The following is a 144,179-nucleotide window of genomic DNA, read 5'->3' as shown; positions in this document are numbered from 1 at the left end:
CAACTGATCTGATTGAGAGGCAAGTATTGATCACAACACCAGGGAGAATTGCTCTTCACTTGTTTGAAATTGCAGCATGGGATCTTGTACATTCACCCAAACATGCAGACCAGGTCTTGGTTTAACATCACACCTGAAAGGCAGCAACTTCAACACCCTCAGTGCTGCACTGGAGTGTCAGCTGTGAAATCTGAACCCAGAAGCTTGTGATTTCGAGGTGAGTGTGACCAACTGAGCCACAGCTTTTACCTGAGTCTCAATCCTTCTACCAACAGTTTCTCTCTATCGGGTCTGTCACGACCCCTCATGATTGTGAACACCTCTATCAAATCTCCTCTCGAAGGAGAACAACCCCAGCTTCTCCAATCTATCCACATAACTGAAATCCTAACCACACGTTGCAGAAAGGAAATTTTCCTCAAGTTCTTTCCAGTTTTGTGAGTCACATTAAATCTGTAACCTTAGGTTAGTGACCGTTCAGCAGTTAGAAACAGTTCCTCAGTATTTACTCTGCCTCAAACCTTCAAGGAAGCTCTGCAATGTAACTGAAAATCAAGTTGTCAGAAGTGGGATTTAAACACATGCCTCCAGTGAAAGCTGCAACCTGAACAGAGAAGCTGAAACCGCTCAGTCACCTCAACTGTTCAGACCTTTTTAACCTCGTCATCACTTCTGTACTTTGAAAGGTTCACTCAAAGAACAGAGAACAAAGAAAATTACAGCACAGGAACAGGCCCTTCGGCCCTCCAAGCCTGCGCCAATCCAGATCCTCTATCTAAACATGTCGCCTATTATCTAAGGGTCTGTATCTCTTTGCTTCCTGCCCATTCATGGATCTGTCTAGATAAATCTTAAAAGACGCTATCATGCCCGCGTCTACCACCTCCGCTGGCAACGCGTTCCAGGCACCCACCACCCTCTGCGTAAAGAACTTTCCATGCATATCCCCCCTAAACTTTTCCCCTCTCACTTTGAACTCGTGACAACTAGTAATTGAATCCCCCACTCTGGGAAAAAGCTTCTTGCTATCCACCCTGTCTATACCTCTCATGATTTTGTCCACCTCAATCAGGTCCCCCCTCAACCTCCGTCTTTCTAATGAAAATAATCCTAATCTACTCAACCTCTCTTCATAGCTCGCGCCCTCCATACCAGGCAACAGCCTGGTGAACCTCCTCTGCACCCTCTCCAAAGCATCCACATCCTTTTGGTAATGTGGCGACCTGAACTGCACGCAGTATTCCAAATGTGGGCGAAACAAAGTCTTATACAACTGTAACATGACCTGCCAACCCTTGTACTCAATACCCCGTCCGATGAAGGAAAGCATGCCGTATGCCTTCTTGACCACTCTATTGACCTGCGTTGCCACCTTCAGGGAACAATGGACCTGAACACCCAAATCTCTCTGTACATCAATTTTCCCCATGACTTTTCCATTTACTGTATAGTTCACTCTTGAATTGGATCTTCCAAAATGCATCACCTCGCATTTGCCCTGATTGAACTCCATCTGCCATTTCTCTGCCCAACTCTCCAATCTATCTATATTCTGCTGTATTCTCTGACAGTCCCCTTCACTATCTGCTGCTCCACCAATCTTAGTGTCGTCTGCAAACTTGCTGATCAGACCACCTATACTTTCCTCCAAATCATTTATGTATATCACAAACAACAGTGGTCCCAGCACGGATCCCTGTGGAACACCACTGGTCACACGTCTCCATTTTGAGAAACTCCCTTCGACTGCTATTCTCTGTCTCCTGTTGCCCAGCCAGTTCTTTATCCATCTAACTAGTACACCCTGGACCCCATGCGACTTCACGTTCTCCATCAGCCTACCATGGGGAACCTTATCAAACGCCTTACTGAAGTCCATGTATATGACATCTACAGCCCTTCCCACATCAATCAACTTTGTCACTTCCTCAAAGAATTCTATTAAGTTGGTAAGATATGACCTTCCCTGCACAAAACCATGTTGCCTATCACTGATAAGCCCATTTTCTTCCAAATGGGAATAGATCCTATCCCTCAGTATCTTCTCCAGCAGCTTCCCTACCACTGACGTCAGGCTCACCGGTCTATAATTACCTGGATTATCCCTGCTACCCTTCTTAAACAAGGGGACAACATTAGCAATTCTCCAGTCCTCCGGGACCTCACCCGTGTTTAAGGATGCTGCAAAGATATCTGTTAAGGCCCCAGCTATTTCCTCTCTCGCTTCCCTCAGAAACCTGGGATAGATCCCATCCGGACCTGGCGACTTGTCCACCTTAATGCCTTTTAGAATATCCAACACTTCCTCCCTCCTTATGCCGACTTGACCTAGAGTAATCAAACATCTGTCCCTAACCTCAACATCCGTCATGTCCCTCTCCTCGGTGAATACCGATGCAAAGTACTCGTTTAGAATCTCACCCATTTTCTCTGACTCCACGCATAACTTTCCTCCTTTGTCCTTGAGTGGGCCAATCCTTTCTCTTGCTCTTTATATATGAATAAAAGGCTTTGGGATTTTCCTTAACTCTGTTTGCTAAAGATATTTCATGACCCCTTTTAACCCTCTTAATTCCTCGTTTCAGATTGGTCCTACATTCCCGATATTCTTTCAAAGCTTCGTCTTTCTTCAGCCTCCTCGACCTTATGTATGCTTCCTTTTTCCTCTTAGCTAGTTTCACAATTTCACCTGTCATCCATGGTTCTCTAATCTTGCCATTTCTATCCCTCATTTTCACAGGAACATGTCTCTCCTGCACGCTAATCAACCTCTCTTTAAAAGCCTCCCACATATCAAATGTGGATTTACCTTCAAACAGCTGCTCCCAATCTACATTCCCCAGCTCCTGCCGAATTTTGGTATAGTTGGCCTTCCCCCAATTTAGCACTCTTCCTTTAGGACCACTCTCGTCTTTGTCCATGAGCATTCTAAATCTTACGGAATTGTGATCACTATTCCCAAAGTAGTCCCCAACTGAAACTTCAACCACCTGGCCGGACTCATTCCCCAACACCAGGTCCAGTATGGCCCTTTCCCGAGTTGGACTATTTACATACTGCTCTAGAAAACCCTCCTGGATGTTCCTTACAAATTCTGTTCCATTTAGACCTCTAACACTATGTGAATCCCAGTCAATGTTGGGAAAATTAAAATCTCCTATCACCACCACCCTGTTGCTCCTACATCTTTCCATAATCTGGTTACATATTTGTACCTCTATCTCACGCTTGCTGTTGGGAGGCCTGTAGTACAGCCCCAACATTGTTACCGCACCCTTCCTATTTCTGAGTTCTGCCGATATTGCCTCACTGCTCGAGTCCTCCATAGTGCCCTCCTTCAGCACTGCTGTGATATCCTCTTTGACCAGTAATGCAACTCCTCCACCCCTTTTACCTCCCTCTCTATCCCGCCAGAAGCATCGATATCCTGGGATATTTAGTTCCCAATCATGCCCTTCCCTCAACCAAGTCTCAGTAATAGCAATAACATCATACTCCCAGCTACTAATCAAAGCCCTAAGTTCATCTGCCTTACCTACTACACATCTTGCATTAAAACAAATGCACCAGTCCCTTTGCGTTCATCATCTGCTCCCTGTCTACTCTTTCCCTTAGTCACGCTGACTTCATTATCTAGTTCCTTACAGGCTTTAGTTACTACCTCCTTACTGTCCACTGACCTCCTCATTTGGTTCCCATCCCCCTGCCACATTAGTTTAAACCCTCCCCAACAGTGTTAGCAAAAGCACCCCCAAGAACATTCGTTCCAGTCCAGCCCAGGTGTAGACCATCCAATTTGTAATAGTCACACCTCCACCAGAACCGGTCCCAATGTCCCAAAAATCTGAACCCCTCCCTCCTGCACCATCTCTCAAGCCACGCATTCATCCTGACTATTCTTTCATTTCTACTCTTACTAGCATGTGGCACTGGTAGCAATCCTGAGATTACTACCCCTGAGGTCCTACTTTTTAACTTGGCTCCTAACTCCCTAAATTCTGCTTGTAGGACCTCATCCTGTTTTTTACCTCTATCATTGGTGCCTATGTGCACAATGACAACTGGCTGTTCACCCTCCCCCTTCAGAATGTTCTGCAGCCGATCTGAGATATCCCTGACCCGTGCACCTGGGAGGCAACATACCATTCGGGAGTCTCGTTTTCGACCACAGAACCGCCTATCTACTCCCCTTACAATTGAATCCCCTATGACTATAGCCCTTCCACTCTTTATCCCGCCCTTCTGAACAGCAGAGCCAGCCACGGTGCCATGAACCTGGCTACTGCTGCCTTCCCCTGGTGAGCCATCTCCCTCAACAGTATCCAAAACAGTATACCTGTTTTGGAGGGAGATGACCGCAGGGGACACCTGCACTGCCTTCCTGCTCTTTCTCTGCCTTTTGGTCACCCATTTCCTTTTTCCCTCAGCAATCCTAATCTGCGGTGTGACCAATTCGCTAAACGTGCTATCCACGACCTCCTCACCATCGCGGATGCTCCAAAGTGAGTCCATCCGCAGCTCCAGAGCCGTCATGCGGTCTAACAAGAGCTGCAGCTGGACACAATTCCAACACGTGAAGGAGTCAGGGACATCAGCCGTGTCCCTGAGCTCCCACATTGAGCAAGAGGAGCATAACACGGGTCTGAGACCTCCTGCCATTTTTAATCTTAAGCTTAACTTAGCCTTAACTTAGATAAATGAAAAAGGAACGAAAAGTGTTTACCAATCACACGAAAAAAAATAAATAGAAAAAGCCTTACCTTCTCTGCACACCACCGAGTCGTTTTTTTTTGGTCAGAGGAGGAGGGCGGGTGGGAGACACTACAGGTGTAGTGTCTCGGGTTCAGCCGCTGCCCAAATATATAGTATTTACTTTCCCAGCTGCCACCTCGCTCTCCCTGTCGCCGCTGCAAAAAGAAACTGCCGAAACAAAAAGATAAGTTTATATAAGTTGTAAACTCACTTACCCAGCTGCCACCTCGCTCTCCCTGTCGCTGCTGCAAAAAGAAACTGCCGAAACAAAAAGATAAGTTTATATAAGTTGTAAACTCACTTTCCCAGCTGCCACCTCACTCTCCCTGTCGCCGCTGCAAAAAGAAACTGCCGAAACAAAAAGATAAGTTTATATAAGTTGTAAACTCACTTACCCAGCTGCCACCTCGCTCTCCCTGTCGCCGCTAAAGGCAATCTTACCTAATGAACCAGTGTTGGCTGCTCCAAATTTTGCGAAACCCTTTAAAATAGCGATCGATTCTAGCGACCTGGGGGTTGGTGCAGTCCAATTGCAAGATGACAAATCGGGCATAGAGAAGCCAATAGGGTACTTTTCAAGAAAACTAAATTGGCATCAAAAAAGTATTCCACTGTGGAAAAAGAAACATTCGGACTTTTGCTGGCTCTCAAACATTTCAAAGTATATGTCCGCCAGGACTATAAAGAAACACTAATATAAACTGACAATAACCCATTAACGTTTGTGGATAAGTTTAAAAACCAAAATACTAGAATATTTAGATGGAGTTTGTTGCTGCAGCCTGATCATTTGAAAATTGTACATATTTTGGGGAAGAACAATGTTATCGCCAGCGCTTTGTCACGAATTTAATTTAACTATGTTAAGTTATGTAGATGGCGATGGTACAAAGAAAATGTTGTGAATTATCACTGGGGTAAATGGGTGCGTGAATGTGAGAAAATGTTAAGAATGTTTTTTTCCCAGTTTCTTTGAAGTGCAGGGGCAAGAATGAACACCTATCATTTGGAGAAACTGCAAGAGAAGAAGATCCTTGTCCACTCAACACAGTATGAGACTGGCAGTCAAGTAAGCTTGTATGCAGCTTGCTCTGAAATGGCATGAGACTGACATCTCGTGGTGTGAAATAGAACTGCAAGAGCGAAATTGATTGATAATAAATAGCCAGGTGGGAATGTCAGCTGTGAGGGGGATACAAAGGGCCGGATTTTATTTGGTTCACTCACCCCGACATTCCTGCACTGCTCCAATTCTGGTCTTTTGAGCATCGCTGATTTTAATCGCTCCACCGCTGGCGGCTGTGCCATCAGCTGTCCAGGCCCGAAGCCTGAGATTTCCCTCCCTGAACTCTCCGCCTCTCCACCTCTCTTCCCTCCTTTAAAACACTCATGGAAGCTACTTCTGTGACCAAGCTTTTGGCCATCTGCTCTAATATGGTCTTATGTGGTTCGGGGTCAAATTTTGCTTTCCGACACTCCCGTACGTTAAAGGTGCTCTCGAAAGTTACACACAAGTTGTTGTTGATTTTGGTCTGGAATGTATTGCCTGAGAGGATGGTGGAAGGAGACTCAATCGTAAGGTTGAAAAGGGAATTTCGATAAATCTTTGAAAGGAAATGAAAGAGCTGCCACAGGCCGCCCTGGTTGTAGATGTCGTCGTCATCCTTCCTTCTACATGAGATGATGGACGTGCAGCAAATCCATTGGCGATGGGATAGTTTCCCATGGTGCACTTTGTCCGATAGCTGAAGAGGTCAATCTGTGAGAGGCAGGTTCTTCCACAAGTGACACATATGAGGTGGGATTATCAGGTGTCGCTGTTTTCCATGTTGGCACCTGCTGTCAAGCTGCTGTAGTCACTGATCGTCATGGTGACGCACACACCAGTCCAGGGGTAATATCACCATTTCCCTCTGTTGTTGGCCAGTGTCTCCCATGTGTGAAAATCGATGTTTCGGGCCTTCATGTCCTGCTTGCAGGCATCCTTGAAGTGGGGCTTTGGGCATCCAACTAGTCTTCTGTCTCCGGCGACCTCCCCATACAGAATACCCTTGGGAATGTGTCATCTTCCATCCTGCGAACGTGCCTGAGCCAGCAAAGTCACCTCTGCTTGACGAGTGTGAGCATACTCGAGAGATTTGCTTTTGAAAGCATTGTTCCATTTGTGATTTTGTCCAGTGTTTATTTGCGCAGTGTCTCACTATCTTTTGCACAACTGTCTTGGCTAATTTCAAGTCATATAATGTTCTGGCTGCTTGTTTCATGTTGTGCATCAGGTCGGTTCTGCTTTTTGCTTCAATCACAGATGTCATCTCTGCTGAGTAGGTGGGGAAGAAACTATTGCCCACCTCCTTCTGGAATGTGTCTTTGCAAAGCAGGTGTGGAAAGAGATGCAGTGGTTTTTGTCGAGATTCATCCCAAGCAGCTCTGTAACACAGGAGTCTGTGCTCTACGGGCTGTTCCCAGGGATGCACACCGAGATAAACATCAACTGCTGCTGGAGGACCATCAATTTGGTGAAAGAAGCTCTTTGGCCTGCCCTAAACCTGCTGGTCTTCCAGCGCAAAGAGTTGTTCACGACCGAGTGTTGCAGACTGGCACATTCCAAGGTCCAGGACTACGTGCTGAGGGACACACTAAAGCTTGGGGTAGCCACTGCAAAGGCTCAATGTGGAAAGACCACTGTGTAAGGTCCTCCCGCCATAGTGAACTAAGGAACTGGACCCATGGGAAACCCCTCGGGCTGTATACACCAGATATGATTTTGCTGTAAAATGTACATGGCAGGTAAAATGGAATGGAAGGGTTGTGAGGCAACTCACCCCTCTATTGAAGAAAACTTAATGAACCAGATAGAAGAAAGGAGTGAGATAGAGAGTAAAATAGCCCTGGTCTGTTCCTACTAACCCCCCGACACCCGACTTAAAATGGCATCATTTTCTCCTGCTTCTGCACATTCTAATCCATTGATGTTTGCAAACCTTTCATCTGTCCCTTTAATTCCTGTTTCCTAACCCATTGATGTTTCACAATATCCCAATCCATTGATATAACTCAGTCTATAGAATTTCCCAATCCAGATATTTTCCAGTCCATTGACTTTCCTAATCCATTAATGGTTCCTGTCCATTGACATTCCCAATCCATTTATATTGCCTGTGATTTCAAAGCAACTGTGGAACACAAATAGTATCAGTATTATCAGATACATCAAGATGAGGTGCAATAGCCAAGTGCACAGATGTTGGGTTTATAAAGAAAAAAGCACTGGCTCGATATTTGTCCAGTATAACACTGGATCTGAACTCTCAACCTACTGTATTTCTGTGGGTCTGCTGACTTGCAGATGTGAAGAACCATTGGATGTTTCTCAATCCTCTGACTTTTTTTGCTGTGCTGCAAGAAACTAGACTCGTCCAAAGTGGATCCCTCAAAGAGAAACACTACACCTTCTTCTGGCAGGGGAAAGCCCAAGAGGCAACTCGTCAGCATGGAGTGGTTTTCACAGTAAAAAACACGCCACTTGAGATGAGTGAACCAGCCACAGTAGGCTCAGAGAGACTTCTTACTCTTCACTTGTCAACAAGCGTGGGCCCAGTTAATCTCATGTGCATCTATGTCCCGACACTCACCTCCACCCCAGATGTCAAGGATCAATTCTATGTGACACTTGATACTGCCATCAGTAGAATTCCCAGCACTGAGGGACTGTACCTTCTAGGAGACTTCAACACAAGCTTGGGTACTGACTACACAGCTTTGCCAATGTGCATAGAGCACCAGGGGATTGGCAAGATGAATGAAAATGGACAGAGGTTGCTGGAGTTATGCTGTCACCATGGATTCTGTGTGATGAACAGCTACTTCCAGGTCAAGCTGTGACACAAGGTGTCCTGGAGACATCTGAGATCACGCCACTGGCACCAGCTAGACCTTATCATCACCAGTGCAAACACCCTCAGCAGTGTCCTCATCACTCACAGCTATCACAGCGCTGACTGTGACACTGAGCACTCCCTGGTGTGTAGCAAGGTCAGGCTTCAGCCAAGGAAGCTTCATCCATCCAAGAAGAACGTCGTCCTCAGATCAACTCTTGACGAACCACTGATCCAGAACGGACCCAGGAGTTCCTCAACATCCTCGATCAGGCTCTTTCAGACAACAATGCTCAAGGTCTCAGTGCGGTGTCAAAGTGGAGTCATCTGTTAACAAGCAGATGGAAAGGTGAGTGGAGCATTACCTTAAACTCTACATAACGGAGAATATTGTCATTGAAGTGGCTCTCAGTGCCATTCCAGACTTCCCTGTCATGGAGGAGCTGGACAGTGATCCCACCATAGTGGAGCTCAACAAAGCCATTGACCATCTTGCCAGTGGTAAAGCCCCGGGAAATGATGGTATTCCACCTGGAATCATCAAGAGTGGAAAAGCGGTTCTACTGCAGCATCTCCATGAACTTCTGTGTCTCTGTTGGAAGGAAAGATCTGCACCTCAAAACATGCGTGATGCAAACATTGTCACCTTGTACAACAATAAGGGGGACTCGCAGTGACTGCAGCAATTAGCGAGGCATCTCCTTGCTAAGTATTGTGGGGAAGGTCTTTGCTCGCATTGCTCTGACCAGATTGCAGACCCTGGCATCACACATCTCAGGGCAGCTTCAGAGCTGGTAGATCGACAGTCGACATGATTGTCTCACTTCGGCAGTTACAGGACAAGTACTGTGAACAGTACAGACCACTCTACATTGTCTTTACATATGAACATACGAATTAGGAGCAGGAGTGGGCCACTCGTCCCTTCGAGCCTGCTTCACCATTCAATAAGCTCATGGCTGAACTGATTACTCCACATTTCCATCCACATCCGATAACCTTTCACCCCCTTGCAGATAAAGAATCTATCCATCTCTCCCTGAAAAATATTCAAAGACTCTGCTTCCACCGCCTTTTGAGGAAGAAAATTCCAAAGACTCACGACCCTCAGAGGGGGAAAATTGCTCCTCATCTCTGTCTTAAATGGGTGACCCCTTATTTTTAAACAGTGACCCCTAGCTCTAGATTCTCCCACAAGGGGAAACATCCTTTCCACATCCACCCTGTCAAAACCCCTCAGGATCTTGTATGTTTCAATCATGTCGCCTCTTTCTCTTCTAAACTCTAGTGGATACGAACCTAGCCTGTCCAATCTTTCCTCGTAAGACAGCCCACCCATTCCATGTATTAGTCTAGTAAACCTTCTCTGTACTACCTCCAATGCATTTACATCCTTCCATAAATAAGGAGACCAGTACTGTACTCAGTGTTGCAGAAGAGGTCTCACCAATGCCCTGTATAGCTGAAGCATAACCTCCCCTGGCGATAAATGATAACATTCTATTAGCTTTCCTAATTACATGCTGTACCTGCAGACTAACCTTTTGCGATTCGTGCACTAGGACACCCAGATCCCTCTGCATCTCAGATCTCTGCAATCTCTCACCATTTAGATAATATGCTTTTTTATTCTTCCTGCCAAAGTGGACAATTTCCCACTTTCCCACATTACACTCCATTTGCCAGGTCTTTGCCCAGTCACTTAACCTATCTATATCCCTTTGTAGCCCCCTTATGTCCTCTTCACAACCTACTTTCCTACCTATCTTTGTCATCAGCAAATTTAGCAACCATACTTTTGGTCCCTTCATCAAAGTCATTTCGAAAATTGTAGAAGGTTGAGGCCCCAGCACAGATCCCTGTGGACCACTCGTTACTTCTTGCCAACCAGAAAATGACCCATTTATGCTGACTCTCTGTTTCCTGTCAGCTAGCCAATCCTCTATCCATGCCAATATGTTACCCCTGACACCATGAGCTTTTATTTTCTGCAATAACCTTTGATATGTCACCTTATCCTTCTGGAAATCGAAGTACAATACATCCACCGGTTCCCCTTTATCCACAGCACATGTAACTACCTCAAAGAACTCCAATAAATTGGTTAAACATGATTTCCCTTTCACAAAACCATGTTGACTCTGCCTGATTACCTTTATTTTTTCTAAACGCCCTGCTATAACATCTTCAGTAATCGCTCCTAACATTTTCCCTAAGACAGATGTTAAGCTAACTGGCCTGTCGTTTCCTGCTTTCTGTCTCCCTCCCTTTTTGAATAAATGAATTACATTCGCTACTTTCCAATCTAACAGAACCTTCCCGAAGCGAGGGAATTTTCGAAAATTAAAACCAGCGCATCAACTATCTCACTGGCCAATTCAGGACCTGGCGACTTGTAAGCCCGCAGCTCCAACAATTTGTTTAGTACCACTTCCCTGGTGATTGTAATTTTCTTGAGTTCCTCCCTCCCTTCCATTTCCTGACTTACAGCGAATACTGGGATGTTATTTGTATCCTCAATCGTGAAGACCGATGCAAAGTATCTGTTCAATTCATCTGCCATCTCTTAATTATCCATTATTAATTCCCAGACACACTTTCCATAGGACCAACACTCACTTTGTTAACTCTTTTCTTTTTAAAATATCTATCGAAACTCTTACTAGTTGTCTTTATATTTCTTGCTAGCTTTCTCTCGTTCTCTAATTTTACCTTCCTTATCAATCTTTTAGTCATTCTTTGCTGTTTTTTTATATTCTGTCCAATCTTCTGACCTGCCTCCCATCTTTGCACAATTATAGGCTTTTTCTTTAAGTTTGATAGTATCTTTAACTGTTTTCATTAAACATGGATGGTGAGTCCCACCTTTGGAATTTTTCTTTCTGGTTGAAATGTATCTATTCTGTGTATTCTGAAATTTTCCTTAAATGTCTGCCACTGCATCTCTATTGACCTATCCCTTAACCTAATTTGCCAGTTCACTTTAGCTAGCTCTGCTTTCATGCACATATAATTGCCCTTATTTAAGTTTAAAATACTCGTTTGGGACACACTCTCCTCTCCCTCAAACTGAATGTAAAATTCAATCATATTATAATCGCTACTACTTTGGGGCACCTTAACAATGAGGTCATTAATTAATCCTATCTCGTTGCACAATGCCAGGTCTAGTATAGCCTGCTCTCAGGTTGGCTCCAGAACTTATTTTTCCAAGAAATTATCCCAAAAACATTCTGTGTACTCCTCGTCTAGGCTACCTCTGCCCATCAGAATTTCCAGTCTATATGGAGATCAAAATCCCCCATAATTATTGCTGTACCTTTCTGACAAGCTGCCATTATTTCTTTTTTTATACCCCATCCTACAGTGTGGTTAATGTTAGGTGGCCTATACACTGCTCCCACAAGTGACTTCTTGCCTGTATTATTTCTCATCTCAACTCAAACTGCTTCTACATCGTGATCTCCTGAACTTAGGTCATCCCTCTCTATTGCGCTAATACCATCATTAATTAACAGAGTTACCCCACCACCTTTTCCAAGCTTCCTGTCCTTCCTAAATGCCATGTCACCTCCAATATTCACATCCCAATCTATGTCGCCCTGCAGCCATGTCTCTGTAATGACTATCAGATCGTACTTATTTATTCTATTTGTGCTCTCTGTTCATCTGTTTTGTTTCGAAAGCTCCATGCATTCAGATACAGAGCACTTAGTTTTGTCCTTTTATTATTTTTGTAACCTCTAGCCTTATCTGTTGATTTACTCTTAGATTTGTCTGCTCTGTCCCTTCCTGTCACAGTCTCTTTATCATTTCCCATATTTATACCTTTCTCTCTTGCCTTGCCTCTCCTCCTTGATTCACCATATCTTCCCAAATTTGATCCCTTGCCCCCACTATTCAGTTTAAAACCGTCTCTACGTCCCTCGTTATGTGGCTCGCTGGAGCACGGTTCAGGTGTAGACCGTCCCAACGGTACAGCCACCTCTTTCCCCAGTATTGGTGCCAATGCCCCACGAACCAGAACCCACTACAACCACACCAGTCTTTCAGCCGCACATTACTTTCTCTAATCTTATTTGTCCTATGCCAATTTGCACATGGCTCAGGTAATAATCCAGAGATGATTAACTTTGAGGTTCTCCTACTTAATTTGGTGCCTAGTTCCTCATACTGACTATGCAGAACCTCTATCCTTGTCCTGCCTATGCCGTTGGTACCGACATGGACCACGACAACTGGATCCTCCCCCTCCCATTGTATGTTTCACTCCAGCCCTGAGCAGACGTCCTGAATCCTGGCACCGGCAGGCAACACAGTCATCTGGACTCTTGCTCTTTGCTGCCCAGAACAGAGTCAATCCACCTTACTATACTGTCCCCTACTACCACTACGTTCCTTTTTTCTCCCTCTTTGAGCCGCAAACACTTACTGCAGACGTGTTTGCCCTGGATCACACTGGTATCCAGGAGCTCCCACATGCTGCAGCTGTGACACATCACCTGTCCTGTCATCCTCAACGTGTTTCAATTAACTACTTAATTATTTTATTCAATTGTTTATTTTGTTGTATATTTTATTAAGCTTACCACTAGTTTGTTTACTATTTTAAACATTAGGACTAAAATGGACCTTAATCACTTACCAGATCCTCATCAAACATGCAGCTTTTTCCAAACCAATCAACTACCTGCTTGCCTGTGATGTCACAGCTCAACAGATCCTCACCAAACAGCTCCTTCCACTGCACCGAAGCAAGAACCAAATCCTGTTAACTCACCCCAGCGGCTCACTGTTTCCCTGCTCTCACTCTCCATTGTGATGTCACTTGTTGATTTTTTTTGCCCCAGCTCTGCTCCTGCTGTGCTCCTCTCTCTCTCGCTCTGTCTCTGAATCAGTGCTTTTGACACACTTGTTAACTCTCTGTTCCGTCGTGCTCTTCTGTCTCTGGTCCAAAATCTGACTCTGGTGGGATTTGAACCCACAACCTTTGAATGCCTTTTTTATCATTATTTAGAAGTCCAACACACTATCCATTGCGCCACAGAGCCGCACATACTTTAATGAACATCACCAAGGCCTTTGATCTTGTCAGCAGAGACGGACTCTTCAAACTGCGATGGAAACTCGGCTGCCCTCCTGAACTCTTGGGCATCATCTCTTCTTTCCACGAGAACATGCACAGTTCCAACAGTTACAATGGAGCAACATCAGACACTTTCAAGATCAGCAGTGGGGTAAAGCAAGGCTGCGTGCTGACGCCAACTCTCTTAGGAACAGAGGAACATAGGAGTAGGCCATTCAGCCCGTCGAGCCTTTTCTGCCATTCAATTCGATCATGGCTGATCATCTACCTCAACGCCCCTTTTCCGTGCTCTCCCCATATCCCTTGATGTCATGAGTATCAAGATTTCTAACAATTTCTGTCTTGAACATGCTCAATGATTGAACTGCCACAGCTCTCTGGGGTAGAGAATTCCAATGATTCACCACCGTCTGAGTGCAGAAATTCAACTCGATCTCAGTTTTAAATGGCCTACTCCTTATTCTGAGACTTGGTCCCCTGATTTTAGACTCACCAACCAGGGCAAACATCCTATCTACATCCACACTGTCACGCCCTATAAGAATTTTATCAGTTTCAATGAGATCACCTCTCATTCTTCGAAACTTTAAGGAATACAGGCCCAGTTTCCTCATAAGACAATCCCACCATCCCAGGGATTAGTCTGGTGACCCTCTGTTTCACTCCCTCTATGGCAAGTATATCCTTCCTTAGATGAGGAGACCAAACTATACACAATACTCCAGCGCGGTTTCACCAAGGCTCTATACAATTGCAACAAGACATCTTTACTCCTGTACTCATGACCCCTCGTGTGAAGGCCAACATACCATTTGCCTTCCTAATTGATTGCTGCACCTGCACAAGAGCTTTTAGTGTCTCATGAACAAGGACACCCAGGTCCCTTTGGACATCAACACTTCCCAACCTCTCACCATTTAAGAAATACTCTGTCTTTCTGTTTATTCCACCAAAGTGGAGAACGTCACACTTACTCACATTATATTCCATCTGCCATGTTCTTTCCCATTCACTTAGCCTCTCCAGGTTCCCTGGAAGCCTCTCTGCATCCTTCTCACAGCTCACACTTCACCTAGCTTTGTGTCATCTGCAAACTTGGAAATATTACATTTAATCCCGACATCCAAATCATTTATTTCGGTTGTTAACAGCTGTGGCTCCAACACTGATCCTTGCAGTACCCCAATAGTAACAGCCTGCCATCCTGAGGAGGACCTGTTATTCCTGCTCTCAGTTTTCGGTCTGTTAACCAACTCTCAATCCATATCAGTATATTATCCCCAATTCTATGTGCTCTAATTTTGTTTACTCACCTCCTGTGTGGGACATTACCAAAGCATCCACTGGTTCTCCTTTATCTGTTCTACAGGTAACATCCTCAAAAAACTCAACGGGTTTTTTCAAACCTGTTTTCCTTTTCATAAATCTATGTTGACTCTGCCCAATCATATCATTATTTTCTAACTGTCCAGTTATCACATCCTTTATAATTGGTGTATTCGTCTCCATGCTGCTATTGTACACTTTCAGTGACTCAGATGGGGGTGTTCACCTGTATATCAGAGCTAACGACAAGCTGTTCATCTTGGCAAGACGTAGAGACTTGGACGTCGAGACTCCACTTTCCATCAACATTGACAACCTCACTTTGGAGGTTGTCAACAGCTTCACATACCTTGGATCAGCAAATCACCAGCAATCTGTCCCTTGATGCTGAAATCAGCACCAGGATTGCCAATGCTGCAGCTGTCATGTCAAAGTTGAGAAGACGGGTGTGAACCGACAGCAAACTGACCGAAAATACAAAGCTCCACGTGTGCCAGGCTTGTGTTCTCAGCACCCTCCTTTATAGTAGAGAAGCATCAACAACTTATACAAGCCAAGAAAAGCAGCTGGTATAGGAGGGTCAGTGTCCAATTGGATAGAAAATTGGTTTAAGGACAGAAATCAGCGAGTCTTATGAAATGATTCTTTGTCAGACCGGAGGATAGTCGACAGTGGTGTTCCCCAAGGGTCAGTGCTAGAACCATTGCTTTTTTTTGCTACAGATTAATGACTTGGATCTTGGAATATCGAGTAGAATCTCAAAATATGCCGATGACACCAAACTTGGAGGAGTGGCAAACAGTGAGGATGATATGAACTGCCTGAAACAGGACAGTTATCGGCTAGTAGGATGGGCAGACAGGTGGCAGATGGAATTTAATAGTGACAAGTGTGAGGTGATGCATTTTAGCAGAAGGAATAGGGAGAGGCAATATATACTCAATGCTACAGTTCTGAAGAGTGTGCTGGAATAGAGGGACCTGGAGTACATGTCCATCATTCTTTGAAGTTGGCAAGACATATTGCGAGAGTGGTTATCAAAGCATGTGGGATCTTGGGCTTTATAAATAGAGACATTGAGTACATAAGCAGGGTTGTTATGCTGAACTCTGGTTAGGCCCCAATTGGAGAGTTGCATTCAGATCTGCTCACCAATCTTTAGAAAGGATGTGCGGATTCTTGAGAGGATGCAGAGGATATTTACCAGTATAGTTCCAGGGATGGAGGGTTTTAGTTTCAAGGTTAGGTTGGAAAAACAGGGTTTTTTCTGCCTGTATCAAAGAAGATTGAGGGGAGAATTGATAGAGGTGTCGAAGGCTATGACAGCTTTAGATAAGTTGGCAAAGAAAAATTGTTCCCATTAATATTGGTACAAGGACTAGGGGATTCAGATTGAAGGTTTTGGACAAGAGATGCAGGGGGAATGTGCAGAAGAACTTTTTTACACAGTGATTGGTAATGATCTGTAACTCGCTGCCCCCGAGGGCGGAGGAAGTGGAGACAATTGTTGGTTACAAAAGGAATTTCGATGGGCATTTGAAGGAAATACATTTACAGGGCTAGGGGGATCGAGCAGACGAGTGGGACTGACTGGATCGCTCCATGGAGAGCTGGCCTGTACTCGATGGGGCAAATGGCCTCCTTCTGTACCACAAATGACCCAATGACTCGATGAGTCTATGTTACTCTCAGAATCAAGACAACAGAGTGACAGATTTAACACAACATTATAACATATGTTTGGTTTGACAAATTCTATAATAACTCGTCTCCACTCCTAGTATTTCTAAATCCCACACATTCACTATAATGTGAACAATTATTTCCTGTTGTGTCTCTCTCAGATTTGTAAACTTCACTATATTGGAGTGAGGTGACATCTACTGGCGGGAAGCAAGAACTGCAATCAAGCAGCAGAAACTCCACAGTCTGTCAGGGTTGAAGAAACATTGCAATATGAGGAAATAGTGAAGGGGTTTGATCGGGTTGATGGAAACATGATTCCACTTGTGGTATCGTATGAAGCAAGGGCCGGAAATATAAAATTGTCGTTAATAAAAGAAATGAGGAAATCATGAAAAATGCATTTGCTTAGAGAATGGTTATAGAGATATACAGCACTGATATAGGCCCTTTGGCCCACTGAGTCTGCACTGACCATCAACCACCCATTTATACTAATCCTATGTTCACCCAGAATTCCCTACCACATCCCCACATTTCTCCTATCGCCTTCCCTGGGGCCAATTTCCAACAGTCAATTTATCTATCAACCCACAAGTCTTTCGTTGTGGGAGGAAACCAGAGTACCTTGTGGAAGCCCACATAAACAACTTGCAAACTCCACACAGGCAGTATACAGAACTGAATCGGGGTCATTGAAGTTGTGAAGCTGCAGTGCTCAACACTGCACCACCCGTAGAATGTGGATAGAGTAAAAAGTGAGATTGGATGGACAGAAGCAGTCTGAAAAGATGTCTCAAACTAAAGGCGAAAACCCTGAAATGTTAACTCTGTTTCTCTCTCCACAGATGCTGTCAGAGGTGCTGAGTATTTCCAGCACTTTCTGTTTTTATTTCAGCTTTGTAGGATATTGTTTTGATCTGAAAAAAATGCATGATCGGCTGTGGGTGCCAGTGAAATTCCACAGGAGCGAATAAAAGCCATGCTAACGGTGGCTTGTTGGTCTAGGGGTATGATTCTTGCTTTGGGTATATAAGTGATTATTATGTGAGAGGTCCTGGGTTCAAATCCCAGACGAGCCCTTCTCTGTTGCCATTTTTAGTTTAAGGTCATCGATTGCTTTCAGCCTTCCAGAAAGCGGAATCGATTTCCAAACTGAGCCTGCTTGAGGACCGGGGAACTGGATTCAAAGAGCTTGTCGACAAAATTGAAATGAACAAAATATACAGATTGTCAAGTGGGAATATAAGGTTGCAACAGTAACTAAAGGCCTGCTCGGGTCAGCAAATGAAACCCGACCCAAGCCTGACAGCACCAGTGATGTCCTTTCATTTTTTTCCCGTGCCCGAACTGACCACCAGAATGTTCAGTTAAACTTGCTTCCGTTTTTCACTTTTTAAGCTTGTGCAGGTAAGGCAACAAAAACTGTAACTGGACTTGAAAGGTTGTTTAAATGTACATTAAGGTTAGAGCTACGTACCGGAGGTGATGAGCTGAAGATTGTTACCATAGAAGTTAGTGATTGTGAGGTCACTAGTTAAAGAGAAAGTCATGGAGTTGTGCCCAGACAGGTTGTCCCACACTGTATTGATTAAAATATTGCCCGAAGGCTAGAAAATATCATTATACATTCCCTAGACTCCTGCTTTGCAGGTTGAAATATTTTCTGCAAGTTTATCCAGAGAGCAGCTGAGATGCAGAGACCAGGAAGGTCTTGAGTGATTAATTATTATAAAATATACATTCTTATATTAAAGAGATTGTGCTCTACCTTCGATGGAATCGCTCACTGCAGACTAGTGCGGAGTGTTTCCCGCCTTGACGTCCTGGCTGTCACTGGATCTAGAGTCCAGGCCTGTGGATTACTGGTCCAGTAATCTTTGAAATTTCTCCCTTGATCTAATATTTTAATCTGGTAAGTCAGATTTTACAAAAAAAAATTAAATGATTTAAGACTGCTTCATGTTCAGCAGTGCCAAATGAATAAAGAAATTCAAATATATTCAAAATTATATATCAACTATTAAATACTAATGCCCAGCTTTGAATACAAAAAAATGCCTTTAATTGTGTTCTGGTCTGGAATGGAATTCTTCAGTGTTTCTATTTAGCTTGGATTGACTCATCAATTTTCTTGTTTTTCACTTTGTCGATGCCTTTGAATAATTGTGGATCCTTCTTCAGGGTGTCTTCTTTCACCAGGTAGTTCTGACCTCTGATGATGTTGATCGTAATCAGCTTCAATTTGCTGATAGTTTTGGAAGTGAGCAGATTTCCTTTGCTTGAGTTTACAACATGGAACTTAGTCTGACGTGTGGACCCATGGGAGGATTTGAAAGCTGCCCTTGCATTGGAGCATCCAGTTGCATCCATCCAAACAGAGGTACAGTAGAAGTGACATATTCAGTTCAGTCTGTCGATCATGGGACTTTTAATCTTAGGGTTGTGAGTTTGAGCGCCATTTAGTTTTTCCATTTTTTAGGCTTCATTAGCAGAGAGTACAAGGAGTGTTTGAAATGAAATTCAACAACAGTATGAGAAACGCTCTCTTTCATTCGGGACTCTCGCGAGCGAGGAGTGAACAGCTGGGAAGTCAATTTCATCGGGAGTTTCGGTGGAGCAGGGACTGCTGGGTAAGTAGAAACCTATATATTTGGGCTGTGTAAATTCTCTTACCTTTTCGTTGTGCAGCTTTTCCAGGAGCACAGGCATTGCGAGCGAGGAGTGAACAGCTGGGAAGTCAATTTCATCGGGAGTTTCGGTGGAGCAGGGACTGCTGGGTAAGTAGAAACCTACATATTTGGGCTGTGTAAATTCTCTTACCTTTTCGTTGTGCAGCTTTTCCAGGAGCACAGGCATTGCGAGCGAAGAGTGAACAGCTGGGAAGTCAATTTCATCGGGAGTTTCGGTGGAGCAGGGACTGCTGGGTAAGTAGAAACCTATATATTTGAGCTGTTTCTGAACCCGAGACACTACTCTTGTAGTGTCTCCCACCCGCCCTCCTCCTCTTACCAAAAAAAAGGACTCGGTTGTGTGTAGGTAAGGTAAGGCTTTTTCTATTTCTCTTCTTGTTTTATCGTGTGATTGGTTAAAAACTTGGGTATTTAGAATAGTGGGAATGGAGTTTAAGGCAGTTGAATGTTCCTCCTGCAGAATGTGGGAGGTAAGGGTCGCCAAGGGTGTCCCTGCTGACTGCATCTGCAGGAAGTGCACCCAGCTCCAGCTCCTCGAGGACCGCGTTAGGGAACTGGAGCTGGAGCTGGAGGAACTTCGGATCATTCGGGAGACGGAGGGGATTATTGAGAGGAGTTATCGGGAGGCAGTCACACCTCAGGTAAAAGAAGAAGGTAGATGGGTTACTGTCAGGGGAAGGAGAGGGAACCAGCAGGCAGTGCAGGGATCCCCTGTGGCCGTTTCCCTCAACAACAGGTATACCGTTTTGGATACTGTTGGGGGAGACGACTTACCAGGGGTAGGCAATGGGATACAGGTCTCTGGCACAGAGTCTGTCCCTGTTGCTCAGAAGGGAAGGGGTAAGAGGAGCAGAGCATTAGTCATTGGGGACTCCATAGTTAGGGGAACAGATAGGAGGTTTTGTGGGAACGAGAGAGACTCACGGTTGGTGTGTTGCCTCCCAGGTGCCAGGGTATGTGATGTCTCGGATCGTGTTTTTGGGATCCTCAAGGGGGAGGGGGAGCAGCCCCAAGTCGTGGTACACATAGGCACCAACGACATAGGTAGGAAGACAGATGGGGATTTAAGGCAGAAATTCAGGGAGCTAGGGTGGAAGCTTAGAGCGAGAACAAACAGAGTTGTTATCTCTGGGTTGTTGCCCGTGCCACGTGCTAGCGAAGTGAGGAATAGGGAGAGAGAGGAGTTGAACACGTGGCTGCAGGGATGGTGTAGGAGGGAGGGTTTTGGTTTCCTGGATAATTGGGGCTCTTTCTGGGGTAGGTGGGACCTCTACAAACAGGATGGTCTTCACCTGAACCAGAGGGGTACCAATATCCTGGGGGGGAGATTTGCTAGTGCTCTTCAGGGGAGTTTAAACTAATTCAGCAGGGGGATGGGAACCTAAATTGTAGTTCCAGTGTGCAGGATGTTGAGAGTAGTGAGGGCAGAGATAAGGTTATAAGGACACAAGAGGGCACTGGCAAGCAAGAGCTTGGTTTAAAAGGTGTCTTCTTCAACGCCAGGAGCATCCGGAACAAGGTGGGTGAGTTTGCAGCATGGGTTGGTACCTGGGATCTCGATGTCGTGGCCATTTCAGAGACATGGGTAGAGCAGGGACTGGAATGGATGTTGCGGGTTCCGGGATTTAGATGTTTCACTAAGAACAGAGAAGAGGGTAAAAGGGGGGGGGGGGTGGTGTGGCATTGTTAATCAAGGAAGGTATTACAGCGGCAGAAAGGACGTTTGAGGACTCGTCTACAGAGGTAGTCTGGGCCGAGGTTAGAAACAGGAGAGGTGAGGTCACCCTGTTGGGAGTTTTCTATAGACCTCCAAATAGTTCCAGAGATGTAGAGGAAAGGATAGCAAAGATGATTCTTGACAGGAGCGAGAGTAACAGGGTAGTGGTTATGGGGGACTTTAACTTTCCAAATATTGACTGGAAATACTATAGTTCGAGTACTTTAGATGGGTCTGTTTTTGTCCAGTGTGTGCAGGAGGGCTTTCTGACACAGTATGTAGACAGGCCAACCAGGGGCGATGCCACATTGGATTTGGTACTGGGTAATGAACCCGGCCAGGTGTTAGATTTAGAAGTAGGTGAGCACTTTGGTGATAGTGATCACAATTCGGTTAGGTTTACCTTAGCGATGGGCAGGGACAGGCATATACAGCAGGGCAAGAATTATAGCTGGGGGAAAGGAAATTATGATGTGATTAGGCAAGATTTAGGAAGCGTAGGATGGGGAAGGAAACTGCAGGGGATGGGCACAATCGAAATGTGGAGCTTATTCAAGGAGCAGCTCCTGCGTGTCCTTGATAAGGATGTACCTGTCAGGCAGGGAGGGAGTTGTCGAGCGAGGGAGCCGTGATTTACTAAAGAAGTTGAAGAGCTTGTCAAGAGGAAGAAGAAGGCTTATGTTTGGATGAGACGTGAAGGCTCAGTTAGGGCGCTTGAGAGTTACAAGCTAGCCAGGAAGGATCTAAAGGGAGATAGAAGAAGAGCAAGGAGAGGACACGAGAAGTCATTGGCGGATAGGATCAAAGAAAACCCTAAGGCTTTCTATAGGTATATCAGGAATAAAAGAATGACTAGAGATAGGTTAGGGCCAAACAAGGATAGTAGTGGGAAGTTGTGTGTGGAATCGGAGGAGATAGGGGAAGTGTTAAATGAATATTTTTCGTCAGTATTTACAGTGGAGAAAGAAAATGTTGTCGAGGAGAATACTGAGATACAGACTACTAGGCTAGATGGGATTGAGGTTCACAAGGAGGAGGTGTTAGCAATTTTGGAAAGTGTGAAAATAGATAAGTCCCCTGGGCCAGATGGGATTTATCCTAGGATTCTCTGGGAAGCCAGGGAGGAGATTGCAGAGCCTTTGTCCTTGATTTTTATGTCGTCATTGTCGACAGGAATAGTGCCGGAAGACTGGAGGATAGCAAATGTTGTCCCCTTGTTCAAGAAGGGGAGTAGAGACAGCCCTGGTAATTATAGACCTGTGAGCCTTACTTCGGTTGTGGGTAAAATGTTGGAAAAGGTTATAAGAGATAGGATTTATAATCATCTTGAAAAGAATAAGTTCATTAGAGATAGTCAGCACGGTTTTGTGAAGGGTAGGTCGTGCCTCACAAACCTTATTGAGTTTTTTGACAAGGTGACCAAACAGGTGGATGAGGGTAAAGCCGTGCATGTGGTCTATATGGATTTCAGTAAGGCGTTTGGTAAAGTTCCCCACGGTGGGCTATTGCAGAAAATACGGAAGTATGGGATTGAAGGTGAATTAGTGCTTTGGATCAGAAATTGGCTAGCTGAAAGAAGACAGAGGGTGGTGGTTGATGGGAAATGTTCATCCTGGAGTATAGGTTCTATTGGTGTACCGCAAGGATCTGTTTTGGGGCCACTGCTGTTTGTCATTTTTATAAATGACCTGGATGTGGGTGCAGAAGGGTGTGTTAGTAAAGTTGCGTATGGCACGAAGGTCGGTGGAGTTGTGGATAGTGCCAAAGGATGTTGTAGGTTACAGAGGGACATAGATAGGCTGCAGAGCTGGGCTGAGAGATGGCAAATGGAGTTTAATGCGGAAAAGTGTGAGGTGATTCACTTCGGAAGGAGTAACAGGATTGCAGAATACTGGGCTAATGGGAAGATTCTTGGTAGTGTAGATGAGCAGAGAGATCTTGGTCTCCGGGTACATAAATCCCTGAAAGTTGCCACCCAGGTTAATAGAGCTGTTAAGAAGGCATATGGTGTGTTAGCTTTTATTAGTAGGGGGATCGAGTTTAGGAGCCACGAGGTCATGCTGCAGCTGTACAGAACTCTGGTGCGGCCGCACCTGGAGTATTGCGTGCAGTTCTGGTCACCGCATTATAGGAAGGATGTGGAAGCTTTGGAAAAGGTGCAGAGGAGATTTACTAGGATGTTGCCTGGTATGGAGGGAAGGTCTTACGAGGAAAGGCTGAGGGACTTGAGGTTGTTTTCGTTAGAGAGAAGGAGGAGAAGAGGTGACTTAATAGAGACATATATGGTAATCAGAGGGCTGGACAGGGTGGATAGTGAGAGCCGTTTTCCTCGGATGGTGATGGCAAACACGAGGGGACATAGCTTTAAGTTGAGGGGTGATAGATATAGGACAGATGTCAGAGGTAGTTTCTTTGCACAGAGAGTGGTAGGGGCGTGGAACGCCCTGCCTGCAACAGTAGTAGACTCGCCAACTTTAAGGGCATTTAAGTGGTCATTGGATAGACATATGGATGAAAATGGAATAGTGTAGGTCAGATGGTTTCACAGGTCGGCGCAACATCGAGGGCTGAAGGGCCTGTACTGCGTTGTAATGTTTTATGTTCTATAACTCTCTGCAGCATCTCGCTGTGAAAGATTGAACTTTATCTCATTTCTTTTTCAGCTGGGAGTCAGTGCAGCTCAGTGGGACTTCTGGCTGTCTCCCACCTCACAATCCATCAGTGCTGAGAAAGCAATGGGAAATATTACTCATGGCTGAGCAAGCAGAGGACACCGATTTAAGGTGAATGGGAAAAGAACCAAAGGCAACATGAGGAAAAACCTTTTTTATGCAGCAAATGGTTAAGATCTGATATGTACTGCCTGAGAGTGTGACGGAGGAAGATTCAACCATAGCTTTCAAAAGGATATATGATAATTATCTGAAGGGAAAAAAAAATCAGGTTTTCATGGAATACATGAGGATGTGGCATGAGCTGAGTTGCTTGTGCAGAGAGGCAGCACAAGCACGATGAGCTGAATCCCTCCTTTTGTGCTGTAAGTATTCTGTGATCTATGATTCTATACAAAGTGAAACCAACACTCACAGATGAGAAACTGACAGGTACAGTGTAAACCCCACACTAACAAACCAGCAAATGCCAGGGACAGAGTAAAACCAACAGTCCCAGACAAGAAACTGACAGATACTGTGTGAAATCCAAAAATCACTTATCAGGATTTGGTAGTTAATGTGTAAAAACCTCTCTTCAATATCCATCCTGCAAGGTACAAAGAAAATTAGGTACAAACCCAGGCTCATACTTCGAAGACTGAGAGATAAAGAGCAAAACACAGACTCACCGACAAGAGGCTGACAAGTACAGAGAATAAAATAGAGGGGGTGCAGATTAAAAACACATGCATGTAACGGATACTGATAGGGATAGAATCAAACCCTTTCTCACACATGACACGAAAATTGGTGGTCTCGTAAATAGTGAGGAGGAAAGCCTTAGATTGCAGGCCAATATACATCGTCCGAGGCAGAGAATATAAGAGCAGGGAGGTTATGACAGAGCTGTATAAAATGCTAGTAAGGCCTGTGTACTGTTATGGGCACCACACGATAGGAAGGATGTGATTGCACTGGAGAGGGTGCAGAAGAGAGTCACCAGGATGTTGCCTGGGCTGGGGCATTTCAGCTATGAAGAGAGACTGAAAAGGCGAGCATTGTTTTCCTTAGAGCAGCGAAGGTTGAGGGGAGATAAGATTGAGGTTTACAGAATTATGAGGGGCATTGATGGGTTAGATAGGAATAAACATTTTACCTTAGCGGAGGGGTCAATAACCAGGTGGCATAGATTTAAGGTAAGGGGCAGGAGGTTTCGATGGGATTTGAGGAAAAAAATTTTACCCAGAGGGTGGTTGGAATCTGGAATGCACTCCCTGAAGAGGTGGTAGAGGCCGGAACCCTCACAACATTTAAGAAGTATTTAGATGAGCACTTGAAATGCTATAGCATACAAGGCTACGGGCCAAATACTGGAAAATGGGATTAGAATAGTGAGGTGCTTGATGGCCAGCACAGACACAATGGGCTGAAGGGCCTGTTTCTGTGCTGTATAACTCTATGATTCTATATCAGAAACTGATAGATCTGGACAAAAGCTGATGTTCACATACAAGTTGTTGAAAGATATGTGGTGAAACTCACATTTTTTTTATTTCCAAAATATACTTTATTCACACAAATCTGTAAAAATTACATTCCCAAACAGTTTAAAACAGCATCAAGTCAAAAAATACAAACAGTGCAAAGGTGATCAGTTACCTTCTGTACAATCATGAGTTGCCTCACAACCCTTCCATTTCATTGTCATGCCATATACATTTTTACATTTACAGCACACAAAATTTCTCCGATACAGTTCGAGGGATTTCCCATGGATCCAGCCCCTCAGTTCAGCTTGGTGGGGGGACCTTACACTGTGGTCTTTCCCCATTGAGCCTTTGCTGCGGCTGCCCCAAGCTTTAGTGCGTCCCTCAGCACGTAGTCCTGGACCTTGGAGTGTGCCAGTCTGCAACATTTGGTGGTGGACAACTCTTTTCGCTGGAAGACCAGCAAGTTTCGGGCAGACCAAAGGGCGTCTTTCACCGAATTGATAGTCCTCCAGCAGCAGTTGATGTTTGTCACGGTGTGCGTCCCTGGGAATAGCCCGTAGAGCACAGACTCCTGTGTTACAGAGCTGCTTGGGATGAACATCGACAAAAACCACTGCATCTCTTTCCACAAAGTTAACTCACATAGCAATAGCAGAAACAGTCACAAACCAAAAACTGAAGCATACAGAGTAAAAACCCACATTCTCACACCAGAAATTCACGGCTACAAAGTGAAGCTGACTGTCTCCTCCCAGGCACTGACAGGTACAAAAGAAAACACACACGAACATCCCAGGAAATGAAATGTAGGAAATAAAACCTGATTATCATGTCAGAGATTGGCATTAATGACAGTTGTGGTACCCAGAATGCTCTGCGCTCTAGAATTTGCCTTGTCTCTGATCAGGAGCAGGTGCGGTCGTGGCTGAGCTCCATCTGCAGCTGGAGCGGAATATGCACAAAGTGCAGGGAGACCGTGCCCGTAGCGGGTGCACACAGCTGGAGCAGGGCGTCAAGGCCACAATAGGATGGAACAATCCCGTTTGTGTCCCTGCGGGTGGCGGTGAAGCTTTTCTCTGTGAGGCTTCCCGAAACTGCCCGCCAGCAAGGTCAACTGATCAGAGAGCGTCTGTAAATGGATAGGAATTGGGGATTGAGCAGGGAGCGTCTCTAAATGAATAAGATTTGGGGACTGGGCAAGGAGCGTCTGTAAATGGATAAGAATTGGGGATTTGGCAGGGAGCGTTTTTTTATCCGTTCGTGGGATGTGGGCGTCGCTGGCTCGATCTCAGCTACAGTAATGTGTCCACTTCTGGGCACCAGGTTTCAGAAAGGACATCAAAGCTTTTGAGACAGTTCGGAGGAGATTTACGAGAATGATACCAGAGATGAGGGGTTTCAGTTCTCTGGACAGGGTGGTGAAGCTGGGATTGTTGGCCAAAAATGTCAAGGGGAGGTGAGGAGAGATCTTTTCACCCGGTAACTGATTCGGATTTGGAATGAATTGCTTGACAGGGTGGTGAAAACAGATTCAAATTATAACTTTCATAAAGGAATTGGACAAATATTTCAAAGTGAATTTCTCCAGGACTATGGGGAAATAGGCAGGGGGTTGGACTAATTGCATCATTTTTTTCACAGATTCAGCACAGGCACAAAAGACCGATTGGCCTCCTTCTGTGCTGTATGATTCTCTGAAATAGTGACAGTCAGGGCAAGTCTGTATAAGAAGGAGAAATGGAGACAGGTCAGGGAGAGCACATCACCAAAACTGGGAGATACTACATTGGACAGGGAGGGTCGGAGGGGGAGAGAGCACGTACATACAGTCAGAATCAGCACCTTCAGGGGAAGAGAGAGAGAGGAACCAGTGAGTGTAGAACTGAACCCAGCCAGAGTCAACCTGCTGAAACACCAGTGAGTTCACACTGGGGAGAGATCATTCACCTGCTCCGTGTGTCGGAAGGGGTTCATTCAGTCATCCAACCTCACTGAACATCAACTTGTTCACACTGATCAGAGACCTTTTTAATGTCCTGACTGTGAGAAGAGCTTTAAAAGCAGTAATGATCTGCTGAAACACCAACACACTCACTCTGGGGAGAGGCCGTTCCCCTGCCATGTGTGTGGGAAGGGATTCACTCAGTCATTCAATCTGCTGCAACATCAGCAAGTTCACATGTCACTGCAGGGGTTGGATTCTGCTGTTGTTGCTGCTATTCATCACTTTCAGAGACAAAGTTGGGTCTTACTTTATAACCAGTGTAGTCCAGAGCAAAAGCGTCTTCTTAATGTTGAGATAAACGGGAGAAGAAACCGGGAAGTGGCGGCGAGGATGGGGGAGGTGTTGCACCATCACTTTAATGGTGCACCCTCCCTCCCCCGGGTCCTTGCTGCACGCCCGCCAGGCCTGGCGGCTCTGATTGGGGTCGTGAGAGCCCCTGAGACTCGGTGCAGCTGAGGCTGCGCTCACCCCCGCTCAGCTCTGTTGTGATATTTAAAATACGAAAGGCCTGTTGGACTGAGAGCTGATCTGGAATTTAGAAAGCAGCATTACTGGAGGCTCATTGCTGCTCAGCACAATCTCACCCCCAATCCTGGGAATTGTTGATTCTGACACCCTGTAGTTCAGTTCTGCAATTAACTAGAGGGGGAGATGTGTGAGCAGAAAAACAGAGCAAAATGAAAACACAGCTGGACAGATGTGCAACAGGTCAATCCACTGTTACAATAACTCCATCTCTGATTCCCTCCTGACAGTAATCAGCCCTTTCACAGAGACTGTGGGTGGCTCTGAAAAGAGCCTTTGGTTTATTAGATGTCATTTCGGCCGCTTTACTTTTTCTGGGAGCTCTGAGCGCTCGTTTTCTTGGGCAGCAGCAAGGCCTGGATATTAGGCAGCACCCCACCCTGAGCGATGGTCACCCCTCCCAGCAGCTTGATGAGCTCCTCGTTGTTGCGGACGGCCAGTTGCAGGTGTCTGGGGATGATGCGGGTCTTCTTGTTGTCCCGGGCCACGTTACCGGCCAGCTCGAGGATTTCAGCGGTCAGATACTCGAGCATTTTGCAGCGCCAACATCATCAGATTTCCGCAACAAATCCATCTTCGTGCATGCGTGATAAAGTGTCATTGGGTATCTAGCCACCCCATCCCCCCACCACTTGGCTGGAGGAAGTGGCTGAATGGGAGATTTTGAAGCTGTCGCTCTCCCCCCTCGGCAACTCACTCCAGACCTCGCTGCTCTCCCCCCCACTCCCCTGGCCAGTTGTTCCTCGCTTCGCACCACCCCACTCTCTGGCCACTCGCTCCAGGCCGTGCCGCTTCCGTCCTCTCAGCCACTCACTCCTACGTCGCCCCGTCACCCCTTGCGGCCCTCCTGCTTCTGCAGGTGGCGCCTGGTGAAGAAATGTGGGAGCGAGTGTCACGGCCAGAGCTAGCAGCTGTGGGCTGGGCTGGGACAGGGTGGGGGGGTGGGGGTGCAGAGAGCGAACAGCCAGAGTGCGGAATTTCGCCAGTAGGGAGGAGGGGGAGAAAGCGAGATGCAGAGGGGGGAGAGCGGTCAGTGGGGTGGGAGCTAGTAGCTGCGTTCGGGTGAAGTCAATCCTGGTCAGTTATATAAACAAATCACAATAACGAATTGGCAGCACATTTTATCCTCTGCCCAATTTTCCTTTCCATCGATCGGGGTGCTAATTCACTATCTTCCAATGGAAATTCAATCATAAAATTCCTTTTGTATTTAATAGGATTACTGAAATGTTAAATGGATCTGAGGATTACAGTTAGTATTAGCAAACGCACCCGAGTGAATTAGCACCCCAATCGATGGAAAGGAAAATCGGGGAAAGTATAAAATGTGCTGCCAATTCGTTATTGAGATTCGTTGAGTAATTCGATTCTGCCCAACACTGAAATTGGCGGCTTTTTTGAATTCAAACTTTCTGCCAGGACGACAATTTAAGCCAATGATTTGCTGTATTTTCTAATTCGAGGCTCGGCAATTGGTTAAGACATGCGAATGGGAAGAGGGTGACCAATCAGAAGTGGTCTCTGGATAGCGCGGGCTCAAACTGCGGGAATTCCAGGTCCCTGAATGAATGAGCTGAAACTGATCAGTTTCACAAACCCTGTCAGTTTCAGTGCAGGAAGCACCGTCTCGGGGGAAATAACATCACAAGTGGGTCTGGTTCCAGTGACGGCTGCTGCAAAACTCCCGGATTCTCTCATTGCAGCGAAATCATTTTGAAATTCTGTGAAAACAATGAGTGATTCTGGAGGAGTGATGTGGCTTTTCACTGAGGGCATGTGTGGACTGGGGAAATAACTAACTGGAGAGTCTCGGGCACTGTTTACACAGCCCGTTCAGAAAATCAAATCCACTGCACATCCTTGCTGCAAATGAAATGTCAAATTTGGGGATTCTAGTTTTGTATCTCGAACACAGCACAGATTTATTCCAGACAGTTCTAAACAGCCTATCCCAGCTCCCGTTTCCAGGTCACTGCTCTCTCTGTGAGGCGGTTGGTGGCTCTCAGAAGAGCCTTTGTTGTGTTTGCTGGAAAGGGTCGAGTTGTTCAGCCGCTGAATTCGTAGAGAGTGCGGCCCTGCCGTTTCAGAGCGTACACCACATCCATGGCAGTGACCGTCTTGCGCTTGGCGTGTTCAGTGTAGGTGACCGCATCCCTGATCACAATCTCCAGGAAAACCTTCAACACCCCGCGAGTCTCCTCATAGATCAAACCTGAGATCCGCTTGACCCCGCCACGGCGAGCCAGGCGGCGGATTGCTGATTTGGTGATGCCCTGGATATTATCACGAAGCACTTTGCGGTGCCGCTTTGCTCTGTCTTTGCCCAGTCCTTTCCCTCCTTTACCTCTGCCAGACTTTCTTGTATTAATTTCCAAAATATACTTTATTCATAAAAATCTGTAAAAAAAAAATACATTACAAAACAGTTCCAAAAAGCACCAAGTCAAACAATACAAAGAATGCAAAGGAGAACAGTTTCCTTCAATACAGGAGTGAGTTACCTCACAACCCTTCCATTTCATTGTCATGCCATGTACATTTTACAGCAAACAAATATTTTCTGGCTACAGTTCGAGTGGTTTCCCATGGTTCCAGCTCCTCAGTTCAGCTTAGTGAGGGGACCTTACACTGTGGTCTTTCCACATTGAGCCTTTGCTGCGGCTGCCCCAAGTTTTAGTGCGTCCCTCAGCACGTAGTCCTGGACCTTGGAATGTGTCAGTCTGCAACATTCGGTCATGGACAACTCTTTGCATGGAAGACCAGCAATTTTCGGGCAGACCAAAGAGCGTCTTTCAACGAATTGATAGTCTTCCAGCAACAGTTGATGTTTACCTCGGTGTGCGTCCCTGGGAACAGCCCATAGAGCACAGACTCCTGTGCTGCAGAGCTGCTTGGGATGAACCTCGACAAAATCCACTGCATCTCTTCCACACCTGCTTTGCAAAGACACATTCCAGAAAGAGGTGGGCAACGTCTCTTTTCCACCACAGCCACCTCGAGGGCCGCGTGTGGATGGGGTGAGACTTCGGGTGTGCAGGAAGGATCTGACAGGGAGGGCTCTTCTCACCATCAGCCAGGCTACATCTTGGTGCTTGTTTGAAAGTTCTGGTGATGAGGCATTCTGCCAAATGACTTTGGACTTCTGCTCAGGGGACCATCCGACAGGATCCACCATCTCCTTTTCCCGTAGGGCCTTGAGGATATTCCGTGCAGACCACTGCCTGATGGATTGGTGGTCAAAGGTGTTTTTCCACAGAAACTTTTCCATGAAGGATAGGCAGTACGGCACAGTCCAACTGGATGGAGCATTCCGCGGCAATATGACCAGGCCCATCCTTTGCAACACTGGGGAAAGATAGAACCACAGCACGTAGTGACACTTGAAGTTTGCAAACTGGGGATCGACACACAGCTTGATGCAGCCGCACACAAAGGTAGCCATAAGGATGAAGGCGACGTTGGGTACATTTTTCCCGCCCTTATCCAGAGGTTTGAACATCGTGTCCCTCCGGACTCGGATCATTTTGGATCCCCAGATGAAGCGGAAAATGGCTCAGGTGATCGCCACAGCGCAGGAATGCGGTATGGGCCAGACCTGCACCACGCACAGCAATGTGAGCGCCTCGCACCTGATGACCAGGTTCTTATCCATAATGGAGAGAGATCGCTGCTCCCACATGCTCAGCTTATGTAGTACCCTGGCTACTCGCTCCTTCCAGGTTTTGGTGCACGTCTCAGCCCTTCCAAATCATATCCCCAGCACCTTCAGGTAATCTCACCTAACGGTGAAGGGGACAAAGGATCGGTCAGCCGAGTTCCCAAAGAACATGGCCTCGCTCTTGCCATGTTTAACATTGGCTCCCAAGGCCAGTTCGAGCTGGTCGCAGATGCTCATCACTCTGCGCACAGACAGTGGATCCGAGCATAAAACGGCGACGTCATCCATGTACAGGGAGGTTTTAACCTGAGTGCCTCCGCTGCCTGGGATTGTCACCCCTCTGATGCTCGCATTCTTCCTAATAGACTCAGCAAAGGGTTCAATACTGCAAACAAACAAGACACGGGAGAGAGGACAGCCCTGTCTGACTCCAGATTGGATCGGGAAACTTTCTGATTCCCACCCATTGATTGAGACTGCACTACTGATGTTTGTGTAGAGTAGTTTGATCCAATTGCAGATTCCCTCCCCAAACCCCATTTTGGAATGCACATCCATCATGTAAGTGTGCGATATCCTGTCAAAAGCCTTCTCCTGGTCCAGGCTGATGAGGCAGGTGTCCACCCTTCTGTCCCGTACATAGGTGATCATATCCCTGAGTAGCGCAAAGCTATCAGAGATTGTCCTGCCTGGTATAGTATAGGTCTGATCAGGGTGAATCACCAACTCCAGAGCAGACTTGAATCGACTGGCTATGTCTTTTGACAGAATCTTGTAGTCAGCATTAAGCAGAAATTGGGCCACCAATTTCTGATTTCTGTCCTCTCCCCCTTCTGCTTGTCGATGAGGGTGATGATGCCTTTCCTCATGGATTCTAACATGCTGCCAGCCTGGAGCATACTCTTGTTTACTGGCAGACATGTTGATTCTTTCCTCAAATCAGTGCACAATAAAAAAGACTGATTCTGTCAGGCTCCTTTTTATACAGGCCGCCTGGACCTGGCTGAGAAAGGCAGAGTGAGAGCAAGGAGGGGAGGAGACACGAGTGAAGGTTAAACAGAGAGCTAGATGGAGGAGACACCCAGAGTGACAGACAGAGAGAGAACGGCCCCTCCTCTTTCAGCTCCACCTCCAGTTTCCTCCGGGCTGCCAATTTCAAACCCTTTATTAACAGTAGAACCAAAACCCAGCTCTCCACACAAACCCTTCCAGACTCGGCCTTCATAGTCAAGGCTTTCCAGAAAGCCGGAGCTTTTAAATATGGTCCCGATGCAATTAACACTCAGTAATATTCCCACCTAAACATAGTCCATTCTATACTAAGAAACCTCCTCAGTAACATCACCATTTCCACACACATCCGCTTCCTGCAGTTTACAAACACCTTCCTGCAGCTGTTTGGGGAATCTCCTGTGTTAAGATTGGAGTTGGAAAGCGGCCTTTACCCGGCAGTGTTATCGTCTCACACTGAATCTGCTAGACATCCTGTTCTCTGTATTGCGAGAGAGAAAGCACGGATTTAGGAAATGTTCATTTGAAATGATCTCTATTGAGAACGAGCCCGGCCGTGGGACAGGTATTCCAGTGCAAAGAGCTGTCCATGACCGAGTGTTGCAGACTGGCACATTGCAACGTCCAAGACTATGTGCTGTGGGACGGCATTAAAGCTTGGGGAAGCCACCATGGAGACTCAATGGGGAAAGGCTGCAGTCTGAGGCCCTAGTAGTCCATAGTACAGTGAGGGGCTGGAACCTGTGTAAAACCCCTCGGGCTGTTTGCACCAGAGAATGTTTGATGTATAATGTAAATACTGTAAATATAACCTGTGCAGGCAGGGATTGTGAGATACATCATGTACATTATTGAAGGAAACTGATCTGTATTGTACCCTATGTAATATTAAATTTGAACTGCTTTGCAATGTAATTGCACAAATTATATGAATAAAATACATATTGTGCAAAAGAAAGCAGCTTTCCTGTCAACACACACCTTGTCTCAGGGCACAACTTTCCTGTGATCTTGTCATACCCAACTTCGCTCTATATCTTCTGACACACACACTTTACAGTCTGTCATTTCCAAAAACAAGCATTCTAAAATCAAAAGACCTTTTGTTTATTTCTCCTTTCTTTTCATTTCTCCTCTATTCTTCTCAATCACTCCCTTCAACAGTCCTATTCAGATCAAGGTGGAATGTGAATAGTGTCACAACTCACCTCTGACACTATTATTACCCTTTTCTCTTGTCTCATTCAATGGGAAAGTTTTATTCACCAGTCTGTTGCTGTTTTACACTCTTGCCATACCATCTGGTATTGCATCCTTCTGAATTCTGTGCTTTCATGGCCTTACATATCTTTTCCTCTTCTGGATGATTTGTTTGCTTCAGTTCCATTCAACCAGGCTGGACCACAGGGAAGCTTAGAACCTTTGCCTTGGACGGGTCCACGTTGATCCATTACATTCAGAATCACCTCCTTGAAATAACTCCATAGTACAACTACAGTAACCACACAGAATCTGCTTCAAACACTCCACATTTTATCTGTTCTGACTGTCAACACCTCCAGCTCTTTTGTTTAAGTGGAACCCATCAGGTGTGTATAGGCTCCTTCTATTCTGAAAGCTGTAGCACTGGTTCAGGGAATTCAGCCCTGTTTCTCTACTCGAAATGATCAGCCATGCTTGATCTGCCTCGTATTTTGCTTTTATTGCAACGTAACAAGACCTCCAATCCTCTGGCACCACACCTGTATCCTTTGAGGGATTGGAAAATGATGGTCAGACCTTCCACTAGTTCTTCCCTGGCTTCTTTCAACAGCCTGGGGTACATTTCATCTGGTCCTGATGATTTATCCACATTCAAGGATGCTCATCCCATTAAGACTTCCTCTCAACTTAAGTTATCACCTCCAATACTTCACACTCCTCCTCCTTAATAACAATATCTGCATCACCCTCTCATTCGGGAAAACAGTAAAGTATTCATTGAGGATATTGGCAACATCTTCCACCCCGATACAAAGGTTACATTTTTGATATTTTATGTGCCCTGCTGTTTGCTTTGTTGCCTCTTACTCTAATGTTTTGATGCAACATCTTTGGGTCCATTGTTACTTTGTTTGTTCATGTTCTTTCCTGCTTTCTCTTTGCTCTTCACCACTGCTCCCAAACGCCTCCAGTGCAGTCAAAACACAACTTGTCAGAATAGGGATTCGAACACACGCCTCCCATGGAGACTGCGACCTGAACGCAGCGCCTTAGACCGCTCGGCCACCCTGACTGCCTACAACGTGGCATCAATGCTAAGGAAATTATTCATTCTTTGTGAAAGTATTTGTGAGATTGTGGAAATGTCTGGAAGAGGAAAGACCAGCGGGAAAGCTCGGGCCAAGGCCAAGTCTCACTCCTCCCGGGCTGGACTGCAGTTCCCAGTGGGCCGTGTTCACAGGCTCCTGAGAAAGGGCAACTATGCTGAGCGTGTGGGTGCCGGAGCCCCGGTCTATCTGGCTGCTGTGCTCGAGTATCTGACCGCTGAAATCCTCGAGCTGGCCGGTAACGCGGCCCGGGACAACAAGAAGAGCCGCACCATCCCCAGACAACTGCAGCTGGCCGTCCGCAACAACGAGGAACTCAACAAGCTGCTGGGAGGGTTGACCATCGCTCAGGGCGGGGTGCTGCCGAATATCCAGGCCGTGCTGCTGCCCAAGAAAACCAGCACTCAGAGCTCCCAGAAAAAAGTAAAGCGGCCAAAATGTCATCAAATAAACCAAAGGCTCTTTTCAGAGCCACCCACGGTCTCTGTGAAAGGACTGGTTACTGTCAGGAGGGAGTCAGAGATGGAGTTATTGTAACAGTTGATTGACCTGTTTCACATCTGTCCAGGTGTGTTTTCAGTTCCCTCTCTGGATTTCGCTCTGTTTCTCTGCTCACACATCTCCCCCTCTTGTTAAGTGAAGAAGTGAACTACAGGGTGTCAGAATCAACAATTTAATAAATCCCGCTGCCTTCGATTTTATAAATCCCGAGATTATCCCGGTACATTAACGGGAACTGGTTCGGAGCTGCTGAATTAATTTAATAATGGAAGTGTCCGGGTTAATTCTCTGTTTTTCATTTGGACAGTTTGAATTGTGTTTTTTTTTTCTCTCTGGTGATCTGAGCGCCGCTTCTCAATGAGAATCTGCTCCCGGAACAGAGTAAATGCAGGAAGGAAGAGGCCATTCTCGGGCTGTGTGTTTCTCTCCCAACCTGATCTGTTTAGACCGCACTGTTCCCAGAGGACGGAATCAGTGAGAGTTGTGCACACACAGGAGCTGAGTCCAATGCAGCTCTTTAATATGTGCCTTCCCCCCGGCCCTCCCTATTCTCCGGACACAGAGCTGTCTGTTTCATCCGGCAGCGGGATAGAGTCGGGGATTCTCTGCCCGCAGTGTCAGGGTCTGCAGCCCCGGGGAACTGGCGGTTTCAGTCAGAGTGACCGAGCTGCCTTACATATCCTGTGCACTGATCTCCAATGGATTCAAATATTAGTGAACTCATTGGGTAATGTTTGTAAATAACCCTCATGTGAACGGACCCGGCTCCATTAATGCCTTCCAAATAAAACTGGGATCCATTTCTTTTCCCCAAATGCCAGCTAACGGATCCCAGGAGCGGGGTTGAGATTGTGCTGAGCAGCAATGAGTCTCCGGTAATGCTGCTTTCTAAATTCCAGATCAGTTCTCAGTCCTGCAGGCCTTTCGGGAAAGTGATGTGACAAAACAGAAACCATGTGACCGCCCCTTCAATCTGATGGATTTGATGATGAACAGAGATGGCAGCTCTTTCCTTTGCTGATTTGGTGGCTCTGAAAAGAGCACTTGTTAGTGAAGCTGGGTTTTAGGTGCGTTCCCCGCGGATGCGGCGGGCCAGCTGGATGTCTTTGGCCATGATGGACCGGGACCATTCTGGTGAATCTGCTCATTTTCCGGCAGAAGCATCAGTCGCTGTTTGAACTGTTTAAAGTCAGGGGTGTATTAGCAGCCAGAAAGTGAAGGGCAGTTCATTGCTCCCTGCAGCATTATCCGCCTCTTTCAGGAGAAAAGATCAGAAACCACTCGTTTCTGTCAGTCCCCGAGAAGCCTGTGAGAAGCGGTTAGTCGCTAATGTGTTCCTTTTACAGAGAGGAAGCTGATATTTGTCCCGTTTTAAATTGCTGAACCGGACCTTCCTCCCGCCGCTTACAGTTAACAGATTGACAAATGAAAACGATTCCTAAAATCGCGTCAGGATTTTGTGACGGTAAATACAGTAAAACAGAACATAAAATGAGAGGTTTTAAAATTGTTGCCTGAAAATTGAAATTTTCCATCACTTCAATTCCTTCCTGCTCTGGAATTGCCGGGCTTTTTCCAATTGGAAAATCTAAGCCAATGAGAACTTCTATTTACTTATATGTGATTCTCCTATTGGTTAAAAATTGGATTGAGAAGCGGGTGACCAATCAGAGACAGAGTCAAACTGCGGGGATTCCAGGCCCCCAGTAACTGAGCTGAAACTGTTCAGATTGACAAACCCTGGCAGTAGCTTCACACATTGGACACTTCACACTGAGTCCTTCAAGGGCTGGTGTGAGAGAAGCTTCAGATCCTGTCATTACTCTCTGACTCATCATTCATCTCGAACCAAACAATTAGTAAATGTGAAGCAGTGACGAGACTTTTCACTCTCACTGCAGAATGTGTCATCTGGTGAAATAAGGAACTATAATTTTCGGAGATTCCAGGTACATTCCTCCCTGAACAAATCCATTCTTCACATTCCCGATTACAGCCTATCCCAGCTCCTGTTGTCACCCGACTCCAGCTGAATTGGAGAAACTCATGTGTTGGGGTTTGAGTTGTGAGGTGGGGTTTCTCCGCCAGTGTTCCTGTCTTACAGACTCTCCCCCTGAATTTGTGAACTGAGACTGCACCGAACACATCTCCAGTTAGAGTGAGGGCCGGATATCCCTCTGTTTTATTACAGAGAGTGGGGAAAGGGCTGGGTGGAGGGGAGTCACCAGGGATCCTGGATTTACTCCAAATCATTTCCATGTGGAATCTGCAGGCGGGGCCGGGACAGGGATCATTTGATCAGGGGATCAGCTCTTTCCTGAGAGATGTGGGTGGCTCTGAGAAGAGCCTTTGTGTTCAGATGTTTACAAGTTTCCTGCGCTCTTTCACTTCTTTCCAGACCCTGCTTTCTGAGCCTTCGCTGCTTTCGGCTTGACCTTGCTCTTCCATGTCTGCACTTTCTTCAGCGCCTTTCCGCCCGCCGCACTCTTGCCTTTTTTGACCTTCTTCGCAGGAGACTTTTTCTGAAGCGCTGCTTTCTTCACCACCTTATTTGGCGTTGCCGCCGCCTTGCTGCTCGTTTTCTTGGCTGTTACTTTCTTTGTTGTCACTTTCACGTCTGCTGGTTTCTTCACTAAAGATTTCTTGTGTGCTGGTTTCTTCACCTTCTTTCCCACTTTTCCCTCGGTTTTCCTTCTTGCTGATTTTGAAGGAGCCGGAGGCTCCCTGTCCCTTGCTCTGCACCAGGGAGCCTTTGTTCACATTCCTCTTGATACTTTGCTTGATCTGGGTTTTGAGCTTCTCCTGAGCGGTGGCAGACCTGCAAGGAATCAACTACCAGCTAGCGTATAAAGCGAGACCAAGGCTCAGGGCCTTCAGTTACCTGGAGGGGAGTCGGAGAGGCAGCGGATCCTGTGAGGAACCACAATCCAGGAAGGATGAGAAGGTCATTGTCAGGGTACAGAGGAGATTAAGTTAAAGATTTACCAGTTTATAAGCAAGCACAGAGCCAAGGAACGGTGCTGGGGCAGATCAAATAATAGGAAGCTGTGATCAGTTGGAAGGTAAGAGTGATGAAATGACAGAAGAGATGATGGTGCAAGGCAAAAGTCAGGGAAAGAATAAGTAACATTTTGTAAGCACAGATAGCAGGAGTGGGGTTTGAACCCACGCAGACACATGTCTATTGGATATTAAGTCCGACACCTTAACCACTCGGCCATCCTGGTACGTTAACCCACCACTGAAAATGAAATTTAATGTGATGCGGGTGCCATCTGGCCTTTTCCAAAATAAAGTTATGACTCCTCTCCCATGCTAAATTGGACCCTTCATTATTTATGAACCTCAATCGGATCACCCCTCAGTCTAGGTTTCTCTGAGGTGTAGGGTCCCAACTCTTTTAGTCTAACTTGATAACCAAGATGTCTTATACTGGGAATTCGTTGAATGTCTCTCCTCTGTACCCTTTCCAAAGCCTCAATATCACCCATCATGTGAGGAGACCAAGACTGGAGACAATATTCCAAGTGAGTCCTGACCAAGGTTTCATAAAAGGACAAATTCGGGACATCTCAGATACTGAAGGAGACCATGTCCAGAAGCAGCAAGACCTGGACAACATTCAGACTTGGGCAGCTAAGTGGCAAGTAACATTCACACCACATAAGTACCAGGCAATGACCATCTCCAACAAGAGAGAATGTAACCATCTCCCTTTGACGTTCAACAGCATTACCATCGCTGAATCCCCCCACCATCAACATCCTGGGGGTTACCATTGACAAAAGCTTAACTAGACCATTCATATACATACTCTGGCTACAAGAGTAAATCAGATCGTGGGAATTCTGTGATGAGTAACTCAGCTCAAGGCACATGGTGAAATGCTCATTAGGAGAGCTGGAGAAATGGACTGGTCAGGTGGGCAGAAAAGTGGCAAATGGAATTCAACTTGGAGAAGTGTGAGGTGATGCCTTTGGTGAGGTCAAACACAGCAAAGGAATACACAATTAAACCTTGAAGGACAAGGGCTGCAGATGCATGGAAACACCACCATGTGCAAGCTCCCCTCCAAGTCACTCACCATCTGATCTGCAAATATATCGCTGTTCATTCACTGATGCTGGGTCAAAATCCTGGATCTCCCTTCCTAACAGCACTGTGGGTGTACCTACACCACATGGAGTGCAGCAATTCGAGAAGGGAGCTCACCGCCACCTTGTCAAGGACAATTAGGGATGGGTAACAAATTCTGGACTTGCCAGTGTCGCTCACATCCCATGAAAGAATATGCCTCATTTTATACTCAATTGTCCTCTGAATGCAGCCCAACCCTCTATTTGCTCCAACTATCACTTCACAGCATTGCTGCTGTACCTTTAGAGATCTGTGCACGAGAACATCCAGATGTCTGCTCAAAATTATTTTCATTTTTCCACCTACTTTAATGTTTTTCCCTGAAGGGTGTATGAATGTTGAGCATTCGCCCTGTCCACATGAATAACACTGCACTTACCCAAATTAAACATAATTTACCAGTCATGAACCCAATCTCCCAACACATTAAGATCAGCCTGAAACAGTCGAGTATCGTTTACAGTCTGAACACTCGCACAGATCTTCAAATCATCTGTAAATTTACAGATGGTGCCCCCTACACCTACATCCAGATCATTAATAAAAATAGTAAAGAGCAACAGTCCCAACACCGATCCCTGTGAGATACCATTGGTAACTGGTCTCCAAACAGATCCAGATCCATCTGTAACTACTTTCTGCCTACGTCCTGCCAGTCAGTTCCCAATCCAGATCAATATATTACCACTGATACCAGGGACTTTAATCTTATAGAGAAGCCTCTTGTGTGGAACCTTATCAAAATCTTTTGGATGAGATCAGCTAATTGAACACAGGCCGGGGATGAGGCCTAGGCCTGTCCTGCTTTGTGTGTGGGTCTCAGAACCACACAAGGTGAGATCAGCTCACTGAGCACAGGCCCATCCTGCTCTATATAGTGCTCAGTACCGCACCAAATGAGAATAACTAACACACCACAGGCCATGGAGCCTCGGCCCATCCTTCCCTGATTGCGGTTCAGTGCCAACCAGGTCAGATCAGCTAATTCAGCACAGGCCGGAGATGGAAGCTGGATCTTTCCTGCTCTGGGGACTCCGTACCATACCAGGTGCGATGAAGTAAAATACCACAGGCCGGGGATGGAGCCTGAGATTTCCCTGTTCTGTGTGGGGCTCTGGACAACAATGTGTGAGAAGAACTATCATCCCTCAGGCTGAGGAAGGAGCCTGGGCCCATTCTGTTCTGTGTGGCTCCTACCACACTGAGTGGGATCAGTTAACTCAACACAGGCCATGAATACAATCAGGCCCTTTCCTGCTCCGTGTGACTCAGTTTCACACCAGGTGGCATCAGCTAACACAGCACAGGCTGGGGCTGGGGCTGGAGCCTGGGCCCGCCCTGCTCTGTGGGCTCAGTAACAACCCGTAAGATGAACTTTTTTCAAAAGACTTCAGCGTATTTATCTCTGTCCAACACTCTGAGGCAGCTTTCTGTGTTTATAAAGAGTGTAATTTATTGACTGGTCTCTTGGATCAAACAGGGTAACAGACAGAGGTCTGTGTGCAGAGGGTTTGGGAGTGAGCTCTGATTCCTAACTGTTTCTGGACTGTGAGGAATAAAGAATGAATGAGAGAGAGAGAATGTGGGAGAAGGGATGATGGAAGAATTTGTCCGTGAACCTGATTAAAAGTGGCTCAAACGCAAGATAATATGAAGATATCAAGAGCAGAACATTAACATAATCTGAGTTCCGCGATCTGGTTGGGTCCCATTCCTCTGAAGTGAGGAATGAACGGGTGGGGAAATTCCGCCTGGAGTTATATTTGTCTCCAATGAAGATGAGTTCACAGTGAGGATGGAATAGCTCAGTTGGGAGAACACTAGATTGAAGAACCAGGATACAATCCCTGGTTTCATCAGTTTTAATTTGGTGTCTCCATCAGTTTAAGTAGAGAGAATCAGAGGGGAGATTTTCCACTCTTGACCCCATGGGCTGAATTTTAACCTAACGGTGCGGCTCTCGGCAGAGACACCGTGAGTGGGTGCCGTCACCACACGAGTGAAATGTGGCCGGCCGACCCCGATCACGGAGCAGCTGACCAATTAATGAAGGGGAGGCGTGGGGCCCATGTAAACAAGGACCAGAGGCAGGGAACGAGGCACCGATGGCACCGACATCTGACACAACGGCAGGTGCTGGCACCATATTGAAAGGACTGCCAGACCTGTATTCACTGCTGCCTGGTTTAAAGGAGTGTCTTCCTGAGAGCCCTCTGCTGTCCCAGAACCCGTTCTGCTGCCTCTGCTGTCCCAGGACCCGTTCTGCAGCCTCTGCTGTCCCAGAACCCGTTCTGCTGCCTCTGCTGCCCCAGGTCCCGTTCTGCTGTCCCAGAACCCGTTCTGCTGCCCCAAGACCCATTCTGCTGCCTCTGCTGCCCCAGGGCCCGTTCTGCTGCCCCAGGACCCGTTCTGCTGCCTCTGCTGCTCCAGGACCCGTTCTGCTGCATCTGCTGCCCCAGGACCTGTTCTGCTGCCTCCGCTACCCCAGGACCTGTTCTGCTGCATCTGCTGCCCCAGGTCCTGTTCTGCTGCCTCCGCTACCCCAGGACTTGTTCTGCTGCATCTGCTGCCCCTGAACCTGTTCTGCTGCCTCCGCTGCCCCAGGACCTGTTCTGCTGCATCTGCTGCCCCAGGACCTGTTCTGCTGCCTCTGCTGCCCCAGGACCTGTTCTGCTGCATCTGCTGCCCCAGGACCTGTTCTGCTGCCTCTGCTGCCCTGGACCCATTCTGCTGTCCCAGGACCCGTTCTACTGTCACTGATGCCCCAGGACCCGTTCTGCTGTCTCTGCTGCCTGATAGATAACGAGCTGAATGCGAGCCTGCAGTGACCATGGTCCAATAGTTTAGCGATGCCTTCCTGCAGGTTCGCCTCCAGGTGACAACAGATAGGTGGAAGATCCTCTTCCCCAGGGATGGGAGGTGGAGACCTGTCCACCTGACCAAGCAAAGCTGCTTTGAGATAGTAGGTGAAGTCAGCAGCCGTGGGGTCAACCCCAAGACATGGATCCAGTGCACGAAGTGGGTCAATGACCGGATCCAGGCTGCTCAGGCACAAACTCAAAACACTTTGGACCCTTTGGACATTGCGCATGGCAGAGTGAGAGGGAGTGTTTGGTGGAAAGGGAGTGACCACCCAGTCATGTGTATTGGGGAAGGGCAGCAGGACACGCTGCCTGAGGCTTGGCTGCATCTCGGTGGGAGGTGCACGTCAGTCATTGTCTAAACTCACACAGTCCCTCGAGAGGGGCCACATGCAGGAGGAATATGTGTGTCCACATCATGGACTGCTGGATTATCACCATCAGAGATGTTGGGCTTGTCCCCGCTGGGAGACGAACTTTGTTGATCATAGTGGCTGCAATAGAAGACAGCCCACAATCGGAAAGAGCGTGTCAAGACTGGCAGTGGATGCCTTATCTCCATGTCCTCATCCCGATGGAGGAGGAGGCCATGGAACAGGCCGGGCAGCAAAGCAGCTGCTCCATAGCTGATGGAGAGACAGGGACACCTACCTAAGAGAGTGAGTGAACATCTCCTGGGGCACAAGGGTGCATCTGCTGCAAAGGAGCCACACTGCTCATCTGTTCACCACTGCATCAATGGAGCTGCACAGTAGGGGTGGTTGGAATGTCACGATGGGCAGACTCTAACCCTTCAATGTCCCTGTTTTCACATGCAGGCTAGGATGAACGACAAGAGCGAAGAGCTGGAGAGACTGGGGGACAGCCAGACACCTCTGAGGAGGAGGAGGGAGCCTCAGAGGGTGCACCGTCACATCATTCCCCTGCACCCTCCACCAGCACAGAAACCCTCACTCGGTGGGTATCCACTCGCTGTTAGATTTGGGCACACAAGCTGGTGAGCACGTCACAGACAGGCCCGGGCAGCTGACTGAGGCTGTGACAGCCGAGGCCACTGGCAGTTGGAAGTCTGTGGGAGGCCAGGCCCATGCTGAGTCCCAGGCTGATGACGTGCCTCTGGTGTCACCAGCAACACGGGAAATGCTGCAGCTGCAGCAAGAGGTCAGGCAACATCTGGCAGAGTTGCCGGAGGTTATGTGTACCCAAGTTCGGATGATGGAGGAGTCCATCCAGGCCTTGCATGCTGCACTGTCTCTGATGGGGGTGTGTCTGGCTTCCTTCCTTGAGAGATTGGTGACTCTGATGGAGAGCCAGATCCAGCCGACCAATCAGTGGCTGCCGGAGATGTGTGCAGACCTGCACTCCATCGCTTTGTCCATGAGCTCCATCCAGCGGTGACAAGGCGAGAGGGGGGACGAGGCACCTGAACTCTTCACCAGGTCCACATCCCTCTCAGGTCAGCAGCGAGGTACAAGTGTGTCTTATAAGGGGGAGGAGCAGCTGGCTGCTACATCTGGGGTCTCCTCTCAGGGTGCTCCTGGTGTGGACAGTAGCTCCAAAGCCCCTCTGCGAGTGACACAAGTGATGCCAGTGCCTGCCTCCATCACCCTCGATGACAGAGGGGGGGTCCCTGTACCTGTGGAGGAGGCCCTCAGTGTGCCGGGGCCCTCCAGGCCTCAGGCAGCAAGAGGACGGCCACCAATGTCATCCCAAGCCATGGGGCAGCAAGGTCAGCAGCCTGTCTCCACCTCAGCTGACAGAGCAGGGGGAGCACCACGTAGGAGCATGCGGAAAAGATTTCAGAAGAGCACCTAGATTCACTTAGGGTTCATGGTGAATGTGCATCCCAGATGGATAGGGTTGCATTTGATGTCACACGGAAGAAAGAAATGATGTTCTCTCACTATGTCTCCTTCCTATTGTTGATGCCCTTTGGGACTTCATTTAAACCCTTCCTCCCAAGGGGCTGGAAGTGAGGGACCAAGCCCTGAGTTCACAAAGCTTCGGTCTTGTCACTGTGCGATGTGTACCTGGACGCTGCAGTGCAGAAGGAAGCAGGCGACAACAGGGCTGCTTAAAGCTAAGACTTTATTGCTGTGGTTCCAGAAGGTGGTAAGGCTCAAAGGAAACTTGAATGTATAAGGGTGTCTCATGTCTCCCTTGTGTGTATCTCATGGCCCCTTTCCTGCTGTGCCTGAGGTTCTTCATCTGGCACTGCTTGGGCAGCATCCTCCTCCACATCCTCATCATCAGAGGAGACATCACACTCCACGATATCCTCACTAGTCAACACCTCACCCCTCTGTAATGCCAGATTGTGCTGTGCACAGCAAACCACCACGATATGCGAGACCCTCGCCGGGACATACTGAAGGGCTCCACTGGATCGATCTAGGCACCTGAATCTCATCTTCAGGAGACCAATGGCCTCCTTGATGGTCGCTCGGGTTGAACCGCAGCAGGTGTTGCACCTCTCCTCTGCATCCGTGCGTGGGTTCCTCACAGACGTCAGTAGTCATGTCCTCAGTGGGTAGCCCTCGTCTCCAAGGATCCATCTCTGAAAGCGGATGGGGCCGCGGAAAGGTTCTGGCACCTGGGAGTGCCTTGGTATGCAGGCGTTGTGGCTGCTTCCCGGGATTTGTGCACACACCTATGGGATCCATTTGCAGTGGTCACAGACCAATTGCACACTGAGCAAGTGGAAGCCCTTCCTGTTGAAGGCTGCTGGCTGGTCTGCAGGAGCCATGATGGTCACATGGGTGCAGTCAATGACAGCCTACACCTGGTGGAATCCAGCGATGGCCCGAATCCTATAGCTCTCTCAGCTTGACTGTTTGGATCAATGTGCACATAGTCACCGGCCCTCCTGAACAGGACATTGGTGACCTCCTTGATGCACTGATTCACTACAGACTGTGAGATTCCACACATATCTCCAGTGGATCCCCGCAATGATCTGGTGGTGAAGAAGTTCAGTGGCACGGTGACCTTCAATGACACTGGCATCAGGTGCCCACCAAGTCGCATGGGGCACAGCTGCATCATGGCAGAGAGATCAGTGACGACCCCCGTGGAGAGGTGCAGTCTGCGGAGACACTGTCACTCGGACATCTGCAGGTAGTTGAACCTCGGCTGACGTGTTCCTCTGCCGCCTTCTCCAGCCTCCTGTTCGAGGCTGGCCTTCCTGTGGGCCCCCAAGCTGCTGTGGTGCCCCTGCTGGTGCCTGTGCCTCCCTCCCTTCCTCTCTACTCCTCCTCCTCCTCCTCAATGGGAGCCTCGAATCCAATGAGAGCCTCGAATGAGGCCCATGTCAGGTTGCCCCTCCCTGAGTGCAAGGCCTTCACAGTAAACAACACCCAGCCACATTTACCTCACTTGTCACCCTCAATGATGTGGCACTCCCCCAATGGCACCCTGGTGTTGTTCCCTCTGCAGAGCTGGCACATTGGCCCCCACTCCTGACAGTGTTTCCCGCTGCCCTTTCTGCCAATTTTTGCTGCCTCACCCGATAGCTTCCCAGTGAAGACAACACTCAGCTCCCACCTCCCAGTCACCTCCTTTAACCAGGCGAGGCTCTGAAGCCCCGTAGTTCCCGTGTGCTATTAGTACAATTGGATCCAGTGAATAAAATTGCTGACAATTGGACTCATAAATACTTGAAATGCCTTCTTGCCGTGTGGATGTGCGAAGTCTGCCCTGCATGTCAGCCGCCGACAGAAAAATCCGGTCCAACGTCTTCCATCCCTATTTTATACACCCCCCCTACCCCTCCCCGGCCTCCATTCCCGTCTCCAACGGTCCCTTAAAATTCTGGCGCATGTCTCTAAGACTAATGGGAGTGAACCCACATCTGCTCCTTAGACTGAACAGGGAGAGCTGCTCTCTCTGTGTTTAAAGTGAATGAATCTGCTCTTTACCTTGTCTTACTGGAACGTTCACTGTCTGGAGATGTCTGTTTGAAAATGTTTTCCTGTTATATTAATGGAGCAGAGGAGCAGATGTGAGGTACTGTTGAACAGAGAGGTTTGGAAGTGGGTGAAGGGGTGGAGTGACGGTGTGAGTGAGAGGCGCAGTGAGTTGGCCACTCTCAATAGAGTGTCAGGAATGAAGGTCAGAGGAACAGACCAGGCTGGAAACATAGAAAGAGCGAGGAGAAGCTGGTGTGAAAAACAGAGATTAAACAACGGGCTTGTTCATTTGGTTTGGGTCTGGTGTTTAGAATACCCAGAATCTGGGTTCACTTCCCTTCCAACTCAGGAAATTGTACCAACATTATGTTCATAAAACCATAGAATGATACCCAAAGAAGGAGACCATTTGGTCCATTGTGTCAGTGCTGTCTCTTTGGTTGTGCTATCCAATTAGTCCTGGTGTTCAGCTTTTTCCTGTAATCTGTAAATTTTCCTTCCAGTATTTATCCCAATTGCTTTTCAAAGTTACTACTGAATCTGCTTTCAAGTCCTGATCAGACAGTGCATTCCAGATGACAACACATCACTGTATAAAAAATCATTCCTCATTTCGCCTCTGGTCTTTTCTCAATCACCTGATAAATACATCCTCTGGTTACTGACCCTTTTGCCACTGGAAACAATTTCTCCTTATTTAACTTATTGAAACCTTCTTGATGATGTCACATACTAGACTGCCAGTAAAACTGAAGCCCATGGAATAAAAGGGACAATGACAGCATGCACATGAAGTTTGCAGACTGATAGGAACATAGAAGCAGGAGTAGGCCATTCAGCCCGTCGAGCCCACCTTGCCATTCAATATGATGATGACTGATCGTCCACTTCAATGCCTTTTTCCCACACTATCTCCATATCCCCTATGTCATTTGTATTTCGAAATCTGTCAATCTCTGCTTTAAACATACTCAATGACTGAGCTTCCACAGCGCTCTGAGATAGAGAATTCCAAAGATTCACAACCCACTGAGTAAAGAAATTTCTCCTCATCGCTGTCCTAAGTGGCTTTCCCCTTACGTTGAAATTGTGTCCCCTGGTTCTAGACTCCTCAACCGGGGGAAACATCTTAGCTTCATCGACCCTGTCTATCCCTTTAAATATTTTGTAAGTTTCAATGAGATCACCTCTCATTCTTCAGAACTCTAGAGAATACAGGCCCAGTTTACCCAATCTTTCTTCATTTGACAGTCCCGCTATCCCGGGAACAAGTCTGGTGAACCTTCGTTGCACTCCCTCTATGGCAATGATATCCTTCCTAAGGTAAGGGGAACAAAACTTCACACAGTATTCCAAAGTTCAGTCCAACCAAGGTTATATACAATTGAAGCAAGACTTTACTGCTCCTGTACTCAAATCCTCTTGTGATAGAGGCTAACATATCATTAGCCTTCCTAATTGCTTGCTGCACCTGCATGTTCGCTTTCAGTCACTTATTGACAAGGACACCCAGGCCCCTTTGTCCATTCACACTCTTACCATTTGACAAATAATCTGCACATCTGTTTCTCCTACCAAAGTGGATAACCTCACATTTTTACACATTATATTTCATGTGCCACTTTCTTGTCCACTCACTAAGTCTGTCCAAATTCCCTTGAAGCCGCTTTGCATCTTCCTCACAACACACATTCCCACCTAATTTTGTGTCATCTGCAAACTTGGAAATACTACATTTGGTCCCCGCATCCAAATCATGTGAACAGCTGGGTCTCAGTGTGGTGGTGAACAGTTGTATTTCTGTCTGGAGGAAGGTTCACAGTGGGTTCCCCATGGTTCCTCATAACTTCAGTTATATGCAGACACTGGACAAGCTGGGGTTGTTCTCCTTGGAGCAGAGCAAGTTGAGAACAACTTTGACAGAGTTAGAATCAAGGAATGAAATGGTTACAGTACAGAAGGAGACCATTCAGTCCATCATGTCCTTGACAGCTCTTTGCAAGAGCAGATCAGCTAATTCCACTCCTCTGCCCTTTCATTGTAGCCCTGCAAATTTTCTCTCTTCAGGTGTTTATCCAATTCCCTTTTGAAAGCCACGATTGAATCTGCCTCCAGCACACTCTCAGGCAGTGTATTCCAGATCCGAACCACTCACTCTGTCCCACACCCCTGGTACCATTGCAGAAAATCTTTTCTGTTCATTTCATCCCTCATAAATAATTGAAATGAAATGTTTATTAGGAAATGCACAACATAAAAAGGAGAGAGAAATAAATGCTGAGCAAAATAGAAGTCAATGTTTGGAAGGTAAAAAGAGCAAAAGATATAACTTTTATTCTGGTTGAGTGAGGAATATATCACACTTTGGGGCTTTTGTAAGAGGATTTACTGATAAACCTGGGATTTGAGAGGAAGCTGCTTCATGGTTTACAGAACAAATTTAGCCCCTGGGGTGGAGCCAACAGCTGCACCGTCCAATAACAGACAGGATGGGGACACTGTCTCAGGCCTGGTGAGCTCAGTCGCTGAAAGCATGAAACTCTGAATCTCAAGTTTTTGAGTTTGAGCCCACGGTGGGTGTTTTCAATTTCCTTTTTAGGCTGATTTTACAGGCGTTATCCAGCTCTGAATTCCTCGGCAGAGAGTTCAAGGAGTGTTTGAAATGAGATTCAACAGCAGTATGAGAAAGTCTCTCCTTGATTCAGGACTCTTACCTCTCTGCATCATCTCGCTGCTGAAGATTGAACTTTTTCTCATTTCATTCTCAGCTCAGGGTCAGTGTGGATCACTGGGAATTCTGGCTGTCTCCCACTTCACAATCCATCAGTGCTGAGAAATCAATGGGGAATATTACTCACATGTTGTAATGTTTTATAAATACTTGAATGTATTTCACACTGTGTCCAACAGTGTGAATCTCCCCTGGTATATCAGCTCACCAACACTTCAACAGAACATTCACATAATGTGAGCTCTGACATCTGTTCAGATCCCATTCCCAAGACCTGGAAAGTGGGATTGGGCTGGATCGCTCTTTTTCAGCTGGCACAGACACGATTGCTAAATGGTCTCATTCTGTGCCATAAATTTTCTCGATTTTCTATGTTCTATGAAGTGAGGTGTGATTGGGAGGGGCAATTCCACCAGGGTTATATTTTCGACCAAAAGAATGACACAAGGGATACTTCACATTTTTATTCATTCATTCATGCGATGTGGGCATCGCTGGCTAGGCCAGCACTTATTGCCCATCCCTAATTGCCCATGAGAAGGTGGTGGTGAACTGCCTTCTTGAACCGCTGCAGTCCATGTGGGGTAGGTACACCCACAGTGCTGTGAGAAAGGGAGTTCCAGGATTTTGACCCAGCGACAGTGAAGGAACGGCGATATGGTTCCAAGTCAGGATGGTGTGTGGCTTGGAGGGGAACTTGCAGGTGGTGGTATCCCCTGCATTTGCTGCCCTTGCCCTTCTCGGTGGTAAAGGTCGCTGGGTTTGGAAGGTGCTGTCTAAGGAGTCTTGGTGCATTGCTGCAGTGCATCTTGTAGACGGTACACACTGCTGCCACTGTGTGCCGATGGTGGAGGGAGTGAATGTTTGTAGATGGGGTGCCAATCAAGTGGGCTGCTTTGTCCTGGACGGTGTTGAGATTCTTGAGTTGAAATTGCACCCATCCAGGCAAGTGGAGAGTATTCCATCACACTCTTGACTTGTGAATTGCAGATGGTGGACAGGCTTTGGGGAGTCAGGAGTCATGGATGAGTGAGAGGAATATATCACACTTTGGGGCTTTTGGAAGAGGATTTATTGATAAACCTGGGATTTGAGAGGAAGCTGCTTCATGGTTTACAGAACAAATTCAGCCCCTGGGGTGGAGCCAACAGCTGCACTGTAATTACTCACCTCAGGATTCCAAGCCTCTGACCTGCTCTTCTAGTCACGTTATTTGTATGGCTACCCATGGTAACCTCCATGATGTTGATGGTGGGGGATTCAGTGATTGTAATGCTATTGAATGTCAAGGGGAGATAGTTAGATTCTCTCTTGTTGGAGATGGTCATTGCCTGGCACTTGTGTGATGCGAATGTTACTTGCCACTTATCATCCCAAGCCTGTGAGACTGAAATAGCTCAGTTGGGAGTGTGTTGGACTGAAGATCCCTGGTTCAATCTGGGGTTTTGGCAGTTCTCCTTTATTCTGCATCGCCCTTTGGTTTTGACTCTTGAGCTGCACAATTTACACTGAAATTATTTACCCAACTCTGAAGGTTGGATTGGAATAGAGAGATATCAATGATGGGAAATATTTACATTGTCAGCTTTAGCTTATTTTCTATCTCCTTGTGTCCGTTTCCCCAGTTTTTGAATCTTTCGGGGCCGGGTGAACATTTGATTTGCTGCATATGTCCCAAACTGAAGCCTTTTCCACATCTCTGGGCGGTCAGACTTGCTCTGTCTGTTTTTGCTGCTCGTGACCATTAACGAGAACAGGCCACGAGTTGAACGTTTACCAGCAAATGGAAGATAATTGGAAAGAATTCTGTGTTACTCCAGACCAGTGACAAAGATGCAATGGATGTTATTCAAAATAAATTCCCTTTGACATTTGATGTAAACTTGTTTGCATCTAAAAGTTGGATTTTAAGTGTTCCAAAAATGTGTCAAATTAATGACTGACCATGTGACAGTGCACATGGGTATCAAATCCACAGCCTTGTTGTTATCAACACTGCGTCCCAACCAACTGAACTAAGCGGCCGATAGACAGAGCCAGGTATGGGTTTGAGCCGCACGCTGGGCGGTTTGTGTTTTATTTCTCACACTGGGTGACAGAGCGATTGTCCACATCACATCCCTGAAACATTGTTCTGATATAAAACAGTGTGAAATAAGAACTGAGCATGGAAATGGAACGGAACCAGAAATCAGGACTTTAATCGATTAAAGTTGATCTTGAAATTCTACCATGCACGAACATTCCAAGAGAACGAACTCTCTTCTGATATAAAATCCAGAAACTTGAGCTGCTGTGAAACATAACTGAGCCTAACATGATTTGAACACGCAACCTTCTGATTTGGATTCAGACGCACTACCGTTGCGCCACAAGCTCACAGATAAAGCAAAGTCTTCCATTCCTGGCAGATTTACTTCTTGTTTAGATTCAGTGATTGAAATTAATTCAATCCTCATCTGACCTCCGCTCTGTGAAGGCCTATCTCTGGACTACCTCCAATGCATTTACATCCTTCCGCAAATAAGGAGACCAGTACAGTACTCAGTACTGCAGAAGAGGTCTCACCAATGTCCTGTGTAGCTGAAGCATAACCTCCCTACTATTGTATTCAATTCCCATGGTGATAAATGATAACATTCTATTAGCTTTCCTAATTACGTGCTGGACCTGCATACTCACCTTTTGCAATTCATGCCCTCGGACACCCAGATCCCTCTGCATCTCAGAGCTCTGCAATCTCTCACCATTTAGATAATATGCTTTTTTATTCTTCCTGCCATAGTGGACAATTTCCGACTTTCCCACATTATACTCCATTTGCCAGGTCTTTGCCCAATCACTTAACTTATCTGTAGCCCCCTTATGTCCTCTTCACAACCTACTTTCCTACCTATCTTTGTGATCAGCAAATTTAGCAACAATACCTTCGGTCCCTTCATCTAAGTCATTTATATAAATTGTAAAAAGTTGAGGCCTCAGCACAGATCCCTGTGGCACACCACTCGTTACTTCTTGCCAACCAGAAAATGACCCATTTATGCTGACTCTCTGTTTCCTGTCAGCTAGCCAATCTTCTATCCATGCCAATATGTTACCCACGACACCATGAGCTTTTATTTTCTGCAATAACCTTTGATATGTCACCTTATCCTTCTGGAAATCGAAATACAATACATCCACTGGTTCCCCTTTATCCACAGCACATGTAACTCCCTCAAAGAACTCCAATAAATTGGTTAAACATGATTTCCCTTTCAAAAGACCATGTTGACTGTGCCTGATTACCTTAATTTTTTCTAAATGCCCTGCTATAACATCCTCTGTAATAGCTCCAAACACTTTCCCGAAGACAAATGTTAAGCTAACTGGCCTGTCGTTTCCTGCTTTCTGTCTCCCTCCCTTTTTGAATAAATGAGTTACATTCACTCTTTTCCAATCTAACGGAACCTTCCAGAATCTAGGGAATTTTGGAATATTAAAACCAGCGCATCAACTATCTCACTAGCCAATTCAGGACCTTGCGACTTGTCAACCCGCAGCTCCAACAATTTGTTTAGTACCACTTCCCCGGTGATTGTAATTTTCTTGAGTTCCTCCATCCCTTCAATTTCCTGATATACGGCTAATACTGGGATGTTATTTGTATCCTCAATAGTGAAGACCGATGCAAAGTATCTGTTCAATTCATCTGCCATCTCTTAATTATCCATTATTAATTCCCCAGACACACTTTCTATAGGACCAACAGTCGCTTTGTTAACTCTTTTCTTTTTAAAATATCTATCGAAACTCTTACTAGTTGTCTTGAAATTTCTTTCGAGCTTTCTCTCATACTCTAATTTTACCTTACTTATCAATCTTTTAGTCATTCTTTGCTGTTTTTTTTATATTCTGTCCAATCGTCTGACCTGCCTCCCACCTTTGCACAATTATAGGCTTTTTCTTTAAGTTTGATAGTATCTTTAACTGTTTTCGTGAACCATGGATGGTGAGTCCCACCTTTGGAACTTTTCTTTCTCGTTGAAATGTATCTATTCTGTGTAGTCTGAAATATCCCCTTAAATGTCTGCCACTGCATCTCTATTGACTTATCCCTTAACCTAATTTGCCAGTTCACTTTAGCTAGCTCTGCTTTCATGACCTTATAATTGCCCTTATTTAAATTTAAAATACTAGTCTGGGACCCACTCTCCTCACCCTCAAACTAAATGTAAAATTCAATCATATTATAATCGCTACTACCTAGGGGCACCTTAACTATGAGGTCATTAATTAACCCTATCTCGTTGCACAATGCCAGGTCTAGTATAGCCTGCTCTCTGGTTGGCTCCAGAATGTATTGTTCCAAGAAATTATCCCCAAAACATTCTATGTACTCCTCATCTATGCTACCTCTGCCCATCTGAATTTTCCAGTCTATATGTAGATTAAAATCCCCCATAATTATCACAGTACCTTTCTGACAAGCTGCCATTATTTCTTCCTTTATATCCCATCCGACAGTGTGGTTAATGTTAGGTGGCCTGGACACCACTCCCACAAGTGACTTCTTGCCTTTATGATTTCTCATTTGTACCCAAACTGCTTCTGCATCCTGATCTCCAGAACTCAGGTCATCCCTCTCGATTACGCTAATACCATCATTAATTAACAGAGCTACCCCGCCACCTTTTCCTAGCTTCCTGTCCTTCCAAAATGCCATGTCACCTCCAATATTCTCATCCCAATCTAGGTCGCCCTGCAGCCATGTCTCTGCAAAGACTATCAGATCGTACGTATTTATTCTATTTGTGCTCTCAGTTTATCTGTTTTGTTTCGAATGCTCCATGCAGAGCATTTAGTTTTGTCCTTTTATTATTTTTGTCACCTCTAGCCTTACCTGTTGATTTACTCTTAGATTTGTACATTCTGTGCCTTCCTGTCACAGTCTGTTTATCATTTCCCATATTTATACCTTTCTCTCTTGCCTTGTCTCTCCTCCTTTATTCACCATATCTTCCCAAATTTGATCCCTTGCCCCCACTATTCAGTTTAAAACCGTCTCTACTTCCCTCATTATGTGGCTCGCTGGAACACCGGCACCAGCACGGTTCAGGTGTAGACCGTCCCAACGGTACAGCCACCTCTTTCCCCAGTACTGGTGCCAATGCCCCACGAACCAGAACCCACTACTACCACACCAGTCTTTCAGCCGCACATTACTTTCTCTAATCTTATTTGTCCTATGCCAATTTGCACATGGCTCAGGTAATAATCCAGAGATGATTAACTTTGAGGTTCTGCTTCTTAATTTGCTGCCTAGTTCCTCATACTGACTGTGCAGAACCTCTATCCTTGTCCTGCCTATGCCGTTGGTACTGACATGGACCACGACGACTGGATCCTCCCCCTCCCATTGTATGTTTCGCTCCAGCACTGAGCAGATGTCCTGAATCCTGGCACCAGCAGGCAACACAGCCGTCTGGACTCTTGCTCTTTGCTGCAGAGAACAGAGTCAATCCACCTTACTATACTGTCCCCTACTACCACTACATTCCTTTTTTCTCCCTCTTTGAGCCGCAAACACTTACTGCAGACGTGTTTGCCCTGGATCACACTGGCATCCAGGAGCTCCCACATGCTGCAGCTGTGACACATCACCTGTCCTGTCATCCTCAACGTGTTTCAATTAACTACTTAAATATTTTATTCAATTATTCATTTTATTGTTTATTTTATTAAACTTACCACTAGTTTGTTTACTATTTTAAACGTTAGGACTAAAATGGACCTTAATCACTTACCAGATGCGTATCAAGCAGGTCGGTTCTTCCAAACCAATCAACTACCTGCTTGCCTGTGATGTCACAGCTTACCAGATCCTCACCAAACAGCTCCTTCCACTGCACCGAAGAATGAACCATTTCCTGTGCACTAACCCCAGCGGCTCTCTGTTTCCCTGCTCTCACTCTCCATTGTGACGTCACTCCTCGATTTTATTCCCCTGCTCTGCTCCTGCCGTGCTCCTCTCTCTCTCGCTCTGTCTCCGAGTCTGTGCTTTTTCCGCATTTCTTCATTTGTTGTTCCGTTGTGCTCCTCTGTTTCTGGTCCAAAATCTGACGCTGGTGGGACTTGAACCCACAACCTTTGAATATCTTCTTAGTCATTATTTAGAAGTCCAACACGCTATCCATTGCACCACAGAGCCTCACACAACTTTATCAACATCACTAAGGCCTTTGATCTTGTCAGCAGAGACGCCCTCTTCAAACCGCGATGGAACATCGGCTGCCCTCCTGACCTCTTGGGCATCATCTCTTCTTTCCACGAGAACATGCATAGTTCCATCAGTTACAATGGAGCAACATCAGACGCTTTCAAGATCAGCAGTGGGGTAAAGCAGGGCTGCACGCTGGCGCCAACTCTCTTAGGAACAGAGGAACATCGGAGTAGGCCATTCAGCCCATCGAGCCTGCTCTGCCATTCAATTCGATCATGGCTGATCATCTACCTCAAAGCCCCTTCCCCGTGCTATCCTCATATCCCGTGATGTCATGAGTATCAAGATTTCTATCAATTTCTGTCTTGAACATGCTCAATGATTGAGCTGCCACAGCCCTCTGGGGTACAGTATTCCAATGATTCACCACCGTCTGAGTGAAGAAATTCCGCCCATCTCAGTTTTAAATGGCCTACTCCTTATTCTGAGACGATGTCCTTTGGTTTTAGACTCACCAACCAGGGCAAACATCCTGTCTACATCCACACTGTCACGCCCTGTAAGAATGTTGTCAGTTTCAATCAGATCACCTCTCATTCTTCGAAACTTTAAGGAATACAGGCCCAGTTTCCTCATAAGACAATCCCACCATCCGAGGGATTAGTCTGGTGACACAAAAACAAGAAATGCTGGAACCACTCAGCAGGTCTGGCAGCATCTGTGAAAAGAGAAGCAGAGTTAACGTTTCAGGTCAGTGACCCTTCTTCGGAACTGACATATATTAGAAAAGTCACAGGTTATAAGCAAGTGAGGTGGGGGTGGGGCAAGAGATAACAAAGGAGAAGGTGTAGATTGGACAAGGCCACATAGCTGACCAAAAGGTCATGCAGCAAAGGCAAACAATATGTTAATGGTGTGTTGAAAGACAAAGCATTAGTACAGATTAGGTGTTAACGGACTGAATATTGAACAGCAGCAAGTACAAACCTGAAAAAAAACAGTAGGTAAGCAAACTGAACAAACTGAGATGAAATGAAATAAATGCAAAAAAAAGATTAGTCTGTTGACCCTCTGTTTCACCCCCTCTATGGCAAGTGTATCCTTCATAAGATGAGGAGACTAAACTGTACACAATACTCCAGTGCGGATTCACCAAGGCTCTATACAATTGCAGCAAGACATCTTTACTCCTGTACTCATGACCCCTCATGTGGGTACAACATACCATTTGCCTTCCTAATTGATTGCTGCACCTGCACAAGAGCTTTCAGTGTCTCAGGAACAAGGACACCCAGGTCCCTTTGGACATCAACACTTCCCAACCTCTCACCATTTAAGAAATACTCTGTCTTTCTGTTTATTCCACCAAAGTGGATAACTTCACACTTATTCACATTATATTCCATGTTCTTGCCCATTCACTGAGCAGCTCCAGGTCCCCTGGAAGCCTCTCTGCATCCTCCTCACAACTCACACTTCACCGAGCTTTGTGTCATCTGCAAACTTGGAAATATTACATTTAATCCCCACATCCAAATCATTTATATAGGTTGTTAACAGCTGTGGCTCCAACACTGATCCTTGCAGTACCCCAATAGTAACAGCCTGCCATCCTGAGAAGGACCCGTTATTCCTGCTCTCTGTTTTCGGTCTGTTAACCAATTCTCAATCCATATCAGTATATTATCCCCAAGCCTATGTGCTCTAATTTTGTTTACTCACCTCCTGTGTGGGACCTTACCAAAGGAAAATACAAATACCACACATCCACTGGTTCTCCTTTATCTGTTCTATAGGTAACATCCTCAAAAAACTCAACAGGTTTTTCAAACCTGTTTTCCTTTTCATAAATCTATGTTGACTCTGCCCAATCATATCATTATTTCCTCACTGTCTAGTTGTCACATCCTTTATAATTGGCATATTCTTCTCCATGCTGCCATTGTACGCTTTCAGTGACTCAGATGGGGGTGTTCACCTGCACATCAGAGCTGACGACAAGCTGTTCAACTTGGCAAGACTGTGCGCCAAGACCAAAGTGGGGAAATTCCTAGTCTGTGAGTTGCTGTTTGCTGATGATGCTGTGCTGACATCCCATAATGAAGTTCACTGACAGCAGCTTGTAGATAGCTTCTCCCTGGCCTGCAAAGAGTTTGGACTGACGATCAGCATCAGGAAGATGAAAGTTATGGGCCAGGACGTAGAGACTCCACTTTCCATCAACATCGACAACCTCACTTTGGAGGTTGTCAACAGCTTCACATACCTTCAATCAACAATCACCAGCAATCTGTCCCTTGATGCTGAAATCAGGACCTGGATTGCCAATGCTGCAGCTGTCATGTCAAAGTTGAGAAGACAAGTGTGAACCAACAGCACAAGGCGGCACAGTGGCGCAGTGGTTAGCACCGCAGCCTCACAGCTCCAGCGACCTGGGTTCGATTCTGCGTATTGCCTGTGTGGAGTTTGCAAGTTCTCCCTGTGTCTGCGTGGGTTTCCTCTGGGTGCTCTGGTTTCATCCCACAAGCCAAAAGACTTGCAGGTTGGTAGGTAAATTGGCCATTATAAATTGTCACTAGTAGAGGTAGGTGGTAGGGAAATATAGGGACAGGTGGGGATGTTTGGTAGGAATATGGGATTCGTGTAAATGGGTGGTTGATGGTCGGCATAGACTCGGTGGGCTGAAGGGCCTTTTTCAGTGCTGTATCTCGAATCAAAGTGACCGAAAATACAATGCTCCACGTGTACCAGGCTTGTGTTCTCAGCACCCTCCTTTAGAATAGAGAAACATCAACAACTTATACAAACCAAAAAAAGCGGCTGAACAGCTTCCACCTCCACTGTCTCAGATGGATACTGGGCATCTCCTGGCAGGACAGAGTGCCGAATGCGGAAGTACACCAGCGTGCAGGGATCCGCAGCATGTTTGCCCTCTTGAGTCAGCGGTGACTCTGTTGACTGGGTCATGTGTGCTGAATGGATGACGGTCACGTTGCCAAATACATGCTCTTTGGTGAGCTTGCTATCAGCACGAGACCAACAGGTCAGGGAAAAAAATCAAGTCCATTGGTGAGTGGGCATGGATTTATAAATGGGAGTTCATGCTTGACAAATCTAACAGCATTTGTTGATAAACTATCTGAGAATGCTGATGAAGGGAATGCAGTGGATGTTGTTTATATGGATGTTACGAAAGCATTTTATAAAGTACCACATAAAAGGGTGGTTAACAAAATTGAGGTTCATGGATTAGGAGGGTCAGTGTCCATTTGGATAGGAAATTGTTTTAAAGACTGAAAACAGCGAGTCTTATTAAATGGTTCTTTGTCAGACTGGAGGATAGTCGACAGTGGTGTTCCCCAAGGGTCAGTGCTCGAACCACTGCTTTTTTTGCTAAAGGTAAGTGACTTGGATCTTGGAATACAGAGTAGAATCTCAAAATATGCCGATGACACCAAACTTGGAGGAGTGGCAAACAGTGAGGATGATATGAACTGCCTGCAACAGGACAGTGATAGGCTAGCAGAATGGGCAGACAGGTGGCAGATGGAATTTAATAGTGACAAGTGTGAGGTGATGTAAAGGAATAGGGAGAGGCAATATATACTTAATGGCACAGTTCTAAAGAGTGTGCTGGAATAGAGGGACTTGGGGTTCATGTGCATCAATCTTGGAAGGTGGCAAGACATATTGCGAGAGTGGTTAGCAAAGTATATGGGATCTTGGGCTTTATAAATAGAGGCATTGAGTACAAAGCAGGGAAGTTATGCTGAACCATTATAAAACTCTGATGAGGCCCCAATTGGAGTGTTGCTTCCAGTTCTGCTCAGCAGACTTTAGAAAGAATGTGAGGGTCCTTGAGAGGACGCAGAGGTGATTTACCAGAATGGATCCAGGGATGGGAGATTTTAGTTACAAGGTTAGGTTGGAAAAGCTAGGATTATTCTGCCTATATCAAAGGAGATTGAGTGGAGAATTGATAGAGGTGTATAACACCTCTGGAGAACAGGCCATCCAAGACTGGGCATTGTGTAATGAGAAAGGATTAGTTAACAATCTTGTTGTGTGGAGTCCCTTGGGGAAGTGCGCCCTTAACATGATAAAATTCTTCATTAAGATGGAGAGTGAGAGAGTTGATTCCGTTGAGAGTTGTTGCAGTAATTGAGACCTGACTCCAAAAACAACAGGACTGGATTGGAATGGATTTCTTCAGTGTTTCTGTTGTTTGTCTTGCATTGACTCATCGATTTTCTTGTTATTCAATTTGTCGATGCCTTTGAATAATTGTGGATCCTTCTTCAGAGTGTCTTCTTTCACCAGGTAGTTCTGACCTCTGATGATGTTGATTGTAATCAGCTTCAACTCGCTGATAGTTTTGGAACTGAGCAGATTTCCTTTGCTTGAGTCTACAACATGGAACTCAGTCTGACATGTGGACCCATGGGAGGATTTGAATGCCACCCCTGCGTTGGAGTTGCATCCATCCAATAAAAGACCGAGTAGAAGTGACAGTTCTGTCAGTCGAACATGAGACTTTTAATGGCAGGGTTGTGAGTTTGAGTGCCATTCTGTTTTTCCCTTTTTTAAGGCTTCATGAGCAGAGAGTACAGAGAGTGTTTGAAATGAGCAAGTCTCGCTTTGATTCAGGACTCTTACCTCTCTGCAGCATCTCACGATGAAAGATTGAATTTAATCTCATTTCATTCTCAGCTCGGGGTCTGTGCGTCTCAGTGCCACTTCTGGCTGTCTCCCGCTTCACAATCCATCAGTACTGAGAAAGCAATGGGGAATATTACTCACATGTTGTGTTCTTGAATTTTTTGGAAAACTTGAATGTATGTATTTTCCTCCAAAACAAGGACACCAAGAATCTGTTAATGTAGGGCTCAAATAGCTCAGTTGGGAGAGCGTTAAACTGAAAATCTAAAAGTCCCTGGTTCAATCCCGGGTTTCAGCACTTCCGCTTCCTTATGCGTCCCTTGCCTTGGTTCTGATTTTCCAGTTGCATAATTTCCTTTGAAATTATTTGCCAAGAACCAGTGGATTGAATTTGAGAAACAACACAGAGCCATTTCAGCATAGAAGGTGGTCGTTTGGCCTATCATGTCCATGCTGGCTCTCCCCGGAGCAATCTAGTCAGTTCCACTCACCAGCTCGATCCCTTTCCTCCTGCAAGTTTCTTTCCTTCAAGTATCCATCCAATTTCCTTTTTAATCATTGATTGTCTCTGCTTCCACCACACTCGTGGGCCAAGTCATTACCACCCACAACATAAAAAAGTTCCACCTCATCAAGAATGGGAAATACTTATATCTTCTATATTTGCTTATTCTCTATTTCTATGAGAATAGACTGGCAGTCAACATGAAAGGGAACCCAAACATCTTCGAGCAGCATGTAAATGATAAGTGGGTAGTAAGAGGTTGAGTAGGGCCTATTCGGGACAAAAAGGATAATATAAGCTTAGAGGTGCAGGGCAATGTTAATCTACTTAATGAGTACTTTGCATCAGTGATCACTAAGGAAGTGGAATTTGACAAAATATCAGTAGAAGTGAAGAGAGTGGAGGCAATGGAGAGAGTACAAATTGAGAGAGGGAGGTACTAAAAAGGCTGGCTGTGCTTAGGGAAGATAAATCACCTGGTCTGGATGGCTCACATCCCAGGTTGCGAAAGGAAATGCGGATGCAGATAACGGAAGGGCTTGCTATAATCTTCTAATCTTCCCTGGATACGGGGGAGGTGCCAGAGGATTGAACAGATGCAAATGTGACACTCTTATTCAAGAAAGGCTGTAAGGACAGTCTGGGTAACTACAGGCCTGTTAGATTAACAGCAGTGGTGGGTAAGGTTTTAGAAAGAATAATCAGGGTAAAATATCAACAGTCACTTGGAGAGGTTTGAGTTAATTAAGGAGAGTGAGCATGGATTTATAAATGGGAGTTCATGCTTGACTAATCTAACTGCATTTTTTGATGAACTAACAGAGCAGGTTGATGAAGGGAATGCAGTGGATGTTGTTTTGTATGGATTTTAAGGAAGCATTTGACCAGGTACCACATAAAAGGGCGGTTAACAAAATTGAGGTTCGTGGTATAGGAGGGTCAGTGTCCAATTGGATGGAAAATTGGGTTAAGGACAGAAAACAGCGAGTGTTATGAAATGGTTCTTTGTCAGACTGGAGGATAGTCGACAGTGGTGTTCCCCAAGGGTCAGTGCCAGAACCACTGCTTTTTTTGCAAAAGATAAATGACTTTGATCTTGGAATATTGAGTAGAATCTCAAAATATGCCGATGACAACAAACTTGGAGGAGTGGCAAACAGTGAGGATGATATGAACTGCCTGCAACAGGACAGTGATAGGCTAGCAGAATGGGCAGACAGGTGGCAGATGGAATTTAATAGTGACAAGTGTGAGGTGATGTATTTTGGCAGAAGGAATAGGGAGAGGCAATATTTACTTAATAGCACAGTTCTAAAGAGTGTGCTGGAATAGAGGGATTTGGGGAGCATGTGCATCAATCTTTGAAGGTGGCAAGACATATTGCGAGAGTGGTTAGCAAAGTATATGGGATCTTGGGATTTATAAATAGAGGCATTGGGTACAAAGCAGGGAAGTTATGCTGAACTATTATAAAGCTCTGATTAGGCCCCAATTGGAGTGTTGCTTCCAGTTCTGCTTCCCACACTAAAGAAAGAATATGAGGGTCCTTGAGAGGATGCAGAGGAAATTCACCAGAATGGATCCAGGGATGGTGCATTTTAGTTACAAGGTTAGGTTGGAAAAGCTAGGGTTGTTCTGCCTGTATCAAAGGAGAGTGAGGGGAGAATTGATAGATGTGTTTTAGGCTATAACAGTTTTAAATAAGTTGGCAAGGAAACATTGTTCCCGTTAACTATTGGTACAAGGACTAGGGAACACAGACTGAAGGTTTTGGACAGGAGGTACAGGGGGAATGTGCGGAAGAACTTTTTTCCACAGTGATTGGTGATGATCTGTAACTCGCTGCCCACGAGGGCGGTGGAAATGGAGACAATCGATGATTACAAAAGGAATTTGAATGGGCACTTGAAGGAAATCATTTTACAGGGCAATGGGGATTGAGCAGACAAGTAATAACTCATCTCCACTCCTAGTATTTCTAAATCCCACACATTCACTATAATGTGAACAATTCTTTCCTGTTGTGTCTCTCTCAGATTTGTAAACTTCACTGTATTGGAGTGAAGTGACATCTACGGGCAAGAAACAAGAACTGCCGTGATTAGATCAGCCATGATTGTATTGAATGGCAGAGCAGGCTCGAGGGGCTGAATTGCCGACTCCTGCTCCTAGTTCTTATGTTCATAGAATCATTCAGCACAGAAGGAGGCCATTCGGCCCCATTGTGCCTCTGCTGACTCTCTGACAAAAAGATGCAATTAGTCCAACCCCCTGCCTATTTCCCCATAATCCTGGAGAATTTCACTTTGAAATATTTGTCCAATTCCTTTATGAAAGTTATAATTAAATCTGTTTCCACCACCCTGTCAGACAATTCATTCCAAATCCGAATCAGTTATTGGGTAAAAAGATCTCTCCTCACCTCCCCTTGACATTTTTGGCCAATTATTTTAAATCTGTATCCTCTGGTTACTGACGCCCAGGTGGGGTCAGTTTCTCCCTCTCTACCCTATGAAAATCCTTCATGATTCTGAACACCTCTATTAAATCTTCCCTTAAGCTTCTCTACTCTGAAGAGAACAATCCCAGCTTCACCAGCCTGTCCAGAGAACTGACACCCCGCATCTCTGGGATCATTCTAGTAAATCTCCTCTGAACTGTCTCAGAAGCTTTGATGTCCTTTCTAAAGCCTGGTGCCCAGAACTGGACACATTACTCGAGCTGAGATCGAGCCAGCGACGCCCACATTTCACGAACGAATAAAAAAAACGCTTCCTAACCAGTCCCCAATTCTTAAGCATTTATAGATGCTCCCTGCCCAGTCCCCAAATTTTATTCATTTAGAAATGCTCCCTGCCCAGTCTCCAATTCTTATTCAATTATAGACACTCCCTGCCCCGTCCCCAATTCTTATCCATTTACAGACGCTCCCTGACCAGTACCCAAATTTTATTCATTTAGAGACGCTCCCTACCCAGTCCCCAATTCTTTTCCATCGACAGACGCTCCCTGACCAGTACCCAAATCTTCTTCATTTACAGACGCTCCCTGACCAGTACCCAAATTTTATTCATTTAGAGACGCTCCCTGCCCAGTCACCAATTCTTATCCATTTACAGACGCTCCCTGACCAGTACCCAAATTTTATTCATTTAGAGACGCTCCCTGCCCAGTCCCCAATTCTTATCCATTTACAGACGCTCCCTGACCAGTACCCAAATTGTACTCATTTAGAGAGGCTCCCTGCCCAGTCCCCAATTCTTATCCATTTGTCGACGTGGTTTCGGGAAGCCTCACCGGGAAAAGCTTCACCGCCGCCATCCGCAGGGATACAGATGGGATTGTTCCATCTTATTGTGGCCCTGAGGCCCTGCTCCAGCTGTGTGAGCCCGGAAAGGGCGCGGTCTTCTCGCACTTTGTGAATATCCCGCTCCAACTCCGAACCCGCAGCTCCAGCAGCTGACAGAGCTGTCTCTACTGCGCCTGCGCGCCCCGCTCCTGTCACAGATCGGGCGGATTCTAGGCCGCCCAGCATTCTGGGTACCAGACCTGTCATTAATGTTATTCTTTCAGCTGATCGGTTTTATTACGTACATTTCATGACCTGGTATCGTCGTGAGTGTTTTCGTTTGTCCCTGTCAATGCCTGGGAGGATAGAGTCAGCTTCACTTTGTAGCCATGAGTTTCTGGTGCGAGAAAGTGGTGTGAAACTCAGTATATTTCAGTTTTTGGTCTGTGACTGTGGGTATTATTCAGTACATGTTTGTTTTATCTATTGCTATGTGAGTTTCACCACATATCTTTCAACAACTTGTATGTGAGCATCAGCTTTTGTCTATATCTATCAGTTTCTGAGAAGTGAGAAAGGGTTTGATTCTATCCCTATCAGTTTCTGTTACATGCATGTGTCTTTAATCTGCACCTAATCTGAGTGTGTCTTCTTCTCTGTACTTGTAGGTGAGTATGTGTTTTGCTTTGTATCTCTCACTCTTTGAAGTGTGAGCCTGGGTTTGTACCTAATTTCCTTTGTACCTTGCAGTTGGGATATGAAAGAAAGATTTTTACACGTTACCTGCCAACTGCTGCTAAGTGACTGTGGGTTTCACACTGTATCTGTCAATTTCTTGTCTGGTAATGTGAAGTTTACAGTGCACCTGTCAGTTTCTAGTCTAGGACTGAGTTGGTTTTCCTCGGTCCCTAGCATTTGCTGGTATGTTGGTGTGGGGTTTCCATTGTACCTGTCAGTTTCTTGTATGTGAGTGTTGATTTCACTCTGAAAAGAATCATAGATCATAGAATAGTTACAGAACAAAAGGAAGCCATTCAGCTCATTGTGCTTGTGCTGCTTCTCTGCACGAGAAACTCAGCTCATGCCACAGACTCATGTATTCCATGAAAACATGCAATTTTTTTCACTTCAGATAATTATCTTATACCATTTTGAAAGCCATGGTTGAATCAGCCTCCATCACACTCTCAAGCAGTGCATATCAGATCTTAACCACTCGCTGTGCAAAATAAGTTTTTCCTCGTGTTGCCTTTGGTTCTTTTGCCATTCACCTTAAATCGGTGTCCTCTGGTTACAGAACCATGAATAATATTCCCCATTGCTTTCTCAGCACTGATGGATTGTGAAGTGGGAGACAGCCACATGTCCCACTGAGCCGCACTGACACCGAGCTGGGAATGAAATGAAATGAAGATCAATCGTTCACAGTGAGATGCTGCAGAGAGATAAGAGTCCCGAATCAAAGTGAGACTTTCTCATACTTTTGCTGAATTTCATTTCAAACACTCCTTGTACTCTCTGCGAATGAAGCCTTAAAAAAGGGAAAAACAAAATGGCACTCAAACTCACCATCCTGAAATTAAAAGTTTAATGTTCGACTGACTGAACTGTCACTTCTACTCGGTCTCTTATTGGATGGATGCAACTGTATTCTTCAACGCAGGGGTGGCATTCAAATCCTCCCATGGGTCCACATGTCAGACTGAGTTCCATGTTGTAGACTCAAGCAAAGGAAATCTGCTCAGTTCCAAAACTATCAGTGAGTTGAAGCTCATTACAATCATCATCATCAGAGGTCAGAACTACGTGGTGAAAGAAAACACCCTGAAGAAGGATCCACAATTATTCAAAGGCATCGACACAGTGAAAAACAAGAAAATCAATGAGCCAATGCAAGCCAAACAACAGAAATGGGAAAGGTTTCCTTTCCATACCAGAACCCAGTTCTGTTGTTTTTTGGAGCCAGGCTTCAGTTAAAGTTACAACTTTATATTCCCACTTGGCTCTCTGTACATTTCATTCATTCCAATTTTGTCGACAAGCTCTTTGAATCCAGCTCTCTGGTCCTCAAGCAGGCTCCATATGGAAATCAATTCCGCCTTCTGTAAGGCTGAAACCAATCAATGACCTTAAACTAAAAACGCCAGCAAAGAAGGGCTTGTCCAGGATTTGAACCCAGGATCTCTCACACATTAATTAATCACTCACCCTAAGCAAGAATCATACCCCGAGATCAACATGCCACTGATATCAGAACTTCCTTTTAGCTTCTGTGGAATTTCACTGGCAGCCAAAGCCGATCATCCATTTTTTTCAGAGCAAAGCAACATCCTGCAAATTCTGAAATAAAAACAGAAAGTGCTGGAAATGTTCAGAAACTCTGGCAGCATCTGTGGAGAGAGAAACAGAGTTAACCTTTCAGGGCGTTTCCCTTTTGTTTGAGCCATCCTTTCACACTGCTTCTGTCCACCCAATCTCACTTTCTATTCGATCCAGATTCCACCCACTCACTACCTAAATACATTTATCATGAATTCCTCATATCTTTTATCAATGACAATTTTATATTTCTGGCCTTTGCTTTGGACTCCACCACAAGTGGAATCATGTCTCCGTCAACCCAATCAAACCACTTCACTATTTCCTCACATTGCAATGTTTCTTTCACCCTGACAGACGATGGAGTCTCTGCTGCTTGGTTGCAGTTCTTGCTTCCTGCCAGTAGATGTCACCTCACTCCAGTACAGTGAAGTTTGCACATCTGAGAGCCACACAAAATGACAAATTGTTCACATTCTAGTGAACAAGTCCCTCTAATCCTGCACACTCTTTAGAACTGTGCCATTAAGTATATATTGCCTCTCCCTATTTCTTCTGCCAAAATGCATCACCTCACACTAGTCACCATTAAATTCCATCTGCCACCTGTCTGCCCATTCTGCTAGCCTATCATTGTCTTGTTGCAGGCGGTTCATTTCATCCTCAATGTTTGCCACTCCTCCAAGTTTGGTTTTATCGGCATATTTTGAGATTCTGCTCTATCTTCCAAGATCCAAGTCATGTATCTGTAGCAAAAAAAAAGCAGTGGTTCCAACAGTGACCCTTGGGGGAGAGCACTGTATTCTGTACAATTTTGGTTTCCTTATTTTATATTTATTTAGAGATACAGCACTGAAACAGGCCCTTCAGCCTACCGAGTCTGTGCTGACCAAAAACCACCCATTTATACTCGCCCTACAGTCATCCCATATTCCCTACCACCTACCTGCACTAGGAGCAATTTACAACAGCCATTTTACCTATCACCTGCAAGTCTCTGGCTGCGGGAGGAAACCAAAGCACCCAGCAAAAACCCACATGGTCACAGGGAGAACTTGCAAACTCTGCACAGGCAGTAGCCAGAATCAAACCTAGGTTTTTGGAGCTGTGAGGTTGCGGTGCTAACCACTGTGCCGCCCATGACAATGCCACTACGCCATCACCTCCCCTTATCTAAGGAAGGATAGACTTGTCACAGAGGGAATGCAATGGCGATTCACCAGACTAATCCCCTAATGATGAGAGACTGCAGAAACTGGGCCCAAATTCTCTGGAGTTTTAAAGAATGAGAGGTGATCTCATTGAAACTTGCAAAATTCTTACAGGGTGTGATGGGTAGATATGGATAGGATGTTTCCTCTGTCTAGTGAGTCTGGAAGAAGGGGACACAGTCTCAGAATAAGGACAGGCCATTTGAGACTGAGATGAGCAGGAATTTCTTTACTCAGAGGGTGGGAAATCTGTGGAATTCTTTATCCCAGAGGGCTGTGGAGGCTCAATCACTGAACATATTCAAGACAGAAATCAATAGATTTCTAAATACTACCGGGATCAAGGGATATGGAGATAGCAGGGAAAATGGCAAAGAGGGATATGATCAGCCACGATCTGTTTGAATGGCAGAGCAGGCTCAATGGGCTGAATGGCCTAATGCCCCTATTTCCTATGATCCTATGAATCCCAATAATGTACATCAGACGTTAGACCGAGCTATGCATTACATACCAGTTCAAAAATCCCACAGAGATTAAGACTGAAAGATACAGTATCAATTCCATTACTACAAAGTGAAGGACTTGGAGCTTGCAGACCAGCCCATGTATAAGATTGAAAGTTATGTTTTCATTCACAATCATTTTCACAGAGCTAAATATTGAATAGCAATCCACAACTTGTACAGGACTACCAAATAAAACCTACAACTGTGAAATACAGTTAATCCATATTTTAAATTAAACACAACGCAAACAAATATTGATACATCAAGAGAGCAGAAAACAGTGAGAGCAGAGTGGAGCATAAAGAGCCCGGGGTGGGGAGAGAGAGAGAGAGCAAGCAAGAGTTCACTCAGAGAGCAGGAAACGGTGAAAGCGGAGTGGACAGGAGTCCAAGCATGCTGGAGTTTTGAAACACAGTGAATAGTGACATCACAGGAAAGCTGCAAGGTGACTGGTTGTGATTAACGGCTGTTAGGGAGTAACAGTAAATAGTTAGTACACCACTGTTAGGGTGGGTGTGTAAATGGCTGGGTTATAGCATTTCAACAACAGGCAGAATAAAAAGAGTATAAATTAAGTATTAATGATAAGGGACAAGTGAATCATTGGTGAGTTTTTTGGAGTAAGGTTTATCTTAACTAGTGAACTGTATTGATTTTTAGTGGGATTTATCAGTACTAGGAAAGTTTTATTTATAATTCTAAGGTGTTGTAGTACTGTTAAGGATTTTTTTAAGCAGTAGCAAATGGTCAACGAATGGCAGGGGTGTTTCAACCTTGAGAGTGCACCTCCTGTGATATGTGGGAGCTCCAGGATGCTTCCACTATCTTAGAGAACCATTTGTGCCAGGAAGTGCTCTCAATTGTGGCAGCTTGAGCTCTGTGTTTTGGAACTTGAGTGGCAGCTGGTGACACTGCAGTGCATTCGTGAGAAGAGAGCTACATGGATAGCACGTTTATAGATGTGGTCACCCCACAGCTTAAGAGTATGCAGGGAGAGAGGGAATGGGTGATCACCAGGCCGTCAAAAAGAATCGAGTAGGTAGTGCAGGACACCCTGACTGCATGACGCTCTCCAACGGGTTTTCAGTTCTGAATATGGAGGACAGTGATGCTTCCATGGGGAGTGCAGCCAGAGCAAAGTCCATGGCACCATGGGTGACTCAGCTGCAAAGGGAGGTACAAGGAAGACTGGAAAAGCCATAGTGATAGGTGATTCAATAGTCAAGGGAACAATCAGGCATTTATTGGGACCGGTCGGACGGGTTGCACCTGAACAGAGCTGGGACGGAGTTCCTTGCGGGGCATTTTGCTCGTGCTGTTGGGGAGGGTTTAAACTAGTTTGGCAGGGGGATGGGGACTGGAAGGTAGAGTCAGATGGGACAAAATCAGAAATGAAAATGGAAGGCAGAAAATTAATGGATGAGTCTGGAAGACTGAGGAAACAAAGTTTAGAAAATTAAAAAAGAAGTGTTTGGCAGTGCTCAAGTGTATCTATTTCAATGCAAGGAGTATAGCAAATAAAGCAGATGAGCTGAGGACAGATAGACAGGTGGCAGTATGATATCATAGCTCTGAGAGAAACATGGCTTAAGGAGGGACAGGAATGGCAGCTCAACCGTCTTGGTTACAGGGTTTTCAGACACGATAGGGAGGGAGATAAGAAAGGAGGGAGAGTGGCAATTTTTGTCAAAGCGACAGTACGGCAGCAATAGAAAGGGATTTTAACCACCCAAACATTAACTGAGATAGTTTTAGTGTGAAAGGAATTGAGGGAGCAGAATTCTTGTGATGCATTCAGGAGAAATTTTTTAGTGAATATGTAGCAAGTCCAACAAGAGAGGACGCAGTTTTAGGAAATGAAGATGGGCAGGTGGAAGGAGTGGCAGTGGGAGAGCATTTTGGTGGTAGTGATCATAATTCAGTCAGTTTTAACATAATTATGGAAAGGACAAGGAAAGAACAAGAGTTAGAGTTCTCAATTGGGACAAGGCCAACTTTACTAAGCTGAAGAGTGATTTACCGAAAGTGGACTGGAAACAGATACTTGAAGGTAAATCAGTGTCAGAGCAATGGGAAGAATTCAAGGGGAGATTCCAGGGGTTCAGAGTCAACATGTTCCCGCAAAGAAAAAGGGTGGGAAGACCAAATCTAGAGCCCCATGGATGTCAAGGAGCTTATGGGTATGATATGGCAGTAAAGGAAAAATTATGCCCGACACAGAGAGCTCAATACTACAGAAAGCCGAGAGGTCTATAGAATGTGGAGGGGGGAAATTAACGTTGAAATTAGGAAAACTAAGAGAGGCATGAAAGAATATTGGCAATCAAAATCAAGGTAAACACAAAGATGTATTATCAATACATTAAAAGTAAAAGGATAACTAAGGAAAGAGTAGGGCACAGAAAAGACCATAAAGGTAACCTATATGTAGGGCAGAAGATGTTGGCATTGTTCTTAATAAATACTTTGCATCTGTCTGCACAAAAGAGGGGGACGATGCAGATATTGTAGATAAGGAAGAGGGGTGTGAAGTATTGGATATGATCAAACGAGGGAGAGAGGACATACTAATGGAATTAGCTTATTTGAAAGTTGATAAATCACCAGGGATGGATGAAATGTACCTCCGGCTGTTAAAAGAAGCAAGAGAGGAAATAGCGGAAGGTCTGACCATCGTTTTCCAGACCTCACTGGATACAGGTGTTGTGCTGGAGGATTGGAGGACTGCTAACATTGTACCTCTGTTTCAAAAGGGAGTGAGGGCTAGACCGAATAATTACAGGCCAGTCGGTCTAACCACAATAGTGGGAAAATTATTGGAATCTATTCAGAGAGACAGGATAAAATGTCACTTAGAAAGGCACAGATTAATCAAGGATAGTCAGCATGGATTTGTTAAGCGAAGATCTTGTCTGAACAACTTGATCGAAATTTTGAAGAATTAACAAGGAAAATAGATGAGGGTAGTGCAGTTTATGATGTAGTCTGCATGGATGTAAATGTAGGGGGCATGATCAAGAAGTTTGCAAATGACACAAAGATTGGCTATGTGGTAAATAGCAAGGAGGATAACTGTAGGCTGCAGGAAGATCTTGATGGTCTGGTCAGATGGGCAGAAAAATGGCAAATTGAATTCAATCCAGAGAAGTGTGAGGTGATGCATTTGGGGAGGTCAAACAAGGCAAAGGAATACACGATTAATAGGAAAGTGCTGAGAGGTGTAGAGGAAGTGAGGGACCTTGGAGTAAATGTCCACAGATCCTTGAAGGTAACAGGACAAGTTGATAAGGTGGTAAAAAGGCATATGGAATCCTTTCTTTTATTAGCCGAGGTAGAGAATATAAGAGCAGGGAGGTTGTACTGTAACTGTATAAATCATTAGTCAGGCCACAACTTGAGTACTGTGTGCAGTTCTGATCACCTCATTACAGAAAGGATGTAATTGCCCTAGAGAGGGTACAGAGGAGATTTACGAGGATGTTGCCGGGACTGGAAAACTGCAGCTATGGGGAAAGATTGGATAGGATGGAGCTGTTCTCCTTGGCACAGAGGAGGCTGAGGGGAGATCTGACTGAAATGTACAAAATTTTACGGAGCCTGTATAGAGTTGAAGTGAAGGGCCTGTTCACCTTAGCAGAAAGGCCAGTGACTAGGGGAATAGATTTAAAGTGATTGGTCTAAAGATTACAGAGGAGATGAGGAAATTTTTTTTTCAGCCAGAGGGTGGAGGGGGTCTGGAACTCACTGCCTGATAGGGGAGTTGAGACAGAAACCCTCAACTCATTCAAAATGAGTCTGGATATACACCTCAAATGACGTAATCTGCAGGGTTATGCACCAAATGCTGGAAGGTGGGATTAGAATGGGTGGACAGTTTTCATCTGGCACAGACACAATGGGCCAATTGGCCTCTTCCTGTGCCATAAACTTACTTTGATTCTATAAATTACCCAGCTGCTGCAGTGGAATTTGAACTCATGTCTCTGGTCCATTAGTGGAGACTTTTGGATTACTCGTCCTGTAAAGTAACCACAAAATCACCATACCCCTGGATGAGAGTTTTTACAGGTTTGTAATTTTATTTTCAGATACGGCACTGAAACAGGCCCTTCAACCCACCGAGTCTGTGCCAACCAACAACCACCCATATACACTAATCCTACATCAATCCCATATTCCCTCCCACATCTTCACACGAGGGGCAATTTACCTAACAACCTGCAATTCTTGGGCTGTAAGAGGAAACTGGAGCACATGGAAGAAACCCACGCGGTCACAGGGAGAACTTGCAAACTCCGCAGAACTGAACCCAGGTCAGTGGAGCTTTGAATCTGCAATGCTAACCACTGCGCCACTGTGCCGCCATAATGTGGAGTTCAGTCTACACAAATGGAATTGATAATCTATTTCACTCTGATCATGTATGAGATGTTTTTGGCTGGAAAATAATGCGTATCATAGACAACTGTATTTTTTATTTCCGCAGTCTGGGTGAGTTCTGTCCAGGCATCTAATTTACATCACAGTTTACACTTCATATCAGCATTGCTCAATCTGATACTGGATGTGATTTTTGGACTGGCAATGATTAGATCAATCTACACTAATGGAATTGATACTGTATGAGTTTTTGGAATAGTATGTAATGTTTAGGTCAATGTGCACTAATAGAATTAATACTGTATTTCAGTTTGATATTGGATGAGTTTTTAGAATGGTATATAATGTTTAGATCAATCTACACTAATGGAATTAATACTGTATTTCAGTTTGATATTGTATGAGTTTTTAGAATGGTATATAATGATTAGATCAATCTACACTAATCGAATTGATTCTGTATCTTTCAATTTCACAGCGTGCGTGAGTTCTGAACTGGTATCTAATTTGTGTCTCAGCTTACAATATCTTTCAGCATCTTTGAAACTTTCACTGTAATGAATGTTGGACTTGTATGTAACTTGTATCTCAGGGTACACTATGGGGATGTTTAAACATCCTTTATAATGAATGGGTGTGAGCTTTGGGTATGATATTTAATTTAAATCTCAGGGTACATCATTAGCTTAGATTCTGTGCCATTCAATCAGTACCGTGTGCCAATTCTATCTGATATTTAATTGCTCGCTGAGTCTGCATTATATTTAGATTGACACATTGTATTTCAATCTGCTAGTGGGTGTGATTTTGACCTGTGATTGATGTATCTGACTGTCAGTGGGACTGAATTGGGGCGAAATGGAAACAACTTTTTTTTCTCCTGCTTTGTTTGATTGAAAATGTGTCTCTGGAACTTGGAATCAATGTGGGCCTGAATACTTCTGCAGTCTGAGACTAGGGAACTGATGAACTGTCAATCCCTCTGTACTCTGAGTGATAATGTACCTACTGTGTGTGAGAGGAGTTGGCTGCACTGTTCCTTGTGCCTCAAGTGCAGCAACCATCACATTCATCACGATACCTTCAAGTATTTGCCTATAAGAAGAAAAAATATATCTTATAACTCAAGAACAGGTGAGGGGCAAAATATCAAAGAGGTGAATTTAATTTCTCAATTAATAATCATTAAGAACACCCACAAATGAAAACCAGTGTCAGTATCAGCCTCCACTGAAGTACTGAAGCTCCCAGCTCCTGCATCACAAGTGTTCTGGGCAGATCCATCCAGACAAAACACTGCATTGGGATCATCCCAACTGCTCTCTGCTCTACACATATTTCCCGCCATCCTGCTTCATATGCACAAATTTTTAAAAATGAAGCCCGATATGTATATCCCTCAATTCATTTCTCCCCATACACTTGTTCATTTGTTCCACCTCCCCTTAAGTGCATCAATACTATTCACCCCAACCTCTCCCTGTGATAACAAATTCCAGATTCTATCCATTCACTGCATAAATACATTTTTCATGAATTCCTCATTGGTTTTATGAATGTTGATTTTATATTTTTGGCTCTTATTTCAGAAACCACCACAAGTGGAAACATGTCTCTGTGTATTCTATAAAAGCCCTTCACTATTTCCTCACTTTTTTTCATTTGTTCCTGGGACATAGGCATCGCTGGCTATGCCAGCATTTATTGCCCATTACAAATTGCCCTTGACAAAGTGGTGGTGAGCTGCCTTCTTGAGCCGCTGCAGTCCTTGAGATGCAGGAATACCAACAGTGCTGTTTGGAAGGGAGTTGCAGGATTTTTACCCAACGACAATGAAGGAATGGCGATACAGTTCCAAGTCAGGATGGTGTGTGGCTTGGAGAGGGACTTGCTGGTGGTAGTGCTCCCTTGCATCTGCTGCCCTTGTCCTTCTCGGTAGTAGAGGTTCAGAGTTTGGAAGGTACTGTTGAAAGAGCCTCAGTGTGTTGCTGTAGTGCATCATGTAGATTGTACACACTGCTGCCACTGTGCATTAGTGGTGAATGGAGTGAATGTTGAAGCTGCTGGATGGGGGCAATCAAGCAGTCTACTTGAGTGTTGTTGGAGCTACACTCATCCAAGCAAGTGGAGAGTATTCCATCAAACTCCTGACTGGTGCCTCGTAAATGGTGGAAACATGTAAAGATGTGGGGAGACAGGAGGTAAGTTGCTCACTGCAGAATTCCTAGCCTCTGACCTGCTTTTGTAGCAAATGCATTTATGTGGCTGGTCCAGTTCAGTTTATGGTCAATGGTAACTCCCCCAATGTTGATGGTGGGGGTTTCAGTGATGGTAATGCCATTGAACATCAAGGGGAAATGATTAGATTCTCTCTTGTTTGAGATGGTCATTGCCTGGCATTTATGTGACGCAAATGTTATTAACCACTTATCAGCCCAAGCCTGAATGTTGTCCAGGTCTTGCAACATCTGGACACGGGCTGCTTCAGTATCTGAGGAGTCATGAATGGTGCTGAACATTGTGCAATCATCAGTGAACATCCCCACTTTCGGCCTTGTGATCCCACTTCTGATAAATTGTCTTTTGACTTAACTAGAGGCATTTGGGAGCAGCGACGAAGAGCAAACAGAGAGCATGAAAGAATATTGACAAGCAAAATAAAAATGGATCCAAAGATGTTTCATCAATACATTGGAGTAAGAGGCAACTGAGGAAAGAGTAGGGCCCATCAGGGTGGAAGATGTGGGTATGTTTGTTAATGAATACTTTACCTTCTTCACAAATGAGGGGGTGATGCATATATTGTAATTAAGGAGAAGGAGTGTGAAGTATTGGACATGATAAACTGAGGGAGAGAAGTTGTATAAATGGGATTAGCATCCTTGAAAGTGGATAAATCATCAGGGCCGGATGAAATGTACCCCAGGAGGTTAAAAGAAGCCAGGAAGGAAATAGTGGAAGGTCTGACCAGTTTCCAATCCCTCACTGGATACAGGTGTGATGCCAGAGGATGGGAGGTCTCGTAACGTTGCAATAAAAGCAAAATTCTGCTGATGCTGGAAATCTGAAATAAAAACTATTAGTGCTGGAAATACACAGCAGGTCTGGCAGCATCTGTGGAGAGAGAAGCAAAGTTAATGTTTCTGTTCTGATGAAAGGTCACTGACCTGAAATGTTAACTTTGCTTCTCTCTCCACAGATGCTGCCAGACCTGCTGTGTCTGTCCAGCACTTTTTGTTTTTATTGCTAACATTGCACCATTCTTGAAAAAGGAAGCGAATGAACAATTAAAGGCCAGTCAGCCTAACCTCAATAGTGGGCGAATTATTGGAATTAATTCTGAGAGACAGGATAAACCGGCACTTAGAAAGGCTCAGATTAATCAAGTATCATCAGCATGGATTTTTTCAGGGAAGCTCCTGTCTGACTATCTTGATTGAATTTTTTGAAGAAGTAACAATGAGGATTGTGAGGATAGTGCAGTTTATGTGGTCTACATGGATTTTAGCAAGGCTTTTGACAAGATCCCACATGGCAAACTGGTTTAAAAAACATAAAAGCGCATGCGATCCAGGGGAATGTAGCAAGCTGGATACGAAATTGGCTCAGTGGCAGGAAACAAGAAGGAATTGGTTACAGGTGTTTTTGCAACTGGAGGACTGTTTCCAGTGGTGTTCCACAGGGCTCAGAACTAGGTCCCCTGCTTTTTGTGGTATATATTAATGATATAGACATAAATGTAGAGGGCACAATCAAGATGTTTGCAGATGACACAAAAATTGTCCGTGTTGTTGATAGGGAGGAGGATAGCTGTACACTGCAGGAAGATATCAATAGACTGGTCAGGCGGGCAGAGAAGTGGTAAATGGAATTCAAATTGGACAAGTGTGAGGTGATGCATTTGGGAGGTCAAAAAAGGCAAAGGAATACACAATTAATGGGAGAACACTGAACGGTGCAGAGGAAGTGAGGGATGTTGGAGTGAATGTCCACAGATCCCTGAAGTAGCAGTACAGGTCAATAAGGTGGTTCAGCAGGTATATGGAAACCTTTCCTTTCTTAACTGAGGTATAATGTATAAGGGTGACCTGGTATCCATGTCAATAAGTCACTGACAGCTAACATGCAGGTGCAGCAAGCAATTAGAAAGGCTAATAGTATGTTAGCCTTTATCACAAGAGGATTTGAGTACAGGATTAGTGAATTCTTGCTTCAATTGTATAGAACCTTGGTTCGACCGTACTTGGAGTACTGTGTGCAGTTTTGGTCTCCTTACCTTAGGAAGGATATTATTGCCATGGAGGGAGTTCAACGAAGGTTCATCAGACTTGTTCCTGGGATGGTGGGACTGTTCTGTGAAGAGAGATTGGGAAACTGGGACTGTATTCTCTAGAGTTTCGAAGAATGAGAGGTGATCTCATTGAAACGTACAAAATACTTAAAGGACAGTCAGGGTAGATGCAGCTAAGATGTTTCCCCTGGTTGGGGAGTCGGGAACCAGGGGACGCAATTTCAAAATAAGGGGCAAGCCATTTAGGACAGAGATGTGAAAAAATGTTGTTATTCAGAGGGTTGTGAATCTTTGGAATTCTGTACCCCAGAGGGCTGTGGAAGCTCAGTCATTGGGTATGTTTAAAGCAGAAATTGACAGATTTCTAAATACAAATGACATAAGGGAATATGACGAAAGTGTGGGGAAAAGGACATTGAAGTGGATGATCAGCCATGATCATATTGAATGGCGGGGCAGACTCGATGGGCTGAATGGCCGACTCCTGTTCCTATGTTCCGAACCCCACATGATCAGCGAGGCACAGCCTCAGACCGACTTGTCGGGTGGTGTAAACAGATATCACTGCTTCTGATCTTCACCAGAACAGAGAGTGAGATGTAACATTGATCATCAAACAGACTGTGAGAGAATACAACAGAATAAAACACATGGAGAGACACTGTGGAATAACAAATAGATTAGATTGGAATGTTGAATTCTGATTGGAATGGATAAAGCACCAGAAACAACAGATTAAATTGGGATTCTCATCACTATATTGATCTGAGACAGAAAAGCAAAACTGATGGAAAGAAGGGAAGAAGGAAGAAAAGAAAGAATGGAACTGTTCAATTTTTTTCAGTTTTTTCACTCGCCCATCAAAGCTGGATTAAAAAAAGTTGCAAATAACAGAGAATTTTACCAAAAAGGGAGATTAAACGCTGCAGAAAGCTTGGATCGAAGGATGCCCCAACAGATCACCTGTTTAACTGTCTTCTCACTGGGGGATTTCAATCAGTGAGCAATATTATTCGCTACCTTTTTTTTGTTAATGAACCCAGAACTGTCACTTGGTGTTAATGTCTGTGTTCCGACTCCTGAATAATGAAGTTGTGAGTTTCTCGATATTTTTTGGACACATTTCCTGCTGAAAGAACTAAGAACTCTTTTCTAATTTACACTTTACTATATGCACACTCATCAAGCCTCCGAAGCTCGCATCCTTGGTGCTGCTCTCTCTTCTCCCAAACCTCATCTCATGTGACTGTTACATCATCACTCTGACAGTAGGAGGGGTTGTTCCCAATGTCTTCAGCATTAACCCTTTACATCCTTATACTGCACTGTCTGTCCAAAAAAATCAGTGGAGGGAACTTGATTTATCGAAACACCAACAGCTGCCAGTTGAAAATCAACTCAACCCATCAGAGAGAGAGAGAGAGAGACTGTCAGAGAACTTCCTGCATCCAGTCCTGACCCTGTTACACTCAGCAGATGCTCACCCAGACCCCACTCTCATCAACACTGAACATTTTTACTGAGACACTTCAAATACTGTTTATAAAAGGCAGGAAAGGTCAAAGTTCACACCGTTGTATTGAATAGAACAAAGTTTAATATATTCTGACCTTTTCTCGGTAACCACGAGACATAGGTTTTCTTATTTGGTTACTTTGATTTTTCTTGTTCCTGACTGACAAATATTCCAAACCTCAGATAAACCCTCCCACTTGTGTCATGTCCCAGTCTCGGTTAAAAGCAACACATAATGACACAAACACTCTGCAACACAGAACGCGGTCACACGTTCCTTCAGTGAGATTAATGTCAAGCTGTTTTCCAGGTTGAATGGAACGGTGAACAAATTTCTATCAAAGAAGTTACCTTTGAAATATCAGGACTGAATTTCTGGATAAGGAGGAACAGCCATTCCAACCTCACATCCTTCACAAAGGTTGTTTTCTCCTGTGACTGAAATTCATCATGTAACTTGAATTATGAGTTCAAGCTCACAAGACACAGATGTGACCTTCTAAACCATGTTGCTAATAATGACATGAGGCTCTGCTGGGAGTTGAACCCAGGATTTCCTATTTAATAGGCAGGTGCTTTCGCCAACTAAGCTCCAGAACCAAATAACAAATGCTTTTACAGTTGAAATCAGAAGAGGGCACTATATTCTCATCCCATTTCTCCACTGGTCACAACATATTTTAAACATTTCCCACTTACTGAGACAGTCAATCATATACTCTATTTTTCTCTGTACTGAGAATGAATGTTTTGGAAGAAAATACATACATTCAATTGTTTCTGAAAGGTTGCAGAACATAACATATGAGTAATATTCCCCATTGCTTTCTCAGCACTGATGGATTGTGAAGCGGGAGACAGCCAGAAGTCCCACTGAGCCGCACTGACCCCGAGCTGAGAAAGAAATGAGATAAAGTTCAATCTTTCACAGCGAGATGCTACAGAGAGAGGAGTCCCGAATCAAAGTGAGACTTTCTCATACTGTTGTTGAATTTCATGTCACACACTCCTTGTACTCTCTGCTAATGAAGCCCCAAAAAAAGGGAAAAATAGAATGGCACTCAAACTCACAACCCTGAGATTAAAAGTCTCATGTTCGACTGACTGAACTATCACTTCTACTCAGTCTCTTATTGGATGGATGCAACTGTATGCTCCACTGCAGGGGCAGCTTTCAAATCATCCCATGGATCCACATGTCAGTCTGAGTTACATGTTGTAGACTTAAGCAAAGGAAATCTGCTCACTTCCAAAACTATCAGTGAGTTGAAGCTGATTACGATCAACATCATCAGAGGTCAGAACTACCTGGTGAAAGAAAACACCCTGAAGAAGGATCCACAATTCTTCAAACGCATCAAAAAAGTGAAAAACTAATAAATCCATGAGTTAATCCAAACCAAACAACAGAAACACAGAAGAATTCCATTCCACACCAGATACTAGTCGTGTTGTTCCTGTATCCAGCTCTCAGTTACTACTCCACCTTCATACACCCCCTTGGTGATCTGGACATTTTGTTCATTTCAATTTTGTCGACAGGCTCTTTGAATCCAGTTCTCTGGTCCTCAAACAGGCTCCGCATGAAAGTCAATTCCGCCTGCTGTCAGGCTGCAACCGATCGATGACCTTCAACTAAAAACACAAAAGAGAATGGGCTCGTCCGGGAGTTGAACCCGGGACCTGTCGCATATTAACCAATTGTACACCCAAAGCGAGAATCATACCTCTAGACCAACGAGCCACTGACAATACATGTATTTTTAGCTCCTGTGGAAAAGCTGTTCATCCATTTTTTTTCAGATCAAAGCAACATCCTGTCAATGCTGAAATCAAAACAGAAAGTGTTGGAAATGTTCAACAGCTCTGGCAGCATCTGTGGAGAGAGAAACACAGTTAACGTTTCAGGGTGTTCACCTTTTGTCTCAGCCATCCTTTCAGACTGCTTCTGTCCATCCAATCTCACTTTCTATTCTATCCACATTCTAACCATTCACTACGTAATTACATTTTTCATGAATTCCTCATTTCTTTTATGAATGACAATTTCATATTTCCGGCCCTTGCTTCAGACACCACCACAAGTGGAATCATGTCTCCATCTACCCAATCAAACCCCTTCACTATTTCCTCACATTGCAATGTTTCTTTAACCCTGACAGACTATGGAGTTTCTGCCGCTTGACTGCAGTTCTTGTGTCCTGCCAGTAGATGTCACCTCACTCCAATACAGTGAAGTTTACAAATCTGAGTGAGACACAACAGGAAATAATTGTTCACATTATCGTGAATGTGTGGGATTTAGAAATACTAGGAGTGGAGACGAGTTATTATTGCATTTTGTCAAAACAAACATAACTTATAATGTTGTGTTAAATCCATCACTCTGTTTTCTTGACTCTGCAAGTGACCTGGAGTCATCGAGACACTGAGTCATTTGTGGTATAAAAGGAGGCCATTCGCCCCATCGAATCCATGGCGACTCTCCAGGGAGCGATCCGGTCAGTCCCACTCGAATGCTCGATCCCCGTAGCCCTTTAAATTTATTTCCTTCAAGTGCCCATCCAAATTCCTTTTGTAATCATCGATTGTTTCCACTTCCACCACCCTCGTGGGCAGCGATTTGCAGATCATTACCAATCACTGTGTAAAAAAGGTTCTTCCGCACATTTCCCCTGCATCTCTTGCCCAAAACATTCAATCTGTGTCCCTAGTCCTTGTACCAATAGTTAATGGGAACAATTTTTCCTTGCCAACTTATCTAAAACTGTCATAGCCTTTTGCACCTCTATCAATTCTCCCCTCAATCTCCTTTGATACAGGCAGAACAACCCTAGCTTTTCCAGCCTAACCTTGAAACTATAATCCTCCATCCCTGGAACCATTCTGGTAAATCTCCTCTGCATCCTCTCAAGGATCCGCACATTCTTTCTAAAGTGTGGTGAGCAGAACTGGATGCAACATCCAATTGGGGCCAAACCAGAGCTTTATAATGGTTCAGCATAATTGCCCTGCTTTTGTACTCAATACCTCTATTTATAAAGCCCAAGATCCCATAGACTTTGCTAACCACTCTCGCAATATGTCTTGCCAACTTCAAAGATTGATGGGCATGCACCCAAGTCCCTCTACTCCTGCACATTCTTCACAACTGTAGCATTGAGTCTTTCCCTATTCCTTCTGCTAAAATACTTCATCTCACATCAGTCACTATTAAATTCCATCTGCCACCTGTCTGCCCATTCTGCTCGCCTATCACTGTCCTGTTGCAAACAATTCATATCATCCTCACTGTTTGCCACTCATCCAGGTTTGGTGTTATCGGCATATTTTGAGATTCTACTCTATATTTCAAGATCCAAGTCATTTATCTGTAGCAAAAAAAGCAGTGGTTCTAGCACTTACCCCTGGGGAGCACCACTGTCGACTATCCTCCAGTCTGACAAAGAACCATTTAATATGACTCACTGTTTTCTGTCCTTAAGCCACTTTTCTATCAAATTGGACACTGATCCTCCTATTCTATGAGCATCAATTTTGTTAACCACCCTTTTATGTGATACCTTATCAAATACTTCCATAAAATCCATATAAACAACATCCACTGCATTCCCTTCATCGACCTTCTCTGTTAGTTCATCAAAAAATGCTGTTAGATTAGTCAAGCATGAACTTCCATTTATAAATCCCTGCTCACTCTCCTTAATTAACTCAAACCTCTCCAGTGACTGTTGATTTTTTACCCTGATTATTCTTTCTAAAACCTTACCCACCACTGCTGTTAATCTAACTGGCCTGTAGTTACCCAGACTGTCCTTACAGCCTTTCTTGAATAAGGGTGTCACATTTGCCTCTGTTCAATTCTCTGGCACCTCCCCCGTATCCAGGGAAGATTGGAAGATTATAACAAGCCCTTCTGTTATCTGCATACGCATTTCCTTTTGCAACCTGGGATGTAAGCCATCCGTACCAGGTGATTTATCTACCCGAAGCACAGCCAGCCTTTTTAGTAGCTCCCTCTCTCAATTTGTACCCGATCCATTGCCTCTACTCTCTCCGCTTCTACTGATATTTTGTCAGATTCCAATTCCTTAGTGATCACTGATACAAAGTACTCATTAAATATATTAACATTGCCCAGCACCTCTCAGCATGTACTATCCTCTTTGTCTTTAATAAGGCCCACTCCACCTCTTACTACCCACTGATTACTTATCTACTGCTCAAAGATCTTTGGGTTCCCTTTCATGTTGACTGCCATTCTCTTCTCATAGAAATAAACAATAAGCTAAATATAGAAGAAATAAATATTTCCCATCCTTGATGAGGTGGAACTTTTTTATGTTGTGGGTGGTAATGACCTGACCCACGAGTGTGGTGGAAGCAGAGACAATCAATGATTTGAAAAGGAAATTGGATGGATACTTGAAGGAAAGAAACTTGCAGGAGGAAAGGGATGGAGCTGGTGAGTGGAACTGACTAGATTGCTCCGGGAAGAGCCAGCATGGAGATGATAGGCCAAACGACCACCTTCTGTGCTGTAAATGACTCTGTGTTGTTTCTCAAATCCAATCCACTGGTGCTTGGTAAATAATTTCAAAGTAAATTGTGCAACTGGAAAATCAGTACAAAAGCATGGGACGCATAAAGAATTGAAATTGCCTTTAGATCTTCAATCTAACACTCCCCCAACTGAGCTATTTCAGCCCCACTTGGTTAATGTCTTTGTGTCCTTGTTTTGGAAGAAAATACATACATTCAATTTTTCCGAAAGGTTACAGAACACAACATGTGAGTAATATTCCCCATTGCTTTCTCAGTACTGCTGGATTGTGAAGCGGGAGACAGCCAGAAGTCCCACCGAGCCGCATTGACCCCGAGCTGAGAAAGAAATGAGATAAAGTTCTATCTTTTGCAGCGAGATGCTGCAGAGAGAAGAGTCCTGAATCAAAGTGAGACTTTCTCATACTGTTGTTGAATTTCATTTCAAACACTCCTTGTACTCTCTGCTAATGAAGCCCCAAAAAAGGGAAAAACAGAATGGCACTCAAACTCACAACCCTGAGATTAAGAGTCTCATATTCGACTGACTGAACTGTCACTTCTACTCACTCTCTTATTGGATGGATACAACTGTATGCTCCAATGCAGGGGTGGCTTTCAAATCCTCCCTTGGATCCACATGTCAGACTGAGTTACATCTTGCAGACTCAAGCAAAGGAAATTTGCTCAGTTCCAAAACTATCAGAAGCTTATTATGATCAACATCATCAGAGGTCAGAGCTTCCTGGTGAATGGAAACACCCTGAAGAAGGATCCACAATTATTCAAACGCATCAAAAAAGAGAAAAACAAGAAAATCGATGAGATATTATTATTAGAGATACAACACTGAAACAGGCCCTTCGGCCCACCAAGTCTGTGGCGACCAACAACCACCCATTTATACTAACCCGACAGGAATCCCATATTCCCTACCACCTACCTACACTACGGGCAATTTACCTATCACCTGCAAGTCTTTGGAGGGGGGAGGAAACCAGAGCACCCAGCAAAAGCCCACACAGACACAGGAAGAACTTGCAAACTCTCACAGGCAGGACTCAGAATTGAGCCCAGGGCCCTGAAACTGTGAGGTTGTGGGTCTAACCACTGCGCCACTGTGCCACCCTAATCGAAACCGAACAACAGAAACACAGAAGAATTCCATTCCATACTAGCTACTAGTCATGTTGTTTTTGGATCCAGCTCTCAGTTACTGCTCCACCTTCAGACACCAACTTGGCGACCTGTACATTTTGTTCATTTCAATTTTGTCAACAGGCTCTTTGAATCCAGTTCTCTGGTCCTCAAACAGGATCTGTATGAACGTCAATTTCGCTTTCTGTGAGGCTGCAACCAATTGATGACCTTCAACTAAAAACACAAATGAAGAAGGGCTAGTCTGTTAACCTCTCGCATATTAACCAATCAGACACCCAAAGTGGGAATCATACCCCTGGACCAACAAGCCACTGACAAGGTGCATTATTTTTAGTTCTGTTTAGAACTTTGCTATTAAGTATATATTGTCTCTCCCAATTCCTTCTGATAAAGTGCATCACCTCACACGAGTCACTATTAAATTCTATCTGCCACCTGTCTGCCCATTCTGCTAGCCTATCACTGTCCTGTTGCAGGCAGGTCATATCATCCTCACTGTTTACCACTCCTCCAGGTTTGGTGTTATCGGTATATTTTGAGATTCTACTCGATATTCCAAGATCCGAGTCATTTACATATAGCAGAAAAAGCAGTGGTTCTCGCAGTGACCACTGGAGAACACCCACTGTCGACTATCCTCCAGTCTGACAAAGAACCATTTACTATGATTCGCTATTTTCTGTCCTTAAAGCAATTTTCTATCCAATTGGAAGTGACTCTCCTATGCCATGAACCTCAATTTTGTTAACCACCCTTTTATGTGCTACCTTATCATTCATTCTTAATCCATCCATCCATCCTTTCTTAAAATCCATATCAACAACATTCGCTGCATCATCTTCCTGTTAGTTCATCAAAAAATGCAGTTAGTCAAGCATGAACTCCCATTTATAAATCCATGCTCACTCTCCTCAATTAACTCAAATCTCTCCAAGTGACTGTTGATTTTTTCCCTAATATTGTTTCTAAAACCTTACTCACCACTGCTGTTAATCACACTGGCCTGTAGTTACCCCTTACACCCTTTGTTGAAATAGGAAGTCACATTTGCCACTGTTCAGTCCTCTGGCACCTCCACAGTGCTTTTTGGGAGGGTGTTCCTGGTTTTTGACCCTGCAACAGTAAAGGAATGGCGGTATAGTGCCAAGTCAGGAGGGTGTGTGACTTGGAGGGGAACTTGAAGGTGGTGTTGTTCCCATGCGTCTGCTACCTTTGTCCTTCTAGGTGGTTGAGTTTGTGGGTTGGAAGGTGCTGTTGAAGGAGGCTTGGCAAGTTGCTGCAGTACATATTGTAAATGTTACACACTGCTGCCACTCTGCACTGGTGCTAGAGGGAATGAATGTTTAAGGTGGTGGATGGGGTGCCAATCAAGTGGGCTGCTTTGACCTGATGGTGTCAATCTCTTGAGTGTTGTTGGAGCTGCACTCATCCAGGCATGAGTATTCCATCACATTCCTGACTTGTGCCTTGTAGATGGTGGGCAGGCTTTGGTGAGTCAAGAGGTGAGTTAGTCGCCGCAGAGTTCCCAGCCTCATGACCCGCTCTTGTAGTTGTAGCTGTCGCTGTAATAGTAATAGGCAACTGTCCGTCTCGGACGGCGATGGGCTACGCCTGCCGTGTAGGTCACTTCTGTATTAAACATCGTTTGTTGTGGCTGTAGAGGATGACTCGTGAGTGACAATCCCTTCCACAGCTGGTACAGATGAATATCATTGGCCCGAGGTCGACTGATAATTTTTCCTTCCTCTGAGCTCTCTTTCCCCCCAACTGGTCATTTCTTTTGTCCTCTGCTTTTCCCATGGTCTTCCTGAATGCCTTTCTCCAGGAATTCCAGTCAGCAGGAAGGACTTCCCATGCATCGACTACACTCCCAGTCTGCTGGAGATCTCGTTTGCAGATGTCCTTGTATCATAGACGTGGGTGACCTGTTGGTCTCATGCTGATAGCAAGCTCACCATAGAGCATGTCTTTGGCAAAGCGACCGTCATCCATTCAGCACACATGACCCAGTCAACAGAGTCACCGCTGACTCAAGAGGACAAACATGCTGCGGATCCCTGCACGCTGGTGTACTTCTGCATTCGGCACTCTGCCCTGCCAGGAGATGCCCAATATCCATCTGAGACAGTGGAGGTGGAAGCTGTTCAGCTGCTTTTCTTGACTTGTATAAGTTGTTGATGCTTCTGAACTATAAAGGAGGGTGCTGAGAACACAAGTCTGGTACACGCAGAGCTTCGTATTTTTGGTCCGTTTGCTGTTGGTTCACATTGGTCTTCTCAACTTTGACATGACAGCTGCAGCATTGACAATCCTGGTGCTGATTTCAGCATCAAGGGACAGATTGCTGGTGATTGTTGATCCTCCAAAGTGAGGTTGTCGATTTTGATGGAAGATGGAGTCTCGACGTCCTGGCCCATAACTTTCATCTTCTTGATGCTGATCATCAGTCCAAACTCCTTGCAGGCCAGGGAGAACCGATATACAAACTGCTGCAAGTGAATTTCATTTTGGGATGTCAGCACAACGTCATCAGCAAACAGCATCTCACAGACTAGGAACTGACTCATTTTAGTCTTGGCGCGCAGTCTTGCCAAGATGAACAGCTTGTCATCAGCTCTGGTATATGGTGGACACCCCCATCTGAGTCACTGAAAGTGTACAATTGCAGCATGGAGAAGAGTATGCTAATTGTAAAGGATGTGAGCTGTGAGGAGTTTACAAGGAGGCTTCCAGGGGACTTGGAGAGGATAACTGAATGAAATGACAGATGGAACATTATATGAATAAGTGTGAAGTTATCCACTTTGGCAGAATAAACAGAAAGACAGAGTATTTCTTAAATGGTGAGAGTTTGGGAAGTGTTGATGTTCAAAGGGACCTGGGTGTCCTTGTTCATGAGACACTAAAAGCTCTTGTGCAGGTGCAGCAATCAATTAGGAAGGCAAATGGTATGTTGGCCTTCACACAAAAGGTCTTGAGTACAGGAGTAAAGATGTCTTGCTGCAATTGTATAGAGCCTTGGTGAGACTGCGCTGGAGTATTATGTACAGTTTTGGTTTCCTTATCTAAAGAAGGATATACATGCCATGGAGGGAGTGCAATGGACGGTCACCAGACTAATCCCTGGGATGAGGAAACTGGGCTTGTATTCCTTAAAGTTTCATTTAAAAGGCCATTTAAAACTGAGATAGGGTGGAGTTTCTTCATTCAGAGGGTGGTGAATCTTTGGAATTCTCTACCCCAGGGGTATGTGGAAGTTCAATCATTGAGCATGTTCAAGACAGAAATTGATAGAAACCTTGATACTCATGACATCAAGGGATATGGGGATAGCACGGGAAAGTGGTGTTGAGGCAGAGGATCATCCATGATCTAATTGAATGGCAGTACAGGCTCGATGGGCTAAATGGCCTCCTCCTATGTTCCTCTGTTTCGAAGAGAGTTGTCACCAGGACACAGCCCTGCTTTACCCCACTGCTGATCTTGAAAGCATCTGATGTTGCTCCATTGTAACTGATGGTACTGTGCATGTTCTCGTGGAAAGAAGAGATGACGCCCAAGAGTTCAGGAGGGCAGCCTATGTTCCATCGCAGTTTGAAGAGTCCGTCTCTGCTGACAAGATTGAAGGCCTTGGTGATGTCTATAAAGACAATGTAGAGTGGTCTGTACTGTTCACAGTACTTCTCCTGTAACTGCCGAAGTGAGACAATCATGTCGACTGTCGATCTACCAGCTTTGAAGCTGCACTGAGACTCAGGATAGATGTGTGATGCCAGGGTCTGCAATCTGGTCAGAGCAATGTGAGCAAAGACCTTCCCCACAATACTTAGCAAGGAGATGCCTCGGTAATTGCTGCAGTCACTGCGATTCCCCCTTATTTTTGTACAAGGTGACAATGTTTGCATCACGCATGTTGAGAGGCGCAGATCTCTCCTTCCAACAGAGACACAGAAGTTCATGGAGATGCTGCAGCAGAGCCGCTTTTCCACTTTTGATGATTCCAGGTGGAATACCATCATTTCGCAGGGCTTTACCACTGGCAAGACGGTCAATGGCGTTGTTGAGCTCTATTATAGTGGACTCACTGTCGAACTCCTCCATGACAGGGAAGTCTGGAATGGCGCTGAGAGCTACTTCAATGACAATGTTCTCCGTTATGTAGAGTTCAAGGTAATGCTCCACTCACCTTTCCATCTGCTTGTTAGGTTCAGTGATGATTGTCCCTGGCTTTGTCTTCAAAGGTGATGATTTAGTTACTGCTGGGCCCGTTGCTTTCATAATTTTTCTTTTATTCATTCATGTGATGTGATCATCACTGGCTAAGCCAGCATTTATTGCCCATCCCTCATTTCCCATGAGAAGGTGGTGGTGAGCTGCCTTCTTGAACCGCTGCAGTCTATGTGAGGTAGGTACACCCACAGTGCTGTTAGGAAGGGAGTTCCAGGATTTTCACCCAGCGACAGTGAAGGAAAGGCGAGAGAGCTCCAAGTCACGATAGTGTGTGGCTTGGAGGGGAACTTGCAGGTGGTGATGTTCCCATGAATTTGCTGCCCTTGTCCTTCTAGTTGGTAGAGGTTGCGGGTATGGAAGGTGCTGTCTAAGGAACCTTGGTGTGTTGAATTCCTTCATATGTCCCTCTAGCATCCCCCAGATTCAGCGGCAGATTGTATGCTGTTGCAGAGCCTTAACCAGTATTGATTGGTGCAGTGCCGAGCAGTCTGCAGAGACTTGTTTCTGGCAGCTCTGAGAGCATCGAGAGTTTGTTTGCTGGGGACTGGTTTGTAGTTCATGAGGGCTCTCTTCTTAGTTACAGTAACTGACTCCATTTCAGTCCAATAAGCCTCAAACCAGTCAGCATTCCTCCCATCTCTTTTCCCGTGCAGAGTTATAGATGGTGGCGTGCAGATGATTCCATTTTGACACCGCACTGAGGCCTTGGGTGTTTTCTGAAAGAGCCTGATCGAGGATGTTGAGGAACTCCTGGGTCCTTTCTGGATCAGTGGTTCGGCAAGTGTTGATCCGTGAAGGACCTTTCTTCTTGGATGGGTGAAGCTTCCTTGGCTGAAGCCTGACCTTGCTACGCACTCGGGAGTGGTCAGTGTCACAGTCAGCGCTGTGATAGCTGTGAGTGATGAGGACACTGCTGAGGGTGGTACGTCTGGTGATGTTAAGTTCTAGCTGGTGCCAGTGGCGTGATCTTGGATGGCTCCAGGACACCTTGTGGCACAGCTTGAACTGGAAGTAGCTGTTTGTCACACAGAGTCCATGGTGACAGCATAGATCCAGCAACCTCTGTCCATTTTTGATCATCTTGCCAATCCCCTGGTGCCCTATGTTAGTTGGCCAAGCTATAGTCAGTACCCACACTTGCGTTGAAATCTCCTAGAAGATACAATCCCTCAGTGCTGAGAATTCCATTGATGGCAGCGTCAAGTGTCTCATAGAATTGATTCTTGACATCTGGGGTGGAGGTGAGTGTCGGGACATAGATGCACATGAGATTAACTGGGCCCGCGCTTGTTGACAAGTGAAGAGTATGAAGTCTCTCTGAGCCTACTGTGGGTGGTTCACTCATTGCAAGTGGCGTGTTTTTTACTGTGAAACCCACGAGTTGCCTCTTGGGCTTTCCCGTGCCAGAAGAAGGTGTAGTGTTTCTCTTTGAGGGATCCACTTTGAACGAGTCTAGTTTCTTGCTGAACAGCAATGTCCACATTGAGCCTTGTGAGTTCTTTGTCGATCACAGCTGTCTTGTGTGTATCATCAACCTGCAGAAGGTTGTCAGTAAGGCCAGGACTCATGGTCCTCACATTCCAGCTTGCGATGCGAAGGACTGGTGTCTTCTTTGTTAAGTTTGTCTTGCCTGGTGCATAGATTATCGAACTGCCTGTTGAGATATGACTCTCTAAGCTCCAAGCATCCATTGAAGCAAGTAGGTCATGGCAGGACAGCAGTTACTGAGTGGGTGGTAGTTATCCAATGAGACATGATGATCTCTCTCACTGTCAGAAGTAACCCCTGGTGCTCATACTCTACACCAATTGAGTGAGAGCTTACAATCAGCAACTGTTTCTTCCCGTGTTGTGCTAATGTTTAACCACAAAGCTGGAGTGTCCTCTCCAGGGCACAGGCCTGGGCAAATAGTATGGAGACACTGAGCATCAGGACCCCCTCTCAGCATTGCTAATATTGTCCAAAGGAAAGGAAAAAAACAGTACTGTTTGGTATTGCTCTGCTGTCGGAGTTGCTGGAAAACTACCTGATAAGTAACAGGTAACTGCTTACGGGACTCCACTCCGGATTTACTGTCCAGGTTTACTCCCTCAGTCTTCTTCTCTCTCAAGACACCCACAGGGAAGTGAGACTTTTTGCCCATATCTGGGGCTCTGTTTCTTGGCATCAGGATGGAACCACATGCCAGTGGGCTTGCATGACATGCACAAGGATATCACACACTGCCCCATCCCTGTGACAGCTCAGAGAGTGACCCTGATGATAATGCACCCCACAGGAACATCACAAACAGCCCCCTCCCTCGGACAGCTCAGGGTCAGACACTGCACATACTGCAACAACAGTGACATTCCTGGATTAGTCCCTCCATTCCCAAAAACAAGCATTCACCCTACTTTATGCTTTCTGTCCCTCAGCCAATTTTGTATCCCCGCTGCCACTACCCCCTTTAATCCCATCTGCTCGAATTTTGTTCACAAGTCTATTTTATGGTACTTTTTCAAACACAATTTTGAAGTCCAGACACACACCATCAACCTCACCACCCTGGTCAACTCTCTCTGAAACTTCATCAAAGAAATTAATTAATTAATTAATTCATACACAATCTTCTGTTAACCAATCTGTACTGGCTGTCATTTATTAGCCCATGTTCTACCAAGTGACAGTTAATTTCCTCCTGGATAATTGTCTCTAAAAGTTTCCCCACCACCGACTTTGGACTAACTGGTCTGTAGTTCCTGGGTTTATCTCTCTTTTTAAACAGGGCTGTAAAATTAGCAATCCTTGCAGATGTATCTTTTAATTCTGGAAATTCTATTGTGGACAATTTCTTTGGGAATGACTTTAACCAATTAAAGCAACAGGATATTTGATTAATAAGTCCAGAACTTTTATTGAGAGTAAAATAGTACTTAATAATTGAAAGCAAAATTATCTTGAACAAACTTGGACAATATAACTTTACTGCTCGAGCAGGTGTGTGGACTGGTCGAGCTTGGTCTCAGAGTGTCACGGTCCTCTTTGTCCAGCCTAGATCCCTCATCAGGTGGAGAACTTGGTTGATGATCTGAGCCTTTACCCCTGAGGTCTTCTAGTGTTCCTGCACACTGAACCCTTACAAAATCCCTACTTTTAACCCCTGGATTGCCATCACACCACCTTGTAAAATAATATTTGGTCCGAGCTGTTGCCAGGTACATTTAATAAGTTCTTAATGATGTCTTCCACTAACAGTCACCTGTCCTCAGAATCTCAGACATGAGTACAATGGAGTGGTTTCACACTGTCTCCCAAACTGATCTGAAACAAGTTTCCTATTCATTAAATCGAGACTCTTGAAGGTCACGATGTACCAGACCATGGGTTTTATCAGGTGTTCTAGAAAGGTCCATTGTTTGAATACGTTCCGCTGAAACTGCCCTTTCCCACACAGACACAGAAACTCACAGTAATTAGATTGACCTAACTTTAAATGAAAACCCATTCTCTCTAAAATGATTATTGATTCATTATTTATAACTCAATCAAGGTTCATTACCTTTACAATCATCTGTTTCATGATGGGTAGCTACTCATTAATTATGCAGGATACAAACGTTAGTACTGAACACAAAATGGCTCCTTTGGTCATGTGTTAATTGTAAAATGGCTTCCTTGACCTTATTAGTTATTACAACAGATACATTATAAAAATGGTCAAGTTAAACTGAGATCGAACTACCTAAGCTTACCTGCATCCTCCAATCCTCTGGCATCATTCCCATAGAAAGGGGGATTGAAAGATTGTGGCTCAAGTCTCCACTATTTCCACCCTTACTTCCCTCAGCAACCCAGGATGCAGCCCATCCAGACCGGGTGACTTTTCGACTGTGAGAGCTGCCAACCTTGTAATTATCTCCTCTTTATCTATTTTCATCCCCTCCAATTTCTCCACATCCTCCTCCTTTACTGTGTGACATTTGCACAATCTGCCTGTTTTGTGACAGATGCAATGTACTTAATTAGTGCCTCAGGCACGCCCTCTGGCTCCACAGGATCTCCTAATTGACCCACCCTTTCTTTGACAGTCCATATGTTGGTAAAAGACTTCAGTGATCCCAGTTATGTGACCCACTACTCTTTTCTCACACACTCTCTTGCTGATCTCATTTCCCTTTTCAGCTGTCCTTTGTACTTTCTGTATTTTGCTTGTTTCTCCTGCAGATGAATCCTCACATGATTTCTATATTAATGGTTTTCGAACTATTTTGTAAAAGGATTTAGTTTTGTAAATTTCTCCCTAGCTCCCCTCATGGTCAGGCAGAAAGTTTAACTGCTGTGTTTTCAAACAGCAACAGCTTTATTTGAAAAGCCATTGGGACAGGATTCCGGGTTTTAATCCAGTCACAAATCTGGTTCTGATGTCTTGTGGCTCCAGCTGTCACATGACCTGTCAGAGGATGACCTCATAATTGACCCGGTCATGGAGCTGTGGGTTGATGTTTAAATTGTTTCAAAATAATTTTCCAGAAGGACAATCAAAATGAATCCATATATAAAAGGTAGATTTTGTGAATTTGTGCTCCCAGTGGAAATTCCTGCAGAGTCTGCTGGTTTTCATATCCCCAATTTCCCACAGGAAGCTCTGTGCTCAGACTCTGTATTCATCACATCAACATTATACAGACTCATTTCATGGGAGACCCCAGTGTGAATTGTCGACAGGTGGTTCAGTTTTAACTTTCAAAGTAACACAGGAGCAAAATACTGCAGATACTGGAAATCTGAAATAAAAACAGAAAATGCTGGAAATACTCAGCAGGTCTGGCAGCATCTGTGGAGAGAGAAACAGAGTTAACATTTCAGATCTGTGATCTTTCATCAGAACTGGGCAGAAATTGTCTGAGGTTCTGAGATTGTGGAATCAATTTCAGGGTCAAAGACATTGTACTCTGTAAGGATAGGAAGATGGTGATTATTAAGTATGGTGCAAGAATATAGATGCTTTTACATTATTTGAATCAACATTGATTTAAAATTTGTGCTCACGAATCCTATCTTTTGATCAAAATGACACTGATAACAATGGAAAAAGCAACACATGCATTTCACAGGACCTTGTAAAGCCTTTTACAGCCAATGAAGGACTTTCCAAGTGTTGTCACTGTACAGTGCAATACAATACCCTACAATAAGGATATTTCACATTCGAGTCACACAAGTGCCAGGCAATGACCATCTCAAACAAGAGAGAACCTAACCATCTCCCCTTGACGTTCAACAGCATTACGTTTGCTGAATCTCCCACTATCAACATCCTGGGGGTTACCATTGACCAGAAAATGAACTGCAGTAGCCATATAAATATCATGGCTACAAGAGCAGGTCAGAGACTAGGAATCCTGCGGCGAGTAACTCACCTCCTGACTCCCCAAAGCCCGTCCACTATCGACAAGGCACAAGTCAGGAGTGTGATGGAATACTCTCCACTTGCCTGGATAGGTGCAGCTCCAACAACACTTCAGAAGCTCAACGCCATCTAGGACGAAGCAGCCCACTTGATTGGCACCTCATTCACAATATTCACTCTCTCCATCACCGATGCACTGTGGTAGCAGTGTGTACCATCCACAAGATGCACTGCAGCAAGGCAGCAAGCCTCTTTCGACAGCACCTTCCAAACCCGTGACTTCTATCACCTAGAAGGACAAGGGCAGCAGATGCATGGGAACACCACCACCTGCAAGTTCCCCTCTTAGCCATACAACATCCTGAATTGGAAATATATCACTGTTCTCTTACTGTTGATGGGTCAAAATCCTGGAACTCCCTTCCGAACAGCATCACATCGACTGCAGTGGTTCAAGAAGGCAGCTCACCACCACTTTCTCCAGGGAATTAGGGATGGGCAATAAATGCAATAAATAAAAATGAAATCAATAAAAAAGACAATAATCCCCAAAACTAGAAAATACATATGAAAATGAAAATATAATAAAACACAGTCAGCATGGATTTCACAAAGAAAGACTTGATTAACCTTATCTTTGAAGAATCAACAGCAAGAGTAATACAGCAGATGTAGAAGAGTTTAAGTTAATAAAGCCTCATCCTTGTATGTGCTGAAACCAACAAATTGTGGGTGAACAAACAAGCACACTAACTGACAGAGCTGCATGTTGTGCTTCCTAAATTACCCTAAAGCAGGGTGTTAATGAGTTAAATCTCCAGGTTGCTGCAACCAGAATAGCCATTGTCCACTATCAGTTTCACTGTTACAAATAAAGATGGAACATTCATTGTGAATCTATTGAAACAGTCTGGTCCTGCACCCTGCAGACACATCCACGTCATCACCAACCAGCTCTCCTATAATTGGTGCAGTTATTTGACTTTTCGCCATTAGCTCCATGGAATTACTTTTAAAAGATTTAAATTCTGAGAAGTTTTGTTAATATTCAGCCCTTGAGAAGAAACCATTCCCTGGCCACAGTGGAGAAAGCATTGAATATAAAACTGTAGACTACCAGGTAACACAGTGAAAGCTTATCAGCTAATCTATAATTGCTTAGTTTTCTTATTTTTGCTCTTGCTATTTGGTTTTTCATCCTTTTCAGTCCTGACTGTGGATATTATTGTGATTAAATGTGAAAAGATGCACTGTGTCTCAGCCCCGGTATATTGACTCTTTCTCTGTACAGTGCTGTATACACTCAGATACTGACAGTGTCCCTCCCTCCCTCAACTTTCCAGCCCTGACGGTGCAGAAAGTGCTGCTCAAAGTTACACATTCTGACTGTTTGCAGTTGATTAGTGAGAGATTATTAACGTATCCTCCTGCAGCGCTGCCTCGGTTAATAACAGCAGATCGAAGTCACATTTCAGATACAGAAACAGACGCATCAATTATTCACTCTTTTCCAGAGTGAGTGAGGCCGAGACAAGCAGCAACATTCCAGCCCCACACTCTGCAATTACCCAGCACCAGCAGAAAGCAGTGAATACAGATTCAATCAGTGGGTTAATGTCCATTACAGGGATGCAAGATTCCACAGCCCAGGACAAACATCCCCAAACACCGAGAACAAGCTCAGGAAAACCCGGGGGAGTTAATATCCCAATCACTGAGCATTCCAGTAACATTGAACAAGTTCCTGAACTGAGTGAACCTTTCAAAGTACAGAAGTGATGACGAGGTGAAAAAGGTCTGAACAGTTGAGGTGACTGAGCGGTTTCAGCTTTTCTGTTCAGGTTGCAGCTTTCACTGGAGGCATGTGTTTAAATCCCACTTCTGACAACTTGATTTTCAGTTACTTTGCAGAGCTTCCTTGAAGGTTTGAGGTAGAGTAAATACTGAGGAACTGTTTCTAACTGCTGAACGGTCCATAACGAAGGTTACAGATTTAGGGTGACTCACAAAACCAGAAGGAACATGAGGAAAAATTCCTTTCTGCGACATGTGGTTAGGATTTCAGTTACGTGGATAGATTGGAGAAGCTGGGGTTGTTCTCTTTAGAGAGGAGATTTGATAGAGGTGTTCACAATCATGAGGGGTCGTGACAGACCTGATAGAGAGAAATTGTTGGTAGAAGGATTGAGACTCAGGTAAAAGCTGTGGCTCAGTTGGTCACACTCACCTCGAAATCACAAGCTTCTGGGTTCAGATTTCACAGCTGACACTCCAGTGCAGCACTGAGGGTGTTGAAGGTGCTGCCTTTCAGGTGTGATGTTAAACCAAGACCTGGTCTGCATGTTTGGGTGAATGTAAAAGATCCCATGTTGCAATTTCAAACAAGTGAAGAGCAATTCTCCCTGGTGTTGTGATCAATATTTGCCCCTCAATCAGATCAGTTGGTCATTATCACATTGCTGTTTGTGGGTATTAGCTGCTGCATTTCTGACATTACAACAGTGATTACACTTCAAAAGTATTTCATTGTTTACAAAGTGCTTTGATATATCCAGTGGTCTTGAAAGGTGCTATATAAATGCAAGTCTTTTCTTTCTTTATCACAACACATTGCTGTGTAAAAAATGGTTCTTCATGTCACCTCTGGTTCTTCTGCCAATCACCTGATATCTGTGTCCTCTGCTTACTGACCCTTTTACCACTGGAAACAGTTTCTCCTTATTTAAAATGATTTTGAACAAATGTGTCAAATCTCTTCTGACCTTTCTCTGCTGCAAGGAGAACAACCCCAGCTTCTCCAATCTCTCCACATAACTGAAATCCCTCACCCTGCTGCCATTGTGGCAAATCTCTTTTTTATTCTTTCATGGGATGTGGGCATTGCTGGCAAAGCCAGCATTTATTGCCCATCCCTAATTGCCATTGGGAAGGTGGTGGTGAGCCGCCTTTTTGAGCCATTGCAATACCTGCTGTTAGGAAGTGAGTTCCAGGATGTTGATCCAGTGACAGTGAAGGAATCATGATATAGTTCCAAGACAGGATGGTGTGTAGCTTGGCGGGGAACTTGCAGATGGTGGTGTTGCCATTCATCCAATGTCCTTATAGGTGGTCGAGGTCGTGGTGGATGGAGTGCTGATCAAGTGAGCTGCTTTGTCCTGGATGGTGTTGAGCTTCTTTGGTGTTGTTGGAGCTGCACTCATCCAGGCAAGTGAGGAGCCTTTCATCACACTCCTGACTTGTGTCTTGGAGATGGTGGACAGGAGGTGAGTGATTCACAGTAGAATTCCCAGCCTCTGACCTGCTCTTGAAGCTATGGTATTTATATGGCTGTTCCAATTCAGTTTCTGTTCATTGGCAACCCCCAGGATGTTGATAGTGAGGGATTCAGCAATGATAATGCCATTGAATGTCAAGGGGAGATAGTTAGATTCTCTCTTGTTGGAGATGATAATTTTGGGAATTGATAGGAAGCTGCTTCATGGTTGGTGGAACAAACGCCCGCCCTTGGGGTGGAGCCAACAGCTGCATCCGTCCAATAACAGACAGAGTGGAAGTACTGTATCAGGCCTTGTTAGTTCAGTTGGTAGAGAATGAGACTTTTAATCCCAGGGTCTTCGATTTGAGACCCTTGTTGTGTGGTTGTTCTTCCCTTTTTCAGACTTCGTCAGCAGAGAGTTCAAGGAGTGTGTCTGGTCCATTTCCCACACATCTGCCCTCCCCTCTTCCCATCCCTCCCAGAAACGCCACAGGTTTCCCCTTGTCCTTACTTTCCACCCCACCTGCCTCCACATCCAAAGGATTATCCTCCACCATTTCCACCACCTCCAGCGTGATGCCACCACCAAATGCATCTTCCCCTCCCCTGTCAGCATTCCGAAAGGATCGTTCCCTCCGCAACACTCTGGTCCACTCCTCCATTATCCCCAATACCTCGTCCCCTTCCCACGGCACCCTCCCATTCAATCGCAGGAAGTGTAATAGCTTCCCTTTTACCTCCTCTCTCCTCACTATCCAAGGCCCCAAACACCCCTTTCAGGTGAAGCAGCGATTTACTTGTACTTCTTTCAATTTAGTGTACTGTATTTTCTGTTCACAATGCGGTCTTCTCGAAATTGGGGAGACCAAACGCAGATTAGCTGACCGCTTTGTAGAATACCTCCACTCAGTCCGAAAGCATGACCCTGAGCTTCTGGTTGCTTGCCATTTCAACACTTCCCCCTGCTCTCATGTCAACATTTCTGTCTTTGGCCTGCTCCAGTGTTCCAGTGAACATCAACGCAAGCTCGAGGAACAGCACCTGATCTTTCGATTCGTCACTCTACAGCCTTGTGGACTGATCCTTGAGTTCAATAACTTCAGAACATGACTTGTGTCAGGCAAACCCCCCACCCCACCTGCCAAGACTGAGGCACACATGATTTTTGCCACATGAACATTAAAACTTAAAATTGCAAGCGCCTGACGGGAAAGAAATTTGCATATTAACAAACAGTATTGAAACAAAGGGACGCAGTCTTTTGCTTCCCCAATACACAGCAGAAGTGGTCAGACCAGTTTTAGTCACATGACTAGTTGGCTGTTGGTTTTTTGAACTTGCCACAGATTTGAACTCAGAACACCATGTGCTCCCGGATGGGGCAGACCCTCTCCAGTCCTGCCTGCCTCCATCTCTTTCCCACAGAACTGAACCTTGTGAAAACATGTGAATCTCAAAGAGAGAAAAGTCTCCAACATGTACAAGGTTTAAGGAGAATACTGGGCCCTACGAAATGCAAGAATTACCTACAAAAGTGCTATACCGTGAGCTCGAAGCACAGTAACAAGATATTGCCTCAAACTGTTCCACTTTATCTTTTCTTTTTTCTGTCCCTTGCTGCATCTGTATATCACGTGTGCATGCTAGCATGGGTGCATCGTATATCTGTAGGCATGAACCGTATTAAAGTTTAAGCAAGTTTAATAAGTTTCACTTTTCTTCTTTAAACCAAAGAAAGCCTGTTTGTGTTCATTTCTTTGCATTATAATTGGAAAGCTGTGAACAAGGATTCACCAAAGGGGGAGCACAAAACACAGTGTGTTTGAAACCATGTGCCTGTTTTTCATGTAGTCAGTGCTGCTCAGTATTCTGCTCTTAACACTCTCTCTGGACAAATGCTTTGTCTTTGACCACAAGCATTAACGGACTCCTTGCCTTTGTCCCAGGACAACTTTGTTATTTAATCTTTCCTGCCCTCTGCCCTATCAAACACCTTCCCCTTTGTTCTCTCCCACAGGCCCCTCTCCTTCACTTGTTTAAAACCTAATTCTTTTCTAACCTTTGGCAGTTCTGATGAAAGGTCACAGACTTGAAACTTTATCTCTATTTCTCTCTCCACAGATGCTGCCAGACCTGCTGAGTATTTCCAGCACCTTTGTTTTTATTTCAGATTTCCAGCATATGCAGTATTTTGCTTTTACTATATCAGAAAGTCTCTCCTTGATTCAGGACTCTTACGTCTCTCCAGCGTCTCGCTGCTAAAGATTAAACTTTATCTCATTTCACTCTCAGCTCTGGGTCAGTGTGGATCAGTGGGATTTCTCCCGCTTCACATTCCATCAGTGCTGAGAAAACAATGGGAAATATTACTCATGTTGTGTTCTGTAAATTTTGACAAACACTTGAATGTAAATATTGTCTTCCAAAGCAATGAGCGAAGGCTGGTTTTAGTGTGTGGCTGAAATAGATCAGCTGGATTTGCATTGCACTAAAAATCGCAGTTCTTGGTTCAATCCCAGGTTTTGGCACTTTCAACCTCTCCTGTGTCTTTTTCTTTGGCTCCAATTGTCAAGCTGCATGATTTACTCTGAAATTAGCACCAGAGAATCAAGGCACCAGCGAGCATGAGGAGCTGAAATTAGCACAGATCGAAACCACATAATACTTCTGACTGAAAATGGTTGCAAATACTTCAGTTTTGCCTTTTGCACTGACGTGCTCAGCTCCACCATCATTGAGGATGTGGGTGTTTTTGGAGCCTCCTCATCTTGTTAGTTATTAAATTATCCACCACCATTCACGACTGGATGTGGCAGGACTGTGGAGCTGTGATCTGATCCTGAGGGAGATATCCGTGCATGGAGTGGCAGGATGTATGGAGAGTGATCCGAAAGAGGGAGCCTGAGCCTGGAGTGGAAGCTTTCTGTGGAGGTGCAGGAGTAGGCCATTCAGCCCCAGTGTTTTATAAAGGTTTAGTATAACTTATTTGCTTTTACTCTATGCCTCTATGAATAAAGCCAAGTGTCCTGTTTGCTTTTAGCAACATTTTCAAACCTTCTAAGATTGGTGCACATTGTCTCATTCTTCCTCCCAAACTTTATCACTTTACACTTCTCTGTGTAAAATTTTATCTGCCATGTGAAAGCCCATTTTGACAGTTTTTTTATCTTCTCCTGAAGTGTGTTACTGTCACTGGCATAAGACGAAATTCCCCAGCATTCTTTGATGCTATCTCCATGGAGAGAGCAATCTTACACGCTAGCTGAAATGTAGGATTTTGCGTGTTCAGTATCTTTTCTCATCCACCAATATAAGCACAAATCTGTCTCGTAATGCACGGTCTAAGAATATGCCAAAGTTGCAATGTAGTGATAAATTCTTCAGTTCCACAATGTACTCACCAACTATTTCACTACTTTTCTGCTTTCTGGTTCCAAATTTCTAGCTTGCCGTGATCTCTAGTGGCTGAGGGTTAAAATGTTCCTCCAACTTGGTGATGATTGTTTTGAATTCACATCTTTTGCCTTGATGGGAGCAGGAAGATTTGTTAGCATGTCATACACTTCCAGGATAATTTACATTCGCAAAATTACTTTCTTGCCCTCAAGAATTGCCTTATTCTGAGTCTCGACCTCTTCACTTTCACCTTCAAGTTCCAAAATGTTATTAGCTCTGAAAAACATGTCCATTCTTTCAATATATGAACTGAATGGTTCTCGAGCCCTCTCATACGTTCCTAGCCTTCTGATGTATCCCTTGCGTGCAGCCATATTGTCCCAAATAATCACTTCGAATCTGACCCGACTACCATAATAAAGTTAATTATATCAAACATACCTTGTCCAAATGTTGTGATCCTCCATTCCGAAAGCTGGCTATTCCTGCGGAATCATGCAGAAGTTCCCTCCCAGAGCAAGGCAGCACTGTGTCCGCCTCCAGCCCGACCCGTCACGAACCCGAATGCCGGACACGGAAGAGAGACCCGACCCGAACCTGGCACATGTCATCCGGTCTGGTCGGAGTCGGGTTGGGTAGCCATGCTTTACCCTAGGGCATCTCATTCAACTGAGGAGACAGTCTGTAGCACAGGCTTCACACAATCCACCCAAACTCTCCACCATCTGAGCAGGTAGGTCACCAGGAGCTGACTGATCCTGTTCACTGCAGTCCCTGCTGCTGTTTGCTGCCTATATTTACAGACTTTTATCTCATCCTCATCACCATTTTCTCCAATATATTCAGGGGGCATCAGCAGAGAAAATGGAGACCAAATGCGACAAGTGCAAGGAAATGTTTATTTACAATATTACATCATAAACATAATATACAAAAACATTACATGTGTGAAACACGTCCCGATCAAGATGTGTCTGAATAAATGGATCCCCTCACAATAAACACTGTCACCTTTCAATGTTTAGCGGACGAGTGTGAGGGCCAGATGTGTGTGATTCCCACAGTAATGTGTTTGTTCAAAGTTCAGGAAAAGATGGAGATTTGAATAATTTACAGGGAAATCTTTGAAGCATATCTCCATGTCTCTCACTCACAAAGATCTGCAAACTTGTGGATTCAGAAAGAACCCAGAGACAGATAGTCCTGCAATAACCTGTAACTCCAGGAAAGGATGTGTTCGAGATTTTGCCCTGCAGCTTAGTTGGTTAAAGCCTCTGTCTAATAAACAGCAAAACCTAACTTCAAACCCCAACAAAGCCTCACTGCAGTGAAGAAACGGAAAGTTATGATTTAAAGATTACTCTGTCAATCATTCACATCTCTGTCTTCCCCTGAACTTCGAGTTCAAATTTGTTTGTGAAGTTGAGTGACACGTTCAGACAGCACAGTCTTTGTCTTTGTGAAAGAAGTGATTTTGGGAATGGCTGTTTGAAACTGTCCCTCCTTGCACAGAAATTCAGTGCAAATACTCAAATCACCCACAATTTCCACGAGAGAAATTTGTTCACAATTGCATTTGACGTGAAACCGCCTCAACATTAATCTCACTGAAGCAGAGTGTGACCGTGTTGTATGTTTCAGAGTGTTGGTGCCATTAAGTGTCGCTTTTAACCGAGACTGGGACACAACGCAAGGTTGATCCAAGGTTGGAATATATTATCATTCAGGAGCAAGAAAAATCAAAAGGAACCGAATAAGAAAACCCAGTCTCCAGATTTGAGAATCTGTAGATCCGCTTTGGGAAAGTGAATCAGAGCAGAATGAAGGATGAACTGTCCAGAAGAGATGAAGACACAGCTCAGTCAACACGTTCCCCTGGTTTATGATGCTGGAACATTCCTCACACAGAAATGATTCAACCCAATGACAAACATTCTTGCAGCTGATAATTTATGCTAACGATTGAAGGACTTTCTCATGTGGTTACCTAGTGGTAAGAAGATATTAAACTTCGTTTCAATCAATCCAGCTGCGATGAAATTTGAATTTTTCTGCCTTTTATAAACATTATTTGAAGGGTCTCAGCGACAATGCTCAGTGTTGATGAGAGTGGGGTCTGGGTGAGCATCTGCTGAGCGTGACAGGATCAGGACTGGATGCAGGAAGTTCTCTGACAGTCTCTCTCTCTCTCTCTGATGGGTTTGAGTTGGTTCACAACTGGCAGCTGTTGGTGTTTCGATAAATGAAGGAAGTTCCCTCTCACCATTTTTTTTGATTCACAGAGCAGTATCAGGATGTAAAGGGTTAATGCTGAACACAGTGGGATCAACCTCTCCCACTGTCAGAGTGATGATGTAACAGTCACATGGGATGAGGTTTGGGAAAAGAGAGAGCATCACCAAGGATGCTAGCTTAGCAGGCTTGATGAGTGTGTATATAGTATTGTGTAAATTAGAAAAGAGTTCTTAGTTCTTTCAGCAGGAAATGTGTCCAGAAAATATCAAGAAACTCACAATTTTATTATTCAGGAGTCGGAACACAGATATTAACTCCAAGTTACAGTTCTGGGTTCATTTAACAAAAAAAATAGAGAATAATATTGCTGACTGATTGAAATTCCCCCAGTGAGGAGACAGTTAAACAGTTGGGACATCCTTCGATCCAAGGTTTTGGCAGCATTTGCAACTTTTGCAACTTTTTTAAATCCAGCTTTAATGGACGAGTGAAAAAACTGAACAGTTCCATTCTTCCTTCTTCCCTTCTTTCCATCAGTTTCTCTTTTCTGTCCCAGATCAATATAATGATGAGAATCCCAATTTAATCTGCTGTTTCTGGTGTTTTATCCATTCCAATCAAAATTCAACATTCCAATCAAATCTATTTGTTATTCCACAGTATCTCTCCATGTGTTTTATTCTGTTGTATTCTCTCATAGTCTGTTTGATGATCAATGTTACATCTCACTCTCTGTTCTGGTGAAGATCAGAAGCAGTGATATCTGTTTACACCGCCTGACAAGTCGGCTGAGGCTGTGCCTCGCTGATCACGTGGAGTTGAAGCAATTCTTCCAGTCAGTTAGTTCAGTTGTAATTTCATGAGAAATTCGAAGTCATCATGACTTCGTCAGTGACCTAATGGTTCAGGTGTCTGAGTGATGTTAATCATGCTGTGATCAAATGATTGTATGTTCCAGTCTTTCCGTGGTGGGTTTTCACACTGAGTAGAAACGTGTTGGACATGGTCTGGAAATGTTTCACACCGCTCCATTCCCAACAGGCCATGACCTGATGTGATGGAAATTTCATTTACTTACAGAAGCTACATTTCCATCATTGCACATCTGGCTGCACAGTCAGGATCTGTGTGAAGGTGACAGTTGTGCTTCTGTTACTTGCCAGGTGACGAGGTGGCTGAGAGGTTAAGGCGATGGGCTACTAATCCTTTGTGTTATGCACGCGTGGGTTTGAATCCCATCCTTGTTGTTAGTTTATCAACTGCCTGTTGCATTCTTGTTTCCAGCTTCAATGTAATGTTGGCCTGGAAACCTGTTCTTGTCAGTATCTTGACGGTGGTTCCAGAATTGTTTATACTTTATTAAAATCGAGACAGACAATTGGAATTCATCACCCAAATTGGACTGGAATGAAGATCAAATAGGGATCACGAAACGGAGCAGGATTTCCCCTCCCCTCCTTCCTTCCTTCCATCTTTACTTTCTCTGGATTTACACCAAGTGAACGACTAACGGGAAAAGCAAATGGCGAGGGAGCAGAAGCAGAACATTATCCTTTGGCAAGAAATTTATTTTCAAATCTTCTTGATAGATTAAGTGAGTGAGCAATGTTTTGGTAGATGGAGTTTAAAATGAGGGGTCATCTAGGACCTACGAAAGATAGATCAGAGTGTTTTTTGTTAAGTGGTGAGATGATAGAAACTGCGGAGGCGCAGAGACCCGAATACTGAATCACTAAAAGCTAGTGGACTGGTAGAAAAATAATGTGAAAAGTGAACGGAATATGAAGATTGGAACTCATGTTGTAGTTATATAAAGCTCTGTGCTCCTGAAGTAAATGTCCAAGCCCAGATTGTGGGGAATCTGTGGAGAGTGATTTGTTTTTTATTCATTAATGGGCGCGAGTATCGCTGATAAGGCTGGCATTTATTACCCATCCCTAATTGCCCTTGAGAATGTGGTGGTCAGCTGCCTTCTTGAACTGCTGCAGTCCATATGGTGCAGGAACACCCACAGTGCTATTGGGGAGGGAGTTCCAGTATTGTGACCCAACAACAGTGAAGAAATGGCGATATAGTTCCATGTCAGGATGGTGAGTGACTTCGAGGGGAACCTGCAGGTAGTGAGTTCCCATGCATCTGCTGCCCTTGTTCTTCGAGGTGGTAGTGGTCATGGGTTTGGAAGGTGCTGTTGAAGGATACTTGGTGAGATACTGCAGTGCATATGGAGATGGTATACACTGCAGCCACTGTGTACTGGTGGTGGAGGAACTGAATGTTTAAGGTGGTGGGTTAGGTGCCGATCAAGTGGGCTGCTTTCTCCTGGATGGTGTTGAGCTTCTTGAGTGTTGTTGAGTGGGATGTATTCCATCCCACTCCTGACTTGTGCCTTGTACATGGTGGACAGGATTTGAGGTGTCAGGAGGCGAGATACTTGCTGCAGAATTCCTAATCTCTGATCTGCACTTATAGCTGCAGCATAGATGTGACTGGTCCAGTTTAGTTTCTGGTCAGTGGTAACCCTCAAGATGTTGATGGTGGGGGATTCAGCGATGATTATGCTGCTGAATATCAAAAGGTAGATGGTTTGATTCTCTCTCAATGGAGATGTTCACTGCTGAGCACTTGTGTGGCCAGAAGGTTGCTTGTCACTTATCAGCTCAAGCCTGAAGTTTGTACAGGTCTCGCTGCTTGTGGGCACAGACTGCTTCAGTATCTGAGGAGTTGTGAGTCATCAGCGAACATTTCCACTTCTGACTTATGTTGAAGGGAAAGTGATCAATGAAACAGCTGAGGATGTTTGGGCCGAGGACACTACCCTGAGAAACTCCTGAGGCAATGTCCTGGGCTGAGAGGATTGGCCTCCACTAACCACAACCATCTTGCTTTGTGTGAGATATGACTCCACCACGTGGAGAGTTTTCCCCTTGATTCTCATTGACTTCAATTTTGCTCGGGATCCTTGATGCCACACTCACTCAAGGGCAATCACTCTCACCTCTCCTCTAGAACTCCACTCTTTTGTGTCTGTTTGAACCAAGCTGCAATAAAAAATAAGAACAGAAGAAATATTAGCAGGAGTAGGCCATTTGGCCCCTCGAGCCTGCTCCACCATTCAATAGGATCATGGCTGACCTGATCATGTCCTCAACCCCACTTTCTTGCCTGCCCCCCATAACCCTTGACTTCCTTGCAGATAAAATTCTGTCAAACTCAGTCTTGAAGACATTCAATGACCCAGCCTCCACTACTCTATGTGGTAGAGAATTCCAAAGATTAATGACTCTCTGAGAGAAGAAATTCCTCCTCATTTCCTTCTTAAATGGAAGACCATTATTCTGAAACTGTGTCCCCTAGTTCTAAATTCCACCATGAGGGGAAACATCCTCTCAGCATCCACCCTGTCAAGCCCCCTCAAAATCTTATATGTCTCAATACGATCACCTTTCATTTTTCTTAACTCCAATGAGTATCGGTCCAACCTGATCAACTCTCCATATAAGACAACCACTTCATCACAGGAATCAATCCAGTGAACCTTCTCTGAACTGCCTCCAATGCAAGTATATCCCTCCTTAAATAAGGAGACCAAAACTGTACACAGTACTCTAGGTGTGGTTTCACCAACACCCTGTACATTTGCAGCAAGACTTCTCTTCTTTTATACTCCATCCCCCTTGAAATAAAGGGCAACATTCCATTTGCCTTCCTAATTATTTGCTCTACCTGCATGGTAACTTTTTGTGATTCATGTACGAGGACACCCAGATCCTTCTACACCGCAGCATTCTGTAATCTCTCACAATTTAAATAATATTTTGCTTTCCCATTCTTCTTACCAAAGTGGATAACCTCACGTTTTCCCACATTATACTCTACCTGCCAAGTATTTGCCTGGGGTCGAGGAACCCTGGCAGAACCTAAACTGAGCATCGATGAGCAGATTATTGCTAAGTGTCTGGTGCTTGATAGCACTGTTGATGACATCTTCCATCACTTTGCTGATGATTGATAGGAGACTGATGGGGTGGTAATTGGTCAGATTGGATTTGTCCTGCTTTTTTTTATGGAGTGGGCACACTTGGGCAATTTTCCACATTGTCGGGTAGATGCCTGTGTTGCAGCTCTACTGGAACAGTGTGGCTGAGAGCACAGCTAGTTCTGGAGCACAAGTCTTCAGTACTAGAGCCGGGATGTTGTTCGGGCCTATTGTCGTTGCTGTATCGAGTGACTTCAGCTGTTTCTTGCTATCATGTGGAGTGAATCGAATTGGCTGAAGACTGGAAACTGTGATGCTGGGGACCTCAGGAGGCCGAGATGAATCATCCACTGAGCAATTTCTGATGTAAGATGGTTGTAAATGATTTAGCTTTGGCTCCACCATTATTGAGGATGGGGATTTTTTGGAGCCTCCTCATCTGGTTAGTTATTTAATTGTCCACCATCATTCATGACTGGATGTGGCAGGACTAAGGACCTGTGATCTGATCATGAGGGAGATATCCATGCATGGAGTGGTGGGATCTATGGAAAGTGATCCTGAAGAGGGTGTCCGAGCCTGGAGTGGCGGGATCTGTGGAGACTGATCCTGACGAGTGTGTGCAAACCTGGAATGGAAGCTTTCTGTGGAGGTAGAGGAGTAGGCCATTCAGACCCAGTATTTTATAAAGGTTTATCATAACTTATTTGCTTTTACTATATGTCTCTATTAATAAAGCCAAGTGTCCTGTTTGCTCTTAGAAGCCTTTTCAAACCTTCTAAGATTGGTGTACATTGTCTCTCTGTTCTGGCACCCACTTTAGAATTGTAACATTTCATTTATATGGCCTCTCCTTATTCTTCCTCCCAAATTGTATCTCTTCACAATTCTCTGTGTAAATTTTAACTGCCATGTGAAAGCCCATTTTACCAGTTTTTTTAAGCTCCCCTGAAGTGTGTTACAATCACTGGCACAGGATGAAATTCTCGAGCATTCTTTGATGCAATCTCCATGGAAAGAGCAATCTTACATGCGAGCTCGAATGTGAGATTTTGTGTGTTTAGTATCTTTTCTCATCCACCAATATAAGCACAAATCTGTCTCATAATGCACGGTCTAAGAATATGCCAAAGTTGCAATGTAGTGATAAATTCTTCATGCCACAATGTACTCACCAACTGTTTCACTACTTTTCTGATTTCTGCTTCCAAATTTCTAGCTTGCCGTGATCTCAAGTGGCTTTGGGTTGAAATGTTCCTCCAACTTGGTGATGATTGTTTTGAATGGCACATCTTTTGCCTTGATGGGAGCAGGAAGCTTTGTTAGCTGGTCATACACTTCCAGGCTAATTTCCATTGGCAAAATTGCTTTCTTGCCCTCAAGAATTGCCTCATTCTGAGTCTTGACCTCTGCACTTTCACCTTCAAATTCCAAAATGTTATTAGCTCTGAAAAACATGTCCATTCTTTCAATATATGAACTGAATGGTTCTCAAGCCCTCTCATAAGTTCCTCACCTTCCGATGTATCCCATATGTGTGCAGCCATATTGTCCCAAATAAGCAATTTGAATCAGATGCACAGGAATACCCTGCGGTATCTCATTCAACTGAAGAGACATTCTGTGGCCCAGGCTTCACACAATCCACCTAAAATCTCCACCATCCGAGCAGGTAGGTCAACAGGAGCTGCCTGATCTTGTTCACTGCAGTCCCTGCTGCTGCTTGCTGCCTATATTTACAGACTTTTATCTCATCCTCATCACCATTTTCTCCAATATATTCAGGGGGCATCAGCAGAGAAAATATACACCAAGCGTGGCAAGTGCAAGGAATTGTTTACTTACGTCATTATGTCATGCACATAATATACAAATACATTACATGTGTGAATCATTTCTGAGCACTTTTATACCAGATGTGTCTGAATAAATGGAACCGCGTCACAATAAACACTGTCACCTTTCAATGTTTAACGGAGAGGTTTGACGGCCTGATGTGTGTGATTCCCACATTAATGTGTTTCTACAAAGTTCGGAGAAAGACGGAGATATGAATAATTTGCAGGGAAATCTTTAAGCATATCTCCATGTTTCTCACTGACAAAGTTCTGCAAACACATGGATTCAGAAAGAACCTGAGTGCAAAATCAACAAAAATAAACACAGCCAGAGAGACTTGCAATAACCTGTAGCTCAGGGAAAGTACATGATGTTATGGAAGTGATTTAGAATTTTTTTTTGTGGAATTCTTTTTGAGGAATTCATCGTCAAACTTAATAAATGTCAGACCAGTTCTTTTTCAAGAGGGTACTGAAAGTATTAATTTGGCAACTATGTTTACTGGTTGTCACATGACTCAAGTTAAATGTCGAACAGAAACCCTGGTAACAGGGGGAAATGTGGACAGAGAAGTCTGTTGCGCCTCTTGATTGGACAAACCCGGCAGCAGCAGCACTCACCGAAGAGGGCAGAAAAATCACAAGCTTTTATTTGTCGCAGTCATTGTGTTTTACCTTCTGGAGTGAGCAGCTGATAAAGTTAGCCTGAAGAAGTGTCAAGGAAGGAGAGAAGATCACAACCCACGTTGTTTTGCAGCAAATCTTTAAAAGACCCTGAGAACTTCACTGTGTCAATTCATCTCTTCTCCTGTCTTTGAAGAAAGCCTGCTAAAATTAATTCTCAACACTGCCTCTAAAAAACTGTTCTAAAAGACCCTGGTGACCTGTCTACGCATACTCAGAAGTTAGACTGTTTGCCAGTTTTGGAACAACATATCTCATCTGCTGTTTTCTTCAGGAATGAACAAGTAATCAGCCCAAGTGTTGTTTTTGTCTTTAACAGAACTCAGAATTGAAAAAATAATTCTTTTTTTTTCAGTTAACCGGTGTATGTGTATGTGCGTGTGTGGGGCTGTGGTAAGAAAGGGGCTTTAAATGTTGGTTAAGGTAAAAAGGGAACTTTTAAAATTTCTACCTGTGTATTTATGCTTTATTTCATGACTAGTTAAAACTTGTTCTGTAATAAACTGATAATTTTGCTGTTCATTAAAGAAACCCGGTCAGTGTCTTCTTTTTTGGGAAGAATAGAGTATGTGATTGACTGTTTCAGGAAGTGGGAAAAGTTAAAATGTATGTTGTGACCTGTGGAGAAGTGGGATGAGAATATATAGAAGGGTCTGAAGAAGGGTCATTGACCTGAAACGTTAACTCTGCTTCTCTCTCCACAGATGCTGCCAGACCTGATGAGTATTTCCAGCGTTTCTTGTTTTTATTTGAGATTTCCAGCATCTGCTGTATTTTCCTTTGATATTGATATTATATGAGAATAAATAGTGCACTCCTCTGATTTTAATTTGAACAACATCCGGCTCTGTAGCTTAGTTGGTTAAAGCACCTGTCTTGTAAACAGGAGATCCTGGGTTCAATTCCCAGCAGAGCCTTGTTTCTCATTTGTGATGTATAAGTTACCTTGTCAACCACTTCCATCTGTGTCTTCTGAGCTTTCAGTGAGAATTCAAATTATGTGATGGATTTTCGTCACAAGAGAAAACAGCCTTTGTGAAGAATGTGAGTTTGGAATGGCTGTTCCTCCTTGGACAGAAATTCAGTGCTGATATTTCAAAGGCAACTTCTTTGATACAAATTTGTTCACAGTTGCATTCAACCTGGAAAACAGCTCGACATTAATGTCACTGAAGGAAAGTGTGACTGCGTTGTATGTTTCAGAGTGTTTGTGTTGTTGTGTGTTGCTTGTGACTGAGACTGGGACGTGACGCAAGTGGGAGGGTTTATCTGAGGTTTGGAATATTTGTCAGTCAGGAACAAGAAAAATCAAAGGAACCAAATAAGAAAACCTATCTCTCATGTGGTTACCGAGAAACAGTGAGGAGATATTAAACGTTGTTCTTTTCAATACAGCAGTGTGAACATTGACCTTTCCTGCCTTTTATAAACAGTATTTGAAGTGTCTCGGTAACAATGTTCAGTGTTGATAAGAGTGGGGTCTGGGTGAGCAGCTGCTGAGTGTGACAGGGTCAGGACTGGATGCAGGAAGTACTCTGACAGTCTCTCTCTCTCTCTCTCGCTGATGGGTTTGAGTTGATTTTCAACTGGCAGCTGTTGGTGTTTCGATAAATCAAGTTCCCTCCACCCATTTTTTTGGACAGACAGTGTAGTATAAGGATGTAAAGGGTTAATGCTGAAGACATTGGGATCAATCACTCCCACTGTCAGAGTGATGATGTAACAGTCACATGAGATGAGGTTTGGGAGGAGAGAGCAGCACCAAGGATGCTAGCTCAGGAGGCTTGATGAGTGTGTATATAGTATTGTGTAAATTAGAAAAGAGTTCTTAGTTCTTTCAGCAGGAAATGCGTCCAGAAAATATCGAGAAACTCACAATTTTATTGTTCAGGAGTCGGAACACAAATATTAATTCCAAGTGACCGTTCTGGGTTCATTTAACAAAAAAAGGTAGAGAATAATATTACTCACTGATTGAAATCCCCCAGTGAGGAGACAGTTAAACAGGTGATCTGTTGGGGCATCCTTCGATCCAAGGTTTCTGCAGCATTTAATCTCCCTTTTTGGTGAAATTCTCTGTTATATGCAACTTTTTTTTTTATCCAGCTTTGAGGGGCAAGTGAAAAAACTGAAAAAAGTGAGCAGTTCCATCCTTTCTTTTCTTCCTTCTTCCCTTCTTTCCATCAGTTTCGCTTTTCTGTCTCAGATCAATATAGTGATGAGAATCCCAATTTAATCTGTTGTTTCTGGTGTTTTATCCATTCCAATCAGAATTCAACATTCCAATCAAATCTATTTGTTATTCCACAGTGTCTCTCCATGTGTTTTATTCTGTTGTATTCTCTCACAGTCTGTTTGATGATCAATGTTACATCTCACTCTCTGTTCAGGTGAAGATCAGAAGCAGTGATATCTGTTTACACCATCCACCAAGTCGGCCTGAAGATGTGCCTCGCCGATCATGTGGAGTTAGGAACATAGGAACATAGGAGCAGGAGTCGGCCATTCAGCCCATCGAGCCTGCCCCACCATTCAATATGATCATGGCTGATCATCCACTTCAATGCCCTTTTCCCCACACTTTCCTCATATTCCCTTATGTCATTTGTATTTACAAATCTGTCAATCTCTGCTTTAAACATACCCAACGACTGAGCTTCCACAGCCATCTGGGGTACAGAATTCCAAAGATTCACAACCCTCCGAGTAAAGAAATGTCTCCTCATCTCTGTCCTAAGGAGCTTCCCCCTTATTTTGAAATTGAGCCCCTGGTTCTCGACACCCCATCCAGATGAAACATCTTAGCTGCATCTACCCTGACTGTCCTTTAAGTATTTTGTAGGTTTCAATGAGATCACCTCTCATTCTTCGAAACTCTAGAGAATACAGCCCCAGTTTCCCCAATCTCTCTTCATAGAACAGTCCCACCATCCCAGGAACAAGTCTGATGAACCTTCATTGAACTCCCTCCATGGCAATAATATCCTTCCTAAGGTAAGGAGACCAAAACTGCACACAGTACTCCAAATGCGGTCTAACCAAGGTTCTATACAATTGAAGCAAGAATTCACTACTCCTGTACTCAAATCCTCTTGTGATAAAGGCTAACATACTATTAGCCTTCCTAATTGCTTGCTGCACCTGCATGTTAGCTGTCAGTGACTTATTGACATGGACACCCAGGTCACCCTTATATTCTATACCTCAGCTAATAAAGGAAAGGATTCCATATACCTGTTGAACCACCTTATTGACCAGTCCTGCTACCTTCAGGGATCTGTGGACATTCACTCCAACGTCCCTCACTTCCTCTGCACCGTTCAGTGTTCTCCCATTAATTGTGTATTCCTTTGCCTTTTTTGACCTCCCAAATGCATCACCTCACCCTTGTCCAATTTGAATTCCATTTACCACTTCTCTGCCCACCTGACCAGTCAATTGATATCTTCCTGCAGTGTACAGCAGTTCTCCTCCCTATCAACAACACGGACAATTTTTGTGTCATCTGCAAACATCTTGATTGTGCCCTCTACATTTATGTCCATATCATTAATATATACCACAAAAAGCAGGGGACCTAGTTCTGAGCCCTGTGGAACACCACTGGAAACAGTCCTCCAGTTGCAAAAACACCTGTAACCAATTCCTTTTTGTTTCCTGCCACTGAACCAATTTTGTGTCCAGCTTGCTACATTCCCCTGGATCCCATGTGCTTTTATTTTTTTTAACCAGTTTGCCATGTGGGACCTTGTCAAAAGTCTTGCTAAAATCCATGTGGATCAGATCAACTGCACTATCCTCATCAATCCTCCTTGTTACTTCTTCAAAAACATTCAATCAAGATAGTCAGACAGGAGCTTCCCTTAACAAATCCATGCTGACGGTACTTGATTAATCTGTGCCTTTCTAAGTGACAGTTTCTCCTGTCTCTCAGAATTAATTCCAATAATTCGCCCACTATTGAGGTTAAGCTGACTGGCCTTTAATTATTTGGTCGATCATTCGCTTCCTTTTTCAACAATGGTGCAATGTTAGCAATAAAAACAAAAAGTGCTGGACATCCACAGCAGGTCTGGCAGCATCTGTGGAGAGAGAAACAAAGTTAACATTTCAGGTCAGTGACCTTTCATCAGAACAGAAACGTTAACTTTGCTTCTCTCTCCACAGTTGCTGCCAGATCTGCTGTGTATTTCCAATGCAACTAGTTTTTATTTCAGATTTGCAGCATCTGCAGAATTTTGCTTTTATTGCAGTGTTACGAGACCTCCAATCCTCTGACATCACACCCGTATCCAGTGAGGGATTGGAAACTGATGGTCAGACCTTCCACTATTTCCTCCCTGACTTCTTTTAACAGCCTGGGGTACATTTCATCCGGCCCTGATGATTTATCCACTTTCAAGGATGCTAATCCCATTTATACTTCTTCTCTCCCTCAGTTTATCATGTCCAAAACTTCACACTCCTTCTCCTTAATTACAATATCTGCATCACCCCCCTCATTTGTGAAGACAGTAAAATATTCATTAATAAACATACCAAAATCTTCCACCCTGACACATAGGTTACATTTTTAGGTCTTTGATGGGCCCTACTCTTTCCTCAGTTGCCTCTGACTGCAATGTATTGATGAAACATCTTTGGATTTGTTTTGATATTGCTTGTCAATATTCTTTCGTGATCTCTGTTTGTTCTTCATCGCTACTCCCAAATACCTCTAGTCATGTCAAAACACAACTTATCAGAAGGGGAATTTGAACCCACCCCTGCAGAGAGAATTGTGATCTGAATGAACCGTCTCAGACTGCTCGACCATCCTGACTACCCCATGTGTATGTTTAATGCTGACGAAATTATCCATTCATTGTGAAAGTATTTGTGAGATTGTGGAAATGTCTGGAAGAGGAAAGACCAACGGGAAAGCTCGGTCCAAGGCCAAGTCTCGCTCCTCCCGGGCTGGACTGCAGTTCCCGGTGGGCCGTGTTCACAGGCTCCTGAGAAAGGGTAACTATGCTGAGCGTGTGGGTGCCAGAGCCCAGGTCTATCTGGCTGCTGTGCTCGAGTATCTGACCGCTGAAATCCTCGAGCTGGGCGGTAACGCGGCCCGGGACAACAAGAAGACCTGCATCATCCCCAGACACCTACAGCTGGCCGTCCTCAATGATGAGGAGCTCAACAAGCTGCTGGGAGGGGTGACCATCGTTCAGGGTAGAGTGCTGCCGAATATCCCGGCCGTGTTGCTGCCCAAGAAAACCAGTGCTCCGGGCACGAAAACCAAGTCAATCTGCCAGGATTTTTTCAAATACTCAAAGGCTCTTTTCAGAGCCACCCACAGTATCTGAAAGGGCTGATTACTGTCTGAAGTCTGTTGTACCCGCACCTCTGTCTATCCCTCTTCATCTGGAACAACCAACGCTATCTTCCATTCCTTTCACCATTATGTGTTTAACTAGCTTCTCCTTATAGTCAGTCCAATATCAATGTACTAATGAAATGATCTGTGTCAGTGCTGGCAATTTCCATAGAATCATAGAAAAATTAGGGCACAGAAGGAGCCCATTCAGCCCATTGCGTTTGCTCTGGCCGAAAAAACTAGCCACCCAATCTATTCCCACCTTCCAGCACCTGATCCGTAGACTTGCAGGTTACAGCACTTCAGGTGCATGTCCAGGTATTTTTAAATGAGTTGAGGGTTTCTGCCTCCACCACCATTCCTGGCAGCGAATTCCAGACACCCACCACCCTCTAGGTAAAAACGTTTCCCCTCATGTCCCCTCTAATCCTTCTACCAATCACCTTATGTCTGTGCCCCCTGGTAACTGACCTCCCCACCAGGGGAAACAGGTCCTTACTGTCCACTCTGTCTAGGCGCCTCATAATTTTGTACACCTCATTCAAGTCACCCCTCAGACTCCTCTGTTCTAAGGAAAACAACCCGAGTTGCTCCAATATTTGCTCATAGCTGCAACTTTCAAGCCCTGGCAACGTTCTTGTCAATCCCCTCTGTACTCTCTCCAGAGCAATTATGTCCTTTCTGTAATGTGGTGACCAGAACTGTACGCAATACTCCAGCTGTGGCCGAACCGCCGTTTTATACAGTTCTAGCATTACATCCCTGCTTTTCTATTCTATACCTTGGCCAAAAAAGGAAAGCATTCCATATGCCTTCTTCACCACTCTAGCTACCTGTCCTGCCACTTTCAGGGACCTGTGGACATGCACTCCAAAGTCTCTCACTTCTTCTACCCCTCTCAATATCTTCCCGTTTATTGTGTATTCCCTTGCTTTGTTTGCCCTCCCCAAATGCATTACCTCACACTTCTCCAGGTTGAATTCCATTTGCCACTTTTCCGCCCACTCAACCAATCCATTCATATCATTCTGATGTCTACAGCTATCCTCCTCACTATCAATTACACGGCCAATTTTTGTGTCATCAGCAAATTTCCCAATCATACCTCCCACATTTAATTCCAAATCATTAATATATACCACAAACAGCAAGGGACCCAACACTGAGCCCTGTGGAATGCCACTGAAAACTGCTTTCCATTCGCAAAAACATCCGTCGATAACTATCCTTTGTTTCACTGAGTCAATTTTGGATCCAACCTGCCACATTCCCCTGTATTCCATGGGCTTTCATTTTACTGACCAGTCTGCCATGTGGGACCTTACTAAAATCCATGTAGACCACATCCACCACACTATCCTCATCAATGTTTCTTGTTACTTCCTCAAAAAACTCAATCAAGTTAGTGAGATATGACCTTCCCTTAACAAATCCATGCTGACTATCCCTGATTGATCCTTGCCTTTCTAAGTGGCAGTTTATCCTGTCCCTCAGAATTGATTCTAATAATTTACCCACCACCAAGGTCAGACTGACCGGCCTATAATTATTTGGCCTATCCCTCACATCATTTTTAAATAATAGTACAACGTTCGCAGACCTCCAATCCTCCGGCACCTCCCCCATATCCAGTGAGGATTTGAAGATGATCCTCAGCGCATCCACTATTTCCTCCCTGGCTTCCTTTAACAACCTCAGATGCAAACCATCTGGCCCTGGTGATTTATTCATTTTGAAGGATGTCAGACTCTCTAGTACTTCCACTCTCATTATGCTTATCGTATCTAATATTTCACACTCCTCTTCTTTGTCTGCATCAGCCCTCTCCTTTGTGAAGGCAGAGACAAAAACTCATTAAGAACCCCACACACATCTTCTGCATCCACTCATACGTTCCCTTGTACATCTCTGATAGGCCGTACCCTTTCCTTAGTTATCCTCTTGCTCTTAATGTACTGATAGAACATCTTTGGGGTTTCCTTCAAGTAGTTGTATCCAGTCCACATCCACCAAGTCACCTCTCAGTTTTGTAAAATTTGCCTTCCCCCAATTTAGAACTTTTACTTCTGTTGTATCTTTGTCCTTTTACATGATTATGCCAAAACTAATTGCAGTATGGTCACGAGGGGTGGTGGTGGCGTAGTGGTCTTGTCAGTGGACTTGTCAGTGGATTAGTAACCCAGACACCTAGGGTATTGCTCAGGGGACGTGGGTTCAAATCCCACCATTGAAATTTAAATCCAAATAATAAATCTGCAATTAAAAAGCAAGTCTAATGATGGTCATGAAACCATTGTTGATGGTTGTAAAAACCCATCTGGTTTACTCATGCCCTTTAGGGAAGGAAATCTGCTGTTCTTGTCTGGCCTGCATGCGACTGCAGACCCACAGCAATGTGGTTGACTCTTACATGCCCTCTGAAATGGCCGAGCGAGCCACTCAGTTGAAACTAAACACTACGAAGTCAATAAAAAGGAATGAAACCAGACGGACCACCCGGCGTCGACCTGGGCACCAGAAATGACAATGGCAAACCCAGCGCTGTCGACCCTGCAAAGTCCTCCTTAGTAACATCTGGTGGCTTGTGTTAAGTTGGGAGAGCAACAGCCTGACGTAGTCATACTCACAGAATCATACCTTACAGGCAATGTCGCAGACACTGCCATCACCATCCCTGGGTATGTACTGTCCCACGGGCAGGACAGACTCACCAGAGGTGTCGGTACAGTAGAGAGGGAATTGCCCTGGAAGTCCTCAACATCGACCCTGGACCCCATGAGGTCTCATGGCATCAGATCAAACAATGGACAAGGAAACCTCCTGCTGATTACCACCTACTGCCCTCCCTCAGCTGATGAGTCAGTACTCCTCCATGTTGAACAGCACTTGGAGGAAGCACTGAGGGTGGCAAGAGCACAGAATGTACTCTGGGTGGGGGACTTCAATGTCCATCACCAAGAGTGGCTCGGAAGCATCTCTACTGGCCGAATCCAAAAGGACATATCTGCTAGTGCTGCTTGATGGCAATATTGAAGGCACCTTCCATCACTTTAGGCCCCATCAGTCTACTCTCAATCATCAGTAAAATGATGGAAGGTGCCATCAAGCGGCACTCGCTTAGCCATAACCTGCCTCAGTGACACTCAGTTTGGGTTCTGCCAGGGCCACTCAGCTCCTGACCTCATGACAGCCTTTGTTCAAACATGGACAAAAGAGGTGAGGTGTGAGTGATTGCCTTTGACATCAAGGCAGTATTTGACCGAGTATGGCATCAAGGAGCCCGAGCAAAACTGAGGTCAATGGGAAAACCCTCCACTGGCTGGAGTCATACCTAGCGCAAAGGAAGATGGTTGTGGTTGTTGGAGGTCAATCATCTGAGCTCCAGGACATCACTGCAGGCGCTCCTCAGGGTAATGTCCTCAGCCCAACCATCTTCAGCTGCTTCATCAATGACCTTCCTTCAATCAGAAGGTCAGAAGTGGGGATGTTCGCTGATAATTGCACAATGTTCAGCACCATTCATGACTCCTCAGATACTGAAGCAGTCCGTGTAGAAATACAGCAAGACATGGACAATATCCAGGCTTGGGCTGATAAGTGGCAAGTAACATTCGGGCCGCACAAGTGCCAGGCAATGACCATCACCAATAAGAGAGAATCGAACTAACTCCCCTTGACATTCAATGGCATTACCATTGCTGAATCCCCCACTATCAACGTCCTAGGGGCACCATTGACCAGAAGCTGAACTGGAGTAGCCATATAAATACCGTGGCTACAAGAGCAGGTCAGAGGCTAGGAATCCTGAGGCGAGTTACTCACCTCCTGACTCCCCAAAGCCTGTCCACCATCTACAAGGCACAAGTCAGGAGGGTGTTGGAATAGTCTCCACTTGCCTGGATAGGTGCAGCTCCAACAACACTCAAGAAGCTCAACACCATCCAGGACAAAGCAGCCCACTTGATTGGCATCCCATCTACAAACATTCACTCCCTCCCCCACCGATGCACAGTGGCAGCAGTGTGTACCATCTACAAGATGCACTGCAGCAATGCACCAAGGCTCCTTGAACAGCACCTTCCAAACCTGTGACCTCTACCAACTAGAAGTACAAGGGCATAAAATGCATGGGAACACCACCACCTGCAAGTTCCCCACCACGACACACACCATCCTGACTTGGAACTATTTCGCTGATCCTTCACTGTCACTGGGTCAAAATCCTGGAACTCCATTCTGAATAGCACTGTGGGTGCACCTACCCCAAATGGACTGCAGCGGTTCAAGAAGGCAGCTCACCACCACCTTCCCAAGGGCAATTAGGGATGGGTAATAAATGCTGACCTGGCCAGCGACGCCCAAAATCCCATGAATGAATAAAAAAAAGCTATCTCCAAAATGGTCACCCACTGCTACTTGCCCAGCTTCATTACTGAAGACTCGCTCCAGAGTTGTGCCTCCTCTCATTGGACTTGTGATGTGCTGGCTATTAAAGTTCTCTTGAATGCAGTTCAAGAATTTTGTGCCCTCTGTGCCCTTCACACTGTTTGTATCCCAGTTGATATTGGGATAGTTGAAATCCCCAACTATTATTTCCCTATAGTTTTGCACTCAGCAATTTGCCTACATATTTGTTCTTCTATCTCTCTCTCACTATTTGGGGGTCTACAGTACACTCCTAGTAGTGTGGCTGCCCCTTTTTTATTTCTGAGCTCCACCCATATGGCCTCATTTGATGATTCATTTAGCATATAATATAATCCCTCCTCAAAGCTGTATGCCTTCCTTAACTAATAATGCTACACTCCCACCTTTTTTTATCCCTATGCCACATGAAAACTCTATATCCAGAGAAATTTTTACTGCCATTCTTGCCCTCTTGAAGCCGAGTTTCCCTTATTGCAATGATATTGTGTTACCATGTGTGGGCACAATGGCGCAGTGGTTAGCACCACAGCTCCAGGAACCCGGGTTCGATTCTGGGTACTGCCTGTGTGGAGTTTGCAAGTTCTCCCTGTGGGTTTTCGTCGGGTGCTCCGGTTTCCTCCCACAGCCAAAGAATGCAGGTTGATAGGTAAATTGGCCATTGTAAATTGCACCTAGTGTAAGTAGGTGGTAGGGAATATGGGATTACTGTCGGCGTAGTATAAATGGGTGGTTGTTGGTCAGCACAGACTCAGTGGGCCAAAGGGCCTGTTTCAGTGCTGTATCTCTAAATAAAAATAAAAAGTGTGATGTTACTTTATCAGCACAGGCTTGGAGGGCCGAATGGCCTGTTCCTGTGCTGTATTGTTCTATGTGTCTATCTGTGCCCTCAGCTCATCAGCTTTATTTACCATATGAATATACATACAAGTATAAATATTAGGAGCAGGAGTAGGCCATTCGACCCCTAGACCCTGCTTCCCCATTCAATAAGTTCACGGCTGAACTGATTACTCCACATTCCCGCCTACCCCCGATAACCTTTCACCCCTTTGCTTATCAAGAATCGATGTCCCTCTGCCTTAAAAATATTCAAAGTCTCTGCTTCCACCGCCTATTGAGGAAGAGAGTTCCAAAAACTCACCACCCTCTGAGGGAAACAAATTCTCCTCATCCCTGTCTTAAATGGGTGACCCCTTATTTTTAAACAGTGACCCCTAATGCCAGATTCTCCCACAAGGGGAAACATCCTTTCCACATCCACCCTGTCAAGACTCCTCAGGATCTGATCTGTTTCAATCAAGTTGCTGGGGAGGAAACTGAGTTGTGAGGAGTATGCAAAGAGGCTCCAATGTGATTTGGACAAGTTGGGTGAGTGGGCAAATGCATGGCAGATGCAGTATAACTTGGATAAATGTGAGGTTATTCACTTCGGTTGTAAAAACAGAAAGGCAGATTATTATCTGAATGGTGACAGATTGGGAAAGGGGGAGGTGCAAAGAGACCTGGGTGTCCTTGTGCACCAGTCGCTGAAAGCAAATATTCAGGTGCAGCAAGCAGTTAGGAAGGCAAATGGTATGTTGGCCTTCATTGCAAGCGGATTTGAGTACAGGAGCAAGGAAGTCTTACTACAGTTATACAGGGCTTTGGTGAGAGCACATCTGGAGTATTGTGTGCAGTTTTGGTCTCCTTATCTGAGGAAGGATGTTCTTACCATGGAGGGAGTGCAAAGAAGATTTACCAGGCTGATTCCTGGGATGGCAGGATTGACGTATGAGGAGAGATTGGGTTGACTAGGCCTATATTCACTAGAGTTTAGAACAATGAGAGGGAATCTCATAGAAACCTATAAAATTCTAACAGCACTAGTCAGGCTATATGCAGGGAGGATGTTCCTGATGGCTGGGGAGTCCAGAATCAGGGGTCACGGTCTCAGGATATGGGTATGCCATTTAGAACCGAGATGAGGAGAAATTTCTTCACTCAGAGGGTGATGAACTTGTGGAAATCTCTACAAAGAAAATTACAGCACAGGAACAGGCCCTTCGGCCCTCCAAGCCTGCGCCGATCCAGATCCTCTATCTAAACATGTCGCCTATTTTCTAAGGGTCTGTATCTCTTTGCTACCTGCCCATTCATGTATCTGTCTCGATACATCTTAAAAGACGCTATCGTGTCCACGTCTACCACCTCCGCTGGCAACGTGTTCGAGGCACCCACCACCCTCTGCGTAAAGAACTTTCCACGCATATCCCCCCCGAAACTTTTCCCCTCTCACTTTGAACTCATGACCCCTAATAATTGAATCCCCCACTCTGGGAAAAAGCTTCTTGCTATCCATCCTGTCTATACCTCTCATGATTTTGTACTGCAGAAGGCAGTGGAGGCCAAGTCATTAAATATATTCAAGAAGGAGATAGATATATTTCTTAATACAAAAGGGATCAAGGGATATGGGGAGAAAGCGGGAAGAGGGTACTGAATTATATGATCAGACTTGATCATTTTTGAATGGCAGAGCAGGGCCGAATGGCCTACTCCTGCTCCAATTTTTCTATGTTTTCTGCGATGACTGACTTAATCATTGGTTCCAGCATCTTCTCAATGGCAGACATTAGGCTAACAGGCCTATCGTTGCCTGCTTTCTCTTTGCTGCTTTCTTGAACAGGGACATTACATTTGCAGTTTAATATCCACTGGAACTGTTGCAGGATCTAGGGAATTTAAGATGATTACAACCAATGCATCCACTATCTATGCAGACACTTCTTTTAAACCTTAGAATGTAGGCCATCAGATCCAGGGGACTTGTCAACCTTTAGTCCCATTAGTTTTCCAAAAACATGTTTTTCTCGCGATGGTGATGTTTTAAGTTCCCCCCTCCTTACTCCCCTTGATTTTCTACTATTCTTGGGATGTTTTTTGTGTCTACTTCTGTGAAGACAGATGAAAAATTCTTGTTCAGAGTATCTGCCATTTCCTTGTTTCTCTTGGATCAATCGTTCAACGGAAACCGACAGCTGCTGTTTAAAATGTTTCCTTGACACTACTCACCTGGCGCCAGCAATAGGTGTTGTTTGCATAACTGTCCCCATCCCTACTGTCTGGCTCTGTTCCCTCTATTCACTGCTCAATAACAACACAGTGTGAAACTGGAGCTAAACCATGAACATGCATTACAGGTTTGAGGAGAGAAAACAACAATGATTTTCAACAGCAGCTTCTTCCTGCTCTGTCTCCGTTACCTTGTCCACAAACGGCCTGAGAAAGGCTTCTCCTTCCGCGCTCACTCCAAGTTCCTGCTCCACTCCGCCTCTTACAAACAGCCCCCAACTCCCCCTGAACTTGCTCCGTCGTCAATGCTGATCTCTGAGCCCCTCTGCGGACAGGCTCTCAAAGCAATGTGCTGCTGGAAGGAGACTGCTGTTTACTCACTTACCCCAGGGCTCTAAGTCTCCATTCCCGTCTGTTTCAAACAAACTTCTTCCGCTCACTAATTAAATGACGCAGAAGGACACGGCTGGAGGAGGCGCATCGCGCATGCGCTTATTTCCCCACTCATTTACAAAAAAATAAATTGGAATAAAAGCAAAATACTGCGGATGCTGGAAATCTGAAATAAAAACAAGAAATGCTGGAACCACTCAGCAGGTCTGGCAGTATCTGTGAAAAGTGAAGCAGAGTTAACGTTTCGGGTCAGTGACCCTTCATCGGAACTGACAAAAATAAACTGGAACTTTCCCCAGTTCAGTTTTCTCCGAGTTTGAGCAAAGGAACTGGGGCTGTGGGGAAAGGTCAGAGAACGTTTCAAGCTGGGGGATTCCCCCTTTCTGAAGCTCAGTTTGAGATCATTCCCTGCAGTGTGTTTGCTCTTCATTCACCCGTCTTCTCAAAGCAATCCTCCGAGGGAGTCGCTGTGTTTGCTGCGATCGCGCAGGAGTTAATATCTGACAGTAACAGTCCCAGATTAATGTCATCACATTGAAACTGTCCCTCACTGACAGTCATATCGAACGGTGTGAGCTGAGATATTACAGAGATCAACAGGGCCAAGAGCGTTAAATTTGGAACATTGTTCACCTCACTCTCTAACTGTTACCCAGAGTCTAGGAATAATAATGTGTCTGTTTCTGATACAATATCAATTAGAGATGAGACTGCACCGTCTGTCTCCCACGGATCTTTCAAGATAAAATGAGGCTTCCAGGTCAGCCTGCAACTGCTGATGGGGATCTCTCTCTCTCTCTCACTTATTCACTTTCAGCTCTGTCTCGAGTGCTCTATAAAAACGTGGGAGCCAGTTATTGGGTGTGATATGGACACACGAATAGAAAATGCACTATTGACACTCCCTCTCTAATGCTGTACATATGTTTGGGATACCATTATTTAGGATGATATGTATGCACTTTATTGTGTTACTAATACTGTCTCTGATGATACATAAGAATGTGTAATACAGTGTGATATAACACACTGTTACGAATGGTCGGACTGATTCTCTCTCTCTCTCTGTGGTGCTGTATATGAAATGGGGATAATGTTAGTGAGCATCATAGAATCATAGAATCATAGAAGGTTTAAGGCAGAGAAAGAGACCACTTGGCCCATCATCGGATGCGGCAGCCGAAAAACAGTGAGCGTAAAGGAATGGCAGGGGGCTTCAATCTCGAGAGTGCACCTCCTGTGCTATGTGGGAGTTCCTGGTTGCTTCCCGTGTCCTGGAGAACCATTTAGCGGTCATCACCTCGTAGCAGATGTAATGTACAACAATACTCCGCTCTCGTTGATTGACGTCTATGCCCCGGTTCAATGCAGCGAGCGGCTCTCCGTCTTCCAGCATCTCCCACTGCTGCTGGCGACGTCCAGGCCGGTCATCCTAGGCAGTGACTTCAACGGCATCAACGATGCACCTGGATGATCCGGCAGAGACGACAGCAAACTGGATGCTATGTCCAGATTCTTAATAGAAACAGTAAAAGATGCCAAACTGCATGACGTCTTCAGCAAACCTGCAGACAGAGCGCAGCATAGATACACATGGTCAAGAACGGACGGGTCTGCCCATTCCAGGATTGACTTCCTATTTGTGTCCCGTGTTTTCACGGTCAGATCCACCGACGTCAAGCCGGTGTTCTTCTCCAAGCATTGCCTTTTACTGGCTGACTTTCACTTCCAGGATGACCAGCGGGTTGGCAGCGGGATATGGAAGCTCAATGCAACACTGCTAACCCCAGAGAATGTTGAGGAACTCAAAAGGGATTACAAAGGTTGGAGGACTGTGAAACCCCACCTTTGAGTCTCCAGTTCAGTGGTGGGAAGCGATCAAGGAGAACATCAAGAGGTTCTTTATCTTCAAAGGGATCAGAGGGCGAGAGAGAGAGACAGATGGAAATGTCACGACTCCAGAAAAGTATGCAAAATCTGCTCTGGCTTCAGTCGATGGGGGTCAAGGTCAAGGAGGACCTTCATGAGGTGAAGAGCCAGCAGGCCTCGCACTTTGCGACAGAGGCCTCCAAGATAATCTTCCAGTCCAGAGTCCGCTCCATTGAGCAGGATGAGATGTGCTCGTGTTACTTCTTCCAAAAGGTACACAGAGAGAGCTCTGTTATCAGCAGTCTGAAGGAAGAGGATGGCTCGGTAACGTCTTCGCAGTCCGACATACTAAGGATCAGCAAATCCTTTTATGCTGGGCTGTATGACGCGAAGCCCACAGACAGCAGAGCCTCCCAGTCCTTCCTGTCATCTATCACAGAGGTCTTAGCTGACAGCAGGAGGGAGAGACTGGACAAACCGCTAATTCTGGAAGAGCTGACAAAGGCCGTCAAATCCTTCGAGATAAGTAAAACTCCTGGAAGCGACGGCTTACCGGTTGAGATGTATTTGGTCCTGTGGGACTGGGTCGGCCCAGACCTGCTGGAAGCATACGACAGTATGCTCCTAGCCGGCAGCATGTCAGAATCCATGAGGAAAGGCATCATCACCCTCATCAACAAGGGGAAGGGGGAGAGGGCAGAAATCAGAAATTGGCGGCCCATCTCACTGCTTAATGTAGACTACAAGATACTGTCAAAAGTCATAGCCAGTCGAGTCAAGTCTGCTCTGGAGTTGGTGATCCACCCAGATCAGACCTGTACTTTACCCACTCAGGGACACGATCACCCACATACGGGACAGGAGGGTGGACACCTGCCTCATCAGCCTGGACCAGGAGAAGGCTTTTGACAGGATATTACGCACCTACATGATGGACGTACTTTCGAAAATGGGGTTTGGGGAGGGAATCTGCAATTGGATCAAACTGCTCTCCACAAACATCAGTAGCACAGTCTCAATCAATGGGTGGGAATCAGAAAGTTTCCCGATCCAATCTGGAGTCAGACAGGGTTGTCCTCTCTCCCCTGTCTTGTTTATTTGCTGTATTGAACCCTTTGCTGAGTCTATTAGGAAGGATGCGAGCATAAGAGGGGTGACAATCCCAGACAGTGGAGGCACTCAGGTGAAAACCTCCCTGCACATGGATGACGTCGCGGCCTTCTGCTCGAACCCGCTGTCTGTGCGCAGACAGATGAGCATCTGCGACCAGTTCGCACTGGCCTTGGGATCCAACGTTAACCACGCAAGAGAGAGGCCATGTTCTTTGGGAACTGGGCTGACCGATCCTTTGTCCCCTTCACCGTCAGGTCAGACTACCTGAAGGTGCTGGGGATATGGTTCTGAAGGGCCACGGCATGCACCAAAACCTGGAAGGAGCGAGTCGCCAGGGTACAACACAAGCTGAGCATGTGGGAGCAGCAACTCTCTCCATTTTGGGTAAGAACCTGGCGCAAACGTTGTTGCTGGAAGTGGCACAGGTCTGGCCCATACCCCATTCCTGCGCTGTGGCGATCACCCGAGTCATTTTCCGCTTCATCTCTGGATCCAAAATGGACCGGGTCCAAAGGGACACGATGTTCAAACATCTGGATAAGGGCGGGCATAATGTACCCAATATCACCCTCATCCTGATGACTACCTTCGTGTGCGGCTGCATCAAGCTGTGTGCAGATCCCCAATACGCCAACACCAAGTGTCACTATGTGCTGAGATTCTCTCTGTCCCCAGTGTTGAGAAGGAAGGGCCTGGTCTCATTGCCGTGGAACGCTCCATCTAGTTGGACTGTGCCGTACCACCAATCCTTCGTGGAACAGTTTCTGCGGAAAACACCTTTGACCACCAATCCATCAGGCAGTGGTCTGCACGGAATGTCCGCAAGGCCCTACGAGAAAAGGAGATGGTGGATCCTGTCGGATGGTTACCCGAGCAGACCGCCAAATCATTTGGCGGAATGCCTCATCACCAGAACTTTCAAACAAGCACCAAGGTGTAGCTTGGCTGGTGGTGAGAAGAGCCCCCCCCGTCAGATCCTTTCTGCAAGCCCGAAGTCTCACCCCCTCCGCACAATGCCCTCGAAGTGGCTGTGGTGGGGATGACATGGTTGCCCAGCTTCTTCTGGAATGTGTCTGTGCAAAGCAGGTGTGGAAAGAGATGCATTGGTTTTTGTCGAGGTTCATCCCAAGCAGCTCTGTAACACAGGGGTCTGTGCTCTGCGGGCTGTTCCCAGGGACACACACCGAGATAACCACAACTGCTGCTGGAGGACTATCAATTCGGTGAAAGACACTCTTTGGTCTGCCCAAAACTTGGTAGTCTTCCAGCGCAAAGAGTTGTCCACGACCGAATGTTGCAGACTGGCACACTCCAAGGTCCAGGACTACGTGTTGAGGGACGCACTAAAGCTTGGGGCAGCCGCAGCAAAGGCTCAATGGGGAAAGACCACCATGTAAGCTCCCCCCACCAAGCTGAACTGAGGGGCTGGATCCATGGAAAACCCCTCAAACTGGAGCAGGAAAATTTTCATTTGCCATAAAATGTACATGGCATGAAAAATGAAATGGAAGGGTTGTGAGGCAACTCACTCCTGTATTGAAGGAAACTGACCTCCTTTGCACTGTTAGTATTTTTTGACTTGGTGCTGTTTGGAACTGTTTTGTAATGTATTTTTTACAGATCTTTATGAATAAAGTATATTTTGGAAATAAAAAAAACATTTGTGCAAGTCAGCGTTGTCAATTGCGGCTGCTTGAGCTCTGTGTTTGGACCTTGAGCAGCAGCTGGAGACACTGCTGTGCATTCATGAGGAGAGTTACATGGAAAGCATGTTCATCGATGTGGTCACCCCACAGCTTAAGAGTACGCAGGGAGAGAGGGAATGGGTGACCACAATGCAGTCAAAAAGAATCAGGCAGGAAGTGCAGGACACCCCGAGTGCATCTCACTCTCCAACAGGTATTCAGTTCTGAATACGGAGGACAGTGATGCTTCACCAGGGGAGTGCAGCCAGATCCAAGTCCATGGCACCATGGGTGACTCAGCTGCAAAGGTGGGTACAGGGAAGATTGGAAAAGCCATAGTGATAGATGATTCAATAGTGAAGGGAACAATCAGCTGTTTCTGTGGCCACAGACGTGAATCCAGGAATGGTGTGTTGCCTGCCTGGTGCCAGGGTCAAGGATGTCATTGAGCAGTTACAGAGCATCCTGAAGGGTGAGGGTGAACAGCCAGCATTTGTGGTCCACATCGGAACCAACAACATCGGTAGAAATAAGGATGTTGTCCTGCAGTCAGAATTTATGAAGCTTGGTAAGAAATTAGCAAACAGGGCATCAAAAGTAGTAATCTCCGGATTATTCCCAGTGCCACGCGCAAGTGAGTACAGGAATAAAAGGATAAGACAGATGAACGTGTGTCTGGAAAGATGGTGCAGGAGGGAGGGCTTTAGATTCTTGGGACAGGTCGCATGGATTGCTGTTGAACAGAGCCTGGACAGAGTTCCTTGCGGGACATTTTGCTGGTGCTGTTGGCGAGGGTTTAAACTCATTTAGCAGGGGGATGGGAACCGGAAGGTAGAGTCAGATGGGACAAAATCAGAAATGAAAATGGAAGGCAGAAAATTAATGGATGAGTCTGGAAGAAAGAGGAAACAAAGGTTAGAAAATTTAAAAAGAGTTTGGCAGTGCTCAAGCATATCTATTTCAATGCAAGGAGTATAGAAAATAAAGCAGATGAGCTGAGGGCACAAATAGACATGTGGCAGTATGATATCACAGCTATTACAGAAACATGGCTTAAGGAGGGACAGGAATAGCAGCTCAACATTCCTGGTTACAGGGTTTTCAGATGTGATAGGGAGGGGGATAAGAAAGGAGGGGGGGTGGCAGTTTTGCTCAAAGTAACTATTACAGCTGTGAAGACGGATGATATGTTGGAAGGTTTATCAAATGAGGCCGTATAGATTGAGCTGAGGAACAAAAAGGGGGCAATCACACTGCTGAGAGTGTGCTATCGACCCCCAAACAGGTGATAGAAGAGCAGATATGTAGGCAAATCTCTGAGAAGTGCAAGAACAATAGAGCAGTAATAGTAGGGGATTTTAACCACCCCAACATGAACTGGGATACTTTTAGTGTGAAAGAAATTGAGGGAGCAGAATTCTTGAGGTGCATTCAGGAGAACCTTTTTAGCCAATATGTAGCATGTCCAACAAGAGAGGGTGCAGTTTTCGATGTAGTTTTAGCAAATGAAGATAGGCAGGTGGAAGGAGTGGCAGTGGGAGAGCATTTTGGTGGTAGTGATCATAATTCAGTCAGTTTTAATATAATTATGTAAAGGACAAGGATAGAACAGGAGTTAAAGTTCTCAGTTGGGGCAAGGACAACTTTACTAAGCTGAGGAGTGAGTTAGCAAAAGTGGACTGGAAACAGCTACTTGAACGTAAATCAATGTCAGAGCAGTGGGAAGCACTCAAAGGGGAGATTCCAGGGGTTCAGAGTCAATATGTTCCCACAAAGAAAAAGGGTGGGAAGGCCAAATCTCGAGCCCCATGGATTTTATAAGGTAGTATTATAAGGCAGTAACGGAAAGCTTATGCCCGACTCAGAGAACTCAATACCACTGAAAGCCGAGAGGTGTATCGAATGTGGAGGGGGGAAATCAACATTGAAATTAGGAAAGCTAAGAGAGGGCATGAAAGAATATTGGCAATCAAAATCAAGGTTCGCACAAAGATGTTTTATCAATACATTAACAGAAAAAGGATAACTTTGGAAAGAGTAGGGCCCATAAAAGATCATGAAGGTAAACTATGTGCAGGGGCAGAAGATGTTTTCACTGTTCTTAATAAATATTTTGCATCTGTCTTCACAAAAGAGGGGGATGATGCAGATATTGGAGTTAAGGAAGAAGGGGATGAAGTATTGGATGTGATCAAAAGAGGGAGAGAGGACATATTAGTGACAGGACATACAAATAGCATATTTGTCAGTTGATAAATCACTAAGGATGGATGAAATGTACCCCACGCTGTTAAAAGAAGCAAGAGAGGAAACAGCGGAAGGTTTGACCATCGTTTTCCAGACCTCACTGGATACAGGTGTGATGCTGGAGGATTGGAAGACTGCGAACATTGTACCTCTGTTTAAAAAGGGAGTGAGGGATAGACCGAATAATTACAGGACAGTCAGTCTAACCTCAGTAGTGGGCAAATTATTGGAATCTATTCTGAGTGACAGGATAAAATGTCACTTTGAAAGGCACAGATTAATCAAGGATAGTCAGCATGGATTTGTTAAGGGAAGATCTTGTCTGCCCAACTTGATTGAAATTTTGAAGAATTAACAAGGAAAATAGATGAGGGTAGTGCAGTTGATGTAGTCTACATGGATGTAAATGTAGGGGGCATGATCAAGAAGTTTGCAGATGACACAAAGATTGGCTGTGTGATAAATAGCAAGGAGGATAGCTGTAGGCTGCAGAAAGATCTTCATGGTCTGGTCAGATGCACAGAAAAATGACAAATGGAATTCAATCCAGAGAAGTGTGAGGTGATGCATTTGGGGAGGTCAAACAAGGCAAAGGAATACACGATTAAGAGGAAAATGTTGAGAGGTGTAGAGAAAGTGAGGTACCTTGGAGTAAATGTCCACAGATCCCTGAAGGGAGCAGGACAGGTCGATAAGGTGGTAAGAAGGCATATGGAATTCTTTCCTTTATTAGCCAAGGTATAGAATATATGAGCAGGGAGGTTATGCTGGAACTGTATAAATCATTAGTCAGGCCACAACTTGAGTACTGTGTGCAGTTCTGATCACCTCATTACAGAAAGGATGTAATTGCACTAGAGAGGGTACAGAGGAGATTTACGAGGATGTTGCCGGGACCGGAAAAATGCAGCTTTGAGGAAAGATTGGATAGGCTGGGGCTATTCTCCTTGGCACAGAGAAGGCTGAGGGGAGATCTGACTGGCATGTACAAAATTTGTGGAGTCTGGATAGAATTGAAGTGAAGGGCCTGTTTACCTTAGCAAAGAGATCAGTGACTAGGGGAATAGATTCAAAGTGATTGGCAGAAAGATCACAGGGGAGATGAGGAAAAGACTTTTTAGCCAGAGGGTGAAGGGGGTCTGGTGGAATTGATACTGTATTTTAGTTTGATATTGCATCACTTTTTAGAATGGTATGTAATGTTGATATCAATCTACATTGATGGAATTGATTCTGTCTCTTTCAATTTCACAGTGTGGGCGATGTCTGAACTGGTATCTAATTTGTGTCTCAGCTTACAATATCTTTCAGCACCTTTGAAACATTCACTGCAATGAATGTTGTACTTGTATGTAACTTGTATCTCAGGGTACACTATGGGGATGTTTAAACATCCTTTATAATGAATGGGTGTGAGCTTTGGGTATGATATTTAATTTAAATCTCAGGGTACATCACTAGGTTAGATTCTGTGCCATTCAATCAGTAGCGTGTGCCAATTCTATCTGATATTTAATTGCTAGCTCAGTCTGCATTATATTTGACAGGCAGAGAGATCTGGGCGTACAGGTCCACAGGTCACTGAAAGTGGCAACGCAGGTGGATTAGGTAGTCAAGAACGCATATGGCATGCTTTCCTTCATCGGTCGGGGCATAGAGTATAAAAATAGGCAAGTCATGCTGCAGCTGCACAGAACTTTAGTTCGGCCACACTGAGAATATTGCATGCAATTCTGGTCGCGACACAACCATTCGGACGTGGAGGCTTTGGAGAGGGTACAGAAGAGGTTTACCAGGATGTTGCCTGGTCTGGAGGGCATTAGCTATTAGGAGAGGTTGGATAAACCCGGATTGTTTTCACTGGAACGACGGAGGTGGAGGGGTGACATGATAGAGGTTGACAAAGTTATGAGCGGCATGGACAGAGTGGATAGTCAGAATCTTTCTCCCTGGGTGGAAGAGTCAGTTACTAGGGGACATAGGTTTAAGGTGCGAGGGGCAAAGTTTAGAGGGATGTGCAAGGCAAGTTCTTTACACAGAGGGTGGTGAGTGCCTGGAACTTGCAGCCGGGGGAAGTGGTGGAAGCAGGTACGATAGCGACGTTTAAGAGGCATCTTCACAAATACATGAATAGGATGGGAATAGAGGGATACGGAACCCGGAAGTGCAGAAGGTTTTAGTTTAGGCAGGCATCAAGATCGGCGCAGGCTTGGAGGGCCGAATGGCCTGTTCCTGTGCTGTACTGTTCTTTGTTCTTTGTTAGATTGACACATTGCATTTCAATCTGCTGGTGGGTGTGATTTTGACGTGGGATTGAAGTATCTGACTGTCAGTGGGACTCAATCGGGGTGAAATGGAAAAAACTTCTTTCTCTCCTGCTTTGTTTGGTTGTTGGATTGAAAATGTGTCTCTGGAACTTGGGATCAATGTGAGCCTGACTACTTCTGCAGTCTGAGACCAGGGAACTGATGAACTATCTCTTCCTCTGCACTCTGAGTGATAATGTAACTACTGTGTGTGAGAGGAGTTGGCTGCACTGTTCCTTGTGCCTCGAGTGCAGCAACCATCACATTCATCACAATATCTTCAAGTATTTGCCTGTATGAAGAAAAAAATATATCTGATAACTCAAGAACAGATGCGGTGCATAACATCAAAGAGGTCAATTTAATTTCTCAATCAATAATCATTAAGAACATCCACAAATGAAAACCGGTGTCATTATCTGCCTCCACTGAAGTACTGAAGCTCCCAGCTCCTGCATCGCAAGTGTTCTGGGCAGATCCATCCAGACAAAACACAGCGCTGGGATCGTCCCAACTGCTCTCTGCTCGACATATTTTCCAGCCATCCTGCTTCACATGCAAAATTTTTTTTTAAATGAAGCCCGATATGCATATCCCTCGATTCCTTTCTCCACATGCAATTGTTCATTTGTTCCACCTCCCCTTCAGTGCTTCGATACTATTCACCCCAACCTCTCCCTGTGATAACAAATTCCAGATTCAAACCATTCACTGCGTAAATACATTTTTCATGAATTCCTCATTGGTTTTATGAATGACGATTTTATATTTTGGCTCTTGTTTCAGATGCCACCACAAGTGGAAGCATGTCTCCATGTACTCGATAAAAGCCCTTCACTATTTCCTCACTTTTTTCATTTGTTTGTGGAATGTAGGCATCACTGGCTATGCTAGCATTTATTGTCCAATCCAAATTGCCCTTGACAAAGTGGTGGTGAGCTGCCTTCTTGAGCCGCTGCAGTTCTTGAGATCATGACAGTGCTGTTTGGAAGGGAGTTCCAGGATTTTTACCCAGCGACAATGAAGGAAAGGCGATATAGTTCCAAGTCAGGGTGATCTGTGGCTTGGAGGGGAATTTGCAAGTGCTAGTGTTCCCTTGCAACTGCTGCCCTTGTCCTTCTCAGTCGTAGAAGTTCCAGGTTTGGAAGGTACTGTCAAAGGAGCTTTTGTGTGTTGCTGCAGTGCAACTTCTAGATGGTACGCACTGCTGCCACTGTGCATCAGTGGTGAATGGGGTGATTGTTGAAGGTGGTGCTTGGGGGCAATCAAGCAGGCTACTTGAGTGTTGTTGGAGCTGCACTCATCCAGGCAAGTGGAGAGTATTCCATCATACTCCTGACTTGTGTCTTGTGAATGGTGGATAGGTTTGGGGAGACAGGAGGTAAGTTACTCACCACAGAGTTCCTAGCCTCTGACCTGCTCTTGTTGCCACGGCATTTATGTGGCTGGTCCAGTTCAGTTTATGGTCAATGGTAACCCCCTCCCCCCACGACCCACCCCCCCCCCGCCCCCCGCCCCCAAATGTTGATGGTGGGGGATTCAGTTATGGTAATGCCACTGAACATCAAGAGGAGATGATTTGATTCTCTCTTGTTTGAGATGGTCATTGCCTGGCACTTATCTGACGCGAATGTTACTTGCCACTTATCAGCCCAAGCCTGGATGTTGTCCAGGTCTTGCTGCATCTGGGCACGGGCTGCTTCAGTAGCTGAGGAGTCATGAATGGTGCTGAACATTGCGCAATCATCAGTGAACATCCCCACTTTCGGCCTTGTGATGGAGGGAAGGTCATTGATGAAGCAGCTGAAGATGGTTGGGCCTAGAACACGAGCCTAAGGAATTCCAGCTGTAATGTTCTGAGACTGAGATGATTGACCTGAACAACCACAGCCATCTTCCTTAGTGCTAGGTATGACTGCAAACAGCAGAGAGTTTTGCCATGATTCCCATTTACACTAGTTTTGCTAGGGCTCCTTGGTGCCATTAATGGTCAAAGGTTGCCTTGATGTCAAGTGCAGTCACTCTCACCTCACAATGCAATGTTTCTTTAACTCTAAAATAAAAGCAAAATTCTGCAGATTCTGGAAATATGAAATTTAAAAAAACAAAAATGCTCAAAATACTCAACAGTTCAGGCAGCATATGTGGAGAGAGAAACAGAATTAACATTTCAGGTCTGTGTCCTTTCATCTTACAATATGTTTTATGTCCTGGTATGCAATGGTCAGGTTCATTCAGTTTGCAGTAATGGAATTAATACTGTGTCTTCCACTCTGACTATTTGTGAGATTTGTGGAGTGATGTGTAACATGTAGCTCAGTCTGCAGTCTGGGTACATTATTGAGATTAATTCTGTATTTTACAATCAGGTACTGTTTGTCTGTTCCATCTGACATTGAATTTGTAGTTCAGGCTGCTCTCTTGTGAGAGTGACACAGTGCCTTGCAATCTGATAGTGGGTGTGATTTTGGACTGGGATTGATGTATCTACCTGTCAGTGGGACTGAGTTGTGGTGAAATGGAAACAAGTTCAATCTTTCCTGCTCTGTGTGACTGTTGCATTGACTGTTGGTCTCTGGAACTTGGGATCAGTGCCGGTCTGACTACTTCTGCTGGTGGCGATTGTGGAACTGATGTCTCTGCTCTCTGTGAGTGATACTGTACTTACTGTGTGTGAGGAGCTGGCTGCACTTCCTCTTGTGTCGAGGAATCATGACATTTATTCTGCTTCCATCAAGTATTTGCCTGTAGAAAGGAAATGTATTTATTATAATTCTGGAAGAGATGTGGTAGAAGATACAAAAGTGACCAAAACAATTTTTCAATTAATAATCATTATGAACAATCACAAAGGAAACCCAGCAATGCAAACAGAGTCAGTGTCTGATTCCACTGCAGTCCTGCAGCCCCCAGCAACTGCATACCAGGGGCTTTGGCCATTTTACAACAATTAAATAACATCCAGAAACAATCCACTGGGCCATGAATGGGACTGACCGACGGAACAGGGACTTTTCCACAGGTCAGATTTCCAGTTCCCGCTCCCATGGTCCAACCGTTCAAGCGAAACCAAACAGCCGCTGTTTAAAATGTGTCCTTTACACTTCTCACCTGGTACCTATAATAGATTCTCTTTGTGTAAATCTCCACATCCTGACTGTCCGCTTCTGTTTCCACACTTCACTGTCCAATCACAAGAAACTGTGGGATGAGGCTGAATCGCTCTCTTTGCGCTGGCACGGACATGATGGGCCGAATGGCCTCATTCTGTGCCGGAATTTTTCCATGTTTCTGTTTGCGGAATAGTTGCAGAAATCTGCGCCTGCGCTCCACTCCCCCAGCACTGCCTGTGAGCGGAAGAAGATGGTTTAAAACAGCCGGCAATGGAGAGATCCCGGTCCCAGTGGAAGGGAGAAAACAGCAGCCTCCTTGCAGCAGCACATCGCTTTGGGAGCGTGTCCGCAGATGGACTGAGAGATCAGCATCGAGTCCGGGGCAAGTTCAGGGGCAGGCGGGGGCTGTTTGTTTGAGGTGGAGTGGAGCAGGAACTGGTCCCGGAACATGGAGTGAGTGGGGGAAGGGAGAGGCCATTCTCGGGTTGTGTGTGGACCAGGGGATGGAGACAGAATGGGAAGAAGCTGTTACTGCAGTGCAGTCAAACAATGATAATATTTGTATGGCTGGGCTTTCTTTGTGGGCGTTTATAATTATCATGAGAGATTAAATTCATTAAAATCCTGTATCTTCTACCTCACCAGTATTTGAATTATAAACATTCTTTTGTTCAAACAGGCAAATAATTGAATGAACCAAAAAAAAATGATGTTTCCTCCACCAAGTTACATGGAAGAGTGTCACCAGCTCCTTCTCACACACAGTCCGTACATTATCACTCACAGAGTGCAGAGACACAGACAGGTCATCAGTTCCACAGTCTCAGACAGCAGAAACAGATCCAGAGACACATTTTCAATCCATCAATCAAATGGAGCAGGAGAGACGCACGTTGTTTTCATGTCACCCCAACTCAGTACCACTGACAGGTAGATACACAAATCCCAGTCCAAATTCTCACCCACTATCAAATTATCAGTGTGTCAATCCCACAAAAGAGCAACCTCAGCTACAAATTAAATGCACATAGAACTGACACATGGCTGCTGTTTCAAAGTTACAGAAATAATCTCAATGAAGTGCTCCGAGATTCAAGTTAAATGCCAGCCTAATATTTACACGGGTTTTGACTTTATTATCAGTATTAATTCCCATAATGTGTCCAGACATATACATTAGATACAAATCTCAAGTGCATAATCAGATTGCAGAGATACAAACTCAGATTCCACTTTAAAACTCATCCGGATTGTGAAACTAAAAGATACAATATAAATTTGATTCGTATAGTTTGAGCTATAAATTACGTACCAGTCCTAAAACCTCATATAGTGTCAGATGGAAGATACTGTACAATTCCAGACTGAGCTCATTTTACATGCAAGTCCAAGATTCTCACTCAGAGTTAGACTGAATGGCACTGATCAAATTGATGAGTACAGCCTGAGTTACACTTGCACATCAATCCTGTATCAGATTGCAGGATACATTATATTTCACGATTGTGTTCACAGTGACAGATACTATTTAATACTGGGCAAAACCTCAAACAGGATTTATGTATCTACCTGTCTGCTTTAAACCTACCACATCAGTGGCCTGTTGCTGTGCTGAATTTTTATGTAGAATAAATCCAGACTTGCACCAGTCCCAGTGACGGAAGGTTATATAATGAATCCCACACTCTCACAGAGTACCAGACACCAACAGATAGAGAGTGATTTTAAAACCCATGCTCGGTGCCAGATGCTGAAAGGTATAGGTTGATTACTGCACTCACTGACAGTACCTCAGCCTGAGTCATCTAAAGCAACCTAACACACAAATAGTAGATTTGAGAGATTGAGAAAGAGTCCAAAACTCAGAGTAACAGACACTGATAGACACAATCTGAAAACTGCACGCACATGGATATAGTATTGGCTAACTCACAAGAAACAGAGTGGGGATAATTGGGGAATTTTCAAATTGGCAAACTGTAACTAATGGAGTGCCACAGAGATCAGTGCTGGTGCCTCAATCTTTATGGTCTTTATTAATAACTTGCATGAAGGGACCGAGTGTAAATCCAAATTTATGGATGGTACAACGATAGGTAGGAAAGCAAGTTGTGAGAAGGACACAAAGTGTCTGCAAAGAGATATAGATAGGTTAAATCAATGGGAAAATGTTTGGAGTATAATATGGGAAAATGTGAGATTGTCTACTTTGGCAGGAAGAATAGAAAAACAGAATATTACTTGCATAGAGACAGACTGCAGAATGCTGCTGTACCAAGGGATCTGTGTTTCCAGATACATGAATTACAAAAATGTTAGCATGCAGCTATAGCAAGTAATTAGGAAGGCAACTGGAATGTTGGCATTTTTAGCGTGGGGAATGGAGTTTAAAAGTCGGGAAGATTTGCTGCAACTGTACAGGGCATTAATGACATCCCAACTAAAGTACTCCACACAGTTGTGGTCTCCTTACTTAAGGAGGGCTATACTTGCATTGGAATCAGTTCAGAGAAGGTTCACTCGGCTGATACTTGGGAAGTTGGATTGTCTTATGAGAAAAAGTTGAGCAGGTTGGGCCTATACTCACTGGAGTTTAGGAGATTGAGAGGTGATCTTATTGAAACCTATAAGATTCTCAGTGGGCTGGACAGGTAGATGCTGAGAGGATGTTTCTCCTTGTGGGGGAATGTAGAATTAGGGACCACAGTTTCAAGATAAGTGGCCTCCCATTCAAGAAGGAGATGAGGAGGAATTTCTTCGCTCAGAGGGTTGTTCATCTTTGGAATTCTGTTCTCCAGAGGACTGTGGAGGCTGGGTCATTGAATATATTCAAGGCTGTGATAGACAGATTTTTGATCTAAAAGGCAGTCAATGGTCATGGGCGCAGGCAGGAAAGTGGAGTTAAGGCCACAATCAGAACAGGCATGATCTTATTGAATGGCGGAGCAGGCTCGATGGGCCAAATGGCCATCTCCTGCTCCTATTTTGTATCTTTTTATCTTCTTGCACACACACACACTCAACCAGTGTGTGGCAGTGGATCTAGAATTAATCCCACTTTCGTACAAAATACCAGCGACTGAAAGGTACAGAATAAATCCCACAGATACATACAGTATGACTGACAGGTACAGAATGAATCCCATGCTCACACACAGCACCAGGGATTGAAAGATACATGTGATTCCCACCCTCACAGAACAATATCAGACTGAGTTACAGAATGATTTCCACATTCACACAGAGCACCACTGACTGCTAATTAATTCATCCCACGATCACACACACTACCAGAGGCCGACAGATACAGAATGTATCGCACACTTTCACAAAGTACCAGTGAGTGACAGGTTACAGAACGAATCCCGCATTCACAAACTGTAATACACAATGGCAGATCCAGTACCAATGACCAATTCAGAATGAACTCCAAATTTACACATGACACTAGAGATGGAGAGATACAAAATTAATTCCACATTCACACTCTGCGAGAGACTGATAGTTACAAAATGGATCCAGAACATGCAGACAGTGCCAGAGACTGACAGTTACAGAATGAAGTAAACACTCACATACTGTACCAGAAATGACAGAAATGGAATTGATACCACACATATACGCAATACCAGAGATGGAGCAACAGAATGAATCACACACACACAACAGGAACAGAGATAGAGTTATACAGAATGAATCTCACACTCATGTACAGTACAACAGATTAACAAGTCAATGATCAACCTCAAACACACATACATTACCAAGGGTCAGTTCAGAATGACTACAAAACTCAAATAATGTGTTAGAGGTTGAAAGATGCAGGTGAATACAAAACACACACACAAGATACTAATAGATACAGCCTGAAAACTGCACTCAAACACAGTACAAGGGACTGACAGATACTGAATGAATCCCACACTCATATTCAAAACCAGAGACTGACAGATGCAGAATGGATGTCACACTAAACTTCTTCTTCGGAACTCCCTCGGGAATGAGGATGACTTTCTTCCACTCCAGGGTTGTGGGTCCTTAGGTAACTGAATAGTCCAATTCTTGATCCACACACTCGGCCACAGGTGGGGCAGATGGTGCTTGGTGAAGTGGGTGAATGGGATTCTCCAATTTCCAAATACTCCTTCCACTGTTTGCATTTGGTTGCTTCCTGGGCATGTCGACGAATTTCAAACTGGCTGGCACCTTCGCGGATGCTTCTTCTCCATTTTGGGTGGTCTCAGGCAAGAGATGCCCATGAATCAGTGCAGATGTCACATTTTTTCAGGATGTCTTGAAGGAAATTCTTGTAATGTTTCCTCTGTCCTCCTGGTAGCTTCTTGCCCTGATGGAGTTCAAAGTAGAAAGCTTGTTTTGGGACTCTGGCGTCAGGCATGGGGATGATGTGGCCCATCCAACATAACTGACTAGCCATGATCAGTGTCTCGATACTGGGGATGTTGGCCTGAGAGAGGACACTGATATTGCAGCGCCTGTCCTGCAACTGAATTTGCAGGATCTTGCGGAATCACCACCGGTGATATCTCTCCAGGACTTTGAGATGTCTGCTGTACAGTGTCCATATTTCTGACACAAACAGGAGGGCAGGTAACACTGCAGCCATGTCAACCATGAGCTTGGTGTCTGATTTGAGTTCTTTGTCATCAAACATTCTTTTCCTCAGATGACTGAAGGCTACGCTGACACGCTAGAGGTGATGCTGCGTGTCATCGTCGATATCTGCCCTTGGTGACAGGAGGTTCCCAAGGTATGAGCAGTGATCCACATTGCCCAGTGGTTCACCGTGGATCTTGATAGTCGAGGGGCAGTGTCGGGGAGCAGGCTGGTAGAGGACCTTTGTCTTCTGGATGTTTTGCTTAAGGCCAATTATTTCATACACCTCCGTGAATGCATTGATCAGGGTTTGACGCTTGGCCTCTGAGTGTGCGCATACGCAGGCGTCGTCAGCATACTGCAGCTTGATGACAGAGGTTGGAGTGGCCTTACATCTGGACTGGAGGCAACATAGGTTAAATAGTTTCCCTCTCGTCCTGTAGAGTAGATCTACACATGCGACCGAAAGATCAGCTGATGGGCTGAAAGAACACTGGAACTGCAAAAATTAGCTGACAGCCACGACATGTGTGGATTCTTCAGCACAGTCAACAGCATTCACGGCCCATGTATCCAAGGACCTACCCCACTGAGAGCAAAAGAATGGAGTGACACTGATCAAGGACAGATAGGCAGTCTGCACTCATTGCAAGGAGCACTTTGAAGATCTCCTCAATTGTGACTCAGTCCTTGATGCGAGTGCTCTTGACCGCATTCCACAGCATGCTACCCACCGTATTGTCAGCACAATCCCAGGCTGACAGAGATTGAAAAGGCCATCTGACAGCTAAAAAACAATAAGGCCGCTGGCATAGATGGAATTCCCATCAAAATTCTAAAATCTGGCAGAGAAGCACTCTTGACACAAATACATGGTCTAATTTCCCTCATTTGGAAGGAGGAGAGCATGACAGGGATCTCTGAGACACTGTAATAGTGATCATCTTTAAAGAAGGTGACAAGACTGACTGTGGTAACTACAGAGGGGTATCCCTGCTGTCCGCCACAGGGAAGGCCATCACAAGAGTCCCTCTCAACTGCCTCCTCCCCGTGGCTGAAGAGCTCCTTCTGGAATCACAATGTGGATTCTGTCCATCAAGAAGCACAATGGACATGATCTTCCCAGCAAGACAACTCCAAGGAAATGTAGGGAGCAGCAACAACCTTTCTACCTGGTCTTCTCTGACCTGACAAAGGCCTTCGACTCTACCAACCAGGAGGGATTATGGAACGTCCTCAAATTTGGCTGCCCAGAGAAATTCATCATCATCCTCTGACGACTGCATGATGACATGCAAGCTGTAATCCTTCCAACGGACCTACCACTGACCCAATCCCAATGCAAACTGGGGTCGAGCAAGGCTGTGTCATCGCACCAATGCTCTTTTCCATCATCATTGCCGCAACACTCCACCTCATCTCCTCATACTCACAGTACCAGAGACTGACAGATACAGAATGGATGTCACACTCACAGTACCAGAGTCTGACAGATACAGAATGGATGTCACACTCACAGTACCAGAGTCTGACAGATACAGAATGGATGTCACACTCACAGTACCAGAGTCTGACAGACACAGAATGGATGTCACACTCACAGTCCTAGAGTTTGATAGATACAGAATGGATGTCACACTCACAGTACCAGAGTTTGACAGATACAGAATGGATGTCACACTCACAGTCCTAGAGTCTGACAGATACAGAATGGATGTCACACTCACAGTACCAGAGTCTGACAGATACAGAATGGATGTCACACTCACAGTCCTAGAGTTTGATAGATACAGAATGAATCCACACAGCACCGGAGACTTCTTTTCTTCTTCTTCTTCTTTGGCCTCCTTGTCTCGAGAGACAATGGGTAAGTGCCTGGAGCTAGTCAGTGGTTTGTGAAGCAGCGTCTGGAATGGCTATAAAAGGCACATTCCAGAGCGACAGACTCTTCCACAGGTGCTGCAGATAAAATTGGTTGTCAGGGCTGTTGCACAGTTGTTTCTCCCCTTGTGCTTCTGTCTTTTTTCCTGCCAACTGCTAAGTCTCTTCGGCTCACCACACTTTAGCTCCGCATTTATGGCTGTCCGCCAGCTCTGGCGATCACTGGCAACTGACTCCCACGACTTGTGATCAATGTCACAGGACTTCATGTCGTGTTTGCAAACGACTTTAAAGCAGAGACATGGATGCTCGGTGGTTCTGATACCAGTGACGAGGTTGCTGTACAATGTGTCCTTGGGGATCCTGCCATCTTCCATGCGGCTCACATGGCCAAGCCATCTCAAGCGCCGCTGGCTCCGTAGGGTGTATATGCTGGGGATGTTGACCGCCTCAAGGACTTCTGTGTTGGAGATACGGTCCTGCCACCTGATGCCAAGGATTCTCCAGAGGCAGCAAAGATGGAATGTATTGAGACGTCACTCTTGGCTGACATACGTTGTCCAGGCCTCGCTGCCGTAGTGCAAAGTACTGAGGACACAGGCTTGATATACTTGGACTTTTGTGTTCCGTGTCAGTGTGCCATTTCCCCACACTCACTTGGCCAGTCTGGACATAGCAGTGTTCTCGCAGCTACACTGTTTGGGATCTTCTTCTCCCTGCTGCTCTCACATGCGTTCAAGTCTTCAGAAGAAGGAATTTTCCTCCACACAAGATCAGATGGCAGTTTGTTCAACCTTGCCCGTCTAAGAGCGAAGAGCAAAGTACAGAAAGTCCGCATCAGGGAACTCCTCTTTGCTGACGATGCTGCATTAACATCCCACACTGAAGAGTGTCTGCAGAGACTCATTGACAGCATTGCGGCTGCCTGCAACGAATTTGGCCTAACCATCAGCCTCAAGAAAACGAACATCATGGGACAGGACATTATAAATACTCCATCCATCAATATGGGCGAACACGCTCTGGAAGTGGTTCAAGAGTTCACCTGTCCAGGCTCAACTATCACCAGTAACCTGTCTCCCGATGCAGAAGTCAACAAGCACATGGGAAAGGCTTCCACTGGTATGTCCAGACTGGCCAAGAGAGTGTGGAAAAATGGCGCACTGACACGGAACCAGAGACTGAGAGCTACCAAATTACATAAAACACTCAAACACAGTAGCAGAGAGTAAAATAAACGGAATTAATTGCACACTCACATGCAATAGCAGAGACACAACGACACAGAATCAGTCAATAAGTGTCCTCCCAACAACAGCCATGACATTTCCAGGGAGCTTGACACAGGGAGCGGCTGTTTTACTCCAAACTGGGACTGGAGAGAGTCTTTCTGAAATATACTTACAGATTGCAGTAAGGGTGTTTGTGATTGGTTGCAAATATTTATTCTGATTGGATGGCGGAAGACACCAATTGGAGAATTACAATACAAAACCGTTTTGACATCACTCCCAATCACCCAATCACAATCTTAACTTTCCCCCATCCCTCATTAGCATAGAGCTGTGGGATTGTCTATTTAATCCGCACTCGGAAGGGGTTTGGTTTATTTCTGTGTCTGCAATTGAAACTGAAGATGGTTGAGGAGAAGAAGAAAGCAGCTGCTAAGAAGGGCGCCAAGAAAACTGTGAGTAAATCGTCAGCAAAGGGAGGCAAAAGGCGGAGAAAGTCGAGGAAGGAGAGTTACTCCATCTACATCTACAAAGTGATGAAGCAGGTTCACCCCGACACCGGTATCTCTGTCGGAAGGGACAAAGGCGGTGACCAAGTACACCAGCTCCAAGTAAAACTGCACAATGGACTGAAAAACATCCCAAACACAACGGCTCTTTTAAGAGCCACCCACATTCTCTCTGAAAAAGCTACAACATCATCTCTCTGGTTTTGATTTGTTTTGTTTTTTTATACGAAGAGTCTGGAACTTTCTAATTGCCTTTCTGATCTCTTTTAACCCCATGGATTCTGGGTGATTCAGTTTCACTGTCTGTGAGATCTTTGTGTCTCTACTTAATAATGGGGCGTAAATTAATTACTGATCACTGAGCCCATGTGCGCTTTGATCTCGGACTATTCTCCGTCCTTTTTGAAACAGTCTGTAAGCGGCGGCAGAAAGTCTCATTCACAGCATTGTGGAAGCGGACACATTTCAGGTCAATCTTTGTCAAGATACCGCATCACTGATTCTAGATTGAACCTATTTGTGGGAGAAAAAAGCGGACAGAAGATTTTTACTGTCAGGGTTGAAATGAGAGACTGAGGTTTCCGCCAACAGCGGGGTTTCTAGTAAATGTACTTATTAATTATTGAGGCCGAGCTTGAACAAGGGAAACAAGTGACTGAGAACTGATCTGTCAGCTTATTGACGAAATAGTACAATATCGAAAATGAACGCGCACATGGGGTCAGTGATCAGTAATTAATTTACACGGCATTATTAAGTAGAGACACAAAGATCTCAACAGTGAAAGTGAATCACCCAGAATCCATGGGGTTAAAACAGAGATCACAAAGGCAATTAGAAAGTTCCAGACCCTTGGATAAAAAAAAACAAATTGATACTATCGGGATGATGTTGTAGCTTTTTCAGAGAGATTGTGGGTGGCTCTTAAAAGAGCCGTTGTGTTTGGGATGTTTTTCAGTTCATTGTGCAGTTTTACTTGGAGCTGGTGTACTTGGTCACCGCCTTTGTCCCTTCCGACACGGCGTGCTTGGCCAGCTCCCCGGGCAGCAGCAGGCGCACGGCAGTCTGGATCTCCCGGGAGCTGATGGTGCTGCGCTTGTTGTAGTGGGCCAGGCGGGAAGCCTCACCCGCGATGCGCTCGAAAATATCGTTCACAAACGAGTTCATGATGCTCATGGCCTTGGAGGTGATGCCGGTGTCGGGGTGAACCTGCTTCATCACTTTGTAGATGTAGATGGAGTAACTCTCCTTCCTCGACTTTCTCCGCTTCTTGCCGCCCTTTGCTGACGGTTTACTCACAGTTTTCTTGGCGCCCTTCTTAGCAGCTGCTTTCTTCTCTTCAGGCATTTTCAGATTCAATTTCAGACACAGAAATAAACCAAACCCCTTCCGAGTGCGGATTAAATAGACAATCCCACAGCTCTATGCTAATGAGGGATGGGGGAAAGTTAAGAATGTGATTGGGTGATTGGGAGTGATGTCAAAACGGTTTTGTATTGTAATTCTCCAATCGGTGTCTTCCGCCATCCAATCAGAATAAATATTTGCAACCAATCACAAACACCCTTACTGCAATCTGTAAGTATATTTCAGAAAGACTCTCTCCAGTCCCAGTTTAGAGTAAAACAGTCGCTCCCTGTGTAAAGCTCCCTGGAAATGTCCTGGCTGTTGTTGGGAGGACACTTATTGACTGATTCTGTGTCGTTGTGTCTCTGCTATTGCATGTGAGTGTGCAATTAATTCCGTTTATTTTACTCTCTGCTACTGTGTTTGAGTGTTTTATGCAATTTGGTAGCTCTCAGTCTCTGGTTCCGTGTCAGTGCGCCATTTTCCCACACTCTTGGCCAGTCTGGACATACCAGTGGAAGCCTTT

The 144,179-nt window shown here is 44.9% G+C and overlaps 1 protein-coding gene and 3 non-coding genes across 4 annotated transcripts; 2 read left to right on the top strand and 2 right to left on the bottom strand.

The window, feature by feature from the left end:
* Positions 1-13,587: 13,587 nt before the first annotated feature.
* trnar-ucu (transfer RNA arginine (anticodon UCU)) lies at positions 13,588-13,678 on the bottom strand. Its single transcript is given in 2 exon segments — positions 13,588-13,623; positions 13,642-13,678. It is a non-coding gene; the product is annotated as a tRNA-Arg (tRNA).
* A 21,142-nt stretch (positions 13,679-34,820) lies between these two features.
* LOC137359413 (histone H2A-like) lies at positions 34,821-138,823 on the top strand. The gene is made up of 2 exons (XM_068025395.1): positions 34,821-35,180; positions 138,755-138,823. The coding sequence occupies exons 1-2, from the start codon at positions 34,821-34,823 to the stop codon at positions 138,821-138,823; spliced, it is 429 nt and encodes a 142-aa protein (XP_067881496.1).
* Positions 38,430-38,512, bottom strand: trnal-uaa (transfer RNA leucine (anticodon UAA)). Its single transcript has one exon. It is a non-coding gene; the product is annotated as a tRNA-Leu (tRNA).
* Positions 109,356-109,429, top strand: trnat-ugu (transfer RNA threonine (anticodon UGU)). Its single transcript has one exon. It is a non-coding gene; the product is annotated as a tRNA-Thr (tRNA).
* Positions 138,824-144,179: the final 5,356 nt, after the last annotated feature.

This window comes from Heterodontus francisci, unplaced genomic scaffold (assembly GCF_036365525.1).
Source record: "Heterodontus francisci isolate sHetFra1 unplaced genomic scaffold, sHetFra1.hap1 HAP1_SCAFFOLD_102, whole genome shotgun sequence".
NCBI lineage: Eukaryota > Metazoa > Chordata > Chondrichthyes > Heterodontiformes > Heterodontidae > Heterodontus > Heterodontus francisci.
The sequence above is the reverse complement of the archived record's forward strand: the minus strand, read 5'-3'. Positions and strand labels throughout refer to the sequence as shown.

Coding starts and splice junctions, on each gene's coding strand:
- LOC137359413 (XM_068025395.1), top strand. CDS start 34,821: ATGTCTGGAAGAGGAAAGACCAGCGGGAAAGCTCGGGCCAAGGCCAAG. Junction 35,181..138,754: donor CCGTGCTGCTGCCCAAGAAA/ACCAGCACTCAG, acceptor TCTTTTCCTCAG/ATGACTGAAGGCTACGCTGA.